Genomic DNA, 144,179 nt, shown 5'->3' with positions numbered 1-144,179 from the left:
CTATGCCAGGAAGGAATCGGCTGGGACGATAATGTACCAGAGCTGTTTTCCAAAAGATGGTTAACATGGCTCCAGCAGCTCCAGCTATTGAGCAAGTTTGAAGTGAGTCGTTGTCTGAAACCTGATGGATTTGGAGAAATCACGAGTGCTCAGTTGCACCATTTCTGTGATGCCAGTGAGGATGGGTATGGAACAGTGACCTACCTGCTGATTGAAAACATCTGTTCAGAACGACACTGTGCGTTTGTTATGGGAAAGGCTCGTTTTGCTCCTCTTAAATCCTTTACCATCCCAAGAATGGAGCTCATTGCAGCAACCATGGCCAGTCGATTGGATGTACTCTGGAGGAAAGAGCTGCAGATGGAACTTCTGGATTCTGTGTTTTGGACAGACAGTGCTTCTGTTCTTAAATACATCAGGAGTGAGACTTCAAGATTCAAGGTTTTTGTGGCCAACAGAGTTTCACAAATCTTAAGAGTTTCATCTTCCTCGCAATGGAGATATGTGGACACTGCCAGTAATCCAGCAGATATGGCCTCAAGAGGAGTGAAAGTCGATGTTTTTATGAAGAATACAAAATGGTTGTCTGGGCCTCAGTATCTTCTACAATCTAGAAGTGAATGGCCTATCTACCCAGATGACATCAGTCTGCTTGCATCTGATGATCCTGAGGTAAAAACAGTTGCCACAGTGAGTGTTGAGCAAGCTGGAGAAAATTCTGTTACTCGCTTGTTTAAACATTTTTCCACCTGGACACGTCTTAAGAAGTCAGTGGCATGGCTGTTAAAATTTAAGGACTTGCTTCTGTCCTTTGTGAAGAAAAGGAGAGAATTGTGTTCAAGCTTACCACAGTCAGAGGTCACCAAAGAGCAACAGAAATCATTTGTGGAAGAAAAGCTGAGGAACTTTAAGAGGACATCTGTGATTAAGAATCTCACAGTGGAAGATCTGGACAAAGCTGAGGTTGTCATTATCAAGTTCTGTCAGAGGAGGAGATTTTCCTTGGAGCTTGTGAGTCTGGAGAAGGGACAACCCATTATAAAATCAAGTCCTCTAAGAAGACTCTGCCCACAGCTGCAAGATGGAATTCTCAGAGTGGGTGGGAGACTCAGTAGATCATCGATGCCGGTTGAGGTGAAACATCCCATAATACTAGCAAAGGATCAACACATTTCCGAGCTCTTGCTTAGACACATACATCAGGAAGTTGGACATGGTGGTCGTAACCACATGCTGTCTAAGCTAAGAGAAAAGCACTGGTTGATTGGAGCTAGTACAGCAATAAGAAAAGTGTTATCTAAATGTGTCATCTGTCGACGTCTTAATGCTCCACCAGTGACTCAACAGATGGCGGATTTGCCCAATGAAAGAATCATTCCAGATGAACCTCCATTCACGCGGGTGGGAGTGGATTACTTCGGACCCTTCAGTGTAAAAAGTAGGAGGAGTGTGGTGAAGAGATACGGTGTTATGTTCACCTGCCTTGCTATCCGTGCTGTTCACATTGAGGTTGCTCCATCACTGGATACTGACTCTTTCATTAATGCGTTCAGACGTTTCAATGCAAGAAGAGGTCAGGTTCGAGAACTGCATTCTGACAACGGAACCAATTTTGTAGGTGCTGAACGTGAACTTAGAACTGCCATTGAACATTGGAACCAGGTAAAAATCAATGACGTCTTTCTGCAAAAGGGAGTTAAATGGTCCTTTAATCCACCTGGAGGTTCACATCACGGAGGAACCTGGGAGCGACTGATAAGACTGGTTCGCAAAGTACTTAATTCCATAATGAAAGTACAAAACCTGGATGAAGAAGGTCTTCATACAGTACTTTGTGACGTTGAAGCCATCATTAACAGCCGCCCAATTACCAAAGCCTCAATGGATCCTAACGACCTGGAAGCTTTAACCCCTAATCATCTTCTTCTGTTAAAGACCTCACCGATATTACCACCAGGAGTATTCCATTCCACTGATATGTACACACACAGAAGATGGAAACAAGTCCAATACATGTCTGACTTGTTTTGGAAAAGATGGGTGAAGGAATACCTACTACAGCAACAGGAACGTCAGCGATGGATTGGAGTAAAAAGGAACCTCATCGTGGGAGATCTGGTTCTCATCATGGACAGTTCGGCACCTCGAAACTCTTGGCCAATGGGACGTGTGATAAAGACTTTTCCTGACCGAAGAGGATTCGTTTGTCAAGTTCAGATTAAAACTCAGACTAGTTGCCTGGATCGACCTATTACCAAACTGTGTCTACTGCTGGAGGCAGATCACAGTTAAAGACTTCTGGGTCCAATTATCAGACTTTGATTGTATTTGGACATAAAATGTCTCTTTTTTTTTTTTTTTCTTTAAAGATAGACTTTAAGATTACCTATAGGATTCCTGCGGGTAATATTGAAATACAGTAAATGCTTGACTTTTCTCTGCATGTTTTATGTCTCCTACTTGGTTAATTATGGGTAATTATTAGAAGGGATCCTAATAATTAGGGGCTGGTGTGTAGGAGCCATAATTGAATGTATTGAATTTTGATGATCACTGGGTTTTTTATCATTCACTGGTTTTGATTTTGACAGAGAGGAGGGCTGGGTAGCCGTAGTTTTTGTTGACCGCTGCACAACATGTTTCGCTTCGTTATATTAGAGCCTGTGACGTTGTAAGAGTCTGAATCAGGAGCCGATGACATTACTCTGTAAACTCTCAAAGCACTTTAATAAACAAGCAAACAATTCCACCTCTCGCATTATTGCGTAAAGTTGACAGCGCGTCAGGCAAATAGGCAGGCTTCATCCCCGGCCTCTAGCGACTGTGGAAGTCGCTACAGTAGCGAGTAAATAAAGAGCAGTGCTTCTACATTAAGCCTGTGGACTGAGGAAGATGAATTTGTGGAGCATAATAATTATATTAAGACACAGAATTGGAGAAAATAGTTATTCTTACCAAGGTCATCTAGTCATCATTTACCTGAGTTGAATTTTCTTTAGTAGCTAAAGCTGGAGTTCTATCAAATTTTACTTTGTGTAGTGTGTGAATGTGTGTGTGAATGGGTGAATGACTGAATGTAGTGTAAAGCGCTTTGGGGTCCTTGGGGACTAGTTAAGCGCTATACAAGTGCAGGCCATTTTTACCATTTACTTTTGATTTTAAAATTGAAGCTACAAAAAGAACTCGCTGTATTGAAAGATGTATTAAAATACTTTAAGGCATGAGCTAAAGGAGATAAATGAAGACTAAGAGAAAAAACAACCACGTGAGCTTAATCTCAAAATGGATGATGGGGAAAGAGAAACATTGCAACGTCAGTCAGAAAATTCTTGTGTCCACATAGGAAAAAAAAATCTCACAGTCAGCAGGACTGAGTAAAAAGGATATGGGACTTCATGGTGTTATGCAGAAGTTCTGGCTAGAAACGCATCAGAAACAAAAGATCTCATAATGGCAACCAATTAAAAACAATTAAAAAGTGATGGATAAAATTAGGGATGCACCGATACCGGTATCGGGTATCGGCCTCGATACCACATTTTCTAAAGTACTCGTTAAAAGTCCCCCGATACCGGGGACCGATACCACGGTCTGAGACCTGTCTATGTTTGAGCTGCATGTAAGGGGTTAATCACAGGCGCCGAGTGCCCGCCCCCAGGCCCCGGCTGCAGCTCAGAGCTGGGAGAAGGGCAGGCGAGACAAGTCAGCCGTGTGGAACTATTTCAAAGTGAACGAAGACGCGAAAACAAAGGCGGACTGCAAATTGTGCTCAGCGAAATTGTCCAGAGGAGGCTCAAAAGGTAGCGCATTTAACACAAGTAATTTAATCAAGCACCTAAAATCCCAACATGACAACGAGTACAAAGAGTTTACCCACACTTATTTACCCATGCTTATTAGCACAGAGGAGCATAGATGATGCTATAGCAGTGGGACGGAAAATAGTTGGGCATTTTAAACATTCCGCCTTAGCCTACTCCCGCCTCGAGGACATTCAGGGACAGCTCAACCAGCCAATAAAGAGACTGCAGCACGACGTACAGACGCGCTGGAACAGCACGTATTACATGCTCCGGTCCCTCATTGAGCAAAAGCGAGTGCCGGGCGTGTCCGAGCACGAACTCCCTGACTATCTCACCGCTCACCAATGGGCTCATATGGAGACGACTGTTGCCATCCTCGCCCCCTTTGAGGAACTAACTAAAAAAGTGAGAAGCTACGACGCACTAGCCTCTGATGTCATCCCAGCTGTGACTGTGCTAGTGAGACTTCTAAACAGAGAAACAGACAAACAAATTTAAATTAAATTTTTTTTATAATTATTTATTCTGTAATATGTTGCATACAACATGCTTTTCATTTAAAAAAAAATGTTCTTAATTCCAAACTAGTCCCTTGTTGTTGTTGTTGTTGTTTTTTTTTTTGTTAAATTATAGGACTAAAGCTGTTACCTGTAAATTTAAATCATGTTTTTATTAAGTACTCTGTATCGGCGAGTACTGAAATGCAAGTACTCGTACTCGTTTCCAAAAAAGTGGTATCGGTGCATCCCTAGATAAAATTATAAAATACAGTATGGAAAAAAGAGTATGACATAAGAAATATGTCATAAATATGTCCTTAAAAAAGCAAAACTACATACAGAAATCCAAGAGCCACATTAGACCAAACCACAGGCAAGTGTTGACTGTCAAAAGGTTTTCACGGACAAAACCTGCCAAAGGATGTTGAAGTGCGACAAACATTTGCAAACTTGTTAAATGCCTGTCTGTAAGCATTGCCTCACCTGGGTGTGATTTCTCAGATTTATTAAAAGCAATGCATTGTAAATATCTAAAAAATAAAATATTGCTAGTCAAAACTAAGTTGAAATCTCAGGTTAAGTGTCTCAAAAATGCAACATATTTCTGTATAAGTGGAAATTTACAGAGGTTTTTATTCCTACATTCTCTCTTTTGGCTGTAAGTTTTCGTTGTTTACTTTTTGAATCATTCGTCTCATGGTCTTGGGCTCATGTTTTCCTTGTACTCTGCTGCTTGTATTGTTCTTAGATTTGTGTAAGCTATAGCTGGTTTCTGCTGTTTATTCAAAGGAGCTTGCAGCTTGGAGCTGCTGTTTATTGTTCTTCCAGGGGTTTTGTATTCCACTGTTGTCCTGAGCGCCTGTTACTTTGTATTCTGGCTTTTGCCAGTGTGTAAAGTCTATTATGAGTCTTTGTTTTTTTGTCTATTCAGACTTCCCCAGTATTCTTTTGCTTCTTGTCAAGCATTGCTCTTCGTGTCAGGTGTTATTGTCATCTTACTTCCTCTTTGATTTTTACAGTCATTTCTCTTTTGTGGTTTCTTTTTAATTTCCTTCCCCAATTCCTGTAATCAGATTTGGTTAGCTGTGAGTTGTTCCCAGAGTGTCTCTGCTCTGCTCTCATCACTTTACTATTATTTGTAAATTCACTGGTATAGTTTGAGCTGTTTGAAAATAACCGCTCATATATTGCTTCTCACTTCCTTATAATAAATATTTTAAGTTAATCGGTTACAGTGACTATTCGGTCAGTGCTGCCCACACTTGTTGCTGAATTGGTGGAGGAGGTCGCACTCAGTCACCCAAACAACTCTGTGTGGTGGTCCACCCTGCCTCTGGCATTCCTATGGCACGATGTTAATGGATTGTTGCACTCATGTCATTTTCTCCAGATCTGTGGTGCCTTTTTATAGAGTTGGGTGTGTTTGACACAGCAGTGGTAATCTGGGACTTTGGGGTGTCACAATGCTTTTATAACCCACAAACGTGTGTCACCCACACTTCGATGAATGCACCAGAAGAAGCTGGGGTTCAGGATGTGCAAAAGGATAATTTAGCATGCAGGGTGGAGCATCCAGGGATCAAACTACCAACTTTTCTAATTAGGTAAATTAAAATGAGGTTCTCTCCCACTTCACTGAGTCTGTATTTTGTTGATGCTTTACTGTAAACCTTTAAAGGACAATATGAACGCTTCAGCAGTTGAATTAAATGAATGTTAATTGTCAATTAAATGAGGAGTGTGTTGACATCAAACTCTGTAACCCCAGGTAACTGCAGAACTTCACACTCTTTTCTCTTTGGAATCAAAAATCCTAGATGTCTTGATTACAAGTGCACTGGAGAAAACAGTTCTAACTAAGTCTGAGGCTGATTACGTCCAGGAAGCACCAACCCAGCAGTCAAACCCTCTCCTTTGGTTTGAACTAACGAGACAGTCATATGGCTGAATTACCCCCTCAGTTTTGTTCACCATTCACAACCAGCTCCTTCACTCATCATGTCCTCATGTGTCTGCATGGGTTCTCTCCCAGCTTACTCCCAAAGTCCAAAGACATCCAGTTAGTGGGGTTAGGTTTATTAGTGATTCTAAATTGCCCATAGATGTGAATGCATGTCTATTACTCTCTGTTAGACCTGTGACAAACTGGCTAGGGCATAGGTGTCAAACTCTGGCCCGCGGGCCAAATTTGGCCCACAGCCTAATTACATTTGGGGAATGCGAAGCCATACCAAATTACTATTAGAGCTGGCCTACTGGTATTATACAGCTGATATATATATTGTCTAGTATTAAGCTTTGCTTGTTCCATATTCAGTTTTTCAGCAAAACTTGTTTGAGTCCATAAGAAGAGATTCATTCTTATATCTGGAGGAAGATTTTTTTTTTTTTTTCAATAAATAATATTAATGTTAGCCCGCGACTTTGTTCCAGTTTTGAATTTTGGCCCACTGTGTATTTGAGTTTGACACCCCTGGTCTAGGGTGTACCCTCTCTCTTTCTGTATGTTAGCTGGAATATATTTAAGCTCCCCCAGTGACCTTGAGTTGAATAAGAAAAAGAAAACAGATGGATGACTATTTGAGCGTTCCTTTTCCAAGTTTGTCTTTTGTTTTTACTTTCGTTTGCTCTGCCTTGATTGTATTCACCTTTTCATATATATATATAGGCATTTGTTGTAATGTCACTAATGGGAGTATCAAGATGATGTTTCAGATTTATTTAATTCTTCCAGCAGCTATTTAATAGTATCATTTTATTTGCTCTGTAAACAACTTGCATGAATCTCTTTCCAGATCCTGTGTTTAAATCTGCACACGTCAGCCCAAAGTGTGCACTTATTAGAGAGGAGCTCACATACAAGTAGGGCTGGGTATCGTCACTGATTTCTAGAATTGATTCAATTCCGATTCACAAGGTCCCGAATCGATTCGATCCACGATTCAATTTGATTCGATTCAATTAGATTTAAATCTGGGAAGTTTTGACAGTCAGAAATATTATAATTCAGATCAGTACATTTACATATTTTTGTATCTATAAAAAGGAAGCTGACACACGCAAGACTTTATCAAAGGCGTGAGCATCACAGCAGAGGCCTTTGTGTCAAAGTAGCTGAAGATAAAACACAGAAAAACATGAAGGTGATTTTCCTGGCCTGGGATTTTATAAAAATATTCTGCAATAGATCAAAAACGAAAGAAAACCATTAATCAACATATGAACATTACCTCTGACGTTACAGCGGTTTTATTAGAGACACGGCTAAGCGTTTTGCATTTTTCATAATTTTAAGAAGTTTGAATTTGTTCAGTATTGAGGTAATGAGGTTTTCTTTTCGGGAGAATGTAAAAGGGGAAAAAAACAGCGCTGTAAACAACAGTAGACTGGTGCGTAACAAGCAGTGTTGGGACTAACGCGTTATTAAGTAACGCGTTACAGTAACTACGTTATTATTGTGGTAACGAGCACAGTAACTGTTAGGTATTTTAGTACCATGGGAGCATTTACTGGATATTGTTTTATAGTGACATTATACAGGAAAACTCTGTCATTCAACAAGGTTGAAATACCACAGAGATCACTCCCTCAGCTACATTAGTTTCTTAATCTTTTAGACGCCTGTTGAAGGCCAAATGGTTTGTTTCAGATTTCACTAATGAAAGAACTCTTCGTTTTGTGCCTTGAAAATATGTCGCTGAGATAATCACAATTGTAGCTGAACTGATACACTACACAAAGGATGCTTCTTCACCCAAGGGCAGGAAGACGCTGCCTTATCTTGTTCTGTACTGGTTTAAACTGATAAATCTGCTGTCTCATGAATTTTACCCTCTATATAAACTGTTGTACTTGTGAATAAAGTTGAGTCACTTTGGGAAGACAATCTAAAGCAGTCTCTGTTTTCTTGTTCTCCCAAGCTGCTCCCGAGCTGCTCGTACTAACACGCTGAATGGCATGCTTGAATATTACTTGAGAATATATTTGACTGTGTTACAGACTAAGGGACATTCTCTGCTGATAGGTGAAGGTACATTCTCTGCTGATAGACGTCCACGCCTCGGAGGAAGCCGATCCACGGAGTAGGCCCTGGAAACAGTTTCCTTCAGTAACTAGTTATTATGCCAAAACCAGGAACGCGTTACTCGTTACTGGGATTTAGATAGGCTCGTTATTCGTTACTTCGTGTGGTGGCTATCGCGGAGCTTCCACAGATTCAACAACATTAGCAAGTGGTGGAGGCAGCAGGTGGATGAGAGGAAGGGGACGCAGGAGGAGGAGAGACCCGAAGCGGCCGCCCGTCCGAGTGTCAGGTGAACTGAACTTCAGGTAAGACGTTATGACCTGCAGTCTCTCTGGGTCAGATATAAACCAAGTTTATTTGGAGTTTATTTTCGTTATGCTGACTTTTTCGTACTGCGTGCTAGCTAGCATGACGGGGTTTCTATACAGCTGGGTGGTGCTATGTTACTGATGTTGAACTTTATTTTGTTCATATGGTTAATTATTAGAGTTTCCAACCGTCCCGTAAAAAACGGAATCGTTTCGTATTCAGAGAAATTATTACGGGTTTCGTATTGAGGTGAAAAGGAACAGCTTGTCCCGTAATTCAGCTACAATGAAAAAGACACAAAGCTAGAGTTATTCTGTGTCTTTGCTGCACAGCTGCCTCTTCTCCTCTCATTCTCCCCCCTCCCTCTCCTGTTTCTACTTCAATCATGAAACTGATCAATGATCAGCTGATCGGCTTTTCTCTCTTGTTTATTTATCGCCCACTTTGCGCCAGAAAGAGGAAACCAGCGGATGTCGCGGTAAACAACAGCAGCACGTTTAAGCTTGATCAGCTGTTGTTAGAATTTATTTAGTATTAATTTCTAGTATCAGCTGATGTTTGCTGGAGCCACAGCTGTAAACCTGCTGGTCAGGATGTCGGTTTGTATATGTGGTGAGTGGGAAACATGAAGATGAAACCAGGAGATGTCCTTACTGAATCATCAGAGCTGAACAGGTGATGGAGAAACAGGTTTACCTTTTAGGTGACATGAATGAGTTGAAGGGAAGTTATGAACTGTTTCTGAGAGACAAATAACACCAGGATCCTTTTCTAAGTAGCTGACAGCTGGTAACTGTGCAGGGGCGGATCTAGCAAAGTGTTGCCAGGGGGGCAGGTAGGGCATTAACAGGGAAAGGGGGGCACAAAGAAATACTTTCTTATTCTCATTTCAAATGTCTCGCTTTTAATAAATAATTATCTGAGTCTTACAACAAACGATTGATAGATTGATGCATATATACCATCAAGACAGTGTACATCACTGTCACAACAGTGTTTATTTGCATTCAAAGGCTTTATGATATTTGCTATAATGGTGGGCCGGTCTCTAGTCAAAATGCCCGGGCCAATTTTTTGTCCCAGTCCAGCTCTGTATGCAGCTCATCTGCAGTCTGGTGTTACCAACATCTTCCTATTCAGAAGGCAGAATTTCTGAGTTCTGAGTACAATCGAAAGCACCACGACTGCAGTTTTTGTGTTGGATGTAAAAAGTGCACATGACGCTGTGACGTAGGCTATAATCATGGCGGCGGTCAACGACGGTCCAGGCGTGGGATTTCTCTCGTGGAAATATGCACATTATCTTTTCCTTTGGTAGGTGACACAGTGCACTTGTGGCAAGTAAGCAAGCTAGAAGACTGGCACTCTTGCTGGGTATCAAGTTAGCAACACATTAACAAGAGAAGTCTGAGTAAAACCAAAGTTACTTTCCCTAGTAACTAGTTACTTTAAAAGTAACGAGTAACTTGAAGTAACTGAGTTACTTTTGATGGAAGTAACTAGTAATGTAACTAAGTTACTAATTTAAAGTAACTTACCCAACACTGGTAACAAGCAAGCTGTTCTTGAAGTACAGAGAGAGAGAGAGAGAGAAAGAGGGAGGGGGAGAGAGAGAGAGAGAGAGAGAGAGAGCTGTGCATCGTGGTCGAAGCAAAACAGTAAAAGAATGAATTTATGACGATGTTTATGTGAAGCGTAGTTTGGATCTTCTTTTGCTGCTGGTTCGGTCAATATTGTTTGGAGAGAGGTAAAACTGACAGCTTTAGAATCAGCACAAAAAGGGCGTAAACACAAAGGTGGACCCGCCGACAGATCAGAATCAGCGAACTGTCAGCTTTCAGCCCCGACCGTGAGAAAGGCGACATCTAACTGATTCTGATCCGGGGGTTGCGCTGTGTGTTTAAGTGCAGAATCCATGTACCTGCTCTCATTTACTGTCTTAGCTGTTTGGTGGTTGTTGAAAGTTTGTGAGATTTCACCAGAGATTCTGGCATTTCGGGCAAAATAAATTTATATAAAAAAATTGATTCAGAATTTTAATGAATCGATTTTACGTTATCCAAGCCAAAATCGATTTTAATCGATAAATCGATTATAAAAACCCACCCCTACATACAAGGTCTTCAAAAAATCAGGCCCCATCTTATCTTAATGACCTTGTAGTACCATATCACCCTATTAGAGCACTTCGCTCTCACTCTGCAGGCCTACTTGTTGTTCCTAGAGTATTTAAAAGTAGAATGGGAGGCAGAGCCTTCAGTTTTCAGGCCCCTCTTCTGTGGAACCAGCTTCCAGTTTGGATTCGGGAGACAGACACTATCTCTACTTTTCAGATAAGGCTTAAAACTTTCCTTTTTGCTAAAGCATATAGTTAGGGCTGGACCAGGTGACCCTGAATCCTCCCTTAGTTATGTTGCAATAGACGTAGGCTGCCGGGGATTCCCATGATGCATTGAGTTTTAATAGTCCTCTCTGCATTGAATCATATCTGTTATTAACCTCTGTCTCTCTTCCACAGCATGTCTTTTATCCTGTCTTCCTTCTCTCACCCCAACCGGTTGCAGCAGATGGCCCCGTCCCTCCCTGAGCCTGGTTCTGCCGGAGGTTTCTTCCTGTTAAAAGGGAGTTTTTCCTTCCCACTGTCACCAAAGTGCTTGCTCATAGGGGGTCATATGATTGTTGGGTTTTTCACTGTATCTATTATTGTACGATCTACTGTACAATATAAAGCGCCTTGAGGCGACTGTTGTTGTGATTTGGCGCTATATAAATAAAATTGAATTGAATTGAAATGAATTACTTTTCCACATCAGAAAGATCCGATTTCGGTTGTTCTGACTAGAATGCCTTCTGGGAGACGTTTTCTTGCCCTGTCGTACCAGGAGAAGGCCCCAGGGAAGACCTCGGGTGTGCTTGAGAGATTATAGATCTATAGGCTTCTCAGCTTAAGCTGTCAGCCCCACAATCCCACCAACTGGATAAGTGGAAGTGGATAGATAGATAGATAGATAGATAGATAGATAATTTGATAAACTGCTCAGATCATCTTATTTCACCACACTGACTGCATCCAATTACACGCGTACCCCATAATGTAAACAATGTGACACACAGGTCACATTTCACAGAACAAAGAATAACAAAAAAAAAAATACAGTAAATACAGAATATATTCCCATAATCAAATGTTTCTGAACAAATATTCCATTATTCTTCCATGTAATGCTTTTATATGATCAGCTGGAAATACTCAGACAATTATCCACATAAATTACTTCATCCACATACGCCTCTGAGTTATCTCGCTGAAATAACCTGAAACACATGCGTGCATATCCAAAGGTGCTACTTCAGTTGCAAAAATGATACAGCAAAAAATACTTTTAACTGCTGAAGATTTCCACAAATATCTCTGGAGAAGGAGAGGTTTTAAACAAAGCAAAATCCACCCCAAATGTCGATAAAATTCATATTGGCTTTACAAAATGATACAAGCAGAATGCTAACAGAACAGGTATGTTAAGCTGTTTCAACCTGGTCCCCTGTTGGTGTTTTTATGTATGTAAATATTAAGATGCCATTCTAAGGTTAATCATGAAACACATTCATTATTGGAAGGTTCATGTCAGATACAGACATCTGATAGCGAGGCTCAGCATTTGATGTCACCTGGGAAACACTTGTAAACATGCTATCTGAAGCAGACAGGAATAAGATTTCTTTTTAATTGCAATTCTTTCATCAATACAACAGAGCAAAAACACCAGAAAGAATAAATCAGCACAGATATAAAGTGATACAAAACTAGACTTACCAGGAGTCAAAACAAACAAATTAACCATTAAAATGAGAGTCTACTCTTACAATTTTTTTTGTTTATTTTTTCTATTTTTTCCCATTTTATTATTTAAAACAAGAAAATGATTTTTATCTTGTGAAAATTTGCATTTGTACATGCAAAACTCATAAAGTGGATATTAATCTCTTCTTTTTTTTTTAATAATATTGTTTGATCTCTGTAAGAAGCCCAAGAGCCCAGAAAACAGTCCAGGAGGCCGGCCGGGCAGGAGGCACCGGCGGCGACCGAGCAGGTCAGGAGGCCGGCCGGGCGGGAGGCACCGGCGGCGACGTAGTTCAGGGGGCCGTCCACGATGGCGGCGTAGTCCAGGGGGCCGTCCATGACGGTAACGATGTCCGGTCATCGGCCTGGAAAGCGGCCGAACAGGACGTGCAGGACGAGCAGGCCGGGCAGGACAAGCAGGCCCAGACGGCATGGGGACCTCAGGCACACACGAAGCTGAACACTCTGAGGCTGGACCAGGCGGAGCTGCAGAGGCTGAGGCTGGACCAGGCGGAGCTGCAGAGGCTGGACCGGACCAGGCGGAAGCAGATGCTGCGGGCGGCGTGGATGTTGAGGTTGCAGGCGGTCGAGCCGGTGGTGGCTGAATGGCCTCGCCACAACCGTCAGCAGACACTGAGATGTGCTGGCTGGGTCCTCCCAGACCCCCAGCTGACGAGGCAAGAGGCTGAACGGGCCCTTCGGACCCCCCAGCTGTCGAGGCAAGAGGCTGAACGGGCCCCTCGGACCCTCCAGCAGAGACTGGTGGCTGAACGGGCCCCTCGGGCCCTCCAGCGGAGACTGGTGGCTGAACGGGCTCCTCGGGCCCTCCAGTGGGAACAGACAACACGTTCACACTCCCAAAGCATAACATTTGACGCTAGGTGACAAATCGTCAACATATTACGTTTTCGGCTACCCACCACGTTCCTAAATGACGACCTCGGAAAAAAGAGGAAATATGAGAACCGTCTGGACTCCATCTACACATGTTCGCTCTTTTTCTTCAAATCGCTTAGAAACACGCTATTTAACATCATTATAGTCCTGGTTAAGATCAGGAATAAGCAGTGTTGGGTAAGTTACTTTAAAATAGTAACTTGGTTACATTACTAGTTACTTCTCTCAAAAGTAACTCAGTTACTTCAAGTTACTCGTTATTTTCAAAGTAACTAGTTACTAGGGAAAGTAACTTTGGTTTTACTCAGAATTCTCTTGTTAATGTGTTTCTTCCATAACTTTTCCAGTCTTCTAGCTTGCTTACTTGCCACAAGTGCACTGTGCCACCTACCAATAGAAAGGAAAAGATAATGTGCATATTTCCACGAGAGAAATCCCACGCCTGGACCGTCATTGACTGCTGCCATGATTCTAGCCTACGTCACAGCGTCATGTGCGCCTTTTACATCCAACACAAAAACCGCAGTCGTGGTGCTTTCGATTGTACTCAGAACTCAGAAATTCTGCCTTCTGAATAGGAAGATGTAGGCAACACCAGACTGCAGATGAGCTGCATACAGGGCTGGACTGGGACAGAAAATCGTCCCGGGCATTTTGACATTATAGGAAAAATCATAAAGCCTTTGAATGAAAACAAACACTGTTGTGACAGTGATGTTCACTGTTTTGATGGTATATATGCATCAATCTATCAATCGTTTGTTGTAAGATTCAGATAATTATTTTTTAAAAGCGAGACATTTTAAATGAGAATAACAAAGAAAAGTATTTCTTTGTGCCCCCCTCTCCCTGTTAATGCCCTACATGCCCCCCTGGCAACACTTTGCTAGATCCGCACCTGCACAGTTACCAGCTGTCAGCTACCTAAAAAAGGATCCTGGTGTTATTTGTCTCTCAGAAACAGTTCATAACTTCCCTTCAACTCATTCATGCCACCTAAAAGGTAAACCTGTTTCTCCATCACCTGTTCAGCTCTGATGATTCAGTAAGGACATCTCCTGGTTTCATCTTCATGTTTCCCTCTCACCAGATAACCAAACCATATCATGACCAGCAGCTTTACAGCTGTGGCTCCAGCAAACATCAGCTGATACTAGAAATTAATATTAAATAAATTCTAAACGTGCTGCTGTTGTTTAGCGTGACATCCGCTGGTTTCCTCTTTCGGCGCAAAGTGGGCGATAAACAAGAGCCGATCAGCTGATCATTGATCAGTTTTCATGATTGAAGTAGAAACGGGAGAGGGAGGGGGGAGAGGATGAGAGAAGAAGAGGCAGCTGTGCAGCAAAGACACAGAATAACTCCAGCTTTGTGCCTTTTTTCATTGTAGCTGAATTACGGGACAAACTGTTCCTTTTCACCTCAATAAGAAACGAGTAATATTTTCTCTGAATACCAGACGGGACGGTTGGCAACTCTAATAACTTATGAACAAAATAAAGTTAAACATCATTAACTTCATAGCACCCACCCAGCTGTGTAGAAACTCCGTCATGCTAGCTAGCACGCAGTACGGAAAAAGTAGGAATAACGAAAATAAACTCCACCTAAACTTGGTTTATATCTGACCCAGAGAGACTGCAGGTCATAACTTCTTACCTGAAGTTCAGTTCACACTTGGACCGGCGGCTGCCTCGGGTCTCTTTTCCTCCTGCGTCCCCTTTCCCTCCTCCACCTGCTGGCCTCCACCACTTGCTAATGTTACTGAATCTGTGGAAGCTCCGCGATAGCCACCACACGAAGTAACGAGTAACGACCCTATCAAAATCCCCGTAACGACTAACGCGTTCCTGATTTTGGCATAATAACTAGTTACCGTGCTCGTTACCACAATAATAACGTAGTTACTGTAACGCGTTACTTAATAACGCGTTAGTCCCAACACTGGGAATAAGGTTATGGTTACAGCTAGGGATAAGGTTAGGTTTAGGGCTGGAATACATTACCGCGGGAGCGTCATTGCACTGGATTCCAGCCATAACCCGCCGCGTACCATAAGAACGCCGAAGGTCTCCTTTCACGTTCCTCAGGAACGCCGCGGGACGTGACAAGACGTCGACATGTTACGCCTCGGGAGTGAGAACGGGCTGGAACAGACGGCTGAAGCGGTTCCTCGGACCCTCCAGCGGGAACAGACGGCTGAAGCGGTTCCTCGGACCCCCCAGCAGGAAGAGACGGCTGAAGCGGTTCTCCAGAACCCCCAGCGGGAACAACAGGTGGCAGAACAGAAGATTGAGGAGAGGAGCGACGGTGGCGTCGTTTCCTTCTGAATGAGGGAACTGAAACTGGCAGAGAAACGGAGACCTCTTCATCGTCCAACCACATAGCTGCCAGGAAAAACGCAGGCGAATGAGAACCCGGCTGGTGTGGGGAGGGAGAGGAAGTCCGTGGCAATGTTGAGACAGGTGGAGAGTGTGTGTTGTCCTGGGGCAGCGGTGGGGAAGATGTAGTGAGTGAGAGAGCAAGCTCACTGTGGTGTAATTGCATTGTACAGTAGATGTTAATGCAGCCGGTCAGTGTAGTTAGGCTGATGGCAGCTAGAGGGCGAGACCGGTGTGTCTCTGTATAGAATGTTATGTTATGTGGGGCAGAGCAAGAACAAGAAAATAAAGTGTGGTTATGAATCGTACAGTGGACCCGCGTATAATTGAATAACACGACATGGTGTCAGAAGTCCTGTACTGATCCATATAACCTCGACTGAACGAACCTGTGTCTGGCGGAGCTCGCGGGATAACGAGGGGAGAATATGGCGGATGAGACTGCACAGAGAGCACCGGCGGGGCCGAGCGCGACATTCAGCATCCAGCCACCGGAATCCTTCGACTTTTCAAAACCGCAGGAGTGGTCCAAATGGATACGGAGGTTCGAGAGATTCCGTCTCGCCAGTAATTTGAACGTCAGCTCGGAGGAAAACCAAGTCAACACGTTGATTTACTGCATGGGAGATGAGGCGGACGATGTGCTTCGCGGTCTGAGTTTAACAGCGGAGCAAAGGACAACGTACGAGGGGGTACGTGATGGTTTCCAGGCTTTTTTCATTGTGAAGAAAAATGTGATCTATGAGCGCGCCAAATTCAATATGCGCCGACAGGGAGACAATGAGACAGTGGATGCTTTTGTGACAGCACTGTATGCGCTAGCAGAACATTGCAACTATGGAGTGCTACATGATGAGCTGATACGTGATAGGCTCGTTGTCGGTCTCACGGACAAACGGCTGTCAGAACGCATGCAGCTTGACCCAGATTTGACTTTGCAGAGGGCTATCAACATGGCGAGGCAAAGTGAAGAGGTAAAGCGACAACAATCCTCCTTGCGAGGTGACTCTAGAGGTGAGGCTAGCGATGCTAAGTCAGTAGATAGAGTGCATAAAATCAGTCGTAAGCCTGTTAGAACCAAACTGCTCCAGACTGATAGTCGTCAAGCTAAAACACGTGGATTCCGAGAAGATGGCAGAAAAGGGCCAACCTGTCAGAAATGTGGTGGCGCTCCATCCCATTCAAAGCAGGATTGTCCAGCGAATGAAGTGAAATGCCATGCATGTGGAAAGAAAGGACATTACAGGCGTGTATGCAGGGCACCAAAAACAGTGCATGAGGTTGAAGAGGATGAACATGGTTTGTTCCTGGGCAGTGTTAAGTGTGAGGGTGAGCCGTGGACTGTCGACTTAAGCATAAACAACAAAAACGTGTCATTTAAAATTGATACAGGAGCCGATGTGACAGTCCTACCCCTTAAGGTGTTTAAGGAGCTCTACAGACACAACCACCCCCCCAGTCTCCACAAATCAACCAAGGCTCTGCTGGGTCCCGGGAGGAGTCGTTTGGATGTCGTTGGTGTCAGTGAGCTTGCACTGAGGAAGGGAGACAAAGAAATACTTGAGGATGTCTTTGTCATCAGACACCTGCACACTGCTTTGCTGGGGAGACCTGCTATTAGCAAGCTGGAGCTTGTGGCTCGTCTGGAGAGCATAACTATAGAGACGCTTAAAAAGTGCTACCCAAAGCTGTGCAGTGGTCTCGGTGAAGTACGTCAGCCGTACGACATCAAACTGAAACCTGGAGCTCAACCTTTTTCCTTGAAGACGCCACGGAGAATCCCGTTGCCTCTGATGGACAAAGTTAAGCAGGAGCTGGCCCGTATGGAAGAACTAGGGGTGATCAGCAGGATTGAGGAGCCAACTGATTGGTGCTCAGGCATGGTGGTGGTACCGAAGAAGACAGAAGATGTACGCATATGTGTCGACCTTACACACCTCAATGAGTCTGTGTGTCGAGAGAAGTACATACTGCCATCGGTGGAGGAAACATTGGGCAGATTGGCTGGTGCCAGCATATTCAGCAAGCTGGACGCTAACATGGGGTTTTGGCAGATACCTCTGACGGAAAACTCAGCCAAATACACCACTTTCATCACACCGTTTGGGCGTTATTACTTCAAGAGACTGCCCTTCGGGATTGCTTCAGCACCGGAGCATTTCCAGAACAGGATGGTCACAGAGGTCACAGATGGTATGGAAGGGGTGGTTTGCCACATGGACGACGTGCTGGTCTGGGGCAGAACGCAGGAGGAGCATGACTCTCGCCTACACGCTGTGCTGGGCAGGATCCAAAAAGCTGGCATCACCCTGAACATTAACAAGTGCGACATCGCGAAACAGCAGGTGACGTTTTTAGGGCATGTTCTCTCAGCCAGCGGTATCAGCCCTGACCCAAGCAAGACCCAGGCTGTGAGGGAGATGAAGGAGCCACAAAGTGTGAGTGAGTTAAGGAGCTTTCTGGGAATGGTTAACCAGCTTGGAAAGTTTATCCCACAGCTCGCAGAGAAGGACAAACCTCTAAGAGACTTACTGTCTAAGAAAAACTGCTGGAGATGGGACATTGACCAGGCTAGAGCATTTCAGAACCTGAAAGATGCGCTCACATCACCGCCAGTGTTGGCCATGTATGACCCAAGCCGTGACTGCAAGGTGTCAGCGGACGCATCATCGTATGGCTTAGGGGGTGTGCTGCTTCAAAGATGGGACGAGGAGTGGAGACCTGTTGCCTACGCGTCACGCTCCCTCACTGCAACGGAACAGAGATACGCTCAGGTTGAAAAGGAGGCTTTAGGTCTGACCTGGGCTTGTGAGCGGTTCCGCAACTTTCTTATTGGCAAACACTTTCAAATGGAGACAGACCATAAGCCGCTGCTAAGTCTGCTGGGGGCACAAACTCTGGATGCGCTCCCTCCCAGAATTCAACGCTTTAGGATGCGCCTCATGCGATATTCCTACTCGATTTCGCATGTACCAGGCAAACACCTGTGGACAGCTGACACGCTCTCACGATCTCCAGTGAAAGCAAAAGAAACACTTCAAGACAAGGAGTTGTTGGAGAGCACAAATATTTACGTGGACATGTTGATGGACAATCTGCCAGCTAGCAACAATTTCTTGGAGCAGCTGAGAGAAGAGCTGGAGAGGGACAGCGTATGTGCTCGCGTGATGCAGCTGTGTGAGGAAGGATGGCCCACACATTTCAACAGCGAACCAGCGCTAAGACTGTACTGGGCAGAACGGGCGTTCCTCACCGTACATGATGGTCTGCTAATCAAAGGGGACAGGTTGGTTATACCTGCAACTATGAGAATTGATGTGCTCACCAGACTGCACGAAGGTCACCAGGGAGTGGTTAAGTGCAGACAGCGAGCACGACAGTCGGTTTGGTGGCCAGGGCTAAGCCAGCAGATAAATGAGCTTGTCCTTAACTGTCGGACATGTTGCCAAGTGAGAGAAAACCACACAGAACCGCTGATGCCATCACAGTATCCGGGGCGGCCGTGGCAAAAGCTAGGAGCCGATCTGTTTATGCTGAGAGGGAAAACCTACCTTCTTGTCGTGGATTATGCCTCAAGATTTGTTGAGATTGCCCCTCTCACACCTTCAAGGTCAGAGGACGCGATCCATCATCTCAAAGGGATTTTTGCACGACATGGGATCCCCGAGCAGCTGGTAACAGATAATGGGCCACAGTTTTCAGGGGCAGCTTTTGAGACATTTGCAAAAGTGTATGGCTTCTGTCACATTACAAGCAGCCCGAAATATCCCCAAAGCAATGGCGAAGCCGAACGAGCAGTTAAGACTGTCAAGAATCTATTGCGGAAAGCTGTTGATCCACACTTGGCTCTGCTCGCTTACAGAGCCACCCCACTGCAGAATGGCTATAGTCCAGCCCAACTCTTGATGGGGAGACGGCTTCGCACCACAGTGCCAATACTGCCATCTCTGCTAGACCCCGCACTTCCTGATAGTGTGGTTGTCACCCGGAGGGAAAAGGAGAGGAGGACTAAAGAGGCACAGTCATATAACCTTCGTCATCGCGCACGCAGCCTCAACAGGCTCACTCCAGGCCAAGAAGTGTGGATAACAGACCAGAGAGCCAGCGGCACCGTTATTGGCAGCCACTCCACACCACGATCATATCTCGTGGAGGGACCTCGTGGGACAATTAGGCGGAATCGTCGGCATCTTGTTCCCATGAAACACTCTCCAGACCAAACTGAGAGCAATAATGGGGAGCCAGAATCTGCAGAAGCCGGGGAGCAGTGCTCCACGGACATGCCAGAGACAGTTTCTCCAGAGCTTCCATCTACACCCAGAACCAGATCCGGAAGAGTGGTTGTGAGACCAACCAGATTGGACTTATAACGGATAAGATGGAAAGGACTGTTTTATACAAGAATACCCCTCTTTCGTAGTATTGTTTGCACAATATGGGTAAAAGTGTAAAAGCTAAAAGGTTGTCATTTTCAAATATGCATGTTCAGAAGTTGGGAAATGCAGGGGGTGTGACAAGTTAGCATGTAAGAATTTGTGTTACTTAACGGGTTAATTAGAGTTAAGATTTTCATTATATAGTATTCCTTACAGGTAAGCGCAGGACCAGACCTTCCAGCCACAGAGGCAGAATAACCCTCTAAGGTCTGGTGAGTCAATGGTAGTCTACCCATTGATTCTAGAAAGGGGAGATGTGGTGTAATTGCATTGTACAGTAGATGTTAATGCAGCCGGTCAGTGTAGTTAGGCTGATGGCAGCTAGAGGGCGAGACCGGTGTGTCTCTGTATAGAATGTTATGTTATGTGGGGCAGAGCAAGAACAAGAAAATAAAGTGTGGTTATGAATCGTACAGTGGACCCGCGTATAATTGAATAACACGACACTCACCAGCCTTGACTTGCTCTCTCCAGGCAGTAATGGTGCCGTCCAACTTAGTGTCCTTAGCAAACTGAGAAAGCTGAGGGTTATGGCGAATGATGGCATCTACTGCACTTAGCCCGACTGCCATAGTCCGTAAATCCTGTCACTGGGCAATGCGGTCGAGCAGACTCACCATCCACATCATCTCGCCGTTGAACTCTGAGAAAAAAAGAGTCTGCAGGGTCCATGTTCTGGTTGCGATCTTCTGTTATGAGTGGCTGTGTGCAGACAGGAATAGGACCCAAGGTGCAGACTCCAGAGACAGTCGTGAACTCAAAACAGCTTTAATGTAAATGTTGCAGCTTTAAGGCAGGGATGACTCCTGGAGTTGCTTTCTCACTGCATATGCTTTATTTCACAATCAGATCATAACAAAAACATACAGCAGCTCCTCTCCAACTCCTAGCCCTTTGCTGCGGTGGAAAAAGAACGACTCCAATCCCCTTCAGGGAACATACGTACAAAAGAGTTTTCCTGACACACCAATGGGGCGTTCAATGCCATCTTGTAAATATGAGTACACTGGCAGAATAACAGTTCAAATGAAAAATATACCAGAACAAACAAGCAAACAAAAAAGAAGTGTGGGGTACCTTTGAACCAATGAACAAAGTATAACAATTTATACTTTTTAACATAACCCGGCCCCGTCAATATGTGTATCTCTCACACTCTCCCCCACTCGAGAAATGTCGTCCCGACATAAATGTACCTTTTAATCTACAATCCATAGGGAACAATAGAATGGCATGGACTATTTACCAGGTTACATTACACCTTTTTTTTTTTTTTTTTTAAGTTACTCAAACTACCGTGCACTGTAGTTGTGTATACTCCTGATCTAATCAGTTTAGCTTTTTTTTTTTTTTTTTAGTCCAACATTCAATCTATCAAATTACCATGCTATTTGTACTCTCCTGTAAGGGCATTAACTTTGTCCACATCTCATCTGAACACTAAGCATCTTCCCTTTACTCATACACATGTTCGGCCTGCAATCCATGTGTCACGATATTTCAATCAACATAGGTACATTTGTTACAATCTGAAATAGGGGTACCAAGTGTAAACATATCTTCCTCTTTTACCAAGGTCGCCAGTAACCTTGAATATTCACACATTTGGTGGCCACTATTCTTTCTTCAAGACTTGGTTGTCCAAGTTTACTATAGGTCAAAGTCTGTGGTCTCCTCCTTTCTCTCTTTGGGTATGGACTTGGCTGGTCTGTTTCCAAAGCCTCTTCGACATCAGAGCTGCTGTCCACCTCCCCTGCACCCACAATAGCCACATCCTCTGGTTCCATATTGTCCATTTTCTCCTCATCAGCTTGGCTGGGGTCCCCCTGGCCATCTCCTGACATGTGAGGAAGCTCATCTGGCTCACCCCCGTCCCTTAGTGGCATAAACTCTGCTGCTGTGGGGTCCAATGTAGGTGAACACTGAGGCTCAGGATAAGGCCAGGTGAAAACCGCATCAGAAAACTCATCTGTGTCCTCCTCCTCCTCACTCCCCACTTGTGTCGGAGTCATGCATGTTTGTTTCCGTTTGTTATAATGTCTTTTTCTTGTTTTAGTACTAGTTACAGTTGCCTCCTTATCTGCTGGGAGCGGAAGAAAATCGCAAGGCAACAACATATTCCTGTGCAAAATCCTTGTCCTGCCTTTACCATTCTCTGGCTCTAACTCAAACACAGGACTGTCCTCTCCCTTTTGTCTTTTAATGATGTAGATGTTGTCTTCCCAATAGGAGCGGATTTTACCTGGCCCACCCCTCTCCACAACATTTCTAACAAGGACACGACTCCCTATTTGAAGTGGTGGACCATGCACACTTTTGTTGTACTGCCTTTTACCTCGGTCAGCTGACTTAGCTGCATTTTTGGAGGCGACAGTGTAAGCTTCAGCCATTCTCCTTCTCCACCTGTCCACATAGTCCTGGTAGGAGCCTGAACTGTCCTCCTGCTCAATGCCAAAAAGAAGGTCAACTGGTAACCGTGGTGACCTACCAAACATTAGGAGAAAAGGAGGGTAGCCAGTGGCCTCATTAACAGTACAATTGTAGGCATGTACAACTTTATGGAGGTGGCTTTTCCAGTCTCTTTTCTGTTCCTCTGTTAGTGTTCTTAACATCGAGAGCAAGGTCCTGTTGAATCTTTCGGTCTGCCCATTTCCTTGTGGGTGATAAGGAGTAGTGTGTGACCCTTTAACACCAGCCAGTTCTTTTAAATGGTGCAATAGTCTATTCTCAAACTCTCGCCCCAAATCGTGGTGTAGTTTTTCTGGAAAACCAAACCTGAGACAATAATCATTGAATAGTTTTTCTGCTACAGTCTTAGCTGACTTATTTGTAGTTGCGTAGGCCTGAGCGAAGCGGGTGTAGTGGTCCATAACTACAAGTATGTATTCACACCCCCCCTTGCATTGCTCCAGGTGCAAAAAGTCAACTGAAACCAACTGAAATGGATGAGTGGTCTCTATGCTCAACATAGGTGCCCGTGCCTGTCTGTTTGGCTTCCTCTGTTTGAGACACTCACAAACATTACTGACAAAGTGTTCAATGTCTCTTTGCATCTTAGGGCAGAAGAAACGATCCCTAATTAAATTTAGGGTCCTTTCTGATCCCAAGTGGCCCATCTGTTGGTGTAGTTCCTTGAGCACTAGTGGGTGGTAAACTGAGGGGAGAACTAGTTGTTTTTTGTGTCGAGTCTCTCTGAACATAGTTCCATCCTCTCTGATTTTTAGTTTGCTCCACTCTCTAGCCAATGCTTTAAACTCAGTGCTCTCAGTTTTAATTTCCTGTGTGGTGGGCCTTTTGTTTTGCACTACAGACTCGTACATTTTACCTATCACGGGGTCTTGCCGCTGTGCTGCACAGATTTCCTCTCTCGGTATTGGCTGAATCATGTCCAGCAGTTCCTCTGCTCGTGTTTGATGCTGAAGGGTGTGGAAGGAGACAGCGTTAAACATTAGAGCTTCTGTTTGCTGCACTAATATGCCCTGCTGTGAGGCTGCAACCACGTCCTGGCTAACCGTCTGTGTACAGCAGTTCATATAGTCCTCAAAATCGAGGGGCATCCTGGATAAAAAATCTGCATCTGCATTTGTTTTTCCTGGCCTGTATTTTATCGTAAAGTTGAAATCTGCGAGCTCAGCCACCCAACGCTGACCTGATGCATTCAACTTTGCTGTCGTTAACACATAGGTGAGTGGATTATTATCTGTATAAACCACAAAAGATGGCGCATGCAGCAAATGATCTCTGAAGCGCTCACAGACAGCCCATTTGAGAGCTAAAAACTCCAGTTTGCCAGCATGCATATGGTAATTTTTTTCTGGCGGCGTTAACGTTCTAGATCCATAAGCTATGACTCTTAACTTGCCATTACTGCGCTGGTAGAGCACTGCTCCTAACCCTGCTTGAGAAGCATCAGTATGAAGCACAAATGGTTGGTTTAGATCAGGGTAGCCTAGGATCGGAGGACTGGCCAGTTTATTGACTAAGTAAGACAAAACCTGATGGTGTGACTCTGTCCATTTCACAGGGGCTGATGAAGGCAACTGTCCTTTAGCCTGTTTGTTTTTCTCCTTCCTTCTCTTGTTCTGTGTTTTTAAGTCCTGTGGGCTACTTTTAGCATTTGTTTGGGCTGCTAGCAGTTCATACAAAGGTTTGGCGATACGTGAAAAGTCCTGTATATAGGCTCTATAATAAGATAGGAAGCCCAAAATCTGTCTCACTTCCCCCACTGTACTAGGGTGTTTCTCTTTAAGTGACATCACGGAGGCGACTTCTGCTGGATCCATACTATGGCCATCTTTTGACACCACTCTACCCAAAAACCTGACCTTAGGCTTGAACAGTTCACATTTCTTAGCAGTAAGTTTGACCCCATGTCTCTGATACCTTTGTAGCACGGCTCTTACATGCTCAACATGGTCCTCAAAAGATTTACTGTGGACCAAATTGTCATCAAGGTACGGTAGACAGATATCATCACGCAGACCCCAAAGACACTCCTCCATGCTCCTCTGGAACTCTGCTGGGGCGGAGCTGAGTCCAAATGGGATTCTAACCCACTGGTATAAACCCCAGGGGGTGATGAATGCAGTGAGTGGCTGACTGTCTCCGTCTAGGAATCCTTGATGATAAGCCTTTCCCTGGTCTAGTACTGTAAACCAGGAGCTACCAGTAAGGCTGTCCAACATGTCCTGTATCCTGGGAATAGGATGTCTGTCAGGCACCGATTTGCGATTAAGTTCTCGATAATCCACACAAAGTCTGAGGTCACCGGACTTTTTCCTAACACAGACTATCGGTGACGAATAAGGCGACTTGGATTTTGTAACCCACCCCCTATTGATCAAGTCTTGCAGGTAAGCTTTTACTTCCTGATGCAGAGGTTTAGGCACACTATTGTAAGTCTTTTGAACTGGTGTTTGGTCGTTGAGGGTGATGTGCATCCGAAGGCTAGGAATGCAGCCTACATCATTTTCGTCTTTTGCAAAAGCTTTGCATTCCTCCCTGAGCATCATCCTCACCGCCGACTGTTGGCCACTCGTTAGATGGTCTAGAACTACAGGGGGATCCCAAACACCACTTGTCTCACCTGTGGGGGCTAATGGGACTTCAACACCTGCATCGTCTGCTGTTTTAGTTGTTGGAGTTTCTACAGGTTTTAGGGCAGCTGGGTATATTGCTTTTACGCCCTCAATGTGCCCCAGGACCACACGCGGATCTACAGTAATATTATGGCATGTGGTATTTGTGACAGATACTGGGACCATGGCTGAGTTGCCCCTTTTTACTTTAAACAATACTTCCTGCAAATGAAGCCCCTCAGGCAGGCTGGGGTTCAGAACAGGACAAAATAACATTACAGTGTCCTCATCAGCCTGTATGCGTGTGCGACAGCGAATGGTAGTAGCTTCACTAGGGCCTAAAACAACTTTACTCCGCCCTGTCTTGACTTGGATCTCTTCCGCAGCTGTTCGATGTGTCTCTATCAACTGGATAAAAGTCTTAGCAGATCCGACGTCAATACCAAAAGCACTACTCACAATATTTGCAGCACAGTCACTGTTTTTAACACCCTGTTGTTTAAGTTGCTCGTTGATGATTTCTTCTATAACATTGTATCCAATAATGGGATCCTGAGCTACATTTGGGTCACTAGAGACCAATACGGGCACTAGGAGACTCGAGCTGGTCGTCTCCACCCCCGTCAGTCTAAACTCTACAGGGACCCACCCCATAAATGGTATCTCTGTCTGATTAGCTGCGAGCCCATTTAATGGTTCTGAACCTAAGAGTTCATCTATCCCCCTGATAGTGGTGTGAGGTAAGTGCTCGACTCTCCAGTTCTCATTTATTACGGTAGCCTGTGCACCCGTGTCCCACAATGCGGTGACTGGTACATTGTCAAAGGTGCATCTCACCATTTTTCGTCTACCAATCAGCTTCACTAATTTTTGTCCTTGCTTATCTGATAGAAGGTCAGAATATCCCATGTATGACAACCACCCCTTTTTCTCTCTTTCCCTCAAATGTTGTTCAACTAGCCTCACCGCTTTACATACATGTTTGTGATGGTGCCAGTGTTGTCCCTGACAGGCTTTAGAACAGTAACTGACAGATGAGCAGCCTGCACACCTCTGGAGTGGGGTGCTGACCGACTCTCTCTGGTGGCAGCAACCACAGCGGCGGGCGGTGGGGTCACTGCTGGTCCCGTGGCAGTGGCCCTCTGGCATCCTCTGGAGATGTGGCCAGGCTGGCCACACTTAAAGCAGTGGGTGCAGTTGTCTCCCTCTCCGTTGCTCTGGCAGGTCCTGCAGCCTTTCTTCCTCCGGGTACCCGCGGCAGCATCTGATGTCCTCTTTGTAGTCTGCGACTTGCCAGCGTTCAGGGAAGCGAGAACCATCTGCCTCACCTCTGCAACCTCGTTCCTCAGCTCTTTCACCAGGTCGTGCATTTCGGGTGGAGGATGATTTTTCTTGTCTTCCTTGGTGGCGGGGATCTGTGAGCTGCTGCGTGGTTCATCCCTAGTATGTAGCTCATTGATTCTTGGTGGTTTTGTATTGTTCCTCTTTAACTTGTTCAGTCTTTCTGTCTCGAGATTGGCAGCTTCATTTAGTTTCTCAATCAGCATTTCATCAGTCACATCTGGGTTGTCAAGAAGGGCTTTAATCTGGAACTTTATGTTGTCATTTTGCAGCCCAGTACCCACTGATCTCAAAAACTTCCTTTTTACCAGGTCCCGACTGTAGTGTTCTGCTTCTTTGTCCTTGGATGCGTACAGGAGGTGATCTTTAAGCTCAATGGCTCTGAATAAAAAGTCTTGAGCTGACTCTTTTGGATCTTGGGAAATATTTATCAGCTTTTGGTACAAATCAGATGTGTCATCTTCTCTGTAATGTCCTTTTAATATTGTCTTTAACTGTGTGAGTGTCAAATCAGTCTTTATTTCAAGCATATCACGCAGTTTGAGACCTGGATTGATGGCTCTTATCACTGCTTCAATAACTTCTGACTCCCTATGGCCTTTGCGGAGTCCATTTTCCATCTGATGCAGCAGGTTGGTATAGGACAGCCGATCGCGCTGCCCTCCCTCACCTATTTGGCCACAGATGCGAAACTCCCTGCGAATTGTCACCTCTGGTACTTTAGAAGACGGCAGGTTCTGGCCGAGGCTCGGGGCAGCGTCCGCCATCTTGAGTTTCTGCCCTATCGCTCTAATTTCTTCCTGCAGCTCGTCATACTTGTCTCTTGCGTCTGAAGGGCGGGAAAAATCACTCTCGGCCGCATTGTCTTTAGCTTTATATTCGCCCAAAAACGATAAAAGTTCTTTCACAAACTGTACAGCATCGTCTGGTGTATAACTGTTTTCCACCTCGTCCAGTTTATGTTCTATAACTTTCATCAGTTGGCGTCTGGAAGTGTCTTTTGTAGGCTCATCTAGCGGTGTAGCAAAGCCTTTCACATTATAACCCACTTCTATGAGCTGATCACGACTTAGCTGGCAGAGTGTGGCGGTGATCTTATCTCGTAGGGCTTCTACCTCCATTGTGGGTACTCACAAGCTTGTCTTTAGCCCGTCAGATTTCAGGTCCAGTGCTTGGAGAAAGGTTTTTCTTCAGCGGTGCGGTAGCGCTAACGTTAGCCGCTAATGGCGCTAACCAGGCTTCTGCTTCACTCTCGTGCTGGAAGTTCTTCAAACCTTCCTCCTGGCTGGCTCGCCATGATATGTTGCAGCTTTAAGGCAGGGATGACTCCTGGAGTTGCTTTCTCACTGCATATGCTTTATTTCACAATCAGATCATAACAAAAACATACAGCAGCTCCTCTCCAACTCCTAGCCCTTTGCTGCGGTGGAAAAAGAACGACTCCAATCCCCTTCAGGGAACATACGTACAAAAGAGTTTTCCTGACACACCAATGGGGCGTTCAATGCCATCTTGTAAATATGAGTACACTGGCAGAATAACAGTTCAAATGAAAAATATACCAGAACAAACAAGCAAACAAAAAAGAAGTGTGGGGTACCTTTGAACCAATGAACAAAGTATAACAATTTATACTTTTTAACATAACCCGGCCCCGTCAATATGTGTATCTCTCACATAAAACTCAAAATATAACATAACTGGAAAAAATCAAAATAAACTTTAAACCAGAGGACTGACAGAACACACAGCTAGGTAAATGGTAGATCGCAACACAGACACAGAGAAACACAGGGCTTAAATACACAGAGGGAGCAATCAGGGAATGGGTAACAGGAGGGAAACACAGCTGGGGCAAATCAGGCCTAACGAGACAAGGGGAAGCAAAACCAGATGCATTAACCTCAGACAAGGACCTTCAAAATAAAACAGGAAACATGGCACAGACTAAACTAAAGACACAGACTCGCACGCACTGCAACAGAGGGAACAGAGACGTGGGACCAGGGCAGACACAGACACTGACTGGACACGGGGATATAACAACTAAGGATACACAGAGACACGAACTAGACAAGGGGATACAGCTGACAGGGGAGACAGAGCAACTAGAGAAGACAGAGACATAAACCAAAAGACAGAACTCTAACAAAGAAACCAAAGACTAGAAATTATAAATAATAATAATAATACTCAAAAACCCTGGGTCAACGACCCAGGCATCCTAACAGTTTGCATCCATCCAGAAGTGCTTTAGCCATGATATAGATATATTACAATATATATTAGCAATCATATAGATATGTAAGTATATTACACAAATGGGTCTATTATGGTATGTTATAATGTACACAGTATGAAGTATGTTATGAATATGCTATAACTATATGTACAGGCTGTGGTGAGTACAAGCTATGTACAGGCTATGAACAGGATATAAATATGAAAAACTATACAGAATATGAAATAAATAACTTTACAGAAATATGAGATATACAGATATACAGAAATGGGAACTATGCAAGTTGTAAACAGTTGTAGGATTAAAAATTATCGTATGTACAGAATGATCATTTACACAAAACTATACAGTAGTGCAGTTACGATAAGTGAGATATGTGGGTAATTTCTACAGAGGCTATGTAAAGTGCTAGTGGTTGTGAGTCCTCTTTGCTCTCTGCATAAGCTGGATAGAGACATTCAGCTGAGGGCAGAAGAGGCATTAAAAGCATTTCAGAAAATTATAACTAACTGAAGACAGAAAATGAAAGTGTCTCACGTGGAACATAGTTTTCTATTAAAAAATTAGATGGTAAGAGATAAATCTTTTAGACAGAGACGTGATGTGGAGTGAGTAGTGAAAAAAATACTTCCTGGATCCTTTTCTTTATCACATTTCTTTGGCAAAATTCATGACAGCGAAGGAAAGATGTCAAGGAGAGTTCATACTTAATAAAAAGACAAGTGAAGGAAGGAATATACCCCTTTTGGGTGGCTAAAAACTACAATTAGGAACACTTACGTTAGATGAAGATGATGATGAAATCTAATAATAATTGCATTTTTATTAGGCAGCCACTCATAGAGCTGAGAGCACATTAAACTAACAAATGTTGCAAAATACCTACCAGAACACAAGAATAATAAAAGGACCTGTGTAGGGGTTTACATATGTGCCTTACAAGCAAAAAATAACCAGTTTGATCCCAGTAGGAGACAGAAAACAATTTAGGGTTGTGTCAGGAAGGGCATCCAGCATAAAAATCTGCAAATCAAACATGCTGTGCTGCAGTACCTGCTGTGACAACCACCTGTTCAGCAGCTGAATGTAACTTTCTTTTAATAAGAGAGACACCACCATGGAACTGACTGGCTGATCATTTTGTTCAGCTGTGATCCTAATTGGATCAGCTCTTTGTTTGTTTTTGTTTGTTTTTAACGGGGAAGCCTCTGTTTCATGTCACAAAGCCGAACTTTGTCAGCTCAGTGGACTGATCAAAAAGCCTGAGGCCTGCTACGAATCAGGGTTTCGTCTCATCTGGGTTTTCTGTACTACATAGGTGGTTCACTTCTTACCAAGGTACATCGTCATGGTAACTAATGCTGCAAACCTAACCTGGTTTGCAGAAGACTAAGCAATTTTTCACCACATCAAGGTTCTGGGTTATTTGACACCTTTTGAGTTTGTGGTTGTAATATTTGGGTTGTGGGTTTTGATTTGTTTTTTGAGTATCGAGTTCCCTTTATTGTTTAGTTATATTTCTGTTTCCATTTTGTCCTGTTGAGCTGCTTGTCTCTCCTTCCCGTGGGTCATTCCATCTCTCTCCTGTCGGTCATGTCTATCTCATGTTCTCCCGCTCCCTCTCTCATCTGCATTTCCTGCTGTGTCAAGCTCATGTGTCAGTCTACATCTGTGTTTCCTGTTTTATTTTGATAGTCTTGTTGTCCATTTTCAGTGTATTTAGTTCTACTCCCCTGTGGCGTCATGTTCATTTGTATCAACTGTGTTTCCCACGTTTCCACTTCCCTCATTGCCCTTTGTGTATTTAAGTCCTCAGTCTTCCTTTGTTCATTGTCAGGTCGTCTGTTTATCTCCTCCGTGTTCCCAGTCCCTAGTTTTTCCACTGTCCCTGTCCTGTTAGTTTTTTTCCTAGTTTGGGTTTAGACTTTGTTTTTGGGTGCCCTATTTTGTACCTTCGTGTTTCGCCTTAATAAACAGCTTGTCTTTTGTTACTAAGTTCATGTCTCCTTGTGTTATCTGCTTCTGGGTCTGCTTAAATCAGTGGTGTCCAAACCCAGGCCTGGAGGGCCGGTGTCCTGCAGGTTTTAGATGTGTCCTTGATCCATCTCAGCTGATTCAAATGGCTAAATTACCTCCTCAACATTTATTGAAATTCTCCAGAGGCCTGAACTAATCATTTGATTCAGATGTGTAGACCCAGGATGATATTTAAAAAGCTGCAGGACACCGGCCCTCGAGGTCTGGAGTTGGACAAGCCAATGAGAGCATTAGGAGGGTCTAAATTCTTTCAGTAGTGTCTAATTTCTACGTGTTTTTCTGATGACCCTCAGTGAGAAATACAGACCTTTTAGATTAAGCCGTATCCCTTTTGTTTTTCATGTTCGCAACAAAAAGAAACTTTCACAGCAATTTTATTGTTCAGTACAGATGAATATATGACCCTGAGACAAGACCTGTATTTCCACTTTTCTGCTCTTACTAATAAAACACTTGAAGAGCATTTATCATGCGCTTCCTCTCACACCCACTCATATCCTTGGTTTGTCTGCATCACTTTAATTCTTTTCATGTTTAACCTCTTTATATTTTCCCCATATAAATAACTTAACAATACTGAGGCTGCTGTTTGTTAAATGCCTAAATTGTTAAATTGCCCACATGCCTTGATTTTTCAGACTTCGATCATCCAAGCTGATAAACAACACAAAACGAGTCAAAAGCAAAATAAGCCATCGAGCAAGAGAAAGACACTCTGGGTGTGTTTAATTTGCTGTACAGTACCGCACTCAGGACCCAGGAAAACCTAATTCCACTTATCTAACCAAGTAAACACAAAACAAATGGCCCCCTGATGAGTAATTTGTAATTTGACCAGGTTAGTGCTCAGAATTTAACGTATTCAATCACCTCAGTGATCACTTCAGGACAATAATATATTTAAAAAAGAAGATATTATTTAAAGGAACTATTTAGTGATTAAACTCTAATGAAGTTGCATAGCAAAGTGGAGTCCCATGACGATAGGAAGGAAGACCTTTTGTCTCTTAACACCAAGCCAGGTGAGACATAATTTCTAACCATGACACATTTTTTTATCAGTTACCTTCAGGATGAATCACTCTGCACAGCTGATCATATAGCAGGCATTTCAACCAACCAACAGCATCTGGCAAACCAAGCACACCATTGTTTTTCTTGTGACATTACCAATAAGTTTGATGTGTCACATGGCCCTCTTCCTATTGAAAAAACAAAAGTTGTATCCAAGATGGCCGACTTCTAAATGGTCACCATGGTCACCACCCATCTTGAGGAGTTTGCCCCCTCACATATACGAAATGTGCCACAAACAGGACTTTAATATCACCAGCCATTCCCATGTTATTACGGTGTATCCATATAAATGACCCACCCTGTACTTCATTTGCATTGTACTTATAGTCTTTGAGTTTGTTACAGCACAGTGAAGGTAATGGAAGAAAATTGGAGGAAAATTGAAGAAAAAAATAAATGAGTCATCCGACATCAGCATTACGACTTTGTCCTGGTTCCCTTATTGTAATTCCATCACCAAACAGCGGTGAATCATACTGTTTCTGATAAAATGCTGTCAACCTTCAGATTGCTGGGATATATGGGATATATGTTTCACATCATTAGGAACATTTTTGAGTTGTTGTGTGAAAGAACTGCCTTCAGTAACAGTGTTTGATGTCTGCCTTCACTGGTTAGCAAAATGAATCACAGGAGTGCTACAGTGCAAAATATGCTTCACTGAGCGAAAATAAGTTTTCAAAGAAGACTAAATAAGGCTTGTCAGTGGTGTTATGATGATAATCTAATAAATGGATTGAAGATACTGAATAGTCAGCTCTTGAAGGACATTCAAAGGTCTTATTGGATTTTTCTGTCTTTCGTTCCGTTCAGTGTCAAGTTGACTCCATCACTGCTTCAACAATGTCGAGGTTCTTGATGTTTCTTCTGTGGAGGTCATTACATGACTGATAGTGACTTAAAAATTATCATTCATCGCTCCATATGACCGACGGCCACTGATTCTCAGCCCAGTTCTTCTCAGTCCACCCCCCAATGCAGTCTATTTCTAACGAGGCTCTCAACAGTAGATGGATCAATTGAAGGACCACATGGATCTCAGGTCTTCAGTCAGGTCTTTGAGGGTTTGTTTGTTTTGTTTTTTTTCAGATACTGCTCATCTGCTATAAATAGGCTTTTTAAAATGTGTCTGAAGATAGAGCTTAAAATTGGTTCTGTGCTAAGGTATTTTCTATGTGTAGACACAACACTGGTTTAGCTCACGAGTTAGTTGTCATTTCTATGCTTAATGATTCATAGATTAGTGTTATTTATTTTATTTTATTTTTTAAAAACAGCATGGTCAGGTCCAAGACCTGGAAATGAGTTAAAAAGCAGTCAAAGTCCAAAGAATAAAACTGAAAGATCTTCAGAAAGCCTGAAGGACTATTGCTTATGACTGTTCTAAAACCTACGAGAAAGTCCGGCTCCTTGGAAGCAAAACATAAAGAAATGATGGGTGCCTTAAGACTTTTGCACAGTATTGTATGTTCCAATAACATTTCAGAACGACGTTACTTTCCATGTTCTTAAAACATTTAAAGAATGTCTTTACTTATCTTGTAGCCTTAGAAAAATCCTCAAATGGTCATGATATAGGGGTCCTTCAAAATCCTTTCCTTTAACTTTGATATATATGACAATTTAATGCTTAACGTTTGCTTCAAACCTTTAGGCTATTGGAGAAAAAGATTTCTGTACTGGTACCATTAGGCAGTCTGTGCATAGAGGACAGGCTCCTTTCTCTGTGGTGTTTACACCATTCTAAGGCTCCCTATCTATTACCTGGGATCTGACTATTTTTACATAGGAGAACATTTTTAAAAAATGTTTTTGTGACAGTCTTTTAGCACCACACTATTTGATTTCAGATCTGCAGGAGCATGTAGGACGATTTGAATCCTCTAATCTTTTTTTAAAACATCCCAGTACATCACAGCATAGGCTGTCTGACAGAGTCTTTTATCTGGGTTCTTTGTGTATGATGTGTATTTGTAACACAAGGCATAAGGAAATGGAGGAGGAGATACTCTCATCTGCAAAGGTTTGAATAATTATACATGGTCGTGAAACAAGTCAAACAGATAAACAGCAGGAAGTAAGTATTCAAACTCTGGAATGTGTTCAGCAATGAAAATCCCAAATGTAACAGTAAACATATACAGTGTAACAGTGTATGTCAGCTACACAGCACCTCAGCAAATTCAAATTGGGTGTGCCTCTAATTTAAAGTGAGGGTGGCTAGTTGGACATTTGAAAATGATAAACCTATCACCATAAAATAATTACGTCACACTTACTAAACTTTTTTTTTTTTTTCTTTTTAGCATTAGTTCTTGTTTTGACCCCAAATCCTCCCCGGTTTGGTCCAGGTGTCCTACCTTATGCTGAGCACTAGAGGGGTAAGATGGCAGGATGGCTCCATTAGAAGTTAAGTCTGGTTTTCAAGAAGGAAAGAGAGATGGGTGGAAAAAAACTTACACCGACATCCATGAAAGAAACTGCTTTACTTTCCTAGTATTAGTTAGTGTTCTTGGTTTCTAACAGAAAATAATGTGTTTGTGTTATTTTAGCCAACATGGAGTCAGTGCAGACAGACCCTTTGTACATATCTATATTAAATCACTTATCTGCTGACCTGCTACCAGGATACAAAGATCAAACCTTTGGCTTAGGCTTATCTGTCCCACCCCATCTCCCAACACCCACAAACATGACACTGAACCACAGATATTTGAAAAAGAAGGTGACTTCTTCTATGTTGATAACTTGTCTAATTGCAGGAGGCCCCTTAGGAACTTTTTATTTATTCTATACAGTGCTTATTTAGTATTAACAATACATTATCACTATAAACCACATAAACAGAGATTTTTTTTGCTCTGCATATATACGCACACTGCCTATAACTGTAGGTGGTGCAAGCTTTCAGTAAGCTAAATTATATTAAAATCAATTTGAGATCCACTATGTCTCAGGACAGAGACATACAAGTGGGCGATAATTTGTATGAAAATAGATATTCAACTTATTATTCATATTAATATAATAATGCATATAGTTCTATTTGCCAATAGTTAATATTATAAATAAATGTTTAAGCAGTAAAAAATGTGTTTACACCGCTTTAATTTACTTCAATGATCATGTCGGAGTCCAATGATATGAGAATGTCCTTATCAGTTTCCATCAGCATAAACATCTCCAGCCTGTTTGCAGACAGCTGCTTCGGAGTCTGCTTTTAATGAACTTGAGTGTAGACAATGTTCTTTCACAGGCAAGTGAGGAGAGGGTCAGCAGGTACAGCCCAAGGAGACGACAGGCATCAGACAGCATGTTGAACTGCCTGAGAATTTGATAGCTGCACAGTCTGCAATTTTTGCAAGAATCATAGCTTTTGGTCACAATTCCACTTTCTTCGTCCCATTCTTCGTCCTTTGCTCTTCTGGTCCTGTAGTCATCTTCATGTGTTGTCTTAAGCCTTTCCCACTGTCCAGCAAAACTTTTCAGTTCTGACTAAAGGTTATTTACTGTAGCTCTGCTGTCAAATTGGAGGACACATGTTGCGATTTTGTTACTAGGAAGAGAAACTGTTCTGATCTGGCTAAACGTACATTGTTGATTTTGAGTTCACAAACACAAAGACTAACTACTCCTGAAATTTTGGAGATCTTAGCTCTTATACAGTAAAGTTACAGTGGGAAACAAATAATATCAGGCTGATCCTGACAAAGTTTGTTCCTCCTGTCCAAATCACGGATAAACAGTATCCCACAGTTGTTTATGTTTTTAAACCCATTTTGGACAAAGAGGCATTTACTTGAAAAATGTATTGATAGCGATGTTGAATATTATTACAAAGGGAAAAAACAACTACACAGTAAATAATTAAACTATAAAGATGTTTGTTTGTTTTTCTGTTACATCCACACGTACACGTAGATTTTGTTGCTAGGTGACCTCCGTAAACACCACAGCGAAGCCGAAGGGAAAATACAGACCGAGGGAGGAAACACAGACACATATATACACACCGGCAGGTCGACCAGTCGGGGCACCGTCCGACCCTGACAGAAAAAGACACAAAGGTGGAGTTTTTATGTGTCTTTATGTTGCAGCTGCCTCTTCTCCTCTCATTCTCTCCCCTCCCTCTCCTGTTGCTACTTCAATCATGAAACTGATCAATGATCAGCTGATCGGCTTTTCTCTCTTGTTTGTTTATCGCCCACTTTGCGCCAGAAAGAGGAAACCAGCGGATGTCGCGCTAAACAACAGCGGTACGTTTAAGCTTGATCAGCTGTTATTAGAATTTATTTAATATTAATTTCTAGTGTCAGCTGATGTTTGGAGCCACAGCTGTAAAGCTGCTGGTCATGATGTCGGTTTGGTTATCTGGTGAGAGGGAAACATGAAGATGAAACCAGGAGATGTCCTTACTGAATCATCAGAGCTGAACAGGTGATGGAGAAACAGGTTTACCTTTTAGGTCACATGAATGAGTTGAAGGGAAGTTATGAACTGTTTCTGAGAGACAAATAACACCAGGATCCTTTTTTACACAGCTGACAGCTGGTAACTGTGCAGGGGCGGGTCTAGCAAAGTGTTGCCAGGGGGGCCATGTAGGGCATTAACAGGGAAAGGGGGGCACAAAGAAATACTTTTCTTTCTTATTCTCATTTAAAATGTCTGGCTTTTAATAAATAATTATCTGAATCTTACAGCCAAAGTTTTTATCTGATGTAACATGTATAGAAATCATACATATACCAACAAAACAGCGTACATCACTGTCACAACAGCATCTGTTTTCATTCAAAGGCTTTGTGGCTTTTCCTATAATACTTGGGGGGCCGGTCTCTAGTCAAAATGCCCGGGCTGATTTTTTTGTCCCAGTCCAGCCCTGGGCACGACACGCAGTGAGTTAATCTGAGAAGGTGCATTAAAAAATAAATGGCCGGGCCAGCGGTGCACATCGCAAATTAGCTCGCATAAACACATTAATTGTGCCGCTTCTGATGGTATCTTAGCTAACAACCCCAACTACCAGATTCAACTTGTAATTGGCTAAAAATAACTTAGCCTACCGATGAGAGTGTCACGGTCCTGAGTCTGTGGACTCAGTGTTTTTCTGTTTGTATTAGTTATCTTTGTTTTCATGATGTGTTTTGATTCTCTTGGGTTTGATTTCTGTCACTGTATCCCCTAGTTTAGTCCACGTCTGTTCAGTTTCCTGTTTTACTTTGAAAGTCTGTGTATCTACCATGTCTCACCCGTGTGTTCTCCCTGCTGTCCATCGTCATTCTCCTCTGCTCGTTCTCATTCAGGTTTGTGCTTTGTAGTTTAGTTATTTTCCAGTCTAGTTTAGTTCGTGCTCCGTTTGCTGTTTGTCCATATTTATTTCGTGCTCAATAAACCACCTTCACACCCTCACGACTGCCTGCGCTTGGATCCTCCCTCATTTATTATTTTCACACGGCTTATCCCACTCGCCGTGACAGAGAGGGACGTTGCTAGCTGGCAGTTTTTTCAAGCGATGTTAAAATTTCCACATTCTGACACGCAGTGTGCGCAGCATCAGCACAACATAAATACATGGATACATCCGAACACTCGAGTCAGAATTCACAATGTGTTTTCGGGACTTTCAGGTCTATGGACCAATGTTTTCTTTTCTGATCAAACCAGAAAGCTTTAATGAGCAGCTGGATTTGTCTCACATTAACTGGCTGAGTTAATGCAACATCGAAATGCAGTGGATTGAAATAAAAACCTTGACTCTGTGGGGGTCAAAGTTTGCAGAACTACAAACGCAGCTGGAATCCATAGCTGTGCGTGTTCATGGAGCTTGCATTTTTGCCTGCTGGACATCACTACCTGACAAGTTTAACTGCAGAGGCCTTATTGACAGTATTTGGCTCTACATATCTGTGTGAGCAGATTTTCTCTCACATGAGTGTCCTCAGGTAACCGTCTGAATGCTGGACACTTGCCTCTGTCAGTGCGCCACAGGGTGGCTGTGGCTACAATGTAGCTGCCATCACCAGTGTGTGAATGTGTGTGTGAATGGGTGGATGACTGGATATGTAAAGCGCTTTGGGGTCCTTAGGGACTAGTAAAGCGCTATATAAATACAGGCCATTTACAGGCCATGTAAGTGTGTCTCTGAGTGGGAGACCAGAGATCACATTAACATGTATCTCTGTATTAACAAACATGCCATATTGGCCCAGTTCATTTTTCTTATCATTGTTGTGAGGAGAACGTCAATAGCATTTGCATTTTCTGTTGTACAGTTCATTTGCTGTTATGGATAAAAAGTGTTTTTTCTTTTGTTTCAAAATAGCTGATAACTATTCGCTGATAGCTGCCAACATCTGCGAACAAATATAATTCTATAAAGTTGTTCTATATAGTGTGTAACTGTTAATATAGTGTTATTAAATTTATTGCTAATGCAGTCATATGGTACACTGACTTCTGAGGAAATTTTAGATTGTACTCATCAACAGAAAGGTTGCCTACCCCTGCTCTATGGGCTCTAAAACTTGCCGTCTCTTTTTTACTTGTGCTCTGTGAGCTGACACCTGACTGCAAGCAAACAAACTGCTCATGTTGCCTTTTGAGCACCTTAAGAAAAAACCTTCAGCACAGGTCTGATGTGTAGTGCTCTTTTCATGCTCCTCTGTGCACAGATGTACATGTCGCCAGTCAATCATGCCTGTTATAAATGTGCTGGTGTCAGTCTGCCTTGCAAATCCCAGACACACAAAGCAGAACAACAAATGGCGTTCTTTGCCATTTGTTGGTGCCATCTTGGTGCCATCTTTACAGCTATACACCCTCATCACAACTGCACTGCTGGTGTTCAGCTTCGGGTGGTAATAGATAAAATAAATAGACAGGCTGCAGTTCATAACTTGTTACCTGAAGTTCAGTTTCTCCTCCCCACGGGAACAGCGGCCATCTCAGGTCTCTCCTCCTGCCTCCCTTCTCCCTCATCCACATGCTGGCCTCCACCACTTGCTAATCTTACTGAATCTGTGGAAGCTCCACCATAACCACACATTTAGCAGCCTCTGTCTGAAGGGCTTGTTTCTTTTTGGCCCTAAATTTTTCTGCACCTCCTTTCCGTTATTTGTTTTCCATTTTCTTCTTCATTTTCTTTCAGAGCCATTGCCCAAGCAAAGGGGAGGGTACATCCGACCTCCTCAGCTGTAATTGGTCAAGCCCAGAGTCGATCATGACCAATTGGCCAATCCACCACCTTTCATTGTTTATACCGTTACAAAAAAAAGAGAGGGGAAAAACAACATCAGACCATAAAAACGAAAAATCACTATCAGCCGATGGCCACTCCAGCTGTGGTGTCTGCACAGTATTATACTTTAAGGCTGGCATATTTTGTAATATTAAAGTGGTGGGGCACAAAGTGATTTATTTCTCATGGGGCCCTAAATCCCTGGTAACCTTAACTCTTGTTTTGTGCGATTTCATCCAGGTAGCATTGTGCCTACATTCTGGTTCAGTCTAGTCCTTCAGTCTGCTCAATAAGAATACAGATGTGTCTGACAAAGAGATTGGGATAGCACTTTCCTAGACAGATCACAAGATCTTACAGTCAAACATCTCTACCCCTGCCAAGCACCTCAGGTTCTCTTCTCTGGTCAGTTCAGCTTCATCTGCACTATCTTCTAAAAACATTTAACCTGATGATCTCTACTGCCAGCATGATTTAGTGTAGTCGCCCTTTCACTCTGACCCCATTTTTCAGCCTTCTTGCACCATAGCAGCGTTTTCTTTGAAGACAGAATCAGGTCAGCAGGAGATTAACCCATTTTTGTGCTGACAGAAAAGCTTTATGTGCTTTGATGTTGGTGAAAGTCCCCAGGACTGTACTGAGGGGTTTAAATATTACTCTTCCAAAATATGTTTCTCACTTTTTTAATAATGACTGTAAAGGGTTCTTGCTAATGTGTTAGCCCAGCAGAGTTGCAATATTGTCATTGTACAAGTCATGTTAACATGTTACTGACATGCTTACTGACACCTTGTATCATATGAGTGAAAACATTGTTATATCAGAAGAGACGACTCCCATTATGACAGAAGTCTTTGTTCTAAATTGATGTTATTTTGGGACTTTAAGATAAGATAAGATAAGATAAGATAAGATAAGATAAGATAAGATAAGATAGAACTTTATTAATCTCTCGGGTGGATTTCTCTGGGAAATTCGGTTTCCAAATAGCACAGCACCAACAGAAGTTACAGAATGTGAGCAGAATACCATATATACACATATATAAATATAGAGACATATATAAATAAAAAGTATACAAAAGGGATAAATAGAATAAATAGGAATAAGAACACAAGGGAATTGCATATTTCAAGTATTGAAGTCTATTGCACCGTTGGTTATTAACAAAAAGTATTGCACAGTGAAGAGGCACTACAGCTTAGTTGTTCCCCCCTCCTTTGTCCTCCTGTCTCCCCTCCCTCTCCCCTCCAGAGAGGAGTTAAACAGTTTGATGGCGTGTGGGACAAAGGAGTTTTTAAGTCTGTTAGTTCTTGTCTTGGGGAGAAGCAACCTGTCACTGAACAGACTCCTCTGGTTGTTCATGGCCGTGTGCAGAGGAAAGCCCAGCATTGTCCATAATGTCCAGCAGTTTTTTAGTGTCCTTTTCTCTGCCACTGTCACCAGAGTGTCCAGCTTCATGCCGACCACAGAGCTAGCCTTCCTGATCAGTTTTTCCAGCCTGGATGAGTCCTTCTTTGCTGGGGATGTCCTGCTTTTGAGAGAGGGGTTGGAGGAGAGGGGTGTCATGGTGTCAGGAAGGGGGGGAAGCAAGGGAGGTAGGAGAGTGGGAAGAGAGCTCTGTAGTAAAGGTGAGGGTGGGGGGGTTGTGGGCTGGTCAAACCTGTTGAAGAAGTTGAGTTCGTTTGCCTTCTCCACAGTCCCCCCCACTGTGCTGTTCTTGGTGTTGTGGCCTGTGATGCTTTTCACACCATTCCAGACCTCCCTCATATTGTTCCTCTCCAACTTCTGCTCCACCTTCCTCCTGTAGGTGTCCTTTGCTTCCCTCAGGCAGCGTTTCACCTCCCGCTGTGCTGCTTTCATCTCCTCCTTCACTTTGCTCCTGAAAGCCTTCTTCTTCATGTTGAGGACAGCTTTGACTTCCTGTGTTACCCACGGTTTGTTATTAGGATAACACCGTACCGTCTTAGCAGGGGCGACCGTGTCCACACAAAAGTTGAGGTAGTCTGTCAGACAGTGTGTCGCCCCCTCTATGTCCTCACCATGTGGGCTCAGGAGCACATCCCAGTCTGTGGTGTCATAACAGTCCCTCAGAGCATCCTCCTTTTCTCAGGTCCATCTCCTGATGGAGCGTGTTGTGACAGGCTGCCTTTGGACGAGGGCTGTGTATTGTGGCTGTAGGTAAACCAGGTTGTGGTCTGACTTCCCCGGTGGGGGGAGGGGGGTGGCTCTGTATGCATCTCTCACATTAGCATACAGTAGGTCAATTGTCCTGTTTCTCCGTGTGGGACAATTCACAAACTGGTGCAAAGCAGCCAGAATAGAATCCAGTGTGGCATGATTAAAGTCTCCAGATATAATAATGAAAGCCTCGGGGTGTTGTGTCTGCAGTCTTGCTGTAACTGTGTGTATTTCCTCACAGGCAGCTGCTGCGTCAGCCCTCGGAGGGCTGTAAACACACACACAGATCACATGACTGAACTCTCGAGGTAGATAGTATGGCCGCAAGCTAACGGCTAGCAGCTCCAGGTCCGGACATCATACTGATACTTTAACGGAGACGTGTCCAGGGTTACAGTATCTCTTGTTAATGTAGACAGTGAGTCCCCCACATCTGCTTTTTCCGCTGGCCTGTGTGTCCCTATCGGCTCTCATGGATGTGAAACCACATAGGTCTACGTTAGCCTGTGGCGTTAGCTAGGTTAGCCACGTCTCCGTGAAGATAAACAAACTGCATTCACGGTGTAGTTGGTGGTTGTTCAGAGCACACAGTTCATCCATTTTATTCTGTAGCGAGTTCACGTTGCCCATTATCACTGTCGGGATTGATGGTTTGAATCACCTCCGGTGATCCGCTTTCTTCGCTCCAGCCTTGCAGCCTCTTGATCTCGGTCGGGATGTTGTGTCGCATGCCGGTCTGTGCCTTTGTTCTTAGTGCCAGCAGCTCCACTCTCGAATAGATGAAGGAGCTGGTTTCAGAAGTTTTAAAAAGTGCATTATCCAGAATTAGAATACTGCACGATGACCTTTTCCCTGCTTAGAACTGATTGTCCTTTTCAGAACTGATTGTTCTTTATAAAACGTGTTCTGATATTTCTATCTGAATCTTCCCACAGCGATAGTAAGAAGTTGAACAAGCAGTTCTGACCTCGCACACGCACAATCACATACGCACATGCTCACGTATCAACATTCCACTGAACAAATGTTTTCATTTTCCTTCTGTATAAATAAAAGACAAGTGCACAGGGCGCTGATCACAGGGCCCCACTCCCTGATGTGAGCGCTCTGTGAAACGCCCTTGCAAGTTAAAACTGCAGCGTCTGTGTGTGTCTTCACTCTTAGACTCTCAGCTGAAGAAGTGTCATTTAGAATAAATCTCTTTACATTGGGCGATTTGATTTTTTGTGTATGAGTCATCAGATTAATTTATTAATCCCAGAGGAAATTATTCCAGAGGTTAGGTGTTATTAATTCCACTGCATTTGTAAAGTCAGAGCTCTGGAAATTCAAGTCCGGTCTTGTGCTTTATTTCATCTCCATACACTTCAAGCTATGTGGTCGCTGTCCTGAAAATATTTTGTTTTCACCTAAAACCCTGCAGACACATACGAGGCAATGTTGGTGTAACCAAAGAGCTCTCCATAAATGAAATCACAACATTATAGGAAGAGTGTAGGCGTTTGTTGATGTTCATGTTAGATTGTAATTGGAACTTGTAACAGCCACTATGGTGTGGTGTCCCTTTAAGACACCCAAGTCGAGGGTTGATGGTGTCATCAGTTTGTGCCACTGCTCTCTCTGGATTTATGAGGACACGTGCCTGCACGCTTGTGCTTAACGAGGGACAGATTTATGTTTTCTTCTCCAGACCTTTTTTTGTTTTGTTTTAATTGTTTGCAACGCTTGGGTTGTATGTACGCTGGGCGTTATGTTGTTGAGCCGCAGCCGTTCAGCCGGGCTTTTATATGGTTGTTGAAGAAGGCGTATTAAAGAACCACCGTGGATTATCGATACCAGCGTGGGTGTGTGTTCTTCCGACTAGCTAGGTGTTTTGCCGCCTCCTCTCAACCACGCAACACAACCCAACGTTACAAAATGGTGCCCGAACATCTTCTTTTGGGCCTCAGTGTGTAGTATCTTCGAGCAGTTGATGATTGGTACATAAAAAGGTACGATGCGGCGAAGTGTGTTTTTTTGTGCCAAAAAAACCCCACAAAAAAGACAAAACCAAAACTTAGCTGAGCTATTACCCTAGAAAAACAAAAACAGGGGGAAAAGACCCTAAACCTCAACTCAAAACAAGCTCAAAATTACATGGGTGGCACCAACTTACCTAGTGTTTCTAACAAAAAGACTACGTGAGTAAGTGTATGGGGTCCCCAAACTTACCTACTCCACTTTACTCCCACCACAACCATCAAACAAAAGAAATACAGCAGAGGCGCTTTACACATGTGCCAAACAATTCGAAGGAGGGAAGAGAGCCATGCCCAGCCACAGGTGAGCCTCCTTATCAAGGGGTGCATTCCTGGTTTGTCCAATCAGAGCCTCCTTCCTCCAATTAGCTGGAGATCCCCAAATTGACACCAGCCTGCAATCTGCGTACCTGAGGGAATGGCAAATAAAGGAGAGGGAAAGAAAACATGCAACCTGCAGACACGTAACAGTTATATATCTATAACCTAGCTATAGTCTAAATTAGGGCTGCCACAAACAATTATTTTGATAGTCGACTAGTCACCGATTATTTTCGCGATTAGTCGACCAATCAGATCATGCATCCATTGGACGTAAAACGTACAGCTTATTGTACCAGCATGCATCTGCTCTTATTTAACTATCATTAGCTTACAGCTTTAAGTGTTTAAGGTATGTGCTAACTAAAAATAAAGACAAGATGATAGTTTATTAAATTTTAATGAAATTTGCAGATTGTTTCGGTGAAGTTTAATAAACTCAGCCGTCTGCTCCTTACTATCTAAAATATAACGGGACACTGGAGTATATTCTCGAGCATCTCACACTTCTGATGATCAGTTGTCTGCTTGACTTTTATTTAGCTGTGTAAAAACTATAACTTTAATCTCAGCCAAACCGATTTACTCAGGAACAAATAAAATACTGAAAAAAGCCAAACAATAACATTTTTAAATTATCTAAGTGACGTATATATGTTTAACCTAAGTAGCGAAAGACGGCGGTGGGTTTGAAAATGATTTACTGGGAGTCCGCTGTTCTCACCGGCTCTAGTGAGCCTTAAACCCCGGCTAGCTATCAAGCTGGTGGTTAACAGACGTCTCCGAAAACATCGGAGCGCTTTTGAAAATGTGATGTCTTGATAAACTGAGCAGATATTTGAAGTTTACACAGCTACATTCTCGCCTGAAAATGTGTTAACGTTTATTTTGTGACCCAGAAAGAATAATAAGAGTAATATTAAAACTAACTAGCTGCCGCCATTGTTGGAAACTTAGCAGGGCCGCACTATAAATTATGGGATAGGTTGGGCCACGAAGCAACCCATCCTTCAAATCTGGGGAAATGAAGGGCGCATTTGTCGGCCGCATTTGTCGGAGTCTTTGAGTTTGGACAGTCTTCGTCGTGTTGCTATAACGTAAACGGCCTACAAATGCTGGCACAGGAGGATGCGGTTTCTGAATTTGGACACAGCTACGATACCGGACACTGCATCTTCTTCTTCGGGGTTTAACGGCAGCTGGCATCCTTGTACATGCAGTGCTGCCCTCTTCTGTTTCAGTCCGTTGTTACACTCTTAAATCCTACTACTTATTCCTGCGTCTTTTGGGATCTTACAAAGCTTCAAACGACTATTAAATTATTCGTCGACGATTTTGATAGTCAACGTAGTTGTGACTAGTCGACTAATCGTGGCAGTCCTAGTCTGAATAAATGTCATTTTGGGGCACTATAAATTAAAATGCAGTGTTGACAAGAAGCAAATCTCCCTCCCTTTAGTTGCAGGTCTCCCCCTCCCTCATCCGGTGCAATGTCACTGACAGCGGAGGGGGGGTGGGCGTGGTGGAGCGGTGTGGATGCAGTATTGCAGGCCTGATCATTTTCCACTGCTTGCACTCTTTTGTAGTGGACCAGTGTTTTCAGTGTATGATGAGTCTCAAGTTGCCCAAATGCTCTGGTCCTTGCTTTACTGCACCATGATACACTCTCACCACTTCTGCCTTCTGTGCTCAGTGGACTGCTGACTGTATAATAGCTGTAGTTACCTTTTTAGTCATTGCCTCCACATCTTTTGAGTACCCAATAACTCTGAAAAATTTGCTTCACTTACAGTTTAGAACGTATGCTGGTCCATCTACGAGCTATATTTGTAGCAAAACAGTTTGTGCATTTCAATCCGTGTGTCATGTTTACATATCTTTGTGGGGACCAAAAATTGGAAATTTACTCTACTTGTGGGGAGAAAAATGCGTTCGAAGACATTTTTGAGACTCAAAATGTGGTTTTAGTGTCAGGGTTACAATTAGGTTATGGTTAGGCATTCATTCATTTGGTGGTTAGAGTTGGGGTAAGCGGCTAAAGGAAAGTATTATGTTGGTTAGATGTCCCCAGAAAGATATGAAAACAACTGTAGGTGTTTGTTGTTTTATTACAGTAATATTCCCACACCGCTCCACTTCGCCTAACTTCCATCATGGTCAATGTGACCGTCAAGTTCTGTTTATTCTAAACCATTACTGTCATGTACTGTGAGACAAGTAGGAATAAAAATGCAGACTCTCAGACAAAAACTAAACTCAAAAGGCAGCTTTATTGCTGGACTTAAGAATTACAACAACCAGACAAGGTTGGACTGGACACTAAGGAAAGAGCAGAACACACAGTCAAGGAACGAGGGAGACGCAGGCACCAAATACACGAGGGAATCAGGGCAAAGAGGAAACACCTGGTGAACACGGCTGGCAACAGACAGATGGGACAGTGGCAAGCAAAACTGAACATGACGCACAAAACACAGGAGACTATCACAGTAAAACTAGATATGAAGGAACTGAGACGCAGACTAATAGAACCCAGGGAAGACAGCATGGGAGGAGAGAGAGGACGAGAGAGCACACAGGGATATGACTGTTAGGTATCAAAATACTTTATTAATCCCTAAGGAAATATTTGAGTTACAGTTGGATTAAATCATAAAATATTACAATGTTTACAAGTTTAAGAAATAGCACTAATATTTACAAATATCCAGAATATTACAGAGGTAAAATATATATGATTCACATTTAACTTTGTCATTATTGCACTGTGTACCGTGCATTAGATGGAGGAGGTGTACAGGGAAATGGTGGAGTGTAAGCAAACTAAACTAGGAAATATAAGATACACAGAGAACATAACGGACTCCAAAACACTAAAACCATTACAAACTCAGTTCTAAAAAATCAGGGACACTTCAACTAAAAGCAGAATGCAATTATTTTCCAATCTTGTAAAACTTTATTCAATTCACAGTAGAAAATAGAGCACATATGAAATGTTTAAACTGAGAAAATATACAACTGAGATGAGAATTCTCATATTAGACAATAGAACATTAAATAATAGAGCATCGATGTTTTCTGTCCAGTCCATATCAGTATCCAGCATAGATCCAGCATGATTTTCTGATGTGTTTTCCTTTCATTTATTTGAGCTGTATAATCTTTCCACCTGCATGTCTGACTCTCGTTAAACAAGGATAAAACTAAAATGCTCACTGCTGAACAACACAAACAAAACTATTTCATTGACATAGGGCTCACTTTTTTTGAGAAAGTATTTCTTGGCTTCAGTAATAAATTCTTAACTAACACTTTTTTATCTGATTTCCCTGTGCCAGCTTATCTACATCGTAATACCCACCATTCTGACTAGTGATGTGTCGGTCGAGAACTTCAGTGAATGACGCGCGCCGGCTCGGTACCAGCGACCAGATTTGGTGTGTGGTAGTAACAGGTAAATGAACATTTTTTTTTAATTATTTGAATATATATGAGTGCTTGTGTATAAAATACACAAACAATACACATATGCTTTCAATTGTGTAATTTAAGTGATCTAGGTAGCTCTGTTTTGGAAGTTCAGTTAATGCTAGAAATGTGCTTTGGAGTTTGTACGTGTTTTGTCTCTAGGGGCCACCACATATATTTATATATAGGATAGACAATATAAACATATTTAAAATTAAAGGAATTGAAATGTACATTGTGCCTTGGTTTAGAGTGTCTGGAAGAGAGTCCTGTCTCAGTCAATTATAGATGATGTGAGCGGGCGGGTGTGTGTGTTTAGGGCACGGATGGCTTGGGGATAGAAGCTCCTCTTGAGTCTCTCTGTCCTTGCCCGGAAGATGCGGAACCTTCTACCAGATTGCAGAAGTTGGAACAGTTTGTTGCCAGGATGGGACGGGTCCTTCAGTATCTGCGCTGCTCTAGTCCGGCATCTCCTGGTGTAGGTGTCCTGAAGCGGGGGGAGAGCAATCCTGCAGCAGCGTTCTGCTGTACGGATCACTCTCTGGAGAGCTTTTTGGTCCTTCACACAGCTGTTCCCAAACCACGATGTCATGTTCTGTGTGAGGATGCTCTCCACAGCACCTGTATAGAAAATCCTGAGGATCTTTGGAGAGACCCTGAACTTCCTCAGTTGTCGTAGGTGATACAGGCGCTGCCTAGCCTTTTTGGTCTGGACCTGAATGTGGGCAGCCCATGTCAGGTCTGAGGAGATGTGGACACCAAGATACTTGAAGGACTGCACCCTCTCCACTGGCGCTCCATTGATGATGATGGGCTTGTAGTCTCTGTGCTGACCCCTTCTGAAGTCCACCACCAGCTCCTTGGTCTTGCTGACGTTCAGCTGGAGGTGGTTGTCCTGGCACCACGATGCCAGATTCTTCACTTCATCCATGTAGGCCGCCTCATCGTTGTTGGAGATGGCACCCAACACCACTGTGTCGTCAGCAAACTTCACAATGGTGTTGGAGCCATGGGTGGCCACACAGTCTGAAGTGTAGAGGGAGTAGAGCAGTGGCGAGAGGACACATCCCTGAGGGGCTCCTGTGTTGATGGTGATGCTGTTGGAGAAGCACCTGCCCACCCTCACCACCTGAGTTCTGCCAGTGAGGAAGTCCAACACCCATGCACACAGACGGCTGTTAAGTCCCAGATCCCTCAGCTTTGTGAACAGTCTGCAGGGCACTATTGTGTTAAACGCTGAACTGTAATCAACAAACAGCATTCGCACATAGTTACCCTGTTTCTTGTCCACGTGGCTGAGAGTGGTGTGTAGGACGTGGGCGATGGCATCCTCTGTGGATCTGTTGGATCTGTAGGCGAACTGCAGCGGATCTGTGGTGTCTGGGATGGAGGAAGAGATGGTGTTCTTCAGCAGCCTCTCAAACACCTTCATTACTACCGAGGTCAGTGCAACTGGCCGGTAATCGTTCAGGGATGAGGGTTTGCTGTTCTTGGGCACAGGGATGATGGTGGATCTTTTGAAGCATGTGGGGACCACAGATTTCGCCAGGGACTCGTTGAAGATGTAAGTGAACACACCTGCTAGCTGGTCAGCACAGCAGCGCAGCAGACGGCCGGTGATGCCGTCTGGCCCCGCCGCTTTCCTTGTGTTCACTCTCCTCAGTGCCGCTCGGACGTCATGCTCCGCGATGCTGGTCACCGGTCTCTCGCTGATGACGTCACTGTCCTCGGTAGTCAGGCGGTAGATAGCATTAGCCGCCTGGCTAACCTCGAAACGGGCGTAGAACCGATTCAGCTCGTTGGTGAATGCAGAGTCGGCGTTGATCGGCGCAGTGTCCCTGGCTTTGTAGTCCGTAATGGTGCGTAGTCCGTGCCACATACTCCGTGTGTCGCCCTGGTGGAAGCGGGACTCCACACGTTCCCGGTACCTGCGTTTGGCATCTCTCACCGCGCGCCGCACGCCGTATGAGGCCGCTTTGTAGGCGCTCATATCGCCAGTGGCGAGACCCGCGTTGTAGGAGGCGGTCCTGGCGTTTACTGCAGTGCGGATCGATCTGTCCATCCACGGTTTCTGGTTTGGGAATGTGGTGACTCTCGCAAATCTCTCTCAAATCCTGTAAAATAGTCAGATTTCTATTCATATTAATGTACAGAATTCACCTGCTTGCTGCTACTACTGCACATTCACCCAGTGTATATACTATATGTCTGTATATATATATATATATATATATATATATATATATATATATATATAATGTTCTTCCTCTACACCCCCCCCCCCCCCCCCCCCCAATTTTTGCACATGTCGAGGAGCGTGTCAGGCTACATTTCACTGTGTGTTATACTTGTATAACTATGCATGTGACAAATAAAGAACCTTGAACTTGAACTTGAACTATATATAGACATATATAAATAAAACCACAGGTTTTTTTTACATTAGTAATTCCTTCTGTGCATAATTTTATATTATTGTTAATAATAAATTATTTAAAGCAACAAAACAACCTGAAGAGCCGGTTGGGGGCCAAAAGAGCCGGCTCTTTTTAGTGAGCTGAGCTGCAAGAGCCGGAAATCCCATCAGTAATTCTGACCCTCGGGACCTTCTGAGATTCATGCACGTACAGACAACAGCTAAATCCTCCTGGCTCGTGTCCAGGAACCAGAAGCATGATGCTGATAAACCAGTAGTTCATGAATAAAATTAGCTCCTGGGACATCATATAGGAGAAGAGAGAAGTCTTCTTGTCTCCAGAACTTTATCTGAATGAAGGAAGTTCAGATTTTGTTGTGGATGTTGGCACTTGTCAAGCACAACTTTGGAGGAATTATTTTACAATTTTGAGAAATGTCTTTATTTTTTACCTTGACTACCTGTTTCTGTTTTTGCTAAGTTATACTAATGCCTCAATATGCTGCCAATATATAGCCAATTGGAAGAAATGTGTATTCTCTGACCAGCTGGGGAGTGGTTCCTGATGGTTTGTGTCTATTGCTTTTGTTGATATCGTAAAGAGGGTTCTGCACCCAAATAAACCTCCTTCTGATCTTATGGTCACTAGCAGATTGCTGCAGTTTGCATGGAAGACGCAGACTTGTCTAGAAACACTTGTTAACTAACCACCGAACGCAAGCTGACATAATTGTCAAAATATGATGTAAATTGGAAATGAAGAATTTTCCTCCTTAGAGTAAAAGTTGTGCCTTACGACTGAAACCAGCGCCGTTCAAAAGGTGAAACTTTTGCACTCCTAATGGATTCAATAATGTTTAGCAAGTAGTTGGCATACCATTTCCTCTCCTGATGTTTTCAAGTGCACATGGATATGATGGTAGAGTTGAGAAGAGAAAGCGCACTGGACCCAGATAATTTTTAAGGTTTTACTTTTTTTTAATCTCGTTGTTTAAATCTAAACTTAAAAGATAATTTAAGTTATCAAAAGTGGGAGTAAAAGAAACACAAATCCCAACACACACATCATACCAAAAGTTAAAGTCTAACAAAATAAGAAGAAAACCTAAATGAAAAGAAAAAAATGCATTGAAAAGAAATTAAAAAACAGAAATAACATTGATTTTTTTAAAGACCTTAAAAAAATCAAAAATGTAATGAATCACATATGTAAGTTTAATTTATTGTGAAAGATTTATTTGGTTTAACTTCTTTTTTTTAACAACAGCATCCCATATTTGTGTGAATGCTTGTAAAGCATTTCTCTTTATTCTTTATCCTTCATTATTCTAGTTGCTTCCGTACGTTATTTGGACTTTAACAACTTCCACAATTTTTGTGCTATTTTCACCATTCAAATGTCACAATATTCTGCTATTTCTGCCTCTCTTTTTTTAAAACTATTCTTCTTTAAACAAGAATTTCACTTTAACATGAAACATTAAGCTCTTATTAATCCATTTTTAGGTTGCTACAAACTTTACCTCAAATGTAATCGGTATAACTGCACGTCCCATATACTCAACATATTTTGAAGTTTTTGTACATATAAAGATCTCACACTGCAGTACAGTCTATCTATGAACATAGGATAAATACATTTACATGTTAATATACTGAGAGCTCAGTCTACTGGTATGTAATTACCATAGCAACCTCAGGTGTAGGTAAACCTAACACCCCTTCAGTCCCATGAATCTTCTGTGCACATTCCAAGAGACCACTGCCTTCTCTTTTTCTTTACTCCAAACTATTGTGGTCTGAATAAGAGTGATTTATAAATGCAGACAGATTGCTGAGGCAGAGCATCTCTTTGCAACAGAGGAATGACTCAGCAGGTTGTATTCTATGAACAGCCTATAAACAGATTGCATGTAAATGCAACAGGCAGCAACAGATTCCTCGCTTTAAAGTGTTTGCATGTCATCCCGGTGCTACACACAATATCTCTGGGAGCTCTGGTTTCTCCTGCCTCTTTTAGAACTATTATGCACAGCTTCTATAACAATAATAGCAAATGGTTGGGAATAATATCAGAAACGCAACGAGCTGAAACAGCATGAATTTGAGTTCCACACAAATTAACTTTTTCTTTTCACAGTTAAACTTAATGAAATCTGTTATAAAAATAGATCTTTATCAAGCTGGTGTTGCATGTAACATGGATCTTTTTTATGAAAGTTTTACACGTTATATATTATTGTGAATAAAATATAGCATAAAACATGGCTGCCAGTAAAAATCTGGAGATCAGGCATTTTTCTTTCCTCATAGTTGTGTGTAATAAAATATATGTAATAACTGTCCTTTCCCATCTCTCTAATATTGTTTGGTATGAAGTGCCAAAAGGTTTTTGGGGCTTTTAAATGATCCTTTTATCAATTTAATGTAAATCTAGGCTTCATAACGGTAACATCCAGCATCATTATGCTACCTTGGCCTTTCTGGGTCGAGTTATAGAGTCCTGTTTTTCGCTCTAGTGTTTTGTTTACAGTGTGACTGACGAATAAAAAAAAGAGGTGAGTTAGAAATTTAAATCTTGAGATAGCATTTGCCTAGCAAGGACACATCTTGTAAAAGCCACATGTTAAAATTTTTGTTTTGTTTTGGAGTTTTTTGTCAGATTGAAAATTTTCTGTTATTATGTTCTGCTTTTAAGTAATGTAATGCTTTTGTTCACTGGTATATTGCATCTTAATGGCGCCCCAGTGTTACAATCTAAAAGTCTGATTTATGAATAAAATGCCATAGAGAAGGATTGCATCTCAATGATTGCTTTTGAAATTCTGTTCTCTCTCTTTTTCATGGTAACTCTTTAACTTGAAAATGATAAAAATATGTTTTGAAACTAAATTCTGAACTGATAAAAAAGGCTGTTAGAAAACTAAGAACCTTGATGGACAAATAAGTTTTTTTTCTGGTACTTGAAAAAGCATGACACAGCTTTTGATATCCTTATGAATCTTACTGTTAATGGAAGAGAACAAAGGACAAAGATTGTGAACTTGCTTCAAGTTTCATCTGTAGTTTGACTTTTACATAACCATTAGTGTGACAATTCTCTAGTTATCAATTATCATGTGAGACTCCTTCATGGTCTTAATCATTTATTTCTCATTATTTAATGTTATTTAATTTAACATACTGAAAATAGATGAGAAAAATGCCATTTATGCTCTGAAAAAAGGTCAAATTCAGTGTGAAGCCACTTTGTGCCTTCTTTTTTTAACTGTGCCAAGAATGTAATACCATTCTTGGTATTACAGAGATTCATCACATCACATCTTCTCAAGCTCTTCTCTGAGCCCTTGGTGCTTCTCCACCTTTGTGTTCCTTCCTCCTGATGTAACCTCCTTATGTTTTTTCTAAAATTATAGCTTATTCTTCTATTGTAAACTGACTTTCAGCTGGCAGTACACCAATCAATGTGATTGGCCAAATGTTGCCAGTGCCAACCCTTTCATGTGTTAATTGGGAAACCCTTCATCCAGATCCCTGTTGATTTAAAGATGGCTGAACTACAAGACTTTACTGATGGTGGAGTAATATATAACTGGAGGTAGATTGTAAGTGGAGACTTAAGTAACATTTCACCAGGTGATGCTTGCTCGGGTTTTGATTTACAGGGGTTGCTGCTGAGCTCATTGCTGACATCACTAGTCTAGTTCAGTTAACTTTCTGCTCACTTTATTCACACTGTAAAATCTAATTAGTTCACAGAACTCAAAAAAAACTATGCAAACTCGTTGCCTCAAAAAAATTGAGTAAAGTTTACTTAAGATGACTAAGTCAAGGCAACTTATTCACGATGAGTACAGAGTAAAAAAAAAATTTACTTTCCAAAACTCAAAAAAAAAAAAAAGCAAACTCGTTGCCTCAAAAACACTAAGTAAAGCTTACTTAAGATGACTGTTAGGACAACTTATTCATTGCAAGTATGCAGTATTACGCTAATGCTAGGTTGGCCATGAAAGAACTTTCTGCAGCCATTAACAAACACCAGAATAAACACCCCGAGGCTGCTTTTATTGTTGCTGGCGACTTCAACCACACCAACTTAAAGACAGTCCTCCCCAGATTCCACCAACATGTCTCCTGCCACACCAGAGGGGACAAGACTTTAGACCATGTTTATTCCAACCTGGCTGGAGCCTACAAACCAACACCCCTCCCCCACATTGGACAATCGGGCCATCTCTCCCTGTTCCTCACACCTTGGTATTCACCACTCATCCAATGTGTGAAACCTGCTGTGAGGACAATTAAAGTGTGAGGAGGAGATGCACACGCCTACAGTACAGCCAGGACTAATCTAAAGAAGGGTATCAAAAAAGCCAAACACCATTACAAAAAGAAGGTAGAAGAACACTTCTCCAACTCCAACCCCCAACGCATATGGCAAGGACTCCAGACCATTACAGACTAGAGGACCACCGACCCCTCCCCCGCATCCTCTGATGTCTCCTTCCTCAACGAGCTTAACAACTTTTATGCTTGTTTTGAGCGAGGGAACCCCACAACCACAACCAAAGCAGACATGACGCCAGACCACCAACCTCTGACTCTCTCCCTGACCGATGTAGGAGCGGTGCTGAGGAGGATCAATGTCCACGAGGCTGCAGGTCCTGATGGCATCCCCGGGCGTGTTCTCAGAGCGTGTTCTGACGAGCTTGCAGGAGTGCTGAAAGACATATTCAACCTGTCCTTGGCCCACGCTGTGGTACCGGCCTGCTTCAAATCCACCTCCATCCTCCCAATCCCCAAAAACTCCAACCAATCTAGCCTCAATGGTCCTAGCCAGGGGGTGGATCTAGAGAAATTTTCTTAGGGTGGCATGAGGGTGGCAAAGAAATCAAATGGGGTGGCAAAATCAAAGCCTTTTTTTCAAACACATATGCAGGTGGTTACATATGGTTAAAATGATTCAAATGCAGTAAGTATACAAGTTTTTCATATAAATATAGTCTATAACTTAATTATTGTCTGTAGCCCACATAATTACACACTTTAGTTACCTAAAACATGAGAGTTTTGATCTAATGTACTGTATAGCCTGTATAATAAATAAATATGTAGCCCAATAAGTGTAAAATCCAGAAACCTACATGTAACACTCATGTGCGTGTTTCGAATACTCCCAGATCAAAAACGGCATGTCACCCAAATTTGACACCAAAGAGCTCAATGATTTGGACCAGTAGGTTCGGCTACGTACAGGAGAGGCGAACTGAATGAGACTCAGACAACCGCGAGTTTTGAAAAGTTACCGGAGTTGTATTTTTCTTTTCATTTAGAAACAACAGAACATTATGATAAACATACAAAACATTTACAAATTAAATTATTCCCTTTCGGTACCAGTACTCTCTCAATGATACCTTTTGGCAAAATCACAGTAATCACTCGATGAGAAAGAAATCTTACCTGGGTGCACCCTTTCTAGAAGTACAGTTCACATCCAACAATGAACCACAATTTCAATCATCAGCATATAAATGTTAACACTTACTTGCATTTTCACAGATTTCATTACAATTAGCAACAGTTAATCAGCTGGAGGGTTATTTCCAACCGCTCACACTCACTTTTGTTCACATTTATGGAATGTACAGAGTCCGTGAACCCAAGTCCTTATAACAACCCACCCGCGAGTCCAGAGGGATGTATGTGAAGAAGGGGGACTACTAGTACAAAATGGCGTGATGTGTTTCTGTTTTGTTGCATCTGGCCTACCACACTCTGATGTGCAGGACAGAACAAAGTCAATTGGTCCTTCAACGCCATCAATTTCAGGATCCGTTGGAATGCACCAGGAAGATACAAACCAAAGAAACAAAAAAACAAAACCAAACAACAAAAAAAACCTGACCTGTCAACGACAGTGTCATGGGACATATTAAGTTCCTCATAAAATCACAATTCACACATTCGCTTCAACTACTGGGTTTCAGTAAATTGAACAAAGTTTCCTACAGAACATTCCTAAACAATTATCATTAAACACTGGAAAATTTTACTTGCAAGGCATTCATGAAACACCGATAAATAATGAACAAGTAAAATACTTTGCTCACCGATCTCAGAATTAGAAAGACGGAGCAGCGCGAGATGGCGCACAACCGATGAAATGGCGTCGTCTCTAACTCCCGACCTTTCTCGACTAAGCAATGTAAAAAGAACCAGCTAATTACTCGTCTTAGCAATATACAAACAATAAAATAGTTTTAGTAAACGGTGAATGCTAACTCTCCGCTTATATTACTCTTTTTCATACCTTGTCTCAATAATTCGCCGTGTCTCGTTTCCTCACTAGCTTGCTCATGGAAGGTTTGCGAGCGAAAAAGAGAGAAGAGAAAAATCTGTGTCCTCCTAGGCAGGGGCGGCAGGCAGAGCCTGTACCACGTTTCAGCAGCTCATTGGCCTAGAGTAACACGTGTCTAAACCAGAACAGTTAACTCCTTAACTGCTGCACCTATGGTTTATTCATTATAAATGAAGTGTGCTGCTTAGATTAATGATTCTTTTCTCATTCTGGCATATTTTATCTAAGCCATACTCAAATGTGGGTTACACCCTCCCCACTTGATGGTATGCACGTCCCTGTGCATCTAAATGGCTAGACTGCATAGAGCTTGAAATGGCTTCGTTTAGGCTATTAAATACTGCATTAACAACATACAGTAAGGGGTTACCTAAGGTAGAATACTGCAACCTTTCTGGTGCTTGACATGACCTTTGAGATCGACGAAGAACGTCATGTTCTTCCTGAGAGCTGTTCTGTGAACCAAGCGAACTAGGCTGCTCAGTTATGACTCCTTCTTGGTCATTAGGACGCTCTAGCATCATCTCATCCACATTGGGCAGGACTTGCTCGCTAGGTTGCTGGGTTCTCTCCACAGGATCTTCAACTTGAATGTTGGTCTCCAGCAAGCTAGGCTCAGGTAAGTCCACATGTTCGGGTAAGTTTTCAGTTGCAGTTTCAGGTAAGTTCACAACTTCCGTTTCGGGTAAGTTCACAACTTCCGTTTCCTCAATTTCCTCTGATTGTCTGTCACGTCCGATGGGATTGTCACATTCGGTGGGGTTGTCACATTCGGTGGGATTGTCACATTCGGCTTCATCATAAGCTGGAAAGTGTCTTTGCACACTTTCAGTGCGGGGCACAACGAGAGTTGGCTTGACAGAGCTGGTAATGGAGATTGGTATCCAGGTAGGTACTGATAAATACTCGGAGTCAAGGTCGTCGTCGTCTTCCTGAACAACAGTTTGCCTTGTGTTCCGCCGAGCTTGGGGCTTTTTGGGACTGTTTTCAGTTGACTCCGTGACCGGTATGAAGCTACAAGGAAGGAGCAGGTCTCTGTGCAATGTTCGGACTGGTCTTTCTTTCGCTTCCGGTTTAACCGTATAGACTGGTAGTTCGCCTGCTCTTCTCAGAACTACGTACACATCATCTTCCCATCTGTCTGCCAACTTATGCTTTCCCCTCAGTTTAACATTACGCACGAGAACCCTGTCACCCACATTGAGAGTTGAGTCAACCACTTGCTTGTCAAAGCGAGTTTTATTGCGCTCAGCATTCTTTTGTGCGTTTGAGGTTGCGATCTTAAAACTCTCCTCCAACCTATGTTTTAGATCACTGACGAACTGGGAGTGTGACTTCTTCTGGGCATTCACAGGCAACCCAAATACTAGATCAATGGGAAGCCTTGGTTGTCTCCCAAACATCAGCACATAAGGCGAATAGCCCGTCACATCATTCTTGGTACAATTATATGCATGTACTAGAGGTTTCACATAGTCTTTCCAATGCAACTTCTCATTGTCATTCAAGATACCAAGCATTTGGAGAAGTGTTCTGTTGAACCTCTCAACTGGATTGGCTCTGGGGTGGTACGGCGTTGTGTGTATCTTTTTCATGCCGATAATTTCGCAGAGTTCATTTATTGTTTTCGATTCGAAATCGGGGCCTTGATCACTTAAAAGTCTCTCTGGGACACCATAATGAACAATGAAGTTCTCCCAGAGGGCCTTTGCAACAGTGCGCGCTCGTTGGTTGGGTGTAGGGACAGCTACTGCGAACTTAGTAAAGTGATCAGTTATAACTAATACATCCTTACTGTTAGACTGATCTGGCTCAATAGATAGATAATCTATACAGACCAGTTCAAGGGGCCTGCTTGTCTTGATGTTCATGAGGGGAGCTGCCCTCTCCGGCCTACACTTCCGGCGAACACACCGTTTACACGTGTTGATCATTTTTTCAACTGACGTCTGCATTTTTGGCCAGTAAAACAGAGTTCTGACCAGGTCAATAGTGCGGTCAGTTCCTAGGTGGCCCATGTTACTGTGGAGGTGTTGGAAGACTACTGGCCTCAACTCCTCGGGTAACACGAGTTGAAAGGAGATGTCTGGACTGGTTTGCCTCTTTTGGTAAAGAACTCCATTCTGCAGTTCAAGACGACTGAGCTCACGCAGTAACAAGGGAAGCTCAGGTAGTTCTGCTCTAAGTCTGGGAGGTGGGGTCTGACCAGTTTCTAACAGAGTGACTATAGCATCGAGAGCTGGGTCTAGCCTCTGTTTCTGTCTGAGCTCATCCTCTGCCATAGGCGGGGGAAGAGGAGAACCATTCAACAGCTCTTCTGCAAAGCTATCAGGGACAGCTGTAGCATGTAAGGCTAAGGACTCAACTAAAGCCAAACCTGGGCAAGTGAATGACTCTGAATCCAGGCCTGCAGAATTAACTGAATGCCTTTCACAGATGGCCTGTACAACCTCCCTAGAAACCATTTCTTTGTCATCGCCACTGAGGTGAGTGAGGGCGAATTGCCGGATCCTTTCACTTTCCTTCTATGAGACAGGATCATCACCTGGGCTACCATGGGGACGACGACACAGTGCATCCGCGTCTACGTTTTGTTTACCAGCCCTGTACTGGAGTTGGAATGAAAAAATAGACAAGGCTGAGAGCCAACGGTAACTCGTTGCATCCAGCTTCGCTGATGTTAGGATGTACGTTAACGGATTACTGTCTGTCACTACTGTGAATTCCGTACCATACAGGTAGTCGGAGAACTTTTCGGTGACAGCCCACTTAAGACCCAAGAACTCCAGCTTGTGGGCTGGATATCTCATCTCACTTCTTGAAAGTCCTCTGCTAGCAAAGGCTATGGCCCTCAACTGTCCATCCTGGAGTTGGTACAGAGCGGCACCAAGGCCAATGGTACTAGCATCCGTGTGGAGGATATATGGGAGTCTGGGGTCGGCAAAACCCAACACTGGGGCTGAGGTTAGCCTACCAATGACTTGTTCAAAAGCCTCTTGACACTTTTGAGTCCACCTGTCCCCAAATAGCTCTTTCGGGCTATGGTACATGGAGCTTTGTTGCTTCGTGGGTCTTTTCTTTCCTTTTCTCAATGGTGGGTAACCAGCGGTTAACTCATTCAACGGCCTTACAATATTAGAAAAACCCTGGATGAATCGCCGGTAGTACCCAGCAAAGCCCAAAAATGACCTTAACTCTTTAAGGTTGGTGGGGACGGGCCAACTCGTGAGGGCTTTGATCTTCTCTGCATCAGTCTCGACTCCACGCTCTGACACCACGTGGCCGAGATACTTAACAGAGGTTTGGAAAAATTTACACTTCTCGGGTGCTAATTTTAACCCAAACTCTTTCAACCGCAACAGGACCTTCTTCAGGCGTTGCTCGTGTTCTTCAAGAGATGATGAAAAGATGATGAGATCATCAATAAAGACAAGGACCTCCTTAAGATTCATCGGACCCATACACTGCTCCATGAGCCTTTGAAAAGTGGAGGGTGCGTTGGTGATCCCTTGGGGCATCCTATTGAATTCCCAAAATCCTAAGGGACATACGAAGGCTGTTTTCTGCTTGTCTGACTCTGACATTTCAATCTGATAATATCCCGACTTGAGATCCAGGACCGAGAACCATTTCGACCCTGCTAGAGCGGAAAAAGCTTCTTCCAGATTCGGGAGTGCATATGCGTCTTTGATGGTTTGGAGGTTGTTGAAATCTCCCAATTCTTTTGATCTTTGGGCTGAAGGAAGGACAATACTCGGTGTATAAATGCTCAATCAACAATCATTTATTTCCATACAATTCAACACAAAGAGCATTAAGACGTCCGGACGGGAGAAATGCTGCCAGAGGGTCAGGCACATTTTTCTCAACATGGTGGCGATTTTCACAGACTTTTATAGCTTCTGACAGCCCCCACCTAGTCATAAAAGCTACATCTTCACATGTTTTTCTACTTCTTAGCGAGACTGGCTCCTGACTTTGGCTCCCTGTCTTCCTGCAAAGGTGGGGGTATAGAATGTAGTTTATCTCTTGTGCCCTAGACTCAGAGTCTCCTTTCTCTTCATGATTCAGCAATAAAACATGTCAAGAACACAGTGTGAGACATTCACAGCCGATCAAGGATACAGAGTGATGCACATTTATCTAATAAACTAATATGTGAATATGTTCTGTTAACTCAAGAGTATAATGAGAACTAGACTACATACACAGCACACCATCTAAACTAAAGGATAATATATGTCCTACAGCTGTTAACATAATTCAACTACATTGACTAGGATCATAAAATAACATATGTTTTACTCATAATCTTCACAAGGTTTAACCTCCGGTAGTCAATGCACAAGCGAACTGAACCATCTTTCTTTTTGACTACTACGATTGGGGAAGCGAATGGTGATTCAGATTCCCGTATCATTCCCGCGTCGAGCAGTTCCTGCAGGTGCTTCCTCACGGCCTCCACATCGTGTGGATGTATTGGTCGGGGTCTGGACTTGAATGGGGTTTCATCACTAAGCTTGATGTGATGTTGCACCTTCTCTGTGTGTCCAAAATCCAATGCATGCTGCGAAAACACTTCAGGCATTGAATTTAGCAACTTTGTGACACGATTTCTCCATTCATCAGGTAAGTCATTTCCAAAGTTGAAACTGATTTCTTCAGGTTGAGAAGAATTTCCTGAGTGGTCTGAAGAGTTTGACATCTTCTCTGTCTGTTCTTTACATATGACTCTGGTCACGGCATTAATGTCGGCTAGCACACGGCCTGACAGGACAACAATGTCGTGATCGGTTTCATTTTTCACTACAACCGGCAGTTTACAAGGCCGCTTGGCTGGCAGGTTGACAAGACCAGTTAACACAAGCAAACCACTGGGTAAGGGAAAATCTGATGATGATTCGACAACTGCACATTTCTCATTAATGGAGTTGGGAATGTACACCGAAGCTTCTAAAACTGCTGTCTGCCCTGCCTCCACCACGGCTTGCTTTTTACCCGTTAACTTTGCACACCCAAGGCTGCAATTGCTAGCGGCTTTTCGACGTACTCCAAGGATTTTGAGGAGCGTTCTGAAACCATGGGGGACGGGCTGAAAGTTCGCACTGGACTCATGGAAGTCAGCATAAAGGGCATCTAAGGTATTTGTACCTATCAAGATCTGCTCTACATAGAACACGGAAGTGTTAGTGCAAGTAGTCCATTTCAGTAAAACGGAGCGAGTTTAAACAGTTGGCGTTCGAGAAACGGTAAATCTGTTAAATCCGACTGTTTTCTTCCAGTGTCGCTGCTTTCGGACTGACGAAATAAAGAAATGGTGAAAATATCTGTTCTGAAGGTGGAGAACCCATCGTGTCTCTGGGGTGCCATTTGGGGTCTCAGCGGCGATGTGGAGACTTCAGAACATTACAAAAAGCTACATTTTCAGATGAACCTCTTCTACCGCGACACCACGCAGGACGTGTGCACGCTAAAGCCTACGTCGTTGGAGGAAGGACGGGTGTATGTGGTGTACTGGGCAGTAAAGAAGTCGTGGTTTCGGGCCGTGGTGGAGTCGATCTTCGTGGACTCGGTTTCCTGTCAAGCTTGTTGCTTTCTGGTCGACCACGGAGAGAAAGTCGTCGTCCCCTCAGAGCAGATCCGGTTGGCAATGGAAAACTTCCTTCAGCTGCCTTTCTGGGTGCAAAAGTTCCACCTGGCGGGAATCAAACCAACAACCCTGCGAGTGTCTCTGCTTGAGGAGAAGGCAGAGCTCAAACCGTCAGCTCGGTGGGACAGCTCTGCCACGCTCTTCCTGCACAAGCTGCTGCAAGCATCGACCCTAAAGGAGGCCGTGCTGCTTGAACCTGAGTCAGACTCTACCCCTATCAAGCTTTACGTGACTGTTGGTGACATCAAGATCTGTGTGAATGACGACTTGGTGGCGAAGAGGTTTGCCTACTACAGCACAAAATCAGGCGACGGCCTGGAGGAGGGAGACCGACTTCCTGTGATGCTGTCCTACAGCATCTTAACCCAGAGCGTCTCCCCCAAGCCGACAGCACAAACCCAACCGCCTCCCGATCAGCAGAGTCTGGTTGAAGCTGGGGGGGCAGCTGATCGGCTTACAGCTCCTTCCCTGCTTCCTCAGATTGTACAACACAAGCTGGTGAAGGCTGGAGGTGAACATCGGTCAGTGGTCACAAAACAACAGCTGTCTCCAAACAGCCAGTCAGGGAGCGGCTCAGACGCAGCTGAGAGCAGCTCGTCAGACGACGCAGACTCGTCTCTGGCTGCAGCCCTCACAAAAAACCATCAGCTGTTCAGGTTTCTACAGTTTATGAAGCCGGGCAGCAGTTCCGAGCTGGCAGCTCCCCAGGAAGCTGAGGTGTTGCCTCTGATGAGTGAGAAACCAGGAGCTGAGAATCTTCAGAGCTGTCAGGCTGAATCTTTGGTGGATGAAGAGGCAAGCAGCTCCAGCACATCTGTCGCCTCGGCTCCAGCAGAGGAGACCCAGCGCAGTGAGAAGGACTGGGCCTGTGCACGCCTGTTGGAGTTGTTGAATCCACAGGCTCTGAACCCCGATCCTGACGCCCAAGACGCTGTGGTTTCTCCCCTCGACCCCTGCCGGAGTGGGATTCTGGTGCACGCTACCTTCCCAGCAGAGCCGTGGATCAGTGTGAATGACCCCGCCATCGCAGACACCCTCTGCTGGGTAAACAAGAATACGCCCTGAGTTTGTCATCAGGATCTTTAACATGCTAGGAAACGAGAGTTTAGTGACCTGAACATTCAGGTGTAATTGTAAATGTTGTGAAAGTGGTTTCGTTATTAACAACACAGCATCAGATTCAATTTCAAATTTGAAATGTTCTCAGAAATGGTTCAGAAATACAAATAAAGTTGTTGTTAATTTAAAAAAAAAAAAAAAAAAAAAGATCTGCTCTCGCACCTCGGCTCGCAGAGGGGGGATAACTAATGCTAGGGTATTAACACTAATATCCGAACCCACAAAGTTCTTGGGAAAGGTGATTGAGAGTTCCACATAACCTAGATAAGGGACAGATTGGCCGTTTGCACACTCTACGTCTAGGAGATCGCCCAACGGGTTTATAGGCAAGTCTGAGAGATGCTTCTCATAAAAACTCTGAGGCACGGTTGTCACTTGTGACCCTGTATCAAGAAGACAGTTCGTTTCTCTGCCAGCGATGTTGACAGTAGCAGAAGTTTTGGTTCCGACCAAACCCTTTGGGAGGTGTATAGACGGCGCTTTTGACTGAACTTCCTTTGAAAAGGCACGTTGTGGCTTGGGACGAGAATTGTCTCCGGCAGCCCCCACTTGTCCCACACTGGAGGCTGGGATTAGTTTAAAGGCGGCTCCTCACTGGCCCTAGTTGATGCTTCCCAACTAGATTGCCTTTCTTTCAGCTGTTTTCTCTTCGTGGCCACTAAGGATGGATTTGGTTCGTTTTCACATGATGAGGCAATATGACCGTCCTCACCACAGTGAAAGCAGTACCAAGGACGCGGCTTTGCGTTGGCTTTTGCAAAGTTCTGTGTGGTCGAAGCCTTCCTTTTCGTGGGGTAGACTTCGACTTTGGCATTAACTGTGTGTCACTTTGACTTTGAGTGCTTGGGCTGATTTTGCTTTTGGCTTTCTATTTTCCAACTGTTAAGTTGTGCACTCAAATCAGCAATTTGTTTCTTTAACACATCGAGGTCAGACTCACAGCTACTTGCTGTTTGTACATTTGACATGGCCCAGTGCTTTGGATTACTAGGGCCAGGTTTGCTCTGACCAAGATGTTGTCTCATACGACGGACTTTTGAGGCTTGCTTGTCCTCTTCCGTGCGTAGAAGCAAGAGTAGCTCAGAGAACAAAGGTGGGCTCTCTTTTCTTTGTCCTAGCTGGAGGTCACTGATGAGACTGTCCTCCCAACAGCCACGAAGAAATTGCTTTAACAATTGCTTGTCAAAATCCGACACATCGACACCTCCTCGTCGCATTGCTTTGGTCAAACAGACATGTAACCTTTGCAAATAGGCTGATGGTCTTTCTCCTTCATTCTGTAGTGTGTTCATGAATCGCGCATAGAGCTCGTCGCCATCTTCGACGGCTCCAAACGCAGAATCGAGTACTCTCAGGTACTCAGAGGGTCTAGCATTTGGACCTAAATGCTTAGTGGCGTCTGTGGCAGGCGACAGAAGACTGTCAAGTATCCTCTGTGTGCAGTTCAAGTCAGAAATGGCTGGATCACTCATGAGGACTTCAACACAGGCGTCGTAATCAGCTTCACTGTTAGGGCGGGGAATGCGCCCAGAGAAAGCTCTAATCCTACTCGGCATGGGCGAGTGTGAAGAAACTTCACTACTGCGCACCACATGTTCAACTACCACCCGCCGGACATTGGGCGGGTTAAGCTCAAGTGTGGGATGGAACTGGGTCGGTGAGTCAAGATCGATCAGGTTTTGATTTAAGATTGGAATCGAATCCGTAGACTGTGAGAAATCGGCAGCAGGTTGGCTGGGGGAATGGTCACCCTGTGCATGCAACCTTGTCTCGCCTCTGTTAACAGGGGGAGAAACTGTAGGCTGAGAGGATAGAGGGGGCGCGTTTAAGTTAGCTAGCCCCTCTTTGGGCATGTTTTCTAGCGAGTGGCCACTAAGATTGGCCATTTCAGACAGTTGTCTCATGTATGCTCTGGTGACATTCCTTGCATTTGCTGCATACACCTCAGTTAAACTCCTAATCTCAAACGTGACTTCAGGCTGAGCAGAACTTTGGATAGTCTGTGGCAAAAGGGGATTCAAAGTATCCATTGCACTGGCATGATTGAACTCAGCTATCATCTGCCTGTGAAATTCAGAATGCGGATCATCTATACGGATGTGGCGGCTAACTGAACCGTTTTTCCCCAGGTAAATAGCTACTTCTTCATCGAGGTTAGTAAGCCCTTTTATGATTACTGCGTTAGGGATTTTAATTGCCTCTTTAAGTACTACGTCCATTTTGTCAAACTCGGTTTTGATTGTTTCTTATCGTTGTAATACTTAATAAGATGAGTCTCATGCAGTTTCACAATAACTCCTGGCTGGCTCGCCAACTGTAACACTCATGTGCGTGTTTCGAATACTCCCAGATCAAAAACGGCACGTCACCCAAATTTGACACCAAAGAGCTCAATGATTTGGACCAGTAGGTTCGGCTACGTACAGGAGAGGCGAACTGAATGAGACTCAGACAACCGCGAGTTTTGAAAAGTTACCGGAGTTGTATTTTTCTTTTCATTTAGAAACAACAGAACATTATGATAAACATACAAAACATTTACAAATTAAATTATTCCCTTTCGGTACCAGTACTCTCTCAATGATACCTTTTGGCAAAATCACAGTAATCACTCGATGAGAAAGAAATCTTACCTGGGTGCACCCTTTCTAGAAGTACAGTTCACATCCAACAATGAACCACAATTTCAATCATCAGCATATAAATGTTAACACTTACTTGCATTTTCACAGATTTCATTACAATTAGCAACAGTTAATCAGCTGGAGGGTTATTTCCAACCGCTCACACTCACTTTTGTTCACATTTATGGAATGTACAGAGTCCGTGAACCCAAGTCCTTATAACAACCCACCCGCGAGTCCAGAGGGATGTATGTGAAGAAGGGGGACTACTAGTACAAAATGGCGTGATGTGTTTCTGTTTTGTTGCATCTGGCCTACCACACTCTGATGTGCAGGACAGAACAAAGTCAATTGGTCCTTCAACGCCATCAATTTCAGGATCCGTTGGAATGCACCAGGAAGATACAAACCAAAGAAACAAAAAAACTAAACCAAACAACAAAAAAACTTGACCTGTCAACGACAGTGTCATGGGACATATTAAGTTCCTCATAAAATCACAATTCACACATTCGCTTCAACTACTGGGTTTCAGTAAATTGAACAAAGTTTCCTACAGAACATTCCTAAACAATTATCATTAAACACTGGAAAATTTTACTTGCAAGGCATTCATGAAACACCGATAAATAATGAACAAGTAAAATACTTTGCTCACCGATCTCAGAATTAGAAAGACGGAGCAGCGCGAGATGGCGCACGACCGATGAAATGGCGTCGTCTCTAACTCCCGACTAGTGATGGGCAGATGAAGCCCCATGAAGCACTGAAGCTTTTCATCCAATTGGTTCACCCCAACGCGAAGCTTCATGAAGCTTCATTTGCTCTAGCAGGACACCTACTGGACGTAAAAATAATAGCTGGCATGAATTTGAAGAGTGTGGCATTTTGCACACAGCCTGTAAATGTCAACAACAAAAGGAGTGTGTAAAACATGTATATTGTAGTGATGGCAGTATACTGTGTATATTTATAGTGGCAGTATGGGAAATGATTATTTGGAAATGCTTGAAATGGAAATGATCATTTACTGTGAGGTGAGGTGTGGTTGGGGTGTGGACAGTGGTTGTGCTTTTGTAACGTTGAGGTATGGACAGCTACACACTGAGGCTTTGAGCCTCAGTCCTGCCTGTTCACATTTTATTCTGTAAAAACTAAATTTTCACTGCTTTTATGACCTTTTTAGTGGGGAGAACATAGCTAGGATTTAATGATTTAACAAATCTTTTGAATCCTTTGTCCTCCACAATGCTAAATGGCTGGGAGTCCTCAATCACCATGCTGACCAGGTCTTCATCTATTTGAGATTGTTCTCCTGAGGAAAGACAATAAAGATAAAGCACAAATATAAATATCACACACGTAACTTATAACAGTTGTATAATATTGTTATATCATTTAGTAACATTACTGCATGCTATATTATCATGGCATTTGATGGCTCACCTGGTCTTGCTCCACAATCGGTGTCCCCCTTATTCTCATGCAAAGCTCTGTAGTGCCTAAGCATGGATGAGGTGTTGTTGTTATATCCCAGCTCCCTGGCACATAGAAAACACTTCACCTTGTACAAAAGTCAAGACAGCTCAACATAAATTGTATTGCACCATCAGTATCACGAAAATACATCTTCTGTAGAAATTTACATACCTTGTTGGGAGGAATAAGATCAAAATGTTCCCACACAGGGGAGGACATCCTCCTCTTCTTAGCTGGCTCTATTCTCTCCTGACTTTCTCTCCTCACTCTCATAAACCTCCAAACGGTCTCCAAACTCTCACTAACCGCAACTCTCCATCAAACACCCACATTGTGAATGAAGTCTGAGGGGTTTATATCGCTGTCATATCTCGCGGCAAAGTTCGAACCACTTCATGAACCAGTCACGTGGTACAGCCGGGCAGCGAGGCTTCGGACGTCATCATTTTCAGCTCCTCCCATAAATGAAGCAAGCCTCGATACGCGCTTCGCGGAAACGCCCCCTCCATTACTCGACACACGCTCCGAAGCCTCGATACAGAACGTCCCATCACTACTCCCGACCTTTCTCGACTAAGCAATGTAAAAAGAACCAGCTAATTACTCGTCTTAGCAATATACAAACAATAAAATAGTTTTAGTAAACGGTGAATGCTAACTCTCCGCTTATATTACTCTTTTTCATACCTTGTCTCAATAATTCGCCGTGTCTCGTTTCCTCACTAGCTTGCTCATGGAAGGTTTGCTAGCGAAAAAGAGAGAAGAGAAAAATCTGTGTCCTCCTAGGCAGGGGCGGCAGGCGGAGCCTGTACCACGTTTCAGCAGCTCATTGGCCTAGAGTAACACGTGTCTAAACCAGAACAGTTAACTCCTTAACTGCTGCACCTATGGTTTATTCATTATAAATGAAGTGTGCTGCTTAGATTAATGATTCTTTTCTCATTCTGGCATATTTTATCTAAGCCATACTCAAATGTGGGTTACATACACAACACGGGGCGGTTCAATTACAAACACAAGTCTAACTTAAGTTTCACACTGTTTTTTGTTAGAAAACAATCACATTGTTACATGCTTAATTTACACAAAATGTCAGAAATCTGCACTGTCGTGAACATAAATTTAATCTGTTTTTTCATGATTTGTTGGATTAACCCACTGAGGTCTGAAATCAACCGGTCTTTTTTTTACTCCTTTAGAGTTTACGTTTGTATTTCACCCTCAAATTGTTTCATTTTATTTTTTCCCCCTTGCCTTCTTTGGTATCATTCTTTTCAGCAAGCAACTTAATTTAGTTGTTTTTTCACTGACATACTGCATTAGTATTACTGATCTGAAATCACACAAAGAACTTAAAATCCTGGTAGTATTTTTTTTTTATTGTACAAAAACACACAGACATGTTGAGTAATTTTTTATAACTTGAAATGCAAATATAAATTGTACATTTTGTAATAATATACAACTATTTATCTAAAAATGCAACCAATACATCTGCCGGGTTTTTTTTAATTTTATTTTGTACAACAACTTAAAAATATTACTAAAACTAAAATGAGAGAACAATCAGGTGTCACAAATTATGTGTGCCAGTAAAAAAAAATGTTTTCCCACCAAAAGACAGAGGAGAACACCACAAAGATAAACCAGCAGGCTTGACAACAGGAGATGTATCACTCCACTGGTTTTCTACTTAGTGAGAGTGTTTACATTGCAAATGTGCCTTTGTGACATTCATTAGTGCCCTCACTGACACACAAAACAAAACGACTACACAAGACAACACAACACACTAATTATGTAGCCGCTAAACTGGTGGACCTAAATCTTCACCACCACGTCTGTATACATACAAGCAGAAAGGGGAGTGAGTGGGTCAGCGCTCAGAGCACAGAAATTTAGCTGGCTTCAAACACACCATTTATTTTCAGGATAAAACACGGTCAGAACCCCAAATACAAGCTAAAATCCCCGTATACAATAAAAATAGTGTTTACAACCCGCTAAAAACCCGGCCGGCAGGAATGATTAAATGTAACCGGTTTCTGCTTCATCCCGCTGCAACAGTTCGGCCCAAACAGACTCCTCGACTCTGCGTTGTGTTGTGTTTTTAAAAAGACAAGGAGTCTCTGATCGATCGTTGCCACTTTATTTCCTGAATGGAAACAACGGTGTTGTATCAGTGCAAATGGCTCGCCACACACCACTCCGCACAGCACACTACGGCAGAGCATCCATTAGCATTCCGCTTTAGCATACAGTTTCACACATTAATAAACAAATGAAAAGTACATAAAACTGGTGTTGGACATGTGTCCACTAAGCACTTATTACACTCGGTGCTCATCAGCTAATCAAACATGTTTTATGTGTCTGTACTACTTGGCTATATCGTGTGCGGAACAATACAACTCACCTCTCGTATGGCTACGGCAGACTGGCAGCGATTACTGCAGCCAGCCTCACCTAACCAGCCACACCGAGAGGGGGGGCGCTGTTTCCCCATTGCACTGATATTTGTGGCAAGTGGAATAATACCATATAAACACTGTTACATTCCCCCCTGCTGAATTCCACTTGCACACTCAAATAAACAAACACCACAAAAAAAAAAAAAACCTCAAAAAAAACCAGGTACACCACAGTCACCATAACACAAACAGAGGACAAAAACCCAATAATCCTCAAAAAAAAGAACAAGATAAAAAAAAATCCAATAGCTAATCCATAGCTATCAACATGTGATAAATCTGTTCAGTAATACCAGGTCGTACAGTCACAAAGAAAATTCAGTCAGAGGACTATCCCCAAAGGAAGTAGAAGAAGAAGTTGGCCAGACCCCTTCCAAAAAAAAGAACAAAATATGCCAGTTACATATTTCATCACATCACAACTGTACGCCACTCTGACACAGAAAAATCAACGACAAATGATCAGTTTCAATTCTAAAGATCAAAGTCCCACTTCCACAACAATAGAATCAACTCACAGTTATCAACAATATTTACACTTTAACAGGTCTCTGATGCATCATTTCAATCAACCTGGAAACAGGCTTAAGTAACCGTCCCACTCTCGATCTAGCACGGGTCCCCACCACCCTGCTAACATCAATCGGGTCTGCGTTGGGCAGAACAACTGTGGTTAAGACATGACCCTCAGTAGCAGCTTCATTGTCCTGGTCACCGTCAGTAATGGCTGCCAACTCCAAAACAGAGGAGGCTGCAACTGGGGCCACAGACATAAGCAGGTCAGAATGTTGAACACCAGAGGTGGCATCCACCTGCTCCTCAGTGTCAACAGGGGGAACACTGGTACAGGCAAGCTCTTGATCCACCATGCTGCCTTCTGGTTGAGTAACCCCTGTCATCAGCGAGCCGCTGGACACTGCAGACGGTAAGTCAGACACCCAAGCTCTCGTCCTGTATTCAGCCGTGCCCACTGATGAGTTGCAGACAGCTTCTCCGTCGCATCCAATCATCAGCGAGCCAGACTCAGAAAGCTCATCTCCATCATCCTGAACTGAAGCACCACTGAGAGGGAGGAAGTTCACTGGCATTATCAGGTTGCGATGCACAACTTTCACTTGCCCTGTGGAATCATCCATCAGCTTAAAGGTGTGACTCTCTTCATTTTTGTCAAAAACTGTATAGACAACACTCTCCCAGCGATCAGCAAGTTTTCTTTTGCCACGTCCCTTTTTGTTGGCCAAAAGGACGCGATCACCAATCTCTACTGGGGCTCCCCGCACTTTCCGGTTGTAGAGGTCCGTGTGACGCTTCAAATTTTTGCGTGCCACCTCCTGCGCCAAATCCATGGCTTCTTTGAGGTCCCTCCTCAATGTCTGGACATATCGATCATAGTTCATGATGTCTTGGTGCTCAATAACAGAGCCAAAGATCACATCGATCGGCAGTCTTGGCACTCTGCCAAACATCAGCAGAAATGGCGCATAGCCAGTTGTCTCATGGACTGTGCAGTTATAGGCGAATGTGAGAGCTCTCAGTGCCTCAGGCCACCTTTGCTTGGCTCTTGGGGGTAATGCACGAATCATGTTGCCCAAGGTACGGTTCATCCTCTCGCAGGAGCCGTTTCCCATCGGATGGTATGGGGTCGTGTGAGACTTCTGGACACCTGCCACATTCAATAGCTCGGCAATGAGCACACTCTCAAAATTAGCTCCTTGATCCGAGTGAAGGCGTTTCGGAAAGCCGTAGATGCAGAAGTAGTTATGCCAGAGTTGGTGTGCCACCGCCTTGGCAGACTGATTGGGGCATAGGAAGGCCTGAGCCATCTTAGTAAAGTGGTCTGTGACCACAAGCACATCCACGGATTTGTTCGCTGAATCCTCCGCAGACCAAAAATCTATGCAGACCAGTTCAAGGGGCTCTGATGTTCTGATATTCTCCAAAGGTGCTCTCGCCTCTGGCTCAGGCGACTTGCTAACAACACACCTTCTGCAGCACCGTACATACTCTGACACATGCTTGGCCATACCAGGCCAGTAGAATCTATGCCTGGCCAGATAAAGTGTTCTTTGTTGTCCCTGGTGACCGGCTTCATCATGGACGCCTTTCAGTACAGCGAGCCGCAAGGTTGGCGGAACAACATACAGATGAGTCTTTGTCTTTGAGACGGGATTCTTGGAGACTCGATACAGCACACCATCCCTCACAGTTAACTTGTCCCAAGCCCTTAGAAATCTCTTCGTATCAACCGGTTCACTTGCCCGCTCCCTCCTCGAGGGTCTCCGTCCCCTTTCCACATAGGAGATCACTCTGCACAGCACATCATCACGCCGCTGGTGTCCCACTAGGTCATCATGCGAGAAGGGTTCAGAGTCAGACTGGTTTGGCGTAAGTACAGTCTGAGAGCATTGGGGCAAAAGGAGAGCATGTGGCCACACCCTGGACTCATGTTCACTATGGGCCTGGAAGACAGCTCCCACCTCAGAAGATGTCAGCATTCCTGTCTGTGCAACAGCCGTGCACTGCGAAACAACAGGCTGGTCATTGCTTGAGGCCTTATCAGCTGAGTGAACAGTCCATCTGAAGGCCTCCTGAACCCCACCAGTGGCAACTGCCTCTGCCTCTGCCAGAAGTTCATTATATGGAACCCTTATCAACCGGTGGGAGGCCCTGGGGTGCACGAAGGGCTCCCTGCTCAGCGCGTCAGCCACCACATTTTTAGGACCAGGAATGTACTTTATGTCAAACTGAAAAGGCGCTAGCTTTGCGATCCACCTCTGTTCACATGCATCCAGTCTTGGCTTAGAAAGTATGTAGGTGAGAGGGTTATTATCCGTCCATACGGTAAACTGATGACCCCTCAACCAGTGATGGAACTTGTCGCACACCGCCCACTTCAATGCAAAGAACTCCAGCCTATGCGCTGGGTACTTGGACTGTGCATGATTGAGTGTCTTACTGGCAAAGGCGATCGGTCTTGATGTAGAAGCTCCAGAAGGAACTTGCGACAACACGGCACCAAGGCCACTGCTGGAGGCATCAACAGAGAGCAAAAAGGGCTCCTCAAAATTAGGATGGGCCAGGAGCACTCGATCCAACAAGGCCTGCTTCAGCTCATTGAAAGCTGCCCTGCATTCATCCGTCCAGTCCTCCTCACACAGCTTTTTACGCACCAGCCGGTGCTTTCGCCGTGAACCACGAGGGCCTTTATCCCCAGATGTCAGCCGAAACAGAGGTTTTGCGATGGATGAGCAGTTCTCAATAAATTGTTGGTAGAACATTACCATCCCCAAAAATGAGCGGACCTTCTGTTGGGATGGGACACTCAAACCCGCTTCCATAAGGTCTGCCTCTGCAAGGGATGTAATGGATGCTATTTTGTCAGGGTCTGACTGTATCCCATCAGCATTTACAATGTGCCCCAGGAATTTCACAGACTGTCTCAGGAAATGGCACTTCTTTGGAGCCAACTTAAGGTTGTGAACCTGGAGTCTCTGGAACACCATATGCAAACGCTCCAGTGCCAATTCTTCTGTCGGGGCAAAAACCAGAACATCGTCAAGATAACACAGCACACTGAGGAAGTTCTGATCCCCAAAAATGCCTAGCATCATCCTCATGAAGGTGGCCGGACTATTGCACAGTCCTTGTGGCATACGATTATATTCGTACAACCCAAATGGAGACGTAAATGCCGTGTACTTACGGTCCTCTTCATGCACCTCCACATTATAATAACCCGAAGTCAAGTCCATTGTGGAGAACAATCCGTTCCCTCCCAAAGCAGCCAGTGCGTCAGCCGGATGTGGGAGTGGGTGAGCATCTTTGACAGTTCTAGCATTAAGCCAGCGAAAGTCGTTACAGATTCTCAACTCACCGGACTTCTTCCAAACTAACACCAGGGGTGATGCAAACTCACTGCAAGACTTCCGAATTATTTCCCGTTCCTCCATGTCATTCAGAGCCTGTCTTAGTTTTTCATAATGAGTCGGTGGCACACGTCGGCATGGCAACCGGAATGGCTTGTCGTCCACAACTCGAATTCGATGTAGGCAGCCGTTAGCCTTGCCACAATCCAGCTTGTCTCTCGAGAAGATAGACTCAAACTGGGCTATAAGGCCAACCAGTTTTTCTTTGCCAGCCGGCGAAACTGCACATGAATCAATGTCGATATCAGACAGCCCCAGATTTTGCAGCACTGCATGTAAGGGGCTACAACCACTTGTCACCTCCTGTGAGGGTGAATCATCTGGCAGAGTGGAAACATCAGTGACTAGACTCTGCTCATCATGGCACCAAGCTGAGCCAGTAGACTGTTGCATGTTCTGTTGCAAGTAGGAGCCAGTGGGGCTGAAGTTCTCCACTGCTGCACAGGGGGACACGTGAGCCAACTTCATGTTCCGTTTCAGTGTTATCGGCTTGTCAAAGGGGTTCAGCACTTTCACAGGGAGCCACCCATCACTGTTTAGATGCGCTACAGTTCTCCCAACCATAACTGACCTCGGTCCAGACCTTGACCCGGTGGGCTCTACAACGACAGCACTGCCCACTGCCCCGTTATCCATTAGCTCCAGCCTGCCCCAAACAAGGTGTTCTGTCAAGGGCTCTAATGTTACAGCTCTCTTTAGCTTGACAGTTCCGATCTTATCACCAACATGCCCTGGGGCCACCACTCCTGACATTGAACTCAGCAGATTTTTATTAATCTGTTCCCCCGCACTCAGGGTCTTGCTGCATTCCTCTCCTAAATGTCCCTCTTCCCTCAGGCGATTACTCAGATACCTCATTAGGTTGCTGCCCAAAATGAGGTCCTCACTCTGCCCTGCAATCACCAACATTGGCACAACAACTTTACAGCCATATATCTCCACCGTAATGTCACACACACCTGATGGAACAGTCCTCGAACCACCACAGCCAATCAGGACGACATCCGTGGGTTGCAAGGTGGGGGTCTGCAGCACTGCATGATGTAATAGTTGGGGCATCATATTGGTGCTGAGGGTGCAGGCCATAGAGCCACTGTCAAGCATGGCTTTAACAGACACTTTGCCACCCAGGGTCACATTTTCATAGAACAGCTCATCATGCTGTTTTAGTCTGTGTGTGTTCTGAAGAACGGGTCTCCGGCCAAGCTGGCGCTCCTCACAAACAGTGTGTAATACAGATTCTAAATCATCAAAATCATCCTCTTTGGGGGCGATTTCAGGCCTAACACTTGCCCCCTCCACATGTAGGCCATCTAGTTTCCCAGCTGCTGGGTGGCTGAGTCAGGCCCCCTCACTCTGACAGACACGGCCCTGGGGCATTGAGCCCGTGTGTGGTCGCCAGCATGGCAGATGAAACATAGCTGATGGGCTCTACAGTGGTGATACGTAGAGTGTTCAGTGTCACCACAAATCACGCAAGGCACAATTTTGTGTGTTTGGTTACGGGGGACCCTTACATCATCCTTAGCAGGCAGCTTTGCTTGTCGAGGCTGTCCCTCCAGGACTTTCTCCAACAGGGCTATCACATGATCAAGACGATCAGTAGGTGGTTTTGCATGAAGGCCAGGAAGTGATGCTGAGGGAGAGGTTGGTGATGGTGTAATACACTTACTGTTGCCTGTCGCCTGCTGCACATTAGGACTCACCTCCTGTTGCTGAAAACTCAAGGCACTGACTGCACTAAACTGAGGGGTGCACTTCCGGTCCTTGCCATGCTCCAGCAATTTCTCGTGCACATCAGCAACCGTCCACTGCTGCAGGGGCTTGCACTTGAAAATAAGAGACAGTTCTGAGTCTGGACAGTAGCGGATAAACATAGCAGTCAGCTCTTTTGTCAGATATGCAAAGGACTTATTTTGTCTCTTCAGACAGTCTTCAGTCACCTCCATGGCTCTGTTCAACCTGAGCCAGTAATCAAACGGTGTTTCACCTGAGTTGGGTAGTGTTGCATAAAAATCAGCTAAAGGCATGCTTGAACAGGCAGTGTCACTGAAGTGCTGCTTTAAGATCTCAAAAATGGGCTCTGGGCCCCTCTCAAGACACACAGATGGCTTACTACGTATGCCCACCTTGACTATTTCTCGTGCCCTCCCCAGCAGTTTACTCAGCACATCATCAGCTTGTTCAGCAACTGGTACCCCTCTTCTCTTAAAAAAAGTCATCATCATTTCCTCCCATTCCTGAACACTGCATGAATCACAGCCATCCCCTCTAAAACACACAGGTTCTTTAACATCAGACTTTACAATCACATTCAATAGTGAGGGTTCAGATAACACATTATTGGCAGACCCAACAACACTGTTTCCCACTCCAGAGCCCAACCGAGATTCAAGACAAGAGGCAATGCTTTCCCCAATAGAAAACCCAATTTGCGTTGCAATCTCTGCATAAAGGTCCTCTTTTGTGGGACTGGTTTCTGATCCAGCATTTTGTAGATTATCACAGTTCCCATCAATAGGGTTTTCATTTAACTCAGCAAGGACAGGCTTAGGTGTGGAGGAAACTGGGGCTGTCAGCAACCTTGATCTGCCTCTGCCAAATGAATGCAGAGGGGTAAAACCAACTGCCCCCCTTCCCCTGCCAAAACTGGGAAAATCTGCCATGGCTCAATGTGTCCCTCCCTTTTTTTTTTCTATTTAACTCTCCAAAAAAAGAAACACAGAGAGCCCCGCCCCGATGTCTCTAAAGAACGCAGAAAATGGCGGGACTAAGAAAAGCCAGTCTCCCGCGACTTTTCCACCTTCCAGGAAGTAGACGGCCCCCGTTGCGGTCGCAGGATTGCAGGAGCTGGGGTCACGGCACCAGTGTAACCGGTTTCTGCTTCATCCCGCTGCAACAGTTCGGCCCAAACAGACTCCTCGACTCTGCGTTGTGTTGTGTTTTTAAAAAGACAAGGAGTCTCTGATCGATCGTTGCCACTTTATTTCCTGAATGGAAACAACGGTGTTGTATCAGTGCAAATGGCTCGCCACACACCACTCCGCACAGCACACTACGGCAGAGCATCCATTAGCATTCCGCTTTAGCATACAGTTTCACACATTAATAAACAAATGAAAAGTACATAAAACTGGTGTTGGACATGTGTCCACTAAGCACTTATTACACTCGGTGCTCATCAGCTAATCAAACATGTTTTATGTGTCTGTACTACTTGGCTATATCGTGTGCGGAACAATACAACTCACCTCTCGTATGGCTACGGCAGACTGGCAGCGATTACTGCAGCCAGCCTCACCTAACCAGCCACACCGAGAGGGGGGGCGCTGTTTCCCCATTGCACTGATATTTGTGGCAAGTGGAATAATACCATATAAACACTGTTACATAAACACTAAAAACACAAAGCTAAATGAATGTTTTTCCCTATGCTAAAAACTCCCCCCCCCAAATTCTCCTGAGCTGAAAGAGACAGGAGAGGAACTCCTCTTCCGGGATGGGGAATCTCGCCAGCAGAAGACCAGGGAGGAGGCTCCTATCTCCACCTGACTGTGCGCGATCGTGCAGTCCAGCCACTCTCCACACCCGCGCACGGCCTCCCTCGTAGCTCCGCCCTGAAACAACAGACACGGGCCAGCAACGTTGTCGGCGCAGCCGCTGTTACCCTTCCCCGGCAAAGCTACGCCTAGCGCCCAACAGTGGGAAAGCGATACTCACAGATGCAGGCAGAGGCGTACCCCTGCCCTACTGTGGATTTCACGCGTCGCCTCCCACGGTCGCTATTCTGTCCGTCGGGACTGGATCGCCGGGTTATGCTGGCCGATCGCCGAATGTCTCGTGGCGCCCCACAGTCAGGCCGGAGGTCCTTCTTTTCATATGCTGGCTTGCACACGTTTTGTTTCCAGCTCTTCACTTTTCGTGTGTCTCTCTTTCAGTCTTTGCGCTCACTATCTCCCTTAAGTCAGTTTGGCGGCTGATAGGCCACCTCGGGGAACGCCCCCACCTCACAGGTGCCTACAATTGTCCGCTTAATCCACAGTGGAATAAAAAAAAGCATATTGTTCAATCAACACTAAACACACACTATAAATATGGGGATAAAATCATGCAATAGGAATATCAATAAACAAACATGCAATATCACTATTACAATAAAATCATGCAAATAAAATCGACACTATGTACCAACACAGTCTGATCCAAAACAAAATATAAAAACACAATTTTCCACTGTGTGACAAGTATACACGCCACACTAAACGTCACAAATCTCCCACATCTAAAAACTCTCTCTCTCACTCGCTCGCTCTGTCTCGCTGCCATTACTGTCACTCCCAAAACTTTCCCCTCTTCCTAAACAACCAAATACCACATGTTGATTTTTTTTTTTTAATTGGTTGACCAATCACCAATCACTTCAAATCCTGTCTCCCCCCCACCCTGGACCCCCACCAATTCGCATACCGCCAGAACAGGAGCACAGAGGATGCAGTCTGCATCGCACTGCACTCTGTCCTCTCACACCTGGACAACAACAACACCTACGCCAGAATGCTGTTTATAGACTTCAGTTCAGCATTCAATACAATCCACCCCTCACAACTCATCAGGAAACTGACAGACCTGGGCATCAGTTCCCTCATCTGCAAATGGTTAATGGACTTCCTGACCAACCGCCCCCAACATGTCCGGCTGGATAACCGATGCTCATCTACAATCACAATGAACACCGGTGTACCACAAGGCTGTGTGATGAGCCCTTTCCTCTACTCCCTCTTCACCCACGACTGCAGACCTGCCGATGGTTCCAACACCATCATTAAGTTTGCAGATGACACCACGGTGATTGGCCTCATCAGTGACAACGATGAGGCCGCCTACAGGGAGGAGGTGGATCGTCTGGCTGAGTGGTGGGACAGGAACAACCTGCTGCTTAACACCGAGAAGACCAAGGAGCTCATCGTGGACTACAGGAGGAATGCTGACCCACATCCACCCATCCACATTAAGGGGACAGCTGTGGAGCGTGTGAGCAGCTTCAAGTTCCTGGGAGTCCACATCTCCGAGGATCTCATCTGGACAACCAACTGCTCCAAGCTGGTCAAGAAGGCTCACCAGCGCCTCTTCTTCTTGTGGACTCTGAGGAAGAACCACCTGTCCTCAGACTTCTATCGCTGCACCATCCTGACCAACTGTATAACAGTTTGGTACAGGAACTGCTCTGCCTCAGACTGGAAGGCGTTGCAGAGGGTTGTGAAAACTGCCGGAGCACCACTTCCTGCCATAAAAGACATCTACAGGAAGCGGTGTCTGAAAAGGGCTGGGAAAATCATCAAAAACCCCAGTCACCCATCACAGGGACTCTTCACCCTCCTGCCCTCTGGGAGGCGCTACAGGAGCCTCCGGACTAAGACCACCAGGTACCGGAACAGCTTCTTCCCCACAGCTGTCAGACTCCTGAACTCTGCCTCCTGACATCTGACCCACGTTAACACATGGACTGGACATACACACACCCACAATGGACAACTGTACCCTCATACACACAATAATAACATGGACTGAACCACCACTCACACAGCTTTTATTTTCAAACACAACAAAGTGTAACAGCCAACATACTGGACACTGTTCTGCTGAACAACAAACAATTATATTGCCATCACTGTTATAATCTTACAATGAAACAAAGTCTCAGATTTAATTATTCTTAATTAGAATATTATTAATTATTATTAATTATTATTAATTATTCTGAAAATAAGTTGCAGTATCTCATTTAAACAACACATTTGTTTTTCATTCCAACACAGGAGCTGGAATGTTGTAATATTTTAAGGATGCTTGTTTCCAGTCCAGGCATTACTGCCTGAATGACTATCATGGATCGAGGTGATCCAAATGTAAGTGCAAAAGAAAGTCTTTAACTTCCCTTAAGTACAGTGGCAGTGGATGTGGGTTGGAGATGCAATGAGCTTGAACCTGCAGGCGACCATCTTCACTGACCACACCATCTGTGACGGAGGACTCATCTCTCCTGGTGTCCTGCAAGCAAACAATCATATTTTTTGGAACATGAACTTAATTGCTTTCTTAAAACATTTTTTCTGCATTTGGTATAAAACAGACTCCAATTTAGACAATCTCAGGCCCCCTCCCCAACGGAGAGGTGACATTGAATGTCCCAATTGTCAGTCTGGATAGCCCTGACCACCACCCAACACACAATAATGTCATGAAAGCATCATTTTAAAAAGGGCTATGCGAACATGGCCAATAACTTTTATTCTAATGATGTGTAAAATGATTTGGGCACAAAACAAATTTTGCTGTTAGAAAATTTGCAGACTATATACAGTGTAGACCCTCTAAACTAAGTTTGGGGGATGTGATCTTTCAAAGATTTCAGACCAAACTGTTGTTGTTTGTTTACTTACACAGCATGTCTTGTAGAAATAACTGGAGTCACCAGCAACAGCATAGTGCAGTCTTATCTCAAGTCTAATAACAGAAGACAGGAAAAGATCAGTGAAGAAACAACTTCCCCAAACCAAAGCACAAATAAAAAAATAAGTAAAACAGGCTGATCTAAAGTATGATTAAAGTTCAGCCTGATTAATATAAATGTTACTGACAGTTGCTAATATATTGGAAAACCAAAATACTTACTGATGTCTTTCTGTCCAACAACAGGAGTGCTGGTCCCGAGCCTCAAAGACAGTAAGAAGCAAGCAGAGGGAGAAAAAACAGAAAATTTTTTAGAAGCTGATTTGATCCTTAATGGCTGTGTAATCACTATAACTTACAACACAGAAGGTCCATGTAGACCCCATACAACCAAATTAGACTAACACATATAGTATTAAAAACACCATCTACTACTGTGTCTGAATGTGTAGTATTGGCACTGTCAGTTTATGCCTGAAGAGATATGTGTTTAAGAAAAGACCACCTAATTTAAATATAATCATTACATGCTTGTTAAAAGTTAACTTCCAATATATAAAGTTTCTAATAAGCAAAATGACCAGATCTAACATATGGCAGGGTTTATATGTAAGTATAATGTTTCTTATGATTCAACTGTGGAATTTAACTTGATTATTTAGAAGGACAACCTATATTACTTTATTCTCAAGTACAAAGCCAACCTAGACTTTAACCATTTAACAGGCCACTAATCTGGATTATAGCTTTCACCACAAAACTTGTTTTTAAACACATTTTTTTAACAAAATAAATACTATTGTTATTGTTATTATTATTTAAAATGTAATTAAACAGAAAAGTCGTTAAATATAAAAGCAGTTTGCTTATGTTGTTAAAGAAAGGCTAGATTTGACATTAATAGATGCCACAGATGTTCAAAAGCTGCCACAAAGCATTAAAAAATTGCAAATATGTAATCTGAAAATAACCTGAAAATATCTTTAGAGTTTATTTTGTGACCCAGAAAAAGTAGCCATTGCCACATTTGAGTTTTGGATTAAATGCATTCTGGGATATTTAGCTGTACCAAGTCCACACAAGTCACCACCGATACATGCTCCATAAAACCGGAGGAGCAAAAACACATCCCGGAATTTTTCTCGTTCTCTGCTTCATGTGTACTTTCAATTGGAACAGTACTTGGTCTCCATATCACAAGTCCACAAGTAGCATACACAGGCTCCAACCCGTTCTGATTCACAAAATAAACTTTTAAGATATTTCAGGTGAGAATGTAGCTGTGCAATGCTCAAATATCTACTTAATTTATCAAAATATCACATATTTGCAAAAGTGCTTCGATGTTTTTAGAGAGCTCTGTTATCCACCAGTGCGATAGCTGATCGGGAGGTCAAGGCTCGATAGAGCCAACGAGCACAGCTAACTCCTGGCATATCGTTTTCAACCCCCTGCTATGTTTTGCTACTCAGGATAAACATACACACATATATATATATCCGTCATGGTTTGTACACGTGGAGGCTCAGTTCGCCCTTCGCGGCATCTCAGCTGACGACACGAAGTATCACCATGTGGTGGCCTCGCTCGACCCGCTGGCCACCCGTCGCGCGATGGCGCTCCTCTGGGACCCACCCGCCCAAGGGAAATACGCCTCCCTCAAAGAGCTGCTTCTTCGGCGCTATGCCCTCTCCGACGCTGAACGAGCCGAAAAGCTCCTCAACCTGTCAGGCTTGGGTGGCGGTACCGCGCTCGAGCTCATGGAGAACATGCTATAGTTGCTCGGGCAGGATGACGGTGGTTTCCTCTTCGCCCACCATTTCCTCCGCCAACTACCGGCCGCCGTGAGAGCTGTCCTCGCGAACTCTCCGCTTCTGCCTGCGAAGGATTATCGCTCCCCGGTTGAAGAAGCGGATTGCATTCTCCTGGCTAGCCGCACTTTCGACGTTCACGCCCTGGCTACGGACACGCCGGCGGCACCTTCCACGCCTCCACCTGCCTCCCCCGGAGCATCCGCCCCCTTGCTGATGGCAGGGATTGCTACACGCCGGCACCGTGGAAAGAGCATCTGTTTCTACCATCAGCGTTTTGGCGACAGTGCGCGTCGCTGCCTGCCGCCTTGCACTTTCACAGCCCAGGGAAACGGACCCGCCAGAGTTTCCATCGCTGTCTGTCCCTAATTTCTCTAGCACGGTAACGAAGCATGGGGTTGAGCATTATATTCCCACGGTCGGGCCCCCGGTGTGCGCGTGTGCGCGCCGCCTCGACCCCGCGAAACTGTCTGTTGCTCGGGAAGAGTTTGCAGCCATGGAGCGCCTTGGCATTGTACAGCGTTCGAACAGTGCATGGGCCTCTCCGCTTCACATGGTGCCCAAATCGGACGGTCGGTGGCAGTCATGCGGAGATTTCCGCCGTTTAAATAATGCCACGGAGAATGACCGTTACCTCATCCCCCACATTCAGGATTTTTCTGCCAATCTCGCCGGAACGTTGATTTTTTCTGAAATTGACTTGGTGCGGGGGTATCACCAGGTTCCCGTGCGCGCCGAAGACGTTCCTAAAACCGCTGTCATTACCCCCTTCGGCTTGTTCGAGTTTTTGTGCATGCCATTTGGCCTGAAAGGTACCGCTCAGACCTTTCAGCGGCTGATGGACTCCGTTTTGCATGGGCTGCCGTTCGTTTTTGTTTATCTAGACGATATATTGGTGGCCAGCTGCTCAGCGAGCCAGCACGAGTCCCATCTGCGCCAGGTTTTCCAGCGTTTGGCAGTGCACAGCCTGATCATCAACCCTTCCAAGTGCCAGTTTGGGTTGCCTGTTCTGGATTTCCTCGGGCACCGCATTTCCGCTGAAGGTGTGGTTCCGTTGCCCGACAGAGTCCAGGCCGTTTCGGCTTTCCCGCGTCCCACGTCGGTTAAAGCGTTGCAGGAGTTCTTGGGGATGATAAATTTTTACAACCGCTTTCTCCCCAGAGCTGCCCACTTGCTACAGCTACTCTATGCTGCCTTAAAAGGTAAAACAGCCAATGATCCGGTTGACTGGCTGCCGGAACGCGTCCGTGCGTTTTCCGCAGCAAAGTCTGCGCTGGCTGACGCCGCCCTGCTGGCCCACCCGCTTCCGTCGGCGGAGATTGCGTTGACCACCGACTCAAATAAATTTAGTTGATCAGCGTTTATACATCAAAAGTACTGGTAACTTACTTAAATTGAGTTCTAATAACAAATTGATTAAAAATTGAGTTCAGCCTACTTAATATTTTTAATTAAACACAATATTAAATACGATATTTTACAGCAGGGATGGGTATCGAAACCCGGTTCTTGCACCATTAAACCTAATGTCTGAGTAAAGGACCAACCAATCACACAACTGGCTCCGCCCTGTCTCTCTTGATTGACAGACAAAGTCATTCTGCTGAAAAGTCGCATTATGAAATAAATAGACAAAACGGGAATTTTGAAGTAAAGACTGACTTTGAAAAAAGGGCATTTTGGAATAAAAACGGCTGGAAATAAATAAAATGCCTCAGCAATAATCTCTGTTATTGGGAAAAATAATGACCATGAAATAATATTTCAAATTAATAAGTAAATTTATATAGCAGAATGCTATATATTTCACAATAATGAGCATTTTTTTCAAAATGTCTTCCATTATTTCACAATTTCATTCTCACATTACATATCTGTGTCTTATTTATTCAATTGTTATTTATTTCATCATGACCTATTTATTTATTTAATTTTGAACACTTTGGAGTTCCATACAGGGCAACTTGCAATACTTGCAAAGTAGATATTTCATTTAAGGGAGGAAAAACTACGAATATGAAAAAGCATTTGCTCACAAAACACGCGACGACCTTAAATGAATGTCATGTTTTTGATTCCGCTCCGGACAAGTGAATCTCAACCCAGCAGCAGCGGTAACATTTGCACGTCCTCTCCCGTTAATGTGGCAGGTAAATAATCAACTAACAGTGCATATTATGTTAGCGCGATCTGCCTTATTACAAAACCTGCCATTACTGTGCATTGAGGTGACCATGATGAGAGAGACAGACAGAGTCTGGCTCAGATGCTGGCAGTTCTCGCTGCAGTCTACCGGTAGTGTCTCCTTTCAGGCCAGGATAGACGAATGTCACCGAGCAGTGACTCAGTTTATGGTAAAAGGCTTGCACCTATTTGCCACAGCAGATGCCCCCGATTTACGATAAGTGAATGTGTTTAATTGTAGGCAGGGACATTACTGGATATTCTTGTGGAATTGCTACAGAATAATTTATGTTATACTTTGTTATTGCTGCAGAAGAATATTTATTTTATTATTTTACATTTACATTTTTTTTCGTGGGGACCCTGTGACCCATTGATTTCTTAAGATCTCACTGTTGGGTTTGTAAGGCAATGTTACTCCTAAATTTCTATCTTGTTTAAAGAGAAGATATAAAACAAAGTTCTAAGCTAATCGACCTTAGTGTTCTCCTTTTTAAAAAATAAGAATCGATAAGAGAATCAATAAAGTATTATATCGTTAAACAGAATCGAAAATGAAATCGGAATCGTGAAAATCTTTTCAATACCCATCCCTACCAGTCAGCCTCCACTCCGTGTACTTTAAATCTTATCACTCCCATTTTCCCCTGAAGACACTGAATGGATGGGTGGATGGATGGACAGCATAATTGTTTATATGAAATTTGCAGTGTTTTTTTGGTATTAGTGTAATATTGCAGCTAGCTTGTCTATCTTGAGATCTGTTCTATAGCAAATGCAAGAAAAAATGTTTTAAGAAAGCAAATAAGTTGGTATTCTAAAGAATATGATTGTTTTCTTGCAGGATGCCAGGAGGTGGTGTGGTCACCTGCAGGTTCAAGGTCATTGTATTCCGAACCCAGATCCACTGGGTTGTGACAAAGGAAAGTTGCAACAATGCTAAAGACTTTCTTCAGGCCATTGCATTTGGATTCGGACAGTAATGCCAGGACTGGAAGCAAACCATCCTTAAAATAAACAACATTTCAAGCTTCTGTGTTTGAATGCAAAACAAATGTGTTGTTTGAGCTAAAGACCCCACTTGTGGCTCAATGATAAATTAATTTGTGGCAGGGAGGTGTGGTCATTGGCTCCACTGCAGAGGAGGGGTGGTGCATCGGGCTTGAGGGGCAGTGTCAGAGAGGCTGAGGTCCAGGTGGAGGGAATTAGCCTGATGAACTCTGCCCTGCCATTATAATCCAATGGCATTGCATGAGGGTACTGATAAAACTCTGGAGCGAATAATGGCCTGATTTTATTGGTCTTGCATCTGAGCGGATGTGCGCCGACGGTGCGCGTACTGCCTGGATTGTCAGCTGGTTTACCAGCCAGCCATCCCAAAAGTACCTTTTCATGAGAAAATTTGCTCCAGGCACAGGAACATCAACAGTGCCTGCACAACAGAGGGGCTAGACTCAAGCAATTTTCACTAGGATACAAAGTGCTTCCAGCCAAAAGTGACTCACCAAGTTGCAAGGGCCAAATTCCACAATTCCCGCCTCCTTCCATTGTGATAACCATCTCACACAGGCCCAGAGAGCGGCTGTTGCTGCAGGGTTTTGCAGACGTAATCTCCCCCCTGCCCGGCTGTACGACTCTCATAGGGCACCATTAGAAAAAAATTACAGCCTTGAAAAAAAACATGTAAACCTTTCAATTCATTGGTCTGAAGTTATAGAGGCGTTAATGCACAAAAGGAGACCAGACATACCAATATAAGCTGAAAAAAGCTGCCTTGGACCCCTCAAAAGCAGGACTATTCTCACCCCCACAAAGACATTTTTTGAGAACCTAGCCAATATGTTTTTATTGAATTGAAAGAAAATGGTTACCATTTTCTCTCTTAACCCTTGTCCACTCTATGATGCCCTCACATTTTTCCCCAGCTGCACTTTCAATGGCTGAAAGACTAGAACACACTGAATATTTACAATTTTCCCTTTTTAGATCCATGATCCATGGAGTGCTTAGATCCATGAGCACTCTGGTCAACTTTGTTGTTTTAAAGTGCTATATAAATAAAGTTGAATTGGATTGGAGTGGATGAGATGAGCCTTCACTGAGCAGGCTGATCAAAACAGAGGCCAGGACTCAGTGATCCTCACTGCACTTGGAAACAGAATCAAATACAACTTGACCAAGAAATGAAGTCACTAAGAAGAACACGTGTTTCACTTCAATTTTATTATTTATCGCGCAACATAAAACAATATTGTGGGTTGGTTTTTTATTCTTTTTTTCTTTTTTAACCACATACACTATGTATTCACATAATACACCATACAGCTACAAAGAGAGAGAGAGACTGAACAAAAACACTTTTTTTTCCTTTTTTTTTTTTTTTTTACATACTGCATCCTTGACATGAAAAATAAAGAACCAAGAACAATCCTCAAACTTAACGGAATGTAGCTGCCAGTTGTGTTGGTTCACTTTCTTTTTCTTTCTTTTCCTTTTATTTAATTTTATGGGTCAGGGTCCAAGTCTCTATCCCAAATTTCAAGTGTTCGTTAAATTAGGACTGTGGGCCATACACAGTTAGATGCAAATCTATGTGTGTCAAAAACTATACAAAATTTAGAAGAAAGAGAGGGAGTGAGTAAAGGAAGTGCATCACTTGGGAGAGGAACAGGGAGGCAGTACGCAATTTTTTTTTTTTTTGTGTCGTTCAAATATCTTAGCATTCAGTTAACATGAACATGTACAACATACTCAAAAGATCATTTGAATAGCCTCTGGTACTTGCACAGTACCAAATGTAAAACCCAGCTAACAGTCTTCATATAATATGATTCTATATCTCGTCCTATTTTAAATGAATTCAAGTACAGTATGGAATGAAGATTAATAGAGAATGTAATCAACAGTTTGAGTGCACCACCTGCCCTCAAAAAGAGATGTAAATTTGTAGCGTTGTAACAAAAGACTTTTCATAAAGTCAGCACCAGGGCAGCTTCCCTTCCTGTGAAACTGCTTTAATCAAAAGTATAGTTCTCTTGACATTCGAAGAGCTCAGAAAAATATTTGTGGTAATTATTTATCCCTCGCTTTTTTTTCCTTTTTTGTATTTTTTTTAACACAGTGAATTTTTAAGGTATAGCATCATAGCACCGACTGAACCGACTCACCCCCCCAGGATCTCAGTACTTGTCCGCTTGGGAGGTGGTGCCTCTCATGAGAACCATCCACCAAAGTTATGAAGCATTTAGAAATGTACAAAGTCACCAAGATATCATATGCACCATATCCTCAGCACCCTTTTGTTGTTTCGGTAATTGTTTGTGTTGTGTGTGTGCGTGTGTGTGTGTGTGTGTGTGTGTGTGTGACTAATATATGGGCAAGTCTTAAGCTCAATACGTAAAATGGGTCTTGTTACTGCACTATCAAACTACTGTTAGACATGGCGTGGGTCACCTAATTATCATGGCAAATGAAAGATCTGCAGTCTTCCGCGGGGGAGCTGTGATTTTTCTGCCACGTGCATACTTGGCTATTACAAAAGCTGAAGCGAATAATAATGATGACACATCTAAGCAAGCAGGGCGGTGGTAACACAACTGACAAAGAATGCTGGGCAGTAACTCATTAAAGCGTCGCCCAATGTTTCACCTCAGACTGGCTCCGTGGCAGTCAGTATAGTTATAGGGGGGGTGTTTGATAGTAAATAATAGTTCGTCATTGAAAAACTTCCCATTCTCTCTCCTGTTGACACTCAGAAGAAAAACTCTGTACTGTTCTAACGTCTGTATGATAAATATGAAGCCGCAGCTATCAGACAGCTGAGATCAGCATAAAGACCGGGCACACAGGAAGCAACATAGGTAACAAAATCTGCCCACCAGCAGCTTTAAAGCTCACTCTGTTTTCTCTGTTTCCTTTTTGTTATTTTTTTTTCTTTTCAGAGGACTTTGTACCAGACTGTTTCCAGGCTGGAAGCAGTGATTCTTTTTTATTTTTTATGAAATATCTGCTGGTGGTCTTGTTAGCCTGGGATGTAACCCCCTGTAAAACCAATGTGACAATGGTGTTGACAAACCTTACTTAACGTGTGTTAAAGAGGTTTAAAGTGCTGGCAGTTTGATTTTAGTTAGGCTAGCTGTTTCCCCATGTTTTCAGCCAATATGCTAAGCTAAGCTAATCAGCTGCTTAAGTCAAGCTAGTAAACTAGCCAAGAGGTAACTCTTATCACGCTCGTGGGAATGTGGGAATCACATTATTCAGATTTTGGCATTTGTTTGGGGGGTTTTTTAAATACGATGCTGTCATGAATCTGTCACAGAGTTTGAGAATGTCAACAAAATTGAAAATAACAACAACTGAAAGCTGTCAAGCTAAAACTCTAAATTCATACATTAGCACAACTGCAACACGGGGGATCTCTTATTTTCGCTTTACTGTTGCCAGTGAGTCAGCTGAGTGTGGTTTCATGTTACAGAATTGGGCTGACTAAATCGTTTTCAGAAATTTCTGGGGCTCTGTCAGTCGCATGCCGACAGGGGGTACAGTATTAGGAAAGCAAAAACAGCAGAGTGACTAAGCACAGATTTGCACACAACACATTGAGGCCAAGTGTTGTTTACTGATGTTCAGGGCTGTCAGAGACTTCAAAAATACCCCCATGTCATTCGTGGTTTTGTTACTTTCCTCACAAGTTAAATAATCTTACCTAAATAGTTTGATATTTACATTTTTTATCTCTCTCTTGAGGAAATTTAAAAAAAAAGAAGCTTCAAGTTGTCAATAATCGGCTCTTTCTGTGTCATTAAAATCAAGATTAAAAGTGCTTTTATAAATCTTTTCTTCTTTATGTACAATTTGTATTAGCTATATAAAAAATGATGGAAAAAAACAATAACATCAAAGACAATCATTATCATTATCACCATGTAGTAATAAATAAGAGTAAAAAAAAAAAAAAAGCAGGTTAAAATGAGTGTGGAGATCTAGAGCACACAAAGGGACATGCATGATTCTCTGCCCTCAGTAGCAAGTCGTGATTGTGACCAGTGTCTCTACAGCGTGAGGTAGAGAGCTGGAGAAAATCGGGAGAGGTAACAGGGTCTTTCACAGATGACCAGGGCCTTGGCCCAAACGACCGCCCAGCAGCTGGGAGTCGGCTTGCATCAGCAGTCTCTCATTTTCATTTCTGACACATGTTGCAGGTGAACCATGTGACCACAAAGGAAAACAAAAACGAGCGATTTACAGGACTCTCACCAGGCTATCAAATAGTCTCTCTCTTTGGCTCTTTTCAGACACACACGCACGCAAAGTGAGAGATTCATCGATCTGTTGCGCTCACGTTCGGCGCCAAACCCTGGAAGCTACAGAAATTTTCTACGGTTTCCCTTTTATCTCTCAGTACTATTTTCTCTGTGAAAAGCACTGCTAAATGGGTTACCAAGAAATGCAGTGAATGACTGTGCTTTCTCTGCCCTGTACAGTGTACTTTTCTTTTTGTTTGAGACAAAAATCACTACATGCCACAACAAACTGCAAAAAATAAAATAAAATAATAACTCCTCTAAAGGAAACCAGTTTTTGAGCCCAATGTGGAGCTGAACCACACGGTGGCCATTTTGATTGGCTGGCTCTGCGGTGACAAGGTGCCTGCAGAAGGACACGCCTCACTCTGCTCAAAGATGACAGCACCATGCAGAGAAAGGAGTGGGCCCTTCACAGTAAATCAAGTGTAATAGGAGAGCACCAGAGTGTGTGTGTGAGCACCAAAAGCACTGCTGTCCCAACACTGTTTCCTGCTGCTCCAACCCACGATGGGTTTCCGGTTCACATCTGTGGCACATTTTTAATGTCAGCTTTGCCTTCAGCTGTTTTATCAAGTCCAATCTATGGTCAGCGAGCAGGGTGGATAGCCCCCTCTAGTGGCCATGGATGGTTAAAGCAACAATGAGACAAGGCTGCCATCTAAATGAATCCCAAGTGCTTATAGGTTTGTTTGTACACACCACTTTGAAACAGCAGTCGACGCTGCCCTCTAGAGTTTACACTGGGAAGTGCTCACTCCTACTTGAATGTTATAGGAAGATAAAAGAGTGCCACCTGTGGGAATAGCAGATCTGGGTTAAATGGCTTACACAAGTAGTATCGCTTGTTTTGGCCTCTGTGGAGCACCGGGTGTGAGAACTTCAGTTCTCCGCACAGAGCACAGGAAAGCTTCTGTGAGATAACTCGTTAGCACCTTTCCCTAGCACGACACAAGTTCTGCACCTTTGTGTTAAAAGCAGTAAATCCCAGTGTTCTGGTATCCCACCTGGGCCGAAACACAAACTTTTTAGTTGCAAATACTACTTGAGCCAAATTTGAGTTAGAGCACCTAAATACAGCATCGAGTGCCATGAAGAGTAGCGGAATGGAAATCGATCAGAGCAGGAAGCTGAGCACCAGTCAGAAGCTAGAAGGGAGAGTAGGAGGAGCGCATCATCTCATCATCACGACAAGGCAAGCTGCAAAGGTTTCTCGCAGTAATGGTTAAGAGTTATTCTGAGCCCGGGGACCATTTTCTTCCTTCAGCATGACACTTGAAACCAATCGCTGCGCTTTTTCTAGGTGCCTGGAGCAAAAGGGCTTTGGTGATTTCCCTCCTTACTCTTATCTTTTGTAATATTTGTGTAGATGGTTGTTTGCTATAATGAAAAAACATACTGTCAGTGGCGTATTTGACAGTGGTGATGCTGGTACTGATTCATTAAAAATCAATGCTTTTGATCAGGATCTTCATAATGGTGATTATTGTGATTATTCTTTAAAAAGGCCCAGAAATGGCTTTATAAACTAAAAGAAATGATTGTGGTGACTATATTGTTGATTTTTCTGCCGTATCAGGGAGATAATGGCTCCTCCTTATCTAAGTACAGCTTTAAGATTGATAAGAACAAAGTCAAGTGGGGGGGAAGGGTGCATGTTTTCCAAACATGGAAAAAGCAAGTGTCCAAGTCTGTCAAACTCAGACTGATTGATTTAACAAAAATATAAAAACAAAACAAAACAGGTCACCTTATTAATAATAACATTAATGAAAAGAGCAATAATAAAAAAAAAACAAGTCTTCATCATAATAATACCTGTAATAACAACATTGACAGTAACAATCATAATAATATTGATAATAATAGCAATAATTAGAATCATTAAAATTCTATAAACAAGAAAAAGCAATGGAGTTCCTCTCCGGGGAAAAGAGAGGAAGAGCACCACAGGCAGTGTGTCTGAAGCCCAAACCACTGCCTGACATGAGGTAAAAAACAATAAAAATGTCCCCCTCCTCCAAGTGGACTGTAGAGGGAGGCAGGATGGAGGGATGCCAGACTGCGGGACGGCTGAGAGACATTGATTCTGCTCAGTGCTCTCTCTCCAGCCCTCCACTGCACCACTCTGTAGCTATCAGTCACTCTGTGTCTATGTGTCCTCACACAAAGTGGCTGTAGGGCCCCGTGACGACGGTGGAGGCATAGGGAGACACAGTAACCGTAGAGGTGGTGTAGAACGAGGGGGATAACCGCGTCACCGGCCCCTCCTTCTTGTCTTTAGATTGTCCAGGTCCTGGACTAGCGCCTGCCGCCGTAGCGCCCCACTTGCGTTTCTTCCCGAGTGTCTTGATATCCTCCTGGGAGAGGCCAAGGAGAGCTGCTTCCTGCTGCCTCTGCAGTGCTCGCTCTGCCAGCAGCTTCATTTTGGCCTCCCAAAGAGCCAGGCCATGCATGGGCTGGTTGAGGTTCTTGTGCTGGTAGAAGACCAGGGAGATGCGGGAGGGGTGGGAGCGGTCAGGCTTTTTGAGTGGAGTGGTAGCATGTAGTTCCCGACGAGCACATTCGATTAGGATGGAGCCGTGGGCTGGTGCCACTGCTACCCCGCCTATGTAAGGGTCCAGGAAGTTGTGCTCACTATCAGACCAGACCTCATCCCCGTCCTCTTCGCAATTCTTGGTGCTCTCGACGTCGCTCTCTGCTCGGCTGGGCGTGTAGCAGGCCTGATCTGATTGCTGCAGGGCATCGGGGAAGAGGCGACCCTCTGGAGCAGGGGAAGGGGTGTTACTTGCCACAGAACCTCCAAAAGACTTCCAGGCCTTTTCCTGGGGCCCAACCGGAGTGGAACACCGACTTTCTCCAGTCTTGGACCAGATCTTGTCGGGATAGGCCCCTGCAGGATTGCTGTGCTTCATACCAGGACTATAAGGCCCCATGCCCCATGTTTGCGGCTGTGGGCTAGCAACGGGGCTCGCCCAGTGCCTGGGGGTGCCTGGATGTGGGGTACTTGGCCGTGGTGTAAGTGGGCCTGCGTGAGAGACACCGGGCTGTGGGGTTACTGGGTGAGGGGTGCTTGGGCGTGGAGTGCCAGGGCGTGGGGAAGATTGATGTATGTTACCTTGGACCACTGTGCCTAGCTGAGGGGATGGAGATGGAGAGGGAGGTACCTGGAGTGACGGTGATGGGGCAGGGGAAGCCCTCATAGTGTTTAAGCCAAGGAAGGATGACCACTGCTGCGGGTAAGGAGAGGCCTGCCGCTGCTGGAGATGCTGGTGAAACTGCTGCTGTTTCTCCGATGAGGCCTCGGAACTTTGTTTATGCTTCTGATGGGCATCCCAAGTGGTGGGAATAAAACTTCCATTAAGCTTGTGCCCAGGCCAGGTCACAGGTTGCGAGGGGCTTCTTGATGTGTTGGCTCCGACCTGGTTCGGAAGCGTGCCTTCATAGACTGGCACATCCATAGGCTCCTGTTTGATGACCGGCGTGCCTCTGTTGGAGGACTCAGAGGAGGCAGAGGAAGGACGGGATTGGCTATAAACTGGTGCCTGGGTGTAAGTCGTGTGATTTGGTTGGTTGGTTTGCTCTGCTTGGCTGGAGCAGGAAAGAGCCACCCTGGACTGAAAGTTTTGAATGTCAGGCTTCTGATCTACCTGGACAGCTTTACAGCCAGCTCTGGGCGAAGAGCCATTTCGACCCTCATAGGTCCTCAGTACAGGGGGGAAAAGTGTATTGGGTGAGCACCTGTAGTAGGCATAATCCATTGGGGGCAAACTGGTGTGGAAACCATTTACTGTATCAGGTGCAGAGGGCTGGCCAGTTGTGGGGAGGCCTCCCCTTGCATAGAAGACGGGGTTTGTATACATGGGATTTACTGGGTCTACTGCTTGCACAGAATATCCATCTATCGATCCGTTTAAGGGTTCCTTTTTGATGTTGGGCTTCACCTCTTGTTTTATAATTGCTGTTTGTTTGACACAAAAGAAAAGTAAGGAAAATGGGTTACAAACAAGTCAAAATCTTAAAGTATTTCAGCTTTTACAATCCGGTGATAACAGGTAAACACAAAGGACATTTTAAGTTACTTAGATCTAAAACAGAAACTAACCTTTATTGCCTTGGGGTTGAGGGAAACTGCTAATGCAGACCTCGGCTTTGATCCCCGTCTTCTCCGGCGTCTCTCCTGCTTGCTGGATGAGTTTATTTTTCTTCTTCTCTGAGGCAGCCTTCTTTGCCTCTAGTCGGCGCTGTCGGCATGACTTGGCAGGTTCGGGCAACTTGCGCACCTCACGGCGGAAAGCGTTAAGCACCTGGATAGCTCCTGTCTCCATCTTGCGGTTCTGGGCCTCCTCGCTGCCAAACTCATCTGTCGGGGATAACGTGTAAAGAGGCAACACGTGGAGCTGCTCGTCCTCTGGGACTTCTCCCACTGTTCGGTTGTCCTCCTTTGTCAAAGTACACACCTGGTAGAGCGTGGCACAGAGTGTGTGATAAAACAGCCGCACTTTTTATGTAGCATTTTCAGCTCATTAACAATGTAGCCATTATTCAGTGCAAAAAAGAGAAAGGTTTAATGATCTTACCACTGTGCATCCATTGTACAGGTTGTGCTGGTCCTTATGAGCGTGAGCACAAAAGTCCATGCAAGCAGTGATTCCAGAGAATGGACGGCCTTCCTTCAAGCCCAGCCTGCATTCAGGAGCTTTGGACTCTGTCTGGCACTGAAGTAAAGGACAGAGATAGCATTAAACCAGCTATAGGAAGGGACTCATTTCTGCATTCTTAAAATACACAGAAACACAACACTTAAGATTGCTTCCTTTCTCAAAGCCAAGTCCTCACAGGTGTACTAAATCATAAGGTAATAATGCGTGCGAGTTGGTTTTGCGTCTTTAGAAACATCTCCTGCTGAGATCTTCTTTCCTATGTTGGTTTGCTAATAGACATGTGCCTGTACAACACACCTGGTTACTGTAGGCTTGTGGTGCTAGTTGCTTGTACACAGGAGCCACCTCAGTTGCCAGAAGCTGGAAGTTATCCCTGAGTTTTTCCTCCTGATGATGAAAACATGAATCACAGGTCAGACAAAACTATAAAGTGGTATCTTAAAATTTACAGATGCTATTCTGAAAAGAACAAGAAGAGAAAAGAATTTTAAAATAAAAAAAATAATATTAATCTTCTCATTTGCATACATATGTACTCATACAATGCTTGTAAAAAGGCAGCTTTCGCGTGATGAGTACCTCTTCAGGGTGTTCTCCCTGTAACCTGAACTTTCGCGGCATTTTGCTTCGTGCGTACTTGCAGCCGTTAAAGTACATACTCCATGAGCAACCAAAAGAGAAGGAAGCACCACAAGTTTCAGGATCCTTGCCTTGACAGGCACAAGTACGGCTGTAGGGGGAGACAGAGAGCACACTGAGCTTCATTCATAGAAGACGTGCAGTCTGGCATGTTTTACTACCTCGTGTGCACCACTGTAATTGAGAGTGTTAGCGAGACAGTTGGTTTCATTTGAAGCAATCAATGTTGAATGGTGTTACAGCAGATCATCTTAGACTTAAGCCACACATTTTAATAATGTCCGGTTTTATTAAAATTGCTTTATATGTCAAAGTTACTATATGTTACACACATATTGGAGGGAAACACAAAGGCAGCTTCAGTGCCTACACAGAAGATAGAAGCAAGACTTATTTCTCCATCCCAGATGGTGAGTGGTTCACATATCTAAGCCACCAGACACGGGGGTGTGTTAACATTTACTCATGGTTAGCTGAAGGGCTGGGTACTAGGTGAACAGTGTAACAGAGAACAAAATGTACACATTTCATTTTTGTCGTAATTCTTGTCTTAAAATTCACTTTTATGTCATGAATATGAACTTTGGACAAATTTGATCCGGTCAGGATATTTTCCACACTTCTCCACTGCTTCTGACTTATTCCCACTACTGGAAATATAAATACAACAATAGTGTTGTTAAAGTGAGGAAGCATTGTGAACATGCAAAGAGGCTGGACACATGACTGACTAGCAGTGAATGTGATGAACAATAACCTGTGCTTTCACACATGGGTGAAACACCACTCTGCCTTTGTACTAGAGAGTCGCCAGGTTTAAGACAGGCTAATGTCTAACCGGACTGAGTCAGACATTACTGTTGTCACACGCACTTCTGTCTAAGGATGTTTATAAATGTTCAGGACAACCATGTGTGGCATGTGTGAAAAAGATACCCAGAGTTTAAACACCATCTGCTTCAAAAATCAATATATTCAAAAGTCCATCCATTTCCTGACAGACATCCAGAATGAAAAACTAGCCATCCCCTACTCACTCCTCATTGAGGCCACAGCGTCGGCTGGTGGGGTTGCCATGTTTGGTGAGCGTGTCTGTGACCTCTCTGTACAGTTGGTCAGCCAGGGCCCTCGGTACACCTTCCCAGGCTATAATGACGACGATGATGACAGCATTGTCACAGCGATGGCCTGCACGTTGCCTCACCATACACAGCAGCTTCTCTTTCTCGTTGCCTCTACGGATCACCTGACAGGAAACAAAGCTTGTGAGCTTTTACTCGCACACAAAAATCCAATGCTAATAAAGCCAAATACAATTTCAGTCAGTTGATAGGATGTTCCAAGAGCTCCTTGTAGTTCCTGCATTTGGCCAGCAGATGTCCAGCACACCCATACATTTTGATATAGTGACAAACCAGACATAGTTGAGGGTTACATTTTATTTAAGAAGGATATTTACTCCTTGAACTAAAGTCTGACCCACTTCTGTGACTGAATACCACTTCTTTAAGTCAGTTCCCCTAGCTTCCTAATCTTTCTGTCTTAAAACACACCCAAACAGTCACCCTCCCTCAGCAGGGTGGTTGTTTTGAATCCATAAAGTCATTAGCAGGATGTGTCAGGGGTGACACAGGAGAGGAGGCCAGGCAGTTGTCACAGAGTGAGACCTCCTACTGATTTGCTCACTGTGGATGGCAACTCGCCTGTGTGTCTCCCCAGGACCCCTCACTATACAAACATGCACACACACTCACATGTCACATAAATTGCTTGTTGACAGGCTGTCAGTGTTGGCAGGTGGGATAAACACTGAAAAAAACTCTCACTCTCACTTTTTTATCTTTCACTTGAACTGACACAAATGTTAGCACCCGGTCAGCCTCTCTTTACTCTTAGGGCCTTGGTTGGTCAAAGCCCATTGGTCGCTTTGTGCACTCCTGGAGATACCATCGGAAAGCGTCACAGGTACCTGCTGCAGTATTCTCCTGAACAATAGGCGTCGCTCCACATCAGCGCTGATACAGGAGAAGACGAAGGCAAAACTGGAAGCAAAGCCTCATCTTTTCAAACTGCTGCAGCATATCCCACGGTATAATCTATGTACCGCTGAGCTTCTGTATTCATCATTAAAACCAAGGTAAAAATGACACGATTGTACATGCGTGTCTTCAACCTGATTGCAGCTGTAGCACCATGTAACAAGAGGTGCACAACAGCAGCTAGGGCGTCAACTCTTTACCAGTCGGAGGGTATAACAGGCTCTTTAGTGGAACATTCATTTATAAAATGAACATAATTTTTACTGATGCATGAATCAAACGAGCAGTAAACTTCTTATAGACTTCAGCTCAAGATATTACTCCCCTGGCTGTTAGAAAGGCACTTAGCACTGGTTTCACTTTTCAGACCCAAAAGCTATGACATGTCCCTCCTTTATATACAGTGTAGGGACATGTTTCTCAACACTATTGCTCACTGTCTGTTGTAGGCATGTGTGTTGGAAGTTATCCAGCATCTTTCAAAACCGCATTTTGGATGTGCTGTGATGCTACTTACCCACTTAGCAATAGGACATCCGTGGGAACTCTTTCCCTCTTTGCCTGTGTAAACCACCTTCTCAATCCGGATGGCTTCCCCCTTCTCTCCAAACCTGCATACAGAGAGACGCAATTCACTGTTTTACTGCATGTCTGACTTTAGTGTTGTGACACAAAAACCTGACACTCTCAATGTCCTACATATAAAAACACACTGCAGTCATTTCTATGTTTTGTCTCCGTAGAGAAACCAAACCAACCACAAGGAACTGGGGCATTTAAATACTGAACCTTCATGTTTTGCTGCAGGGGACTTGTTATGCTCATTTCCAGCTCCATGTAACTAGAAAAGTTACATGAAGTTTTGCACATTTCAAAATATTCCTTGTTTATCTCAAGTCAGACTTGATGAAGACCCCTAAATTCATTCACTGTGTAGAACAAAGTGTTCAGCTTCCTTTAAGCCAGCTTTATTCTGAATAGCTACCGTCTCACAAACAGAAGGCCTAAATCTCAGGTAGGTGTGGCGTTCATGCAGCCAGTTCTCTGTACCTGTGAGATGGTCATATTCAGGATATCCACTCTCACTGACATCACACAGATCCAAAAGTAGAAAAATGGTGTGAAAAGTAGCATTCACAGAAGCGTGAAAGCCTGAACCTTCAAAAAGAAACTGCATATTCTGACCTTATTCTTTGAATTTTACAGAACTGACTGTAACAGCAACCAAGGAAGGTCACCTTTAAGAGCTATACTCAAACCCTCCAAAAGACTACACACATGTAGTTAGGTGCAGGTACAGTTTCTAAAGGTACTGTGTTTCAAAAAATGTTGTAAAACTGGGAAAACTTTCCAGTTTGTCCATGTGTTCAAAAACCATGGAAAAGTGTGACATTACTGATTAAGAGAGCAGAAAAATATGCTGGCCAAATGCTATTGGTACCAAAACACAATAACTATGGACAATGAACGGCTACTCAGTAGCAGTTCCAGCAGCACCTGATCAGTAACAGGAGATTTCAGATTTCCACTGAGGGATATTAATCAAAGGTTTCTTATTGCCACAAGTGACCTCATCAGCAGTGGTTCTTAGTCTTTATTCCAAATGTTCGTTTTGCCTTTCTCATTTTTCTCCACCTCTAAGTAGTCTGAGGGAGTAGCATTATATGTCAATCCTGACAAAAACAAGTCAACTTGATTAGGAGTGCATGTTCACAGTCCTCTGCTGAGATTCACACAAGCATGGCAGAGTAAATCTGATCCCTTAGCTTCCAAAACAACTCGGGCCAAAAGGACTTCTCTTGGACATATTTCTGTGCTGATAGTAGCTTGAATGCATTAGCAATTGTACACAAACATTTCTGTTTGTTTTTGTGTCCTAATGGTGCGTGGTGTGTATTTCTGCAGGTCTGTTTGTAGTTGCACAGGAGGAGAGGGGGGTCAGAGGTTGCACCGGGGCGCGGGTATGTCACTGGGCCTTGTCAGATGTTTGTTCACAGATCATATCAGGTCTCCTGTCAGCCAGATACCTGCCATTGTGAAAACCTCAGCCTTGAGCAGATTTGGCATGGCAGTGAATACGCCGTGCACCTCCTGAATAGGAATCACCCTGAGGTGGCTGAGAAAGTGGGAGGGGATTAGACTCTGTCACCACAGGGGTGGCTGGCTAGGGTGAGGGGTAGGTCAAAGGTCAGCCAGGGACTATAGGGGCTTAACATCTTGCGTCATCTCTCAAATAGCAAAAAGTGGACTCTGGTTGAACACTCCCTCCCCTCACTTACTCAAGCTGCGCTCTCTGGGAGCTAATGACTCATTGGCCCTACAGAAATCCAGCCTCTCAATGAATAGCAACTACTACAGCATTCAGCATTGTGAAAATGAAGCTTAACACAAGTGAAAGATGTGGTAAAAAAAAAAAAAAAAGGTTAAAGTGTGTTTACATTCTGCAGAGAAAGATATTCGTTAATTCAACCTTGAAAAGAGTTGTTTCGTGGCATGCTTCTGCAAGATAACCCAACAGCAATTTCATTACTGAGGCTGCAGCTGCAGTTTGTTTATTAAGGGTTCTATACATGAGATTACAGGAGCAAGCAATTATTTGTGGTGTAAAGATCAAGTGGAGTTATGGTGTTTCTATCAGAAAAGGAAGTCACACTTCCTCCGTGTGTTGCAATTTGAGCTTCTCTTTTCAGTGGTTAGGTAGCCGGTCTGGCTGCACATGATTCCCCCTCCCTCTAATGGGCTCATTATGCGCGTCCACCCAGCCTCTTGCGAATGGTACCAAAGACAAAAAGCGCCATCAAGTCCTCTGGCACAAGCTGCACTTTAGTGTCATTTTGGTTTCAGCTGGTCAAGCACTCGTCAGCTTTTGCAATATTCCCCAAGTTGAAGACACGAGTGCACGATCATGTTCGTTTTGACCTCCAATTCACTGATCTATCAGTACAGGAGAGTTACAGAGATTATACAGTCTGACGCTTTCTGGAAAAACTTTACATTTGCTTCCAGTTTTCACTTCTTCTACCCATACACCTGACGTAGAGGTTTAGTATGGGTGTCGCTATCGCTCAGGAGAACACTGTAGCGAGTACTCGCACCCTCAGTACTGGTACAAATGGTATGTCTGGATACTTTGCTGTTTGTGTGCAATACTGCCAATACGTGGAGCATAATGGGCCCATAAAGGTGTTCTACCTTCCCATCCTCCCTGCATTTATAAAGGGAATAAGAGTATTTAAAATTACGTTACTTTGCTCTCTAAAATGCCCTTTAAAAATAAAAGCATTTAGAAAAAAAGATCTTTAATAATGTTATTTACCTAATTTATATGCACATCTACACATATACAATCTATTTATATAGATGCACATGTGACAACACATTTTTTTTATCTTTAATTTGTGACATTTCTTGTGAAATTTTAAGTTTCACACAAACCAAACTCATTTTTACATCTACATTATTCATAAATAAGGTTACCCATCTCTCTGTCTCCCCTCACTGCTTCAATGTTCATTTTTTCCTCCATATTTTATTGTATTTTGTCATCAGTTGTTCTTCCTTCTGTGTTCTTCCCATTATCAGCTGTCATCTGCTGCTAATCCTGTGCTTTTTGCTCTGCCTGTGATATGCTGATGATGCTGATATTTCCTGTTCCTCCTACTAGATTCTAGGTCACAGATTCCCTAAGGACAAAATGTGAGGAGGAGGACTCATGAGAAGAGAAGAGAAGAGAAGAGAAGAGAAGAGAAGAGAAGAGAAGAGAAGAGAAGAGAAGAGAAGAGAAGAGAAGAGAAGAGAAGAGAATATACCTTGTCTCCATCAGGGTTCGTATGGAGGCCACAGTAGGTCCAGATCCCAAGTGATTGTAGTAGGGCCCTTCATCTTTTTCAATTATGTGCTCTGAGGGGGGGGACAGTACAGAGTAAGAACACAACATTTTATCTGAAAAACGAATACAAACTGTAGCAGCAATTGACAATAAACACTGGATTTTTACAGTGTATCAGTGATTCCACTACAGCATGAATTCAACACAGAATCAGAACAAGATTGGGTAATATAGTCACTGCTGTTCAAATCTATAGCTTTGGTGGTAATGTCCCCTAACACCAGCCTATTTAAAACAGTTTCTCTTTTGAATTTGAATCTTTGGTTTTAAAAACATTTTTGCCTTTCACATTGACCAAAAATTTTACATCTAAGCCCCAATTCCTAACAAACCAACTCTTGGATCTGAGTGTCACTTAAATTGCACACAAAGAAGACTTGAAAAGTACAGCTTGGCTTTGCATGTTCTCACATGTTGTAGTGTTTTGTAAAAGGACAAAGGTACAGCGGATGTGCTTTGATGTATTTCTGGCCAAACTCAAAGATATTTTCTTTGTAGGTAAAGCCAGATCTTCTATGAGAAGCATGTGAAAGTAGAGCTCATTGCGACATCCAGTTCAAACACACGTTCACACACATGAACGCACACACACAGGGAGTGGTGTGGGGAGCAAAACATGGTGAAGCAGAAGCTTTTTGAGGTAGTGTGTGACTCAGTATGTAGGGATGTTTAGAGGGAGTGTTAGTGTGTGTGTTTTGTGTACATCTGAGGTGATGTTGTGCATGAGTATGTGTGAGCATTTGACCATTCCCCTGCACAAAACCTATGGTTTTAAACCACACCCTATGACTTCAGTGTTACATTTTCTATGAGATACTGTGCAGATTAATGGTATGATGGCCTCGAGGAATTTCGCATTGCCCAGCTGTATCAGCTAACTGTGTGTTGTTAAACTAACATTGTGTTGTTCTTGCTCTTGTATCATTTCTAAAGTACAACTGTGGATGCCAACATTACCAAAAATGCCCTTAATGCGCTCCACACTATCAGATGATTAAAATGCGGTCTTCCACTCTGTGTGTGTGTTGTGTTTGTATGTGTGTGTGGTTGTGTCCAGAGGCAACATGAGGTCACATTCTGCTGCTGGTGAAAGGAGGCTCCAGGGCGTGGTTCATGGCAGGAAATGGAGTAGTCATAGTCCATTTATGTGCAAAGAAAAAAAATATGTGTGTATATGTATATACTGTATCCTGTCTGTGTTAAAAACAACAAATTCCTATGCAGTGTTATGCTATACTGCTTAGAAAAGGAAATGTGTAACATAATTATGAAGGCTTGTTGTTTGTTGGTCTTTACCCCTAGTAACACCACATGGTTAGCAAGTGTGTGTCATTGACACTGCTCTTCCCACTGCTGTGCACTCCTTTTAGTGCTCAGATGCAACACAATTTTATGGACCAGGCCTTAATCCATCCCAAATCCACACCCAGCAAACTGTCAGTTTACTCGTTTTCTCCACGTCTAGTCTTGGTTGTAAAACAACTCGTCCGACCAGCCAACCTAACCCCTGGATACACTTCTTGGGCTTTCTGAGTCAGTCACACAACAGGCTTAAAAGGCTGTGCAATGCATGGAATACAATGTACATGCAATACAAAAGATTCCATAAATTACACATGCATATGCGTAAATAACATAAACATATTTATATTTGTTTGAAAAATGGGAGTCCTAAAACTAGTCCGTGTACATCGAGTGGCTGTTGTGTGGCTGTTAGATCACAATCGATTTTTAATCAAAGTTGTCAATCAAATGTTGCAGTAAAAAAAGCTTTCTGTATTATACTTATATCACAAAAAGGATTTTTTGCCTTGTCAGAGAGACTGACTGGAAATGCTGTTGTAGGTGGACACAGTGACAACATCTATCTGTTTATGGTATAGTTTTGTCATCATACAGTGACAAGTGTTGACTGGGAGATAAAATCAATGTGGGCAACTGGTACACAGTAACTCCAAGAAACAGGTTGTCATTTCTTAGTAGCCTGCCTGAGAACACAGTCTCTCGTTATTTGGTTTGTGTGTCGAGTTAATAAACTATTATCCACATTAGCTAACGCAGCAATATTCAGATTTACTGAGTTATTAATTAATGACTTACTGAGACACTATGCATTAGAATAACGTGAGTGTAGTCTAACAAATTAAATCTCCAGCATATAATGTCTTTAAATGAAACATTTCAACTGTAGGACCACCTACTTGGTTGTAAATAAATAGGCTTCCCTAAACAGGGTGCTACCCAAACTATGGGACTGAACTCCATTCTGTCTAACAAAGGCTCTGTTCTGCTTGCTTGCAAGACCCAAACCCACACAAAAGAGTCCTTCTGCCACCACTGCTATTGTTCCTGCATGTTGCCTTTATTGGCCCTCACTGTCACAGTCTAGATGGTCACTACCACGCACCCTGGCAACTTGCACATTCTTTCTTAGCTGCAACCAACCAGAAAACCAGAAAGAACTGGGGTGGGAATGGGGTGAAAAAATCTAAAAGTCAATCTGTTTACATCAATAAGCAAAGTGAAATGCTTACAATGGCCACATAATAGGCTGATTATTTTAGTGGAGGAATAAAACATTTCCAAAGATAACGAAATGTGCTCAAATTGACAAAGACTCAAATTGATCTCTAGTCAGAGATTAATAAGTAATGTTTTCAGAAGACTGATTATTGTTAGACTATTTCTAATTTGTGTCTGAAATGCACTTTGTGGATGGAAAGTAAGCTGTGTGACCATAAGCAGAGGCTGAGATGCAAAAACTTACCCACGCAGGTGCAGGTGGGAAACTCTGCCTGAAGATCCTTGGAAGGAGTACTTAGCAAGCTCTTAGTGGGTGTGTCAAGATAGCGTAAAGGAGAGTCCAAGAAGCCTTTGAGAGATGGTGAAGAGGGCACACCTTCCTTAGTTGGTGTGTCCTCCTCAGAAAAGCAGGTGGTGGACAATACTGTTATATCACCCGAGGATTCAATTTTCATTCGTTTTGACAGCGGAGAAGCTGGCATGCTAAAAGTATCCTGCACCACTCTGGACTGCTGCTGCCTCTCCACTATATCTTCCTGTTTCAGAGGAACTTGAACAGACTCCCTGTGCTGCATCTCCATAGGCCGTTCTGTAGATGCCTGGCTCAAGGATGCCTCACTTTGGGTCCTGGACTCATCTTTGCTCATTCCCATCTGATGATCTCGATGAGGTGTGGGGGTGGGTTGACTTGTGGAAATTAAGGGAAGTGGCTGGGAGGTGGATGATGATGCAGGACTGAGGTCCTGAGGACTACTCAGGGATTCATTCCCTGACTTTGGGGCTGTAGCAGTCTCCTCCACGGGCTGACTGGCAGATACGTCTGGAACTGAGTCCCCAAATTCAGCCTCAAACTGGCGGATCAACTCTTCGTACTTCGGGTCCAAGTTAAAGACGCTTGGTACATTTGAGGTGCTGGGTGAGGATGTGGAGGTCATAGGTGTCATGGTGCTGGTATTACTGGAGGCCAGGCTGCCCATCTCTTCTGACTTATTGTGAGCTGCAAGGCCCACAGGTGGGAGTAGAGGGCCCAGCTGGTCTGGAGTGTTTTCTGATGGAACAGAAACAGTGGAAGTGGGTGTCATTGAGGAATTGAAAATGGATACCTGAGATTGGGCTGGGGCAGGGAGGCCTGCAGCAGCAGCAGCCTGAGTGAAGTTACTGTGGAGGGGCAGTTGGTCGAGTGGACCTAGTTGCAGTTTGGCCAGGGGTGCGGATCTGTCCATCATGTGGACTGGTGGTTTCTGTGTGGTGATCTGAGTCTGAGGCAGAAAGGTTGGCATGGAGGCTTTCTGTTTGGGCTTCTTGATGATTATCTGTTTGGGTTTGGGAAGGGGAGGACCCAAAAACGTCTCAGTCATAGCTTTAAGACCAGGAGATCCTTGGCTGATTTTTTTCCTCTTGGGTTCCTGTTTGATGGCCAGATGTGACAGGGCCTCTGCATCCATCTGTGGCCACCATTTTTTCAAATTTTGGCAAGCCAGAGGCCCACGTGGGCCAACGCCTCCAAAGCCAGAGGGGTGGTTTGAGAAAAGATTCCTCTTGTAGTGAAGGTGCTGTTGTAGAGCTGCCTGAGTGGAGTGGCTAATGGCTGCTTGGCCAGGAGAGAGGGGAGTGCCAGGGTAGTGCTGACCCTGGTGCTGACCATTAGCCATACCATAATGTCCCATGGAGGCAGGGTGATGATAGTGGTCAGCAGAGTCTGACTCTTGTTTTATCCTGACCAATGCCGGGTTATCCTGGGCCTGGACAGTCCCATTCTGGTTCAAGCTAAGTTGTTGCGAAGCTGGAAGCTTAAAAGGAATTTTGCTAAACTTGCTACTGGTGTCACCAAGCAGCTGTTTGAGCTCTGACATGGGGTCTGAGCTACTATGAGGTGCAGTGGCAAGGTGAGACTGAGGCTCAGACTTCACACACATCCATGGATTTCTGTGTTCAGATCCTGTGCCTGAGGCTTGCTGCCACTGCAGGGGATTCGGGTTGAAGCCTGGTGGTTTTCCCTGACACGGGAAGGGAGAGGTAGAGGACTGGACAGGGGTAACATGGGGCGGATGGCCCTGGGATTGGGGTCTGTGGTGCTCACATGACTCTAGGGCCTGCTGGCTAGTTTGTAGTCCTGGAGGGACAGACTGAGAGCGTGAAGAAGATGAGTAGGTGCCAGAAGAGGATGGGATCATGCCAATGCCATTAAGAGGCTGAGATGCGGTGTTTTGGTTGTGTTGATGGTGATGGAGGTTATTTGTGTAGGGGGTTTGACCTGGGGAAGAGGCAGTTTGTGGGCTAGTACCAGATAACTGTGTCAGAGCATCTATGGCGATGGCTGTCTGAAGACTGATGTTCTTCTCCTTGGCTATGGAGAGCACCTGTGGCGAGCAAGGAATCGGTGGTTTGGAGCAGGGCACTTGATCTGGGTGAGTGCCTTGGCTTTCCTGTTGCTGCTGGGAGCATGAAATAGACAGATGGTGGCCACCATTTACTTGTTGGTAGGTCTGAGAGTGATGCAGCAAATGGGGTTGCTCTATGTGAGGTTGTAAATGTGAGGGAGTATCAACCAGTTTGTGGGAGCCTTGATCCTCATTGGTTGCTAATTTTATCTTCTTTTCCAGCCATTCAAGGTAGTCTGGACAGTCAGGCCCATCACAGTCGCAATTGGGAGGCTTGTGTCCATGTTTTGCTTGGCTCAGTGCTTTCTGTAAGGTCTCCAGGTCTTCTGAAGGTGGGCAGCTACCCTCAGGAGCCCCTGCAGAGATTCTAGCTTGAGCCTTCCCAGCGCCGGTTTCCTGGGTAAACTTCTCATACAAATAGGCTGTAGTAGCCTGCAAGAGGTGGCAGGAAGAGGAGGAAGAATGAGGCAGTGAGCCAGCAATAGCAGAAAAAGCCACCAGATTGTGAGCATCCTCCATGTCTGCATGGTGTACAGGTTCAGCAGGGGTTGCACCACACGTTTGCTGTTGTTGGGTGTCGCTGACCTTGCCATGTCCAGGCACCCAGCACTGCCTTGGCAGCACGCTTTCTGCACACTGCTGCTCTGTTTCTATAGATGGCTCACCATCATTAGGGTACTGATTCACCCCATTGGCCAGTTCCAGGCTCAGCGCGCCTTCCTGGAGGCGGTCATGTGACCCAATTTCCATCTGGCCTCCACTTCTGGGGCCATCCACTGAAGTAACTTTGTGAACAGTCTAAAAGACAAACACAGAGCACAGGTAATGAGGATGTGAAAAACAATGGATTCAGATGCACATCGTACACATTAGGTATGGCTTTAAAATAGTAATTGTGCTAAACTAGATTATGCTATACTAAATGTACTCATGGCATTCAGTAGTTACTATTACAGCATTCCTTGGATGAGTATCAACCCAGTAATCCAGGACTCCATTCCCTTCTTTCCAGCTCTTATCCAGAGTTTGCCACCCACCTCTCACACATGCATAGCATAAAGTTTCTCCGGGTCACACCAGTAAGGCTGGTGTAAACTCTTCTCATATTCAGTGGGCTTATTTTACAACTGGTAAGTCACAGGTCACGTGACAAAATTCCACAGTTGTTTATAAATGGACGTTCTACTTGAGATCCGCTGGGCTATACAAAGCAGGCAGTGGTGTTAGGAGACATTGTGAGCCAGATGTGGGAAGCACAGAGAAAAGAAAATGCAGTACAAATCCACATCCTTGGACTCTGTTTTCATAATTTATTACTGGAAATATTAAAAAAAAACAAAACACTGAGGACTTATCAGCATTTTACTCTTATCTCAAGAAACCAATAAGGGAAACAAGTCAAATGCTTAATGTAGCTTTTCAGAAACACAATTACTTGATTAGAACGTGTAAATGTTTATAATTTCTAAATGTAAATTATAAAATAATAAATCAAATCGGATAGTGAAGAAGTGGATTCATTATGGCCTATGCCATTTTACCAAAGTGTATAGAATCAAGAAATGTCTTCAGTTCTTTTATATACTAAGTGTCTGGATGTGAGCAGCACAGCTCTGTTTACTGGGTTTGTAGACTCATTTTTTACAAGACCAAAATTCATTTCCTCTGAAACAAGACCTTACATGGTAAACCCAAATTGGCCTGAATATCTAAAGATAATCTCCTGTCTAACAGCTACTCATCAGTAGATATAAATCAAGCTGAGCAAAGATCAAACTGCTATGGATGTTGAAAGTACAGTCATGAGATTTATCTGAGAGAACTGCTGACCAAGTGTGGATTTACAAAATACTGGTGTCCTTTGTTCAAGAGTGAAGGGACATTTTAACACAGCCTCATGATTGAACAATACAGTTATTTTGTCATGACACCAACACAGAGGGTTTTAACCCCTGTATGTATGCACTGGTGTTTAGTTTGAATACATACTGGATATAACCCCCCAGCAGATTATGTATCATATGATTAATGCTTATTTAAAGACCCATTCTATTTTTAGGAAGTTGGGGAAGGTCAAATAGTGAAAGCAGAAGCAAACTGAAAACAATCTGCTTCCATGTCACCACTTCTGAACCAGAATTTTCAGTATAAAATAAGACCAAAAACCTTTCTGTTTTTGTGATTTAAGCAACACTGTTATGTGGGACACCAGTGGCTGGTTATATCTTTTGGTGGCAGTCCTATGTCCTACACCTAGAGATGTACAGGAACAGGAATATCAGGAGACCATGTTTTGCATCTTATTTGAATCTTTCATACTGTGTGCTGCTTTGTTGTCCCTTTAATTCGTTTCGTTGCGCTCTCTTTTCATCTTTGCTTCCACTTATTGGATAAGTGTAACAAAAGTCCTTGTTAACATTTAGGAAAAGAATGTGATTTGTGTTAAAAGACACACTTCACAACAGAAACCCTGCACATCAAAAAGTGAAGTCTGCCTGTTGTGTTTAAATGTGATGCAAAGAGGTCTCATGAAAACAGGCTGCAAAAAAACAACTCATACATTGGTGAGTCAGACTTTAAGCCTTCACTTAAAGTAAGAGGTTTTCCATCTGAGTGACCACATGCAACATTAATCATGTGATTATTGATTAGTTCTACGATTCAGATTATAGATTGTTATCATGTGGTCTTTTGGCTTGATCACGCAGTAGATTCAGCAGGCACAATACTTCCCAAGTCAGGTTTCACAGTTGATTTGATGCTGGGCTTGCATGGGAAGTGGTTGAAAAAGCAAATTCACTAGTTTAATTCAATAATTTACAGACACTCCCAAGCATCAAGCACCCCACAGCTATAGGAGGATAGCTTAAGTTATCATTTATACAGTAAAAGCGCATTACTAATGGACACATATTGCACATAACACTGCACAGAAATTGACCGATGATAGCACTTTTTTAATTCAATAACATTAACAGTCCCATGAGTCTTTGCTTTCTCTGACACAAAACTGTCCAGAATCCCAAGTGACTGCCCCTCTCAGCTTGATACAGTACAGAGGGTCGACTCATACAGGACAATTAAAACACTGCTGCAGTTTTAAATCTGTGCTTTATTGTTTCTGCGTCATTAGTTACTATGACATCCATCTCAAGTCAAAGCAAGCCATTTTTAGGGACATTTTGTGTGATGATTACTCATTTTAAGCTTTCAGTGTTTCCACATTGTTGAAACGTGATCACTGAGCATGTATATATATGTAGTGACAGTGGCTTGTGCTATAAACCATGTGCTTTTCAAACATTAGTGTAGCAGTTCAGGAATTTGATTCACTAGTTTTCATTTCTGATTTCTGGTTTCTCCATATCTAAAATGACTGTAGGCTGTGAGGCTTTTCATAGTTTGACTTCCTTTTTTCGGAGATTGCAGCTCTATACTATTATCTCTTTTCCTCCAAGTCAAAATGCCAACCTGGTCATCTTGAAATACATTTTCAAACTTTTTATTTTAGTCTGCTTGAACAATGGAACAAAATGTAAAGTGGTGTCGATCTTTCAAAAGTTATGTTGTTAAATTTGTCTAAATCTCAGTGATCTTAATACATTAAGTCCAGATGTGGTTTGCAAATAAAACCAGTGAGTGTACAAGCCATTCAGTCTTCAGGTTGGTTCCTTGTAGATTATATTATAATGAATCCATCAGAGAAGAAAAGCAAACAAAGATAATCCAAGGGCAGCTTCAGAAATCATTGACAGAGTTCATGTTGTTGCATTTGAACTTGCTCAGAGGTTCACAGGAGAGTGAAACAGTGGCACTATATGACTACATTAGATGTGCTAGCAACACAGAGGGAAGTCTGCAGGCTGTATTACAGTAAATAGTTGAGATGCTTCAATTCGCACCTGCTGCATGCTTTGTGCAGTTGTGTTCAGTTTAAAGAGCCCAAAAAACTAGAAGATGCTTGAAGATCATGTTGCAGAGGAAGACGTTATTTGTTTTATGCATACACTTTTAAATATATAATGTATGTAGATCTGAATCACTCAGTATTAGATCATCCCCACCAGAAGAAAAGAAAGAAAGAAAAGGGCTTCAGTTTGTAGCTCCATTAGTGTGCGGTAGCAGAAGTGAGCCTGATGTCCAGCTTCCCCATCATTTGAATATTATTGAAATGAGCCTTTGAAGTGGCTAATTACTGGACATTCTGTAAGCCTTCTGAATTCACTTTCTGTACTGGGTGTCTAGCAGGGGGCTCCCAGGGGGGGTTGCTGGTGTTATGGGTGAGAGGTGAAGCTGGTTTGGAAACCGGAGAGTTTTAGAGGAGGGTGCAGCGAACAGCCGGCATGCAATACGTGAGAGGCCCCATGTTTTTACTATCAGTAGCATCAGATGGGAAAGAGGAAGGGGGGGTGGAGGTAGCTGCGTGCAGTTATGAAAACTGCAGTGTGTTGAAACAGAGCGACTGCAAGACTGCATAACCTACGAACCCACAATCACGCACAGTCACACACTGACACTCTCTTTTCCTCCTTTTTTCACAGTTGTGCACACAAAACGCAGCAAAAGAAAGGTCAGAGGGGTTCGAAGCTGAACACCCGGAACAAATGGACTTCGCTGAGCTTTGACGCCAAACAAACCCAAACCCTCCTCCACCGCACACACACACACACACACACACACACACATTAAAGGCTCTTTTGACAAAACTTAGTCGATCTAAAACCAGTCCAAATTGTGAAATGTTGCGCTGACACCTGCACCGCTTCACACCTACCCGGCTGCCCAAACTGCACAAACCACGTGCTTTTGCAAATATTTACACTACGACATAGCCTGTTGTATTCTCTCTGTGTCGCACACAAACACACTTGTGCAGACTTGACACACAAAAACGGCACAAAGTGTATCCAAAAACACCAACCAGCCCAACTGGCTTAGACCTTGTAGAACCTGGTAGACCAGACACTTGAGTCTGGGAGCCCTTTAAACGAGACAAGCCTGTGCAGTTTTGTTTGTGAGAGTGCTCTTTAACCCTGACACTGGAGGGAGGAGACAGAATATGTGAGGATAGTAGAGGTGGCGGCGGCGGTGGCGAGAGCCTGTGAGTAGACAGCTGAACCTAAATCCAACACCAACTCATCCTCCCTCTTATCCTCCTCCCTCTTCTCCCACCCCCTCCCCTTCCCCTTTTTGCTGTCGTGCCGAACATTAAGCAGAGACCCTGACAATATGAAGCTGGCTGAGAGCCTCTAGGACACAGCAAACGCGTACTTACGTCGTCCTAGACGTCCAGACGGGGCTGCCGGTCGAAGAGTGGGGAGCAGAAGAGGAAACAGAGAGTAGCATGAGAATTGCTCGCCGGTGCAGCAGCAGTCCACGAGCGATCTGGCCTTGTTGGGGGGTTGTATTCCTCGTTTTTTTTTTTTTTCTATTTCTCCCAGCCCGGGCGGCGCGGTGACACACACATAAATGCACTCACACACGGCCAGCCGCACGCACAGCGCACACCTCCCCCCAGCACACCGCACACGTTTCTCATTCTCTTGCCTATTCTTATGACCAGCGCTTTCTGTTCTCTGCTTTTTCCTTTCTCATTATCTCTGTCTGCTCCTCCCTTCCCTTTTTCAATATCCTCTTTCTTTCTCTTCACTACAGATGCAGTCGGCTTCTCCTCGCAGCCCCCACCTTCACCTCCCCTCCTCCTCCTCCCCTCTCTCTTTCCCTCCCTCCATTGCCCTCCCTCTCGCGCAGCCTCTCCCTCCATCTCCTCTACCCTCTCTCTCTCTCGCGCTTTTCAGTGTGTGTTTAGAGCGAGAGGCCATTATCTAAGCCACAGCGGGCACGTACGAATGGAATGGAGGAGTGCGCAGTGAGCAGAAACACAGAGAGCGGTGGGGGGATAGTTGCTAGCAGCAGCAGCAGCAGCCTTGGAAACAGCACAGTGCAGCAGAGCTCCTTACCAGTGAGAAAACCCCTCTCGGTCTCTATCCACACCCATTCCACATTATGTGCTCTGCTGCATTAGATTATGTTATATATAAGGCTCTATCTCTGTCTGTGTGTGTGTTTTGTTTATCGCCATAAGCCCCATACTGGCAATTCTGAGTGTGACAGAGCTTCTCTGCTTTCGACCGCAGAGGCAAACCAGCGGCTTGCAAACGAAAACGCAATCTCATCGCGCAATGGCATCAACACAGGGAAAAAAAGAAAGAGAGAAAAGGGAGCAGAGAAAAGCATCATTACACTCCTTGTTTATGCCTTTTGTAAACGACATCCGTTTTTTTTCCTCGCGGACATTTTTGCTCCATCTAGATTGGGCTCCACCGCGGGCCGAAGGAGAAACCACCGATGATGGTTGTTCCATCTCCATTTTCATTCCTGTCCGCATTCACATCGCTTCCCTGTTCCTCGTGTGACAGGAAAAGCTTCAGACCTACACCTGTGACTGATAACAGATCCTCTAGGATGCTCTCGCAAGAGAGGGAGAGGATTGCTGGCGCTGTTGCCGGCCCTTTAATCCAAGATCCAAAGGACGCAAACGCAAAGTAGAAGGCTTCCGACTGCAGGAAGCTCAGGGTCACTTGGTTTAAAAGAAATCACCAACACTCTATGATGTCAACTCACTCCTGCAGATGTCGGGAAGCAAACGAAAGAAGACCTATATGCTCAGGAGTAAAGCAGCAAGGCGGCTGAATTGGGCAATGGAGAGTGAGAGGGGCACGACTCTTCAACATCGGTGAGCAAGAGGAACAGAGTGGAGATAGGAAGAGGGAAATCTGTGGAGTACACTGTTGAAACGTGCAGAGTTGATCAGCTGTTCGTGTGATACTGATTCTGTAACCAGAGGTACGAGAGTGGCACAAACAGAAAAAGGGTCAGGAGGTTGCTGCCGAATGAAGACCGCGAGGAGCCGACTAATCACAGTTCATCGATGGCTTCTGTCCTACCCGTCCGCCAGCGTGTGACAACGTTCTCCCATTCCTCACCATTGTCGCCTTTCCTTGCTGTCACTGGCATTATCATTATGAACGCCGTCATCGCCTCTGGGTGACCGGCTCTGCGGTCCTCTCTTCGCTCCTACATTGCTGGAGTTTTGGAGAAGATTTAACCAGGAAGAGGAGGAGGAGGTTGGGTATTATGGCCGTCTCCCTCATGCAGATCGCTGTCAGCTCCTGCGTAGTGTTTTTCTCTTATATTACTGAGCATGTGTGAGCTACACTGCACTGTGGCTGGATTAACTTCTGTAGCCCTTCCCTGCTTCACTTCCTTTGGCTTTCCCTGTCTCTCCTGGTCTCTCATTTTCTCTGGCATCTTCAATCTGCCTTTGCCTGTCTCTCTCTCTCTCTCTCTTTCTCAATTCGTCTCTACTGTTTTGTTTCCCGAGCTTTTTGCCTCCATCCAGCATAGCTTATTGCATTACCGTTCCAACACTTTTCTCACGCGCTCGCTCTCTGGCGCTATAAAATTGCACACACTGTCTGTCTCGTTGTTGCCGCACAATTTCATATGTACACACACAGATGAGCGTCAATCCCAAAGAGAAACACAGCCCGAGCCGTCTAAAAAGGAAGGGGAAGGAGAAGTAGAGCATTAAGGTCACGTGACCAGGGAGGGCCAATGAGTGGGAAGGGAGAGTATAGTGAGCGAGAGAGGTAGGAAACACATGTGGCGGTGACGTAGCTGTACCGTCACCGTCATCGTCATCAGTGTCTCCCACCAGGACGCTTGCCTCCACCACTGGGTGGGCGCGTGTCATCCCGAGCACATGCCCACCATCACCAAAACCACACCAAAAAAACTGAAGCTCAGAAAGCACGCTCTTTTTATTCACCCGGCTGGCTGGTGTTCACTCGCTCACTCCCCCGACTGTAGTGACACAGCGTTTCTCGCTCAGCATTTGGCTTAACCCCTGAATCTGTTCTGTACGCACACTTCCTCATTTTAGACATCTCCTGAACACAACAGGCTCCTTAAACAGTCCCATCTTATGTGAAGTTAGCACTTCCATAGTTTATATCCAAAATTTGGAGAGCGAGGCAAAGAGGATGAAAGAGAACTTAATAAACATGAACTCTGCCTGACTCTGTCACTGTCCACAGCTGAGTAAAACAAAGAAACGCTGTTTGACCAAAACACCAACATGAGGGAAGGGATTCAGCTGTTTCCGACACATGATGTGCCCACACTGTAAATACAGCATGTAAGCTGACACAGTTTGCTCCATGTCAGAAGGCACGAGTAATTTACAGTAAGAGTGCTCTTGATTCAAGCACATGTCTTCTTTGATGACTCATATCAGCTTACATCGGTGTCATTTCACATAAGACATTGCTCAAAATTTCTTCACCACCATCGGACTGGCCATCTCTGACAAAAGGAATAGAAATCTACCGAAGCGAAGCAGCAATGGCAGAAAAGCGCGTTGTCGCTTTAAGATGCTGGCGTGCGTTTCGTGGATTCCAATGCTGCCATTCAGGTTTGTTCAACAGAGCTGGTGTGAAGTCACCTCGTGAGCACAACTGTAGCGCGGTGAAAGAGAACGTTAGAAGTGCAGGGCAGTCGTGCCTTTAGCAAACTTTTGAGTCATCGAGGTTACCTGATATTTGAAATGACAACAACAATCCACGCAGCTTGACATTTAAGTGAAAATGAAATCGCACTTACGGTAAACCTGTAATTCGGCATTGAGGGACACACAGGAGAGGTAACAAAGACTCCTCATCGATCACTTCATTTCACGGTGTAGTCACATTTATCATCCAAGATGAGTTACTGCACGCCCTCATCTCTCTCCCCCTCTCAATTCTCAGGCTCTCGCTCTTTTTCTCAGCAGCACGGAGGAAAGGTCTAGGTTGTAGGAGGGATGACTGACAACAAAAGTCCATCCGCAGCAGTGTGTGTGCTCGCTTATGAGTAAAGCTTGAGTCATCCTCTTCTTTTCAACGAAGTCCTGACACAGAACCCTCAAACAGTGAAACAAGCTTTTCAATTTGCTTTTTTTTTTGCCAGCACCTCGCTAGTGGGAGGTGTATGTGAATGAAGCATACCGACAGAGAACAAAATGTTTGCTTTTCAGGCAGTCCGGGAGTTGAATTCTTGCGATTTCACTGTTAGACGTGCTTTAAAAAAACATTTGTTTCCAGCAGTGACCAAACTCACAGGAGCATGACACAAGGGTCCTTTGCCTCTCCTAACATCACTTCCTGTCAGCTGATTCCATTTCCTCTATCCACCTCTGTGCGCCCCCATCCCCAGCACACATTGTCCCGCATTCTAATGGCATCAAGGTCATCGGATCTGACACACTGTGTGCACCCCCCTCCTTCCCTTTCTCTTTTTTTTTTGCTCCACATCTCTTTATCTTTCACTTCCTGCCCCCCCTCCAAACTGCTCACATGCACGCAGACGCTCCAGTGCATGCACACCAACTGTCAACAAATGCAGAGGCATGCTTTAATGAGCTCTCTCCACTCACACACACACACACACACACACACACACACACACACACACACACACACACACACACACACACACACACACACACACAGAGTACACACTAGTATGCACACAGTCCACTGAGGGTCACTGGGTTTATTGGTGGGGAGGGGCCAGAGACCATAGGGCACATTATATTTAGCACCAAGGTCGTAATCATAACATATTTTGGAGGGGAGACTTTTAAATGTGTTCTGTATCCTTTCTATCTAGAGACAGAGAACAGATACAGCAACATATGGAGAATTTATGTGAACTTTTATTTGCATAATAAGTCCTGTATGTATATTCTAATGCTTCTCTTATGATTCAGAACACTACACTATTTTCCGTATAGTTTAGTCATTTTTTACAATACAATCTACAAAATGCGTGTGTGCGTGTGTGTGTGTGTGTGTGTGTGTGTGTGCATGTGTGTGCGTGAGCGTGTGGGTTTAGGTTTTATTTTAGTCATAACTGGTTTTCTGAAAAACACATAAAAACAGTAATGAGAAAACTGCCTGTTTGAGTAAGTGTAACTGCATCTGTAACTGTAACTTGAGCAACAAGACTCTTTACCTATTGTTCATTTTCAGGCATCACCTAATTTCATCTGTGCACCTGTCTGTTTGGCCGTTTTTCTCTCTTTGTTTCAGCTTGGTGTCCAAACACACTCGTGCCAAACCCCCACTCAGCCAGGACGGTGTTAAGTTCAGGGTATGTTTAGGTGTAGATTGCACCACAGCGTAGTGTATATCAAGTCTGAGTCATACCTCCTGACATTTGGCACGTGCAAGTCAGCACGGATTGCCCAGCTGGGGGAAGGCCTACCCGCCTATCCCCCGTCAAACCCCACCCCTCGCTATTCCTCACAAAGAGAAATGGAGGAGTGGCTTGCGAAGGAGGAGAGGAGGAAAAAAATGGGAAAGGTGGTGCCGGGTAAGAGGCTGTTAAGCAGGGTGGAGCCACAAAAAGAAGAGGAAGGGGAAGGGGGGGCTGTTTTTAAGAGACAGCTCTTTGTGCTTCAGGATTTGAACAACAGCAGGATCAATGAGCAGAACAGAATGTGTTATCAGAAAGTTTTTGGACCTGAGACAAACAGGGTGAAGGGAAATGAATGAAAAACAAGTGAGTTCAGAACGGTTTGAACCTGTGAAAGAACACTGCGTGCCGCTACCTGCTCGCCTTTTGTATGCCAAGTGCTGAAAAAGAGCTGAGTGGTCAGATTTGTTTGGACAGTGATGTAATCGTTAACAGAACGCAGCAGTAAAGATGGGCAGAGTGTGTTCTGACAGGTGAAACACTGACTGAGAGGCTTGGTAATGACTTTTGGGTTGCAATATTAATTTTTAAGACTCGAGAGCGAGAAAGACATAAAGCAACAGAAACCTGCCTCAGCCCCTGCACGGTGGCTGGTTGCCAGCCTTGTCTCTCTCTCAGGACTCGGGCTAAGATTAGCTTCCCATATGTTCAAGTCAGGCGTAGCCAGACTTAAAGGGCCAGTGCTCGACCGTGGCAAAACAAGAAAGCCTTCACTGTGTTTGCTGATGGTCTACATCAACACACATGTGAAGGTTCAGCGTGCATTTTTAATCATTCCAGTGAAAGCTGGGCTCATAACAGATAACTACTGGAAACTGATAAGATGCGGTGCTTTTCTTGTATGCTTCCAGTTATAGACTTTGTTCTTTAATATCGTCCTTTTTCGTGTGTGTGTTTTGATACTATGGCATGAAAACTCCCACAGCTGTTGGGCTGTATTACATAAAACCTGGCAGCGTCTGGCAGCAGTGGGATTCAGGATTGTTTAAACTGGATGCCCAGTGGGAGCAGCAGAGCAGCCGCCAGAGAGGCGAGAGTTCGAGCTCAAGCAACAGCTGATGACTCCTCCCCTTCTCCCTCCATTCATTTTTTATTAACTGCGGCACGGTGCGGCTGACGACCTCGCTCTAACATCAGACACCACCAACGATGCCACCGACCGCAACTCATCGCGCTCGCAGGATACCAAACCAGGCCCCCGCCAGGTTTGGTCACTAGTAACAGAAACCCAAAGCAGCCCAGCGAGGCAGTGCCGAAAGAAATGTCTGCTAATTGTCATTAATTAGAAATGAAACATGACAATAGTTCAGGGTTTTGCAAGTCCTTAATGACTGCATACAAGTGAGGCAATTATTGGTGACTGTATAAATTAAAATGTCACATCAAATTCCACAAGGACCTATGAGATGTGATGTTTTGAAATCCTGGGAGTGCTTTTTCTTTTACAATCTCGGCGAACATTTACTTTTCAACCAGTGCATCTAAAGTAGAGCAGGGCGATATGACCAAAAATATTTATCACGATATACATTTGAAAATTTGCGATAACGATATAACTGACGATATAATTGACACTAGACAAAACACTTTAAAACTCCACAACTTTATTAGTGCAAAAAAAAACAAAACAAAAAAAACCCCATCAATGATTTTCACTTAAACAAGCAGCTGTTTTTTATGTGCATTAGAATTATATAAAATGTAACAGTGCAAATTTCTTGCTGACAGTTTAACCAAAAGGCATTTCCAGTGGAAACTGGCCGACATATATTCAGCATAACCATGTATAATATCCACAAAACTTAAAAAGAGGTTATACACACACAATACGGTAATATTATGTTGAAGCACAGTATGTATCACTCCGCGAGGCTCCTGCCTACGATAGCCGTAATGATCCGACAATCCATCAAGCGGTGTAGCTTAGCAAAGTCGTACTAAAACATTTGACAGATTTTCGAGCGCCGTGTACATAAAATAGTTTCGAGGTCAGTAAACACAACCAGAATTTGTACATAAGGCACACGGGATTATAAGGGGCACTGTCGATTTTCAGAAAAATCAAAGGATTGATTTTAAGTGTGCCGTATTTTCCAAACAACACGGTAATAACGACGGCCCGCTAGCATGCGCTACCGAAAATAGTGTTTTGTTGTGTATCTGACGGACGAAAGCTAAACCAGTTGCACACCACTGAAGTTGCAGCATTTTTACAAACCAATTCTGGTTCATCTGTTTCATTCAACGGTCCGCTTTCTCCCTTCTCGTTCTCCGTCGCCGTCATGCTTTTTCCACCATGTACGTATGAAAACAAAGGCACTGCACATGCACGTTTTACCCATATTCTATCACGATATTTCATTTTCTTATCGTTGCCCAACATTATACCGTATTACCGTGAACGGTATGATATGGTCCAGCCCTAATCTAAAGTGACTTCTGAAGCAGGCTGTCCTCAGTGTAAGACCAGAGGTGTGTCAAGTGATTATGCGGGTACACTGGGTAATTATTTATCTGTCTTTTTGTAGACAGTCTATGTGCTGCACAGTGCTATGTGTCCAGCTTGTTTTGATGAAAACTTGCTTCAAGCTCGCTGTCTAATTCAGAACATTCAGAAAGAGGTTTTACTCATGAGGTATCCATCTCAAAAGTTCCCTAAAACTGAGGTTGTTAAAAGCTTAACAGTCAATATTTGGTATGGCCATCTTTATTCTTTCTTGCGTCTAGCTTTCTTATCATTTCTTTAAGTAGTCTTCAGGAATAGTTCTCCAGGTTTCTTGAATGACATTCACATCACTTTTATGGATGTTTCTACTTTTTGTGTTCTACTTCCATTATGTGTCTTTCTATCCAGGTATGCTTTTACTGCATTGGCAGTGTGTTTGGGATCATTGTAATTGTCTGCAGAGAGTATTGCATGGTGGATTAAAAATAAAACGTACTTTTCTGTGTTCATATTATGATCAATTTTGACAAGATCCCTAACACTGCTGACTGAAATGCAGCCTCAAACCATGACAGAGCCTCTAACGTGTTTTACAGATATAGTAGACGCTCACTGCTGTACCTTTCTCCTGACCTCCTGTATCCATATTGACGGTGTGAAAAAGTTGGATTTATTATTTTACAAGATATTTCAGGACTAGATGCATCTCTCAGGTCTTGTATCAGGTCTTTGCTGGATTTTTTTCCTTGCCTTTGGCTGATGGCTCTTGGGAATCTGCTATTGGTACAAAAATACTATTTTTTCCCTGTCAAACTGTGCTATCCTCGACATTTTTTATAGATTCAACTCACAAAATGTGAACAAATTGGGTCATATTGTGACAGGCTGCTTGTAACAAACCGCCTACAAACAATTTAAAATTTGCTCTTTCTAACTAGATATAATACTGGTTCAACCTTTTCTATGCTGAAAAAATAAGTGAAAAAGCAGCCTCTGTCCAAACAAACCCTTTCTGAAATTCTGGAGAACTATTGCATTTTTAAAGACCGCTTTAAAAAAAAAAATACTACAAAGTCTGGCAAAACACAAAGAAAGAAGGAGTGGCTTGTTTTACAATAACGTGCATTTGATTGCAGAAGCTATGTTATTATTAACCCATTTGGTAGTTTTGTTTAAATAGTCTTTACTTCCCATAATACAGTTTGTATTTTCAGGAAGTAAAGATGCATCTTTCATTTCTTGGAAAAAAAACCTAATATTGTTACATAACATAACAAATGCCCAAAATAAAGCATCAACAAGAAAGATCTGTTCAAAGTAGGCCAGTCTACCAACTACGGGAATTCTTCACAGTCACAGTTTACACAAATTTGAATAAACCATTAGCTGCACTTCTTTACTGACTGAGTGGAAACCTCACAGAACAGTAAATACATCGAAAGCTAACACTGAATGGAAGAGGTGATGTCAAACCCTCCACTTCCTGAGTTTGTACTATACACCAAACCACTTACTACACAAACACACACACAATACGCACATGTGGTGCCGGCTAGCTGGTCACGTGACCAACTTTGGACGCCGAACGCCAGCTAAAATTAAAGCAATGATGTCATCAGACATTCAGTGTTGCCACGGAAACTAGGTCAGTATTAACCCTTTGCCGATGAGGCCGGGGATTCCAAAGCTCGACGAGTGATTAATAAACATTCCATGTGCCATCACGTACACAGCAGCGTCAGGGTTTCTACTCTGTCTCTGACTCGTTTCCCACCTGTGTGAAGTTCACCTCGTGCATAAAGAGGAAATCCTGTGCATAGGCGTGGAAAAAAAAAAAGAAAAAGAAAAGAAAGAAATCACACGAGCGCAGTCTGTCTGTCTGTAACCCACTGTGGTACACCTCTCAATTCAGCTTTGCTTCCTGAACAGCAGAAAAACAAACTTGCTTTCAAACTCACTTTAAACCATTTTGTTTAATGTTCTTGGGGCTGTACATGCCTAATGATACTCTGTAACTGCTTATTTTAGTTTTCTAAAATGGTGCCCTCGGTCTGTTGGGTGTAGACTGTGTTTGCCTGTGTGCGACCAGGGAAATGTTTGACAAGGAAACAGATCTTGGTCGAGATAAACACTCCACCCAGGATCCGCACGGCAACCATGACCCTCTGCAAACAGGAGCTCAGGACAACTATAAAGGCAGAGAAACTTGTTAAACACAAAAAAGATTATATTCCCCCTTTAAACCAGATGGTCGTATATACCTTGCAGATAAAGAGCTTGCCCACATATGGATTGGGATTAAAGCAGCTTAGAGGTAAGATAAAGTAGACCATAGAACCATGCTAACCCTATTTATGACATTTGAAACTCACTGACATATATCACTGCAGATGTGGAGGTGAATCTATTTCGCTCATCTAGAATTTCAGGTCGCTCTCGGCGCACGTGACAGAAGTCAGATCAAAGCTGTCTTTTTCCCCTTTTGGGAGAGGACTTCACAAGATTCTTAGAACTCAGACAATTGTTTGATGTTCAGTAAATTCCTTTATGAAACTTCGCACGCCGCCCGTCCACATGCCTTTCCACATAAACAGACGAGTGTGCCCCGGACCGGCGAGCTGAGGCAACAGCAGCACTCAGCAGCGACACGCCACAGGTTACTACGCCCGACAATCAACTACGTATACGCATGCGTGACCCACTAACTTTTACTCCCTTTACCTCATTTGACTCCAGAACCTAGGAGAAGCAGGACGGCCTCCCCAGCTCATGAGCCAACGTGCAGAGTTCCTCCTCCTCCTCCTCCTCCCCTCCTCCTTTCCAGGGCCTCTTGTATCTACACATGCCTTGCTCTGGCACCAATCAGCGGGCAGCGTGGGACGCTTTAAACTGAGGATGCCGCCACTTCATCAGTAAGGGCGCTTTAACTTGGCGCGCCTCAGACATAAACTCGGAGCAACTGTATTAAACAGAGTCAGTTCCCAGGCGGCAAAGACCGGGTGTGAAGACGAGACCAGGGATCTGGCACAACTATATTCCACTTAGAGATGATACGAGGGATAACGCGGCATCCACCGGGGAGAGGAGCGTATGACATACCAGCGACAGAGCGAGGACAGTCACAGCTGTGTAACAGTTACACTGGTTAAAGCAATTCTTACACACATGCGTAATCAAGTTTTTTGTTGTTGTTGTTTTTTAAAGAACAGGCAAACAGATACAGACCGACTGAGAAGAGGAAGTGATCACTGGGCTGACTAACCATGACATTAACACCTCATCCAACAGCAGCAAACGGGCAGAGATTATGCATAGACGCAGACGACAGACATGGGCACAAACACTATTTCAAACCCACCCATCAAGTGTCATCTCTTACCTCAGCTGCCAGTTCTGGGCTTCCCAAGCAGCCTTGACCGTTGTCGTCCAAATATTCCACCTTTACAGTCATTCAACAGAACAGGGATTGGGGGGGCAGAGAGAGAGAGAGAGAGAGAGAGAGAGAGAGAGAGAGAGAGAGAGAGAGAGAGGGAGGGAGGGAGGGGAAGAATAAGAATCAATAGAATAATGCGACAAGGGCCTGTTCAAAAAGACTCATCATTGAGCATTAATGTGCCACCTTTACAGCTTTGCACAACGGCACACGGGCTCTGCCATCCGCAGTCTCTTCATCCCATTCCTGTCAACCTCAGCGACCATCAAAAAGCGCAAATCTGTTTTCTTTGATTTCTGCTCAAACAGTGAGCCGGCACTTCCCTCTGCTGCCGGGACAGCGAATGAGAGACGCAAAATAGATTCGATTTCAGTTATAGAATTATGTAATGTCTGTATCCCGACTTGGTGCAACCTTTCTAATATATATATGTCTGATCATCTGATGTCAGCATACCCCCCCCCCTTTAATCTTAGGGGGAAAGAATCCAAAGTGGACGGGTTAAGTGAGAGAGGCATGGAGTAGATGGAAATGGTAGATCAAAGCAGGGCTGATCTTTATTATTATTGGAAAACAATAGCAACCCCCCCCCCCCCCCCCCCCCCTCAAAGAAAAAACCTTCTTGTCTACGCGACCCCAATGTTAAATTGTGTGTTGTGTCTCGAGTTGAGTCCCGCCAACCTCCGATACCCCCCCCCACCCCACCCCCACCCCCACCCCAAATCCCCACCACCCCCACCACACCACTCCACGCCCCCACCCACCCACCTATCAATCCTAAAATAGTCTGGAGTGATGAATATTTACCCTCCAAGCCTCTGAGCTGCCTCGGTTTGTACTCCTCCGTCCGCTGGCCGAATCCCCATCAGAAGACTCCGGCGCCCTCTCTCTCTCTCTCTCCTTCAGCCCTATCTCTCTCTCTCGCTCTCTTTCTTCTCTCTCTCTTTCTCTCGTTCTCTATCGCTCCACTCCTCTTTCTCGGTCTCTCGGTCTCTCTCTCTCCCGTCTGTGTTGCAGCAGCCCATTCAGGAAGCCATCTTGTGTTTTTATTCTGGCTTTACATGAGCCCTCGTACGCACGTTCTCTCTCACTTATTCTCTTGCTCTACCCCCGTCCTCCCTCCCTCTCTCTCTCGCTCCTGCTCGTATGCCAATAGGTCTACCGCACACACACACGTTCATATGCATACACACATACACACACATACAAGAGGGATTTTTTTTCTAAACGATCGCTATCGCTCTTTCCTTCCTGCTGATATTTCTCTCTCTCTCTTCTCTTTCTGTGAATGTCCCCTCGACCACCCCCTCACCCCTCTCTATTTCTATACAAACATATACACTCGTGATAAATGCACACACACACATATACACAGCTCGCCGGAGAGACGTCACACTAGAGATAGCACACAAAGGCAGCACGTCCACCAATCAGAGGCCCGGCTGGGCTGCTGCTAGGGTGAAACCGAAGGAGAGCATGTGAGGGTGGTGAGAGAGGGAGAGAGGGGAGAGATCGGAGTGAGAGAGAAAAAATAAGAGCAGGTCAAAAAAAAAAGAAAGGGTCTCCATTTTCATGTGTGTGTTTGTGTGTGTGCAGCACCATATAAGAATGGCCGACATAAAGAAACAAAGTGAAGGTGGGCGGGAGGTGTGTGTGTGTGTGTGTGTGTGGGGGGGGGGGATGGGTCCTCTCTATGCCTGTCAATTATCTCCTGAAACTGGCCTTCCCTAAACAATGCCTCTGGTATGTGGTATTGCCGAGCACCATCTGTGTCAGGGCTGCCTGCAATAAGTGGACTGGACTGCACAGTGCACGCATGCATGCACCCACACACACTCTCACACACACAAACACTCTCGGAGACAGCAGACACCCCCGCTCTGATGGGCAAAATTACACAGCAAAGCCCAGTGTGCTGACTCAAAGCAAGAGAAGTGCTGTTGTTAAAAGCGATGCTGTTGTGCGCTCCTGTAACAGCATCGCAAATCATCACCTGCAACTGTGTTCGCATGCAAACATGAGCTTAAAGGGCTGCCAGGAACTTGCGTTTCCTTTTTACGGTCTCTGTGTAAAAGACACGCCGAGCATATTTCGAAGGCCTGCGCTCATAATGTTTATATTCTGAGTATGAAAGATCATCTCTGGATTGGATCTTTTTAAACTCGACATCAGCACGAGTCCTGAACATCATCTCCGAAAACCAACAGGATCGGAGAGTGCGTGTGTGGGAACTGTTCGGTCTAAATCAGCGATCGGATACCGCAACCAGAATGCACTTTCACCAATCAACTTTATATGAAACGGGAAGTTAAGCAACGATTAAAAAGAAGAAGAGGGCAGCGATGTATTTCTGCAAATAGGCAATGATATGAGAAAGTGAGGGGGAAAGAAAAAAGGCAGCTGATGGATTAGAAAACTCTGCAAAGACGCGACAAAGCGAGCGAATGTTCAGGCAGCCTGGTGAAAATGGACAGACAGCGAGAGGTGGGCAGAGATGGAGGGAGAGTCGAGAGAAAAAGGCAGAGAGGGAGCTGAAGGGCGGCGCGGCGCGGCGAGGCGAGGCGAGGCGAGGCGAGGCGAGGCAGCCACACGGTGACACAGCATTTTGTAGTGTTTGCGCACTCGTATGGCACGGGAAATCCCCTCTGCTTACGTCAGATGGGGGGCCACGTGTGTGGATGAATGTGTGTGTTTATGTCAGAGCAGAGTGGTGTTGGTCGCAAGCTGGACAGCGCGAGTGGCTGCTTGGCTTTAATTTGCTTCGTTACAGGTAGGCCAGCATAGGAGACGCACTTTAGCCAGCAGTAGGTAGCACAAGGTGTATTAGTAAAGGCAGGAATACGAGTAAGCGTGGTGAGACAGATAGTAGATGATGGAATCTGTTTCTGTGGGTTGGAATAAAGAAAACGCCTATAGAGAACAAAGCAAAAGCATTGATTATAGTAAAAGTAGAAATATTAGCAGAGCTGTAAAGAAGTTCATCCTCTGCTATATGGTGCCAAGCTTTGACTGAATTGGATGGATGTTTCCTTAAACAATGAAGAGGAAGAAGATAATCCACCACATCTCTCCAAACACCAAACCTTCCTACCCCCTTTAGTCTTTTTTACCATCCTCCAGCAGACACCTGGTAGTCGCTGACAGAGCATAATCACAGCCCCAGACAGTGCCATAATCCCAAACTATACATGCCTTCATTTAACTTTGCTTCATTCACACAGGTCCTGCCTCTCGCTGCCACCTGCAATTAGAGTCTTCCCAGACTTGGACCAACTCACACAAACACACTTATTTCACAGACAGACCACAGAGAGGCTCATTAAAGCTCCTCTGGTTGTGTGTTGTCTAAATTTCACGAGGTTGCAGGTGGAGGGCAGAGCTGGCCTGCAATTAGACAAAGTCTAATTAATAGCATTGATTGGGCTAGCCACCCCAGCTCTGTATGCTCCACATCCTTCTATGAACCCTAATCCTCTACTTCATTCACATGAACAATAACAGTCACCTGTCTCGAGGGGTTTAAAAGGGAAAGAAAGCCTTTAAAGCACATTATCCACATGCAACAGTGAGCTGCAGTTTCGCGGGAGAGAATGAAGGATGCGGTTTGCAGCCAGTCAGGAACTCAGCTGCTGCATCCATACAGACGATAGAGGGCAGAGATAGAGGGACTGCGGGGGAGGGATACTGACGAATGAATGATGAATGGATGGCCACATCTTTTGCACATCTTCTGAGCCTCCAGAAGAGATCATTTTTGAATGAATCTGTGGAAAACACTGCATATCCTTATAGCTTTGAAGGCTACATGGAATCTTGGCCCTTGCCGTGTTGCTGTCTTGGCGAAAAATGAAGAAATATAAACCATATAACTGTGGCTCTTCTATGTAGCAGTCAACACATTATCCTTACACACAGGGTCACAAGCTAGTGTATCTTTAGTGTCAAGGGGTCACCACCAGTGTTGGTCAAGTTACTTGAAAGAAGTAATCAGTAACTAATTACTGATTACTTCCCCCCAAAAGTAATCCCATTACTTTACTGATTATTTATTTTCAAAAGTAATTAATTACTTAGTTACTTAGTTACTTTTTAAAAACACGATTTACAACCTGAAGAGGTGATAAAGCGATAGATCTTTCAGCCCAATTCTACTTTTTCTACATAATCCATCATACAAAATGTAATCAAATGGAAAAGTCTCTTTTTTTAACTTGTTTTATCAGTTTGAATCTTTTAACTTTATGCATCAAGCAAAAATTTAATTATATGCAACATTCTCTGACTTGAATAAATTAGTTTAACATTTAAACCTATTTTCTACACATTCCAGCACATAAAATAAAATAAAATATTTTTTGTGTTTACACTCACTCTTTCAAATAGATGCAAGTAAAACACAGCAGAAAATAAATCACATCAAAGACTAGCGGTCCTGTTGCTCTATTTTCACCTGTAAAGCAGGACTGCAGTAGGCGGAGGTTTACCCTGGTGCAGGTGTGCCGCGGTCAGTTGAAGAATCCGCGAGTTTCTCTGTGAATTTCCCATTACGTCGTTGCGCACTCGGTGCTTGCTTGGAAGTTTAGGGGGGGGGTTTTCGCTGTAAAAAGAAGTTTTCTTCCCACGCACGATGGACGCTAATGTTTTTGTCACTTTTTATGGAATCAAACTCAAAGTAAGGTCAGTACTTCCACGCTTTAAACGCTGCACGCTCATACTCTCTCCCACAATCGATATGTGATCCATTGTTGATCTGCACACAGCTGTTGTCACTAACGGCGCACTCGCTTACGTCACTGTCGTGAGTAGGGATGGGTATCGTTTAGGTTTTATCCGATACCGGTGCCAAATCTGTACTTTTGAAACGGTGCCGGTGCTCAAACCGGTGCTTAAAGAATGGAGAACACAAAATTGGTCCAAAAACCTCTCATGTTCAGCTGTTTCCCTCTTTTTCTTTGGTCATTTTAGCCTTTTTGGCCAGGGTGAAGGGAGTATCTGCCATCAAACAAGAAGACAGCCGCATGTAGCTATGATGATGTTTGCTAGTTCACCTTATATGCATTAATGTAATAACGTGGTTAGCCTTCTCAACGTAAATTACACACGAACAACATTAAGCTACTCACGCAGAGAAGAACGGCTGCTGCTGCATCATCATCCGTCATCATTTCTGCTACGCTGGCAGGGCTAGGGGCCAGGACTCTATTCTTCGGGTTTTTGGGGGATGTTGCTCCAGGTCCGATAACTGGCACCACACCCGCAATAGATGCGCTCGGTGTGAGGTCTCGCAGCAAGCTATCAAATACGGTGCATTTCTCGGCTTTTAAAAAAACGCTATGCGTCGCCAGGTGTTTCATCGGATTTGAGGAGTTACCTCCTTTGACAGTATCACAGTATCAGCTTAAAGCACTTGTTGCTGCTGAGTTTGCATATTTTGCTGTGAAGTACAGCCAGACTTTTGACCGCTTTGCCTTGGGCATTTTTAATCTGTAGCTCTGCTCTAAAAGAACGTACGTACCTGGGCCCGCCTACTATCCTCGGAAACGTAAAATGATTGGTTAGAAGTGTATCACAGCTCAGGAAAAAAAAGCACCGAAATAAAGCACCGAAATGTGCGCTGCTTTTCGGTCTGGTTACTACCGTTTATGTCAGAACCGGTGCCATCATGGCACCGGACACCGGTACCCATCCCTAGTCGTGAGACATTCTCGCAAAAAAATCACGGTTTTAGTAACGCAGTAACGCAGCGTTACTACGGGAAAGTAACGGTAATCTAATTACCGTTTTTGCAATAGTAATCCCTTACTTTACTCGTTACTTGAAAAAAGTAATCAGATTACAGAACGCGTTACTGCCCATCTCTGGTCACCACCTAGTGTAACCCTTGTACTGGTCCCAATCCTGGATAATGGGAGGATTATGCCAGGAATGGCATCTGGTAGAAAATCTGTGCCAACATGCAGAAATAAAGGAGTAGCTAAAAGTACTGAAAAATGTAAACATAAACTGGTAGTACCTCCTAATTCATGCTACATATACACTTTGTTTACTCGCTGACATTTGACACTTTCAATAATGCATACCCCCACGATCAATAAGATCTGGTTCCAGTTTTACACACATGCATTTTTTAACGAGTCTAGTCCTTCTAGCAGCTCTGTTAGGCTGAGCTTTGAGTTGCAATGCTAATGCCGACACGCTGATCTTTAGAGGGAAAGTCACAGTTTTACAATGCAGTGACTAGGAAAGAAATATGCAAATGATTACACCACAACATCAAGATTTTTGTGGCTTTTAATGATTTCTAAACTGTTCATTTTCCAGGGTGGAAAATGTCCAGCATACATTTTTAATGATTTAAAGAAAGACAAGAATTTATTGATTTTATTTATTTACTCTATCTTGAATTTTGTGGGTGCACAAAAGTATTTTTTGAACTACACTACTGGCTAAAGACATGGATCAGTGAACCTGTCACTTTGCCAAGGTCTGAAAGAAGACCCAAACTGTCACTCTGACAGGAAACTAGTAAGGATGTTTATCAACAACCCAGGAAACATTAATCAAGGCACAAGCCTGCCATTAACTCAAGACTGTTCATAGTGAAGCGAGTTTTACATTCATCATGGACTGAGAGGAAGCTGACCAAGAAAGAAGGCAATGCTCCAAAATCTACATCTTCAAGGCTTAACTAAAATTTGCAGGTGTCCACATTGCCCATGTGGACACCTGCAAATTTGCCAAACGCCAAACGCCTTCTGGAGAAAGGTTTTAGGGTCAGATGAGGCAAAGATCATAATGACAACACTAATGTTTAGAGGAGTAAAAGTAAAGCTTTCAAAACTAAGAACACCGTACCAACGTCAGGTATGGTGGTGGTAGCATCATGCTCAGCCGCTATTTTGCTGCCAGTGGTACTGCACAAAGTGGTTGGAATAATAAAGAAGGAGGACTATCTCCAAATACTTTGCCTCAAATGCACAGCTGGATGGTTGAAAGTTGAACATACTTGAACGTCATGGGACAATCATCCCAAACACACATTAAAACATGCTAAAATTAAGCTTGTGGAACCCCTTCCTAAAGCCCCAACCTCAACACAACTGAAAAATTTGTGTTTTGTTCTAAAAAGTTAAGTCTGTGCAAGGAAACCAAACAATTTAAAGGAACCCTAGCAGTTCTTCAAGGAAAAGAGGTCAAATATACAGCCAGAATTATGCCAGAAACATTAAATTTATATATTTACCCATATGGAAAAGATATATATAAATCTTATAAAGTTTTTATCTGTCTTGTATGAAACTTGTATGAAAAGCATACAAGAGTGAAAACAGATATAAGATCCCTTGAAAAATTTTATAATGAAACTTGTATGTTTTCTATACTTACTAAAAAAATATATGAAAGTAATGAGAAAGTGGCCACTTTCATGAGTAAATCATATATGTTTTTACTATTTCTTTTCCATATGGGTAAGCTTGTATGTCCTGTGTGGATTAGAAAAAATCCCAAATAAATCCAAACTTGTGTGCCCAATTTTTATTATTTAAGGTCAGTAAAGATGTGTGCTGTATAATGATTCCACCCTGGAGAAAGAACAGTTGAAAGAAATCATTAAAAAAAAATACCAAGACATTAGTTACCATGATGAGTGCATGCAAAGTGTATGTATGCAAAATCATGACCACAACTGTATGTGCAACTGTAGTGGAGCAGCATGGAGGTGGTGCTCCAGTAAGCAGAAAAACTGTCTGAAGTCTGAGCTTTTAGCTGCCAGGGATTACGTTTACACAGACTGATCTCACTACTTGAACTTGTATTAACAGGTTTCAAATAGTGATGTTTAATTCAACATTGAAACAGTACTTATATGACCTAATAAGTGCGCACTAAAAACTTAACAATCCATCCACTGGCTGCTGAAATCCATCAGTCTGGACCAAAATGGACTGACCAAAGCACAGATCAATATATGCATGTTTTCAGTCACTAGTGTGGCTCAGAAAATACAGGCAGAGTAAATTAGTGAACAATAAGTGTGAGAGAATTTAGAGAAATGGCACATATAGACTTCTATTGCCCTAAAAGACAAATAGATAAACTTCTCAACCAAAGTTAATTCTCTGTCAGTTTAACATACATGGTAAAGTTCATTGTTAGCAAGGATGTGGATGGTATGAGACACTTTTGTAGTATGACTTTTCCACAGTGCACAGTAACAGGAGGTCAGCTAAATTAAATTGTGCACCCTATGTAATATTTTCTAGTAGAATGCATAAGGATCTCAGCTAAGCTTTAGCTCAGCTGTTCTGCTGGAATTGTGGGATGATCATGACTTTGTTGTCTGCCTGTAGTAAGATCGTATCTGACCATGATGCTATGCTCAGATATAAAGTTTAAAAAGTTTCCCGTCATATCTTTGTCTCAAAGGCATGCACTTTTTTCTCCAAACAGTGGCATCATAAAACACTGAGTCATTTGTCTGTTTTCATGCTCAGCTGCTGTGTTGCATGGTTTTTGTTCATGGGTTGTTGCTGCTACTTCAGAAGCCATTTAACAGACAAGACAGGACAGGCCAGAAGAGTGCTGATAGTAACCATTATTTTGTGTTTGTGGCTAAGCAAACATCATACCTTTTCCTCTAGATTTTGATTGTCAGTTTAAACTCCTAGACAAACTGTCTGCGGTGTGTTATTTACATTACTTTTATATTGACACATATAAGAGACTGATAGAATAGTATGAGCCAAAACAACAGCAAAAATCCCATCACAGACAGTTTTGTATGCGCAAATGGAAGCATGTCAAGCAGATTACAGTCTATAGGAACCTGGTTATTATCAGTGGGGTGCTATCATTCCAAAACTGTTGCTTGTGCAATATATGATAATTTTTAATTCTATTATTTTAGTGTGCAAATTCTTCTCTCTCATAATGATCTTAAAGCATATGAAAACAAATCCAATTGTCTTTCTAGGCATATTTGTTGGGAAAAATTCCAAAAATTCAAGGTGCTTGTTTTGACGCAGTGTGTTTTCCTTCCTTGGTCATGCTTTTGCAGCCTGCTTCTCCCCCTCCAATACTGCTGACCATTTACTGCATCTTCCCGTCCTCCTCTTACTTGACTTTACGGCCCATCCCCCTGGGTTAAGATGCTGGTGCATGTAAAAACACACATAGTCCCACGCGCGCACTTCCATTAACACACACAAGTGAGCACTTTTAAAACCCTGCACTCTGTCTCTCTCTTTCTTTACACACACATGCACCCCCACGCACACACAAATAGAAAAAACGACCCAAGGTTAACCCCCACCCTCATTTGAAAACCTCAAGAGGTCAAAGGACAAAGCACAGGCAACTGCCGGAATCTTGGGTAACCGTCACAGTTAGTCCACTCGGTCTGCTCAACTGTCTTGTTGACTTTTTCACTGCCTTATCTTACTGAGAATATTCATGTAAACTGCAACACTTGCAAAACCTTGATGGTTTCAACATTACCCATCAGTATCACACACAACATATATACACTCCCACTGTGGAACTACATTTAAAGTAGATAAAGATCTATCTACTTTTCTGACTACTCAAAACAGAGTGAACAATTTAGTTCCAATAGAATAGTTTCCAGTGGGGCTGTTGTCCAGGAGTTGTTCTTTTTACTTCTAAAATTAACAATATATATATAATTTGTCCAAATTTTTGCAAATAAATGCTTTGGAATTTTTTCTACCAAGCAGTTTGTTTTGTTTGTTACAATACAGAGCATTGCATCACTTTATAAAATGTAGTACATCGAGATATCTGGGCCATTTGAGGTTGATTTGCACATTGTGACTCACATTGTGAGGAATTTTTCCTCTAAAGTAACTAATTTAACATGAACTCTCCATATATGACGCATGCAACTGTCCGTCCCTTTATAGTCCAGCAAAAGTTCCTTCTATCCATCTGAACGAACATCACTAAGAAGACATTTGTGATCATGTAATGATCTGTAATAAATGCTCGCTCTTTCGTGCTTCTCTGGCTAAAAAGCAGAACAAGTTTGCAATCTAATGATGTTGGTGTATTTTAGGCAGACAATCAGCAAACACTCTCAGGCAAACAAAAGAAAAACAGTTTTTGTGCTTTACTTGATGTCCTATGAACGAACGTTCCCATGAAATGCACTGAAATGGATGGATGTTAATCGATATGATAATATTTGTATGATAATTTGCCCATAATTTTACTGTTGTGGTCAGGTTTTTTCAGCCTGCCTTTAGGAAGAAAAAAAAAACATTTTACACAAAGCACGTTGATACTTCTGGTATTCTAAATCTACAGTATAAGCAGTATTACGATAACTCAAGTTAAGAGACAAGATGTTTTCACTCCCAACTTGTCATATACTGATGCTTGATTAGGAATCCTTTTTCCTTACTATTTACTCCTGTAAAATCTTTTATTTACATGCTGGGTAAGGCTTCAGAATGCAGTTTTGAAAGATGATGGTGAATAACAACGGTCATTCATCTAATTGCATCATCAAATGACTTCCAACCAGAAGGCAGGAAGTCAAATTCTGCCCTGACTTGGCTCTTTCTGTCAGTTAGGTTAAGTTAGGTTAAGAAAAAAACTCTTGGTTTGGGTTTAAACATTCCTTCCCATCAACACATTTACCATCCTTCCATTTCTTTAGTTACCTACAACAGTAATGACACTGGCTTTCAGCTACCTTTTCAGACAGTCCTTGCACACTAAGCTAATCCTATAGGTCCTGACCAAGCATCAGAATTTGATGGGTTGGAAGTGCTAACGGTTTGTATGAGATTGCAAGCGTTTCAGTACCTCAACCACTTCCCACTCGTCCCGCCTCTTCTTCAGCTGTTCACATTTGCGCAGCTTGCAAATCTGTTTGCCCGTCTTACGGTTCAAACAGTTTGCGCAGGTACCGCAATTCTCTTTGCGGAGACAAGGAGTGCAGGCTCCACATTTCTTTCTTCTTTTCTTCTGGAGGTCAAGCGTGGCTTCCAGCGAGGCGTCCAATGGAGACAGAGAGAAGAGCCCTGCTTCCTGGTGCTCAGCTTCGATATATTTGCTCAATGGGGATGTTGTTTCTATGCATTTCCTTTGCAACTGAAGAGACTGAGCCTCCCCCATGTCCGCGGGGAACTCGTAAACATTCTCAGGTGCCAGACTCGTTCCTCCCTTCGGCCTGGGCATAATGAATGTCCTGCTTTATTTGTTCAGTTCTATTATTTAAAAAGACTGAAAACAGTCGACATACATGCAGTTAAGTTTAAAAAGTAGAGTTTAAAAGCAACATCTGCTAAAATCTCAATATGGCATAATCATCTGGCTGCTCTTAAAAACAGATTGGGAGATGGATAACTTGTCTTGGATTAGTCTTTGAAGATAACTTAACTTGGATGTTAAACCAGCTGCTGCTACACAAGTTAGATTGATGCTCATTTTGTCTACAGGTAAGATGGCATTATCAATGTAATGCTTGTGCTGCTGGTCACAGGAATGGCCCTGGAGAATCTGTGTGGTAACTTCCAGTCTGGAGTCCATCTATCCCAGCTTCCCTGTGGTATGGCCGGCAGCCCGCTCATGGCTTTGTGTACGGAAGCCAGGCTCTGTCTAAGTGTGCAGAGACAACAAAGGCAAAGAGGGAGAGGACAAAACATTTAAAATCAACATCAAAACACAAAAAGAAGTTATTTGTCATTGCGAGGTTTAAAGCGTGGGGCCCAAAAGTCTCAATGTGTTATTGCCTACTCTTACACATTTATTTATATACAACTGGCGGCTTCACATTAAATGCCCAACATTAGAGTTCAGCCTGACTGCTGTCTGGATATCGTCTGGTTTCTGAACACAGCTGTCGGTGCTGTGCATCCAGTTGGCTCATAGCCATACAAGCCTACGTGAGCAGTTTGAGAAGATACTGTGTTATAATGGCAGGCCCCACATGGACAGGGGGGCTTATGTCTCCCTGAATGAAAGGAGGGGGGTGATAAGTTGAAGCCAGGGACAGTCTTCTTTGTCTTGTAGTCGCATGCTCCAGTCAACCATCAGTAAAGTGAATTGTGCTGAGAAAACCCACAGTTTCTTTGCTACTGCCTGGTTTCACAGCCTGCTCACAAGGTGCTTTTAGCACATATCAAAGGCAACCTAAACCACTTTACCTCCAATGAACATGCTGTTTATTGTAACTTTTAGATGATCTCTAATATATACAAGTGCCTTCAAGGGTGGGGAAATTTAAAAAGAGGTCACAATGGTTTTCTGGGGAGATATAAAGTGACAACCTCTGAGACTGAGAAGTAAAGTGGAGATGCTAAAAAACTGCAGTTCATCTAATGGCCACTTGAGACCATTAGATGAACTGCCTCAAAAGCAAGTCATTCCCCATAGACTCCATGCTAAAAAGCAACCTTCGGAGCTTTAAAAAGGAGCTTTTATACAACCTGATACAACAAACATTTGTTTGCCTCTTATGGACAGTTCCCCCTTTAATAAATAATCTATAGTAACGCTGTTATTTTATAACTGGACAATCGTCCATCTGGATACTTGGATTAGGGGCATGACCTCCTCTAATTGGAGGTTCACTGAACTGTGGCATTCCAGGATCCTGTGCTGTTTGTGCCTTTTGGAACATTTTAATCCACTTATTTGAGAAATAATATTACTGGCTGTGTAGCAGTCCTACAAACGGTTCACAAAGGTGGTGTTTCCCTTGTGGTAAGTGAAATTCTGTTATTTTATTAGTCTGTTACTAAGCACCTATAAGTAAACATGTGAGTCTGTCCATTGCACCAGTACAGTTAATGAGCAGAGCTTGCTAACCGAACTAGCTAGCATTAGCTGATGACTAAATACTGCCCCTCATCCAAGTATGGCCAAAAACTAACATCAATTTGCAAAATGTGGAGTTTATGGAAGACAAACAAACTACTTACAACCTGTAAATCTAGGTCTATGAGGCATTTATAGTACCCTTATATTTGAAGTTTTGCTAGTTGGCAGCTTTGTTTCCTAGCTAACCTTAACTAGATAGCACCCTTAAGCTACCAAACAGATTTATTCCAGTAAAAATTTTAGCAATTACTCATATAACATTTGGTGTAAAGACAAACCTATAGATGTCCTCTGCAGCAAGGCAGCGTAGAGTTAACATTAAAGTAAGCTGGAATGACAGCTAATGTCATTACAGTGGCACTACTTTTTAAGGACACAATAGCAGTCGCTCACGTAGCTGTCAGTTAGCTGATAAGCAACAGCTGGAAGTTGATAAGCGGTGACAATGTTGCAGAAGAGTTTTATTGAAGTGCCATTATCTGTGTAAACATGCAACAGTGTAAATAAACTCTGACTCATAGCTAGGATATTAAACTACAAACACTGCGCTGCACAGCCGCAGCACGCGCTCCAGCAACTACTCAAGAAGCACGTGGTTAATCAGCAGTTGTGTCGTCTCTTTAATGTGCTGCGGCCAGTGTCAAGTCTGCATGAGCACCCCTCCCCACCCAGACTGCTGTTATTACTGTTACTGTCCACGTGCTTACCGACAGGGACCACTGCAGGGCGCCCGGCCGCCCAACACCGATCAAAGCAATCAGATAAACACTTAACAGCCATCCTTAGATTTACATTACGATAATGCCCATTATCTGGCCTTCAATACACAAAGACCAGATTGGGCTGTAAGCGAGGGCACGCGGTTAATTGCCCCGGGTGCCAAAAACGGCACGTTAGCCGAGCTTCAATACACATTTTTGATTTATATTCATGTTTAAAACTTACCTGCTGTGGGGAATTAATGCGAAGCTGCACATTTATTTTTAATTTATTATTATTTTTTTTTTTTGGAAAGCGTTATATTGGTATATAACATATAACGTGTGCTGCTCAGAATTTTTCGTTTCTCGGTTGTTAAAACAAACAAACAAAATCGCTGCTGTGAGGGAAAAAAACATCCACATTATTATAATGGCGAGCGATAACTTACCACTAAGTGCCGCGATATTCCTCTGTCGCGACAGCCTTTAAAGTGTTTGAAAATGGACATAAAGTTAAGCGAACGAAAAAAATAAAAATGTGAATATTCGAAATGATAAAAAAAAGAAAAGGAAAAAAAAGGTTTAGAAAGAAGTTTAGAAATGTGCTAAAAAAAGCGATGCACGAAGGAGAAGAGTGAGGACAAAGTTGGACCCAAATGACATAACTGACTTTAAACGGCTCAGTCTGGTCGATGGGGGGGGAGGGGGGGAGGAAAAGGTAGTAGATTGTCTTTTGGAGGGGTTAAAGTAAATTATGGACTGGAGTCCAGCCAGATGGAGCAAAGACACAGGGCTGATGTCACACATCTGGAAGTGGAAGTTACCATAAGATAATCCAATGAGTCTTACCTTTAAAAATGATGTTTTATATAAGATCTTGAGAAGCAGTTAGTGTGTTTCAAACCAGATGTTTTGACATCATGAAAAAACCCAACAACACTTTAATCCCATTTAGAAAAAAAACAGGACTTATTATTACTTATCAGTAATTTCTGATCAACAAAACATTGCCATCTTATCTAACAAATTGGCACTCCTATCTTTGCTTAAATGGAAATGTGTTTTTAAATATTTACATATTTTAGAAACCTACATCCACAACTCACCTACAGCTGAGCACGTCTGATAGTTACGCTGGGTGTATTGTGCAACATTTAATGTTGGTTAACTTCAAAACTGGACGCATTTTCTGTATATGCAGTCAAGAGAATCTTTCATTTATTTTTTTAATTTCACTTTGTCATAAAAAAACTGCACTCCAAGACTGCAATCCTTCACCAAAAAAACTTGATATTCTCTACAAACAATGGATTTTATTTAATCCATTGTTTGTAGGGATCCAGAAGGATGTGTGAATCTGTATTAGCTTGTGACATTAAGCCAGTGTCTTCTAATTTCTCTTAATTTACTTTGAAGATATGATGCCAAATGTTATTTTCTTGTTCTATACAAGTGAAGCCACTGAATACAGAAACTGGCATCTGTTTTTGGCTGCCAATCATCCTGGGCTAAGCCCCTCCTCTGTGAACAATTTCATATAGGGTTGCTCATAATAGCTCCAGTAATCGCACACGTACAAGCAAAGAGACAACCTTAAACCAATTGCTTCATTGATGGATGTAATCATAACTTCAAAGGACAGTTTGACTCTTGTAACACAATATCATATGTGGAAAACACCACATTATCACATTGAGTAATCAGTGTTATTGCTCGGTTATAACACATCAAATTCTTTATTTTTTTTTTCACTGTTTTTACACTCCATTGGAGGCTGTGTAAGAAACACAAACATTTTGCTGTAATCACAAAGCATTTCTTCTGAGGTACCGCGCTGTTATATCTTAACACACTTTTGTTTTCGTTCTACTCTTAGCTGATAACACCAAACTGTATCTGTAGCAACCATGACTCTCCAAGCCAGCTTTATGAGACCACAATGTGATGGTGGGCTGATTCCAGCCGAGACCCTGAGGCACAGATGCATCACTTTATTACACTCTTATTGATTCATCCAGCTCACCAGTTTCCATGGCGACAATCATAATCTTATGTTTATACAATGTATGCAAAGACAAACTTAAAACAAAAATGCACATCATACTATAAAGGCTGAGATAACCTTTATGGAGCATTTGGACCATAGGGTTAAGCACCAAACTGTCAGGATCAACCTTATTTTCCAAGAAATTTAATGACAACATTCTGTAATTAATCACAATTACAGCTGAATAAAAAGAGGTGAAGATGCGTGGCTTTCTGGTAATAAATAGCTAAAAAAAAAAAAAAAAAAGTCACTGTATCATTCTTATTTGCAAACAAACAAACAAACAAAAAACTTCAAAGATTGAGGACCGTTTCAGAGACACGTCTAATACATCAGCATGCTGACTCCAGTGTTGCAGACAATATCATCAAACTGCAGCAAAGAAGAAACAAAGAACAGAATAAACAGAAAAAAGAAGGCCCAGGGTGCTGGGAAAAAAAAGAAAACCTGGACAGCAGGATAAGAAGTATAGTGTGGATTTTCACTGGCAGTAACAACTCTTTGGAGCTCAAACAGTTATTGTAGGTCCGTGCCATTTCATTTGAATTTAACTGCTTAAATGTGCTACAGCACTGTCAAACAATACTTTTTACCTTGCAGTGTCATCTGAACCTAGAATCGTAGATTCCTGGCATAATGTACAGGTCACTACTTCATAATTAATTCTAATTTCTTTGTGTAGAAGCTCTCTTTTAATATACTCTAGGGTCCATTTATCCAGTAATCCAGCCTTATCTAAATACATGGATTTGGTTTGTTAACACCGTCAGTGAAAATCCTGTAAACGGTGTATTATATGGACAAATCTTTATTGGGTTAGTGTGGTTTGTCTGAGTTCAGCAAGGACAGTGTTGGAAATTTTTTCGGACACTTGCTTCAAACTTGCCTGATTTAGGCAAAGTTCTACAACAGAGGTTTCATGTCTATGTGTAATAGTCCACTCAGAACTGCTACAAGGAGCCTCCAGTTTGTATTGGTAAGCCTTCATGGGTAAATGCATAAGCACAAGGAATGTACCAACTCCTCTTTCCCATCACATCACCCCTTAGTCTCATGGTGGCTCAGTCCGGTTGTCACAGAGAAGCAGTCTTTAAGTCCGGACCTGGAACTTACCAGCCTTGGTCATGTACTTGATGCCTTTGAAAGGTTTATACTTCTCACCATACATGTCCAGCCGATTCACTTTCAGTCCTGATGAAGGAGAGAAAAACATCAAGAATTTATTAGACTTATGTGTTACTGGAACAGAACAAATACCAGGGTTAACTATCTGGCTTGATGGTGGAGGGCTCTTCTAGAGATGTTTCAACTAAAACCTCTACAGAGATTTCAACAAGAGATTCCTAAAGCTCCAAAGGCTTTGTTTGCTCTGAGTTTAGTATTACCGTTACATTCTGTGTCACACTGTAAAACATATTTTCATAAATGTGTCAACCCTTGGTGAAACTTGAAAAACTAAGATGGTTGTTTTATACTTCACTGAAAATAAAATCTATTTCCTGGTGTCATGCAAGGTTTATTTATGGGTGTAGCGCCATCTAGTGGTCACCATCTCACTGTTCCCCTACAATGGGACTGTCAGGTGGTTGTCAGCTGACCAGACTGAGCCTAACTGTGTGGGGGTTGAATTAACTTTTCTGTGGTTTAAAAGGCAAAGTGGAGCTCATTTTCACTATTACAGTGAAATTGTCAATCTCATTCAATGTTCAGCTTGGTCACTAAGTGCAAGAAGAGAGAGGATCACAAATAAGAAATGAAGGAATTCTTGAAAGGCAACAGTCACATGTACATGAACATGAGGTTCAGATGGTGTGTGTGTACCTGAGATGGCCATCTGTTGGATCTTGAACTGAATATTGATGGTGGGGTTCTCATCAGGTTTGGATGCTCCAGCCTGCAGGCTCATGGTGCCCTTCAGACTGGGAAGCTTCTGTGGGTTGATCTTGCCAACATCCCATGTCAACAACTGGTTTAAAAAGAAAAAAAATGCACCAAGATGACAGAATTAAATATTTTGTCTCTTAAACATATTCAGATAATTCGGGTTTATATATTTATTCATTCTATTATTTACACTTCCCTTCATCTGTGTTTTTGTGATATAAAGATTGCTGCACAGTTACCTTTGTGACTGGGTCAAAGGTGTATGTTCCCTGGGAGGGGTTCAGGTTGGCATTGAGGACGCCCCGAGGAAGCTGGCTGCTGACTAGGACCGACTCCACGGCCTTGCCCATTGTCTGTTTGGGGCCCAGGGTCAAATCAAAACGCCCCTGGGAACTTCCCTCCCGGAAGGTGATGTTGTGTTTCACGTACACTGGGATGGCTACCAAACTGAAGGTGATAAAACAACATCAGCTATTAGACAGTGGAATCCTACTTTATGGATTAGCATTTCTGTTTATATCCTGATTAGATACATGTAATGAGTCAACTATGTGATTAAATGTTGCTACTAGCCAGTTAAACTAATTATTCATATTTTAGGACACTGACTATAGTTAATAGTTTTGTCCATCTATCACTGGCTGGGGCTGCAACACTCCTCTCTGGTGAACAGGAAAGTAAGACAGATTCCACAAACTAAAGCAGGATTCTGAACTAGAAAATGAACGGTTGTATGTTGCCTGTGTCACAGCAAAGTACTAACTTCTGAGAGCTGACGTGGTAGGAGAGCAACCGGAAGTTTCCATCGGGTGGGATGAAGGAGAGGATCCGCTCGGCTTCCCAGCGCTTGAACCGAACACATGGGTGGAAACTGACATCATCCAGCAGCCGTGGATTCTGCGAAAGAAATGCAGTGGGTCAGGAAGATTAGTGGTGAAGTTTCAAAAACATTAAAATACTTTTAATATCTTTCCATTTCTTTTTGGTATTTACCCAGTGTACCCTGTAAGAACACACAGCACTTATTCCAGCAACACTTTACACAGTTGTGATGTTACTGCATGAAACGTGGGATTTTCGTCAGCAAGTTTCACTGTAAATTTTTGTGGACGTTCAGATTAGACACACTTCAAAGGAATTTGCACTGAATATTTCAAACTGTTGGACACCATAACTGTTGGATGCAACAATTAAACCTTGTAAATAAAGTAGGCAGGAGAGTAATCTGAAACAAAAACTCAGTTAGTCTGACTTACACTGATCTTTCCTCTAGTCAAAACTGGCTGTTATAGCAGAGCTACACTATAAACAGACAGGTTGACTGTTGTTTTAAAGTCCAATAGAGGTCCAGTCATAATATCGATCAGATTGTTGCAATGAAATAATCAAATGTGCACGTCGTTGTTTTTATTAAATCCATAATGGAATGATCCTCCACATAACAAAGCCTATTTCTTTCAACATATTTCTACCATATAATCTACCTATGAAATCAGTCTTATCTGCTGCACAGTGAACTACCACATCTGGATGGTTGCCTCTCTGAGAAGCAGACCTCGAGTCAGCAGACGTCAAAGTCTCAGAGAGCGTTTCAGTTGCCCTTATGGGGCATGTTTTTTCTTGACCTCCTTAGTTTCATTTTTTTCCTGTTCTAAAGGATAACAAAAACCACATCATGATCACAAACTCTTGCTAGAGACTTCAACAAGGACCTCCAGGCAAGAGTCAGAAAGAACAAAGAGACAGGAAGAAAGAGGCAATGCAGGGGGAGAGAGAGAGAGAGAGAGAGAAGCTGATCACTTGAGCTGAAGTTTGATTACTGAAGTGTGTTTCTGTCTTGCATTGGAGAACTGCACGATTAAATTTTTGACTTTGTACTAAAAAAGGTTTTGCCCAAAATAGAGTATAACTAAAGAAATAAATATGCCATCAGAGAATGAGAAAAAAAATAAGTGCATGGTAACGATGTCAGCTTTTAGCACAAGCAATTTGCTCTTGTTAACATCACTGTCACATACATTTACTTGTCCAGACTAGTCGAGGAAACGTCACATGGCGTGGTGCAGGAAATAGCTATGACGGGCTCATGTAGGCAAATCGTCAGGCAGTGATTTTTGGAGAGCTTGATTTGCTTTGGCTTTGTGTTCTTTTGGCAGAGCACACATTTTCAGTGTTGGACAGCTGTGTTTTTACTCCCAATTGTGGGAAGCCAAAATTGTAATCAAGATTAAAATGTGATTACTTGTGCTGCCCTACTTGCATATTACAGGAAGCTTTTATCAGGAAGTTTTATCATCAAAACTGTGAAGCAAAGTGCAGATACTCTGGAAAATCAGCTCCCTGCATGCTGCGGTATAAGAGAAAATAAATACATTCTCTGGCAGCTGAGCTCCTCTCAGTACTCTGGTCCAAAATGTGCACAGTGTGGGTGTGACATATTTCGAAGTAAATGTTACTGTATGTTTGACTTTTACTGTGAATATTAATTGTAATGTACAGCACACTGATTTAAATGTTTCCAAGCTGCACCTTGGAGAACCCCCTGCTTGCTACACAGTTATGACCATTTGTAATCATCTGTTATTTGTCTGGAGAGTTCACAGGCTTAAAATATAACAATATAGAGTTTGTGAAAAAAAAGAAACTCACCATGAATGAGAGGGTGAGATCAGGCATGCCCGTCAATTTAACGCAGGCATCGATGACTCCCTGTATTTCTGCTGTGATGGTGGAGCCTATGGGGGTGGAGTTGATTAGAAACAACAATAGAAAGCAAAAAAACATGTTAGAAGAGAAGGCAAGTACAAATAATTGTGTTGTAAAGCTGACATTTTATGTATTGTATTGGCCATTTTCTTTATTTTTTGACTGATTGACTAGAAACTCCTTTCAGGTTCTTCCTGATTCACAAGGGGTCACCACAGCAGGTAGCTCTGCGTGTGTGATTTGGCAGAGATTTTACACCCATCCTGATGCAGCCCCAAAAGGAATGAACCAGAGATCTTTCACTTGTTAAGCAAATGTGCAAACTACTACACTATGGAGCTACTGCCTTTCCGATTAAATGCGGATTAATAATTACTATGTCTCCCATGCATTATAATGCAAGCAAACAGTGACATGTTTCACAACAAACAGTTGAAAAGAAATACCAGATTTATCGATGATCGCATCGATCTCCTCCACCACGTCGAAATAAGCTTCATTGTTTGTGTACTTGACCCCAGTGCGCCGCCAGGGGACTACAGACAGCTGGCCTGTAGGGAGCTGTTCACCCACATTGGTGCTGCCTGGAAGCAGAAATTAACAACAGTATAGGATCATGCACACAGAGTCAAACAGCTGCTGTAATATCCATGGCTCACACTGTCAATTGAATTCATTCAATGCTATTTAGATGAACTGTAATTGTTACTGAAAGAAGTTTCAGCTGTGTATGAACAAAGCCTTAATGTTGCCTGAAATCAGGAAGTAAAAGCAGCACAAATAAAAGACTGAAAGACCTGTGATGGTGTTGACCATGGTGCGGAGGATGGTAGGAGGCTTAATGAGCTCTTTAAGAATGTTGGACTCTGTGGCCAGAGGAAACCCGTTATCCAGCATCTCCTCCAGTAGTTCATAGACCACTACCACATTGTCCTTGATGGCCGCCTCTGTACACACTCCAAAATAGTCCTGAGAACAAAGCACACAAGCAGGATATGCACTTTTAGTTAACTACAAATAATGATAAAAGTAGACAGAAACAGACATGAGAGGGGAGGAACAACCTGAAAGGTGTCTACGACTCTGTGCAGGAACTCGATGACAAAGAGCGGCGGGACCTCACTCTGGATGACCGCCACAAAGTAGATGTGATGCCTGAGCACACTGATAAGGTAGTGATGAGGCGTGGGGATAACTGGTGGGACATTCTCTGGCTCAGTAGCTCGCTCCTGGGCCTCAAAGAAGTAGTCGCACACGGAGCGGCTGACCACACTTTTCCAGTGCTTCTCCAGGAAAATATCCCCTGAAGCGTTAATTAGGAACAAGCTGTGGATCATTGTGGCTAAAGGCTGTTGGGAGGGAAAAACAAGGGACCACCAGAGGTTTTTAAATGAGAAAATGCTAAGACCAAAACACCATGCCTTCTGTTAACATAAAGAACAGAATAAGAAGGTTGTTTAAGTGTCGCATTAAACCATCAAGTGTGACAGTGAGGTAGCAGGCGCAATGGAGAATTTTACCCGAAGACAGACCCTATTCTCACATGACACTGGGAGTACCATGCTCTGCTCTCCGGATAATACTGTCTATACACTGTGCTTAGTTTATATATGAGAACGGCTCAAGTAACAGAGTAGGTCTACTGAGCTGAGACTGAAGTTCAGGGTTTCAGAAATTAAGAAACTAACTTACGATGGCTGAGAAATGTGACTCCAGAATATAAATTATACATGCGGCAAAGCTATCAAGTTTTAACCGGATATAACTTTACAACTAAAATAATTGCAACTGCTAAACTATCAAGTTTAAGAAAAACAGGCGTGTAACTAGCTAGCTAGCTAGCTGTTTCTATTAGATTGTAGATGAAGGCCTCCATCTCTCTGTACGAGATGCTACCTCCGTCCCTCCTCCTGCTTCAGTCTTATGACAGAAAGCTCCGTCACTGGGTCCAGGGGGTTAAAATACGTTAAAATAACGATGCTTTTGTTTGACGAATAAAATTGTAAGTTGCCGCTGGAACCATTTCTAAAATTGCAAGTGACTCACCGAAGACAATTTTCTGACGTTTTCGTCTCGCCTTTCACCTTTTTTTCCTCTCAATGAAAGATTAAGCCGACGTTGCTTCCCGTTAGGTGGAGCAGCAGATCTTGAGTGAGGAAGGATGGCAGAGCAGAGCGAACCAATCAGAAGAAAGACCAAGCGTAAAATCCCACCTTCTTAATAGAGGCATAGGCCAACAGTGCGGAAACTGGTGGCTCGTGACTTGGCTGTGATTGGTTTATAGCGGGAGAACGACGGTAAACACCAGTAAAAATCACCCGCTGATTGGTTTTAAGATGTACCTGGTCTGACATTTTGTTTGCGGGATCAGATTTCATCTTGTGGAGCTCTTTTTCGATTCAAACAAATATAGGAATATTTACATAGTCTGCCTCTTATTATTCATTTTTACGTGTATTAAAAAAAACCCACCGTGAAATTGCAAAGGCAAAGACAAAATGCACATAATAGCCCACAATCTGATATCCATTAGGGGGGGTTAGGCATACTTTATCCATAATAAAGTGAGACTTAGCGATGCTTTATACTAACGTTCACCGTAAAGATTATCAAATGTGATTTAGACAAACAAAGAACCCATGCACAAGAGCAACTTTGGGCTCGTGCTCATTCTTAATAACATGTCAATTA

At 43.5% G+C, this 144,179-nt stretch overlaps 3 protein-coding genes and 1 long non-coding RNA gene across 5 annotated transcripts; 1 reads left to right on the top strand and 3 right to left on the bottom strand.

The window, feature by feature from the left end:
• Positions 1–61,285: 61,285 nt before the first annotated feature.
• On the top strand, positions 61,286–62,686 carry LOC146620763 (uncharacterized). Its single transcript, XM_085367063.1, has one exon. The coding sequence runs from the start codon at positions 61,286–61,288 to the stop codon at positions 62,684–62,686; it is 1,401 nt and encodes a 466-aa protein (XP_085223189.1).
• A 3,935-nt stretch (positions 62,687–66,621) lies between these two features.
• LOC146620762 (uncharacterized) lies at positions 66,622–67,612 on the bottom strand. The gene is made up of 4 exons (XR_014906639.1): positions 67,531–67,612; positions 67,015–67,416; positions 66,811–66,928; positions 66,622–66,679 (listed from the first exon to the last, which is right to left on the bottom strand). It is a non-coding gene; the product is annotated as an uncharacterized LOC146620762 (long non-coding RNA).
• A 21,011-nt stretch (positions 67,613–88,623) lies between these two features.
• tet3 (tet methylcytosine dioxygenase 3) lies at positions 88,624–132,506 on the bottom strand. Of its 2 annotated transcripts, XM_085367062.1 has the most exons (11): positions 132,132–132,506; positions 121,248–121,307; positions 102,987–105,921; positions 100,140–100,230; positions 96,848–96,941; positions 95,329–95,537; positions 94,232–94,382; positions 93,950–94,039; positions 93,569–93,706; positions 93,094–93,448; positions 88,624–92,949 (listed from the first exon to the last, which is right to left on the bottom strand). In XM_085367062.1, the coding sequence occupies exons 1-11, from the start codon at positions 132,504–132,506 to the stop codon at positions 91,151–91,153; spliced, it is 6,297 nt and encodes a 2,098-aa protein (XP_085223188.1). In that variant the 3' UTR covers positions 88,624–91,150. The 2 variants fall into 2 exon arrangements, with proteins under 2 accessions (XP_085223188.1, XP_085223186.1); XM_085367060.1 differs by lacking the exons at positions 121,248–121,307; positions 132,132–132,506 and adding an exon at positions 113,788–114,394.
• Positions 132,507–137,158: 4,652 nt separating this feature from the next.
• On the bottom strand, positions 137,159–143,595 carry ap3m2 (adaptor related protein complex 3 subunit mu 2). Its single transcript, XM_085367851.1, has 9 exons — positions 143,535–143,595; positions 142,553–142,837; positions 142,286–142,457; positions 141,935–142,072; positions 141,432–141,517; positions 139,546–139,679; positions 139,022–139,229; positions 138,720–138,864; positions 137,159–138,089 (listed from the first exon to the last, which is right to left on the bottom strand). Exons 2-9 carry the CDS (start codon positions 142,823–142,825, stop codon positions 137,989–137,991), a joined length of 1,257 nt encoding a protein of 418 aa, XP_085223977.1. The 5' UTR covers positions 142,826–142,837; positions 143,535–143,595; the 3' UTR covers positions 137,159–137,988.
• Positions 143,596–144,179: the final 584 nt, after the last annotated feature.

The sequence above is a fragment of the Diplotaxodon limnothrissa genome, linkage group LG12 (assembly GCF_057381915.1).
Source record: "Diplotaxodon limnothrissa isolate DT_005_m linkage group LG12, D_limnothrissa_male_GT1.1, whole genome shotgun sequence".
Lineage (NCBI taxonomy): Eukaryota > Metazoa > Chordata > Actinopteri > Cichliformes > Cichlidae > Diplotaxodon > Diplotaxodon limnothrissa.
This window is presented reverse-complemented; position numbering and strand designations above follow the sequence as displayed.

Bases quoted from the DNA above. Each gene is read 5' to 3' on its own strand.
- ap3m2 (XM_085367851.1), bottom strand. From the start codon at position 142,825: ATGATCCACAGCTTGTTCCTAATTAACGCTTCAGGGGATATTTTCCTG. The intron at 142,073-142,285 runs GTCTTTCAGTCT...TTCTGCTTCCAG, and splicing joins CATGGTCAACACCATCACAG to GCAGCACCAATGTGGGTGAA. The intron at 139,230-139,545 runs GTTAGTACTTTG...TATCACCTTCAG, and splicing joins TACCACGTCAGCTCTCAGAA to TTTGGTAGCCATCCCAGTGT.
- tet3 (XM_085367062.1), bottom strand. From the start codon at position 132,506: ATGCCCAGGCCGAAGGGAGGAACGAGTCTGGCACCTGAGAATGTTTAC. The intron at 96,942-100,139 runs GTATATTCTCTT...CTCTGTATGCAG, and splicing joins CGAACCCTGATGGAGACAAG to GTTTGGAGAGAAGGGGGAAG. The intron at 95,538-96,847 runs GTAAGTAGCATC...GTTTCCTGTCAG, and splicing joins GATGTCCTATTGCTAAGTGG to GTGATCCGTAGAGGCAACGA.
- LOC146620763 (XM_085367063.1), top strand. From the start codon at position 61,286: ATGGTGAAAATATCTGTTCTGAAGGTGGAGAACCCATCGTGTCTCTGG.